General features: G+C 32.7%; 14 protein-coding genes, 3 non-coding genes and 3 pseudogenes across 49 annotated transcripts; 15 read left to right on the plus strand and 5 right to left on the minus strand.

The window, feature by feature from the left end:
• Positions 1–577: 577 nt before the first annotated feature.
• LOC110651235 (60S ribosomal protein L7-2-like) lies at positions 578–2,195 on the minus strand (annotated as a pseudogene).
• A 13,306-nt stretch (positions 2,196–15,501) lies between these two features.
• On the plus strand, positions 15,502–19,719 carry LOC110654642 (F-actin-capping protein subunit alpha). Of its 2 annotated transcripts, XM_021810700.2 has the most exons (10): positions 15,514–15,761; positions 15,856–15,971; positions 16,146–16,235; positions 16,369–16,433; positions 16,920–17,081; positions 17,249–17,327; positions 17,448–17,525; positions 18,155–18,229; positions 18,305–18,340; positions 19,264–19,719. In XM_021810700.2, the coding sequence occupies exons 1-10, from the start codon at positions 15,650–15,652 to the stop codon at positions 19,369–19,371; spliced, it is 921 nt and encodes a 306-aa protein (XP_021666392.1). In that variant the 5' UTR covers positions 15,514–15,649; the 3' UTR covers positions 19,372–19,719. The 2 variants fall into 2 exon arrangements, with proteins under 2 accessions (XP_058002823.1, XP_021666392.1); XM_058146840.1 differs by lacking the exon at positions 18,155–18,229 and having other exon boundaries at positions 15,502–15,761.
• A 560-nt stretch (positions 19,720–20,279) lies between these two features.
• On the minus strand, positions 20,280–20,351 carry TRNAE-UUC (transfer RNA glutamic acid (anticodon UUC)). Its single transcript has one exon. It is a non-coding gene; the product is annotated as a tRNA-Glu (tRNA).
• A 5,669-nt stretch (positions 20,352–26,020) lies between these two features.
• Positions 26,021–36,990, plus strand: LOC110654618 (uncharacterized). 6 transcript variants are annotated; one of them, XM_058146841.1, is made up of 17 exons: positions 26,021–26,235; positions 26,319–26,350; positions 26,988–27,077; positions 30,483–30,522; positions 31,089–32,651; positions 33,110–33,247; positions 33,356–33,437; positions 33,721–33,797; positions 33,893–34,008; positions 34,098–34,215; positions 34,566–34,682; positions 34,790–34,881; positions 35,315–35,381; positions 35,559–35,640; positions 35,729–35,820; positions 36,298–36,441; positions 36,732–36,990. In XM_058146841.1, the coding sequence occupies exons 5-17, from the start codon at positions 32,520–32,522 to the stop codon at positions 36,876–36,878; spliced, it is 1,404 nt and encodes a 467-aa protein (XP_058002824.1). In that variant the 5' UTR covers positions 26,021–26,235; positions 26,319–26,350; positions 26,988–27,077; positions 30,483–30,522; positions 31,089–32,519; the 3' UTR covers positions 36,879–36,990. The 6 variants fall into 6 exon arrangements, with proteins under 6 accessions (XP_058002824.1, XP_058002825.1, XP_058002829.1 ...); XM_058146842.1 differs by lacking the exons at positions 26,021–26,235; positions 26,319–26,350; positions 26,988–27,077 and adding an exon at positions 28,487–29,102 and having other exon boundaries at positions 31,089–31,243; positions 31,643–32,651; XM_058146846.1 differs by lacking the exons at positions 26,021–26,235; positions 26,319–26,350; positions 26,988–27,077; positions 30,483–30,522 and having other exon boundaries at positions 31,089–31,294; positions 31,433–31,514; positions 31,643–32,651.
• LOC131180526 (small nucleolar RNA snoR127) lies at positions 29,668–29,862 on the plus strand. The gene has a single exon (XR_009149293.1). It is a non-coding gene; the product is annotated as a small nucleolar RNA snoR127 (small nucleolar RNA).
• A 15,922-nt stretch (positions 36,991–52,912) lies between the features above and the next one.
• Positions 52,913–57,058, plus strand: LOC110654635 (26S proteasome regulatory subunit 6A homolog A). The gene is made up of 10 exons (XM_058146862.1): positions 52,913–53,243; positions 53,382–53,498; positions 54,317–54,424; positions 54,618–54,809; positions 54,899–55,090; positions 55,420–55,538; positions 55,680–55,767; positions 55,991–56,110; positions 56,205–56,345; positions 56,744–57,058. Exons 1-10 carry the CDS (start codon positions 53,127–53,129, stop codon positions 56,819–56,821), a joined length of 1,272 nt encoding a protein of 423 aa, XP_058002845.1. The 5' UTR covers positions 52,913–53,126; the 3' UTR covers positions 56,822–57,058.
• Positions 57,059–57,884: 826 nt separating this feature from the next.
• On the minus strand, positions 57,885–59,551 carry LOC110654639 (translationally-controlled tumor protein homolog). Of its 3 annotated transcripts, none has more exons than XR_009148812.1 (5): positions 59,425–59,551; positions 58,849–58,922; positions 58,578–58,706; positions 58,250–58,472; positions 57,885–58,165 (listed from the first exon to the last, which is right to left on the minus strand). XR_009148812.1 is itself a non-coding variant. In XM_021810689.2 (5 exons), exons 1-4 carry the CDS (start codon positions 59,450–59,452, stop codon positions 58,359–58,361), a joined length of 345 nt encoding a protein of 114 aa, XP_021666381.2. In that variant the 5' UTR covers positions 59,453–59,550; the 3' UTR covers positions 57,885–58,165; positions 58,315–58,358. The 3 variants fall into 3 exon arrangements, 2 of the variants coding, with proteins under 2 accessions (XP_021666381.2, XP_058002846.1); XM_021810689.2 differs by having other exon boundaries at positions 58,315–58,472; positions 59,425–59,550; XM_058146863.1 differs by having other exon boundaries at positions 57,885–58,472.
• Positions 59,552–59,594: 43 nt separating this feature from the next.
• Positions 59,595–59,666, plus strand: TRNAC-GCA (transfer RNA cysteine (anticodon GCA)). Its single transcript has one exon. It is a non-coding gene; the product is annotated as a tRNA-Cys (tRNA).
• Positions 59,667–60,989: 1,323 nt separating this feature from the next.
• Positions 60,990–62,601, plus strand: LOC110654636 (uncharacterized; annotated as a pseudogene).
• A 2,783-nt stretch (positions 62,602–65,384) lies between these two features.
• Positions 65,385–69,449, minus strand: LOC110654634 (pentatricopeptide repeat-containing protein At3g61360). Of its 21 annotated transcripts, none has more exons than XM_058146858.1 (5): positions 69,188–69,449; positions 68,633–68,861; positions 68,455–68,505; positions 67,381–67,463; positions 65,385–67,097 (listed from the first exon to the last, which is right to left on the minus strand). In XM_058146858.1, the coding sequence occupies exon 5, from the start codon at positions 67,027–67,029 to the stop codon at positions 65,500–65,502; it is 1,530 nt and encodes a 509-aa protein (XP_058002841.1). In that variant the 5' UTR covers positions 67,030–67,097; positions 67,381–67,463; positions 68,455–68,505; positions 68,633–68,861; positions 69,188–69,449; the 3' UTR covers positions 65,385–65,499. The 21 variants fall into 21 exon arrangements, 20 of the variants coding, with proteins under 20 accessions (XP_058002841.1, XP_058002839.1, XP_058002834.1 ...); XM_058146856.1 differs by having other exon boundaries at positions 65,385–67,101; XM_058146851.1 differs by having other exon boundaries at positions 65,385–67,101; positions 67,381–67,506.
• Positions 69,450–77,288: 7,839 nt separating this feature from the next.
• Positions 77,289–79,975, plus strand: LOC110654617 (transposon Ty3-I Gag-Pol polyprotein). The gene is made up of 5 exons (XM_058147663.1): positions 77,289–77,447; positions 77,859–78,175; positions 78,277–78,541; positions 78,624–79,521; positions 79,569–79,975. The coding sequence occupies exons 1-5, from the start codon at positions 77,289–77,291 to the stop codon at positions 79,973–79,975; spliced, it is 2,046 nt and encodes a 681-aa protein (XP_058003646.1).
• An 18-nt stretch (positions 79,976–79,993) lies between these two features.
• Positions 79,994–80,741, plus strand: LOC131180062 (uncharacterized). The gene is made up of 2 exons (XM_058147664.1): positions 79,994–80,248; positions 80,418–80,741. The coding sequence occupies exons 1-2, from the start codon at positions 79,994–79,996 to the stop codon at positions 80,739–80,741; spliced, it is 579 nt and encodes a 192-aa protein (XP_058003647.1).
• A 672-nt stretch (positions 80,742–81,413) lies between these two features.
• Positions 81,414–83,224, minus strand: LOC110662978 (translationally-controlled tumor protein homolog). Its single transcript, XM_021822159.2, has 5 exons — positions 83,061–83,224; positions 82,435–82,508; positions 82,127–82,255; positions 81,878–82,035; positions 81,414–81,733 (listed from the first exon to the last, which is right to left on the minus strand). The coding sequence occupies exons 1-5, from the start codon at positions 83,086–83,088 to the stop codon at positions 81,616–81,618; spliced, it is 507 nt and encodes a 168-aa protein (XP_021677851.2). The 5' UTR covers positions 83,089–83,224; the 3' UTR covers positions 81,414–81,615.
• Positions 83,225–96,909: 13,685 nt separating this feature from the next.
• LOC110654633 (E3 ubiquitin-protein ligase RFI2) lies at positions 96,910–103,081 on the plus strand. The gene is made up of 6 exons (XM_021810673.2): positions 96,910–97,452; positions 98,313–98,482; positions 100,382–100,440; positions 101,644–101,669; positions 101,774–102,164; positions 102,392–103,081. The coding sequence occupies exons 1-6, from the start codon at positions 97,260–97,262 to the stop codon at positions 102,861–102,863; spliced, it is 1,311 nt and encodes a 436-aa protein (XP_021666365.2). The 5' UTR covers positions 96,910–97,259; the 3' UTR covers positions 102,864–103,081.
• A 3,143-nt stretch (positions 103,082–106,224) lies between these two features.
• LOC110654632 (uncharacterized) lies at positions 106,225–109,212 on the plus strand. Its single transcript, XM_021810671.2, has 3 exons — positions 106,225–106,596; positions 106,718–106,808; positions 108,883–109,212. The coding sequence occupies exons 1-3, from the start codon at positions 106,527–106,529 to the stop codon at positions 109,007–109,009; spliced, it is 288 nt and encodes a 95-aa protein (XP_021666363.1). The 5' UTR covers positions 106,225–106,526; the 3' UTR covers positions 109,010–109,212.
• A 6,366-nt stretch (positions 109,213–115,578) lies between these two features.
• Positions 115,579–117,781, plus strand: LOC110654616 (acetylajmalan esterase-like). The gene is made up of 5 exons (XM_021810644.2): positions 115,579–115,941; positions 116,543–116,761; positions 116,864–117,012; positions 117,093–117,366; positions 117,558–117,781. Exons 1-5 carry the CDS (start codon positions 115,668–115,670, stop codon positions 117,779–117,781), a joined length of 1,140 nt encoding a protein of 379 aa, XP_021666336.2. The 5' UTR covers positions 115,579–115,667.
• A 455-nt stretch (positions 117,782–118,236) lies between these two features.
• LOC110654615 (acetylajmalan esterase-like) lies at positions 118,237–119,632 on the plus strand (annotated as a pseudogene).
• Positions 119,633–121,035: 1,403 nt separating this feature from the next.
• LOC110654621 (acetylajmalan esterase-like) lies at positions 121,036–122,911 on the plus strand. Its single transcript, XM_021810649.2, has 5 exons — positions 121,036–121,415; positions 121,523–121,735; positions 121,849–122,000; positions 122,108–122,381; positions 122,597–122,911. The coding sequence occupies exons 1-5, from the start codon at positions 121,154–121,156 to the stop codon at positions 122,812–122,814; spliced, it is 1,119 nt and encodes a 372-aa protein (XP_021666341.2). The 5' UTR covers positions 121,036–121,153; the 3' UTR covers positions 122,815–122,911.
• Positions 122,912–131,749: 8,838 nt separating this feature from the next.
• LOC110654631 (uncharacterized) lies at positions 131,750–133,860 on the plus strand. Of its 4 annotated transcripts, none has more exons than XM_058146868.1 (3): positions 131,750–131,967; positions 133,082–133,219; positions 133,372–133,860. In XM_058146868.1, the coding sequence occupies exon 3, from the start codon at positions 133,387–133,389 to the stop codon at positions 133,732–133,734; it is 348 nt and encodes a 115-aa protein (XP_058002851.1). In that variant the 5' UTR covers positions 131,750–131,967; positions 133,082–133,219; positions 133,372–133,386; the 3' UTR covers positions 133,735–133,860. The 4 variants fall into 4 exon arrangements, with proteins under 4 accessions (XP_058002851.1, XP_058002849.1, XP_058002848.1 ...); XM_058146866.1 differs by having other exon boundaries at positions 133,087–133,219; XM_058146865.1 differs by having other exon boundaries at positions 133,135–133,219.
• Positions 133,861–136,388: 2,528 nt separating this feature from the next.
• Positions 136,389–138,785, plus strand: LOC110654630 (dormancy-associated protein homolog 3). Of its 2 annotated transcripts, none has more exons than XM_021810668.2 (3): positions 136,389–136,590; positions 136,970–137,112; positions 138,381–138,785. In XM_021810668.2, exons 1-3 carry the CDS (start codon positions 136,476–136,478, stop codon positions 138,489–138,491), a joined length of 369 nt encoding a protein of 122 aa, XP_021666360.2. In that variant the 5' UTR covers positions 136,389–136,475; the 3' UTR covers positions 138,492–138,785. The 2 variants fall into 2 exon arrangements, with proteins under 2 accessions (XP_021666360.2, XP_021666359.2); XM_021810667.2 differs by having other exon boundaries at positions 136,392–136,590; positions 136,970–137,128.
• The last annotated feature ends 2,478 nt before the right edge of the window (positions 138,786–141,263 follow it).

Genomic DNA, 141,263 nt, shown 5'->3' on the forward strand with positions numbered 1-141,263 from the left:
TACTAGTCTTGCATCTGGGTATTCTAATGAAAGATGATTAATATTACATTTGGGTTTATTTTTTCTTTCTTCTTAACTTTAATTTTCATTTGCATTTGGGTTTGATTCAAACAAACATAGTTTTGTTTTATGGTTGATTTTAGTTTATGAGATGGAATGAAAGGAGAGAGGGATAAAGAAATTGGGGAGTGATTCATATTGAAATTAAAATACCATAATGAAACAACCTCAAAGTTTTCAGTAATTTATACCAAAAGTGCACAGATAGTGAAAATTTTGAAAATAGGACGCTAACAATCATGCTTCAAGACACTAGTTGTAAAACATTTACATGCAGAATTGCTTTATCAAAACAGCAACCCCAACAACTTTTCCCAGTAACAAAATCCACTGAGGTATAATTTCAAAATCACCTCACGGAAGAAAAAACAAACCAAATGGTGGAGAATCAAAACAGAATGCAAAATATAGCTAATTGAAGAATGGTAAATTACAACTTTATAACTTGAATAACTTGAAACAAGTTAAATAAAATAATGTTTGGATTGGAAAGTTCGCTCAACAATTGTAATGCCTGCAAAACTCCTGAGTAGAGCTTTCTCAAAAACAGAAACCAAAATGACTGAAACAAATATGTAGGATCTAATTCATTCTCCTAATGAGCTCATTGATATAATCTTCACGATTTCCAGCATCACCACCCTCTACATAATGGTTTCTTTTCTTCTTCAAACCTCCAGATGGAGCACTTAGCTTAAATGGCCAGAGAAAATTATTTGCCTCCTTGAAATGAGGTCCCACAGTCATGATCTCATGAATCAAATCTTCCATGCAAATAATTCCATAATTTCCCAAAGCCTACATATACAGAAAGTAATACATTAATAAGAAAGCATGTAGAAAAATAAAAGATGCACATCAACTGATGACTGTCAACCAACCTGTTCAATGATGGAATTATCAGTGAGAGCAATCCTTGCTTGTTCAGCTTTCCATAACCCCTCTTATAGATCAACTCCCGCACGCTTTTGAGATTAGGAAATCTATAAAATAGAACCCAAGTGAGAAAGAATTATTCAGGCTGTGCTGGCATATGCAGAAAACATTCTTCATCAAAGAACTGGTCCTCTTTTGTTAACGATGAGAAGCCTCCAGGAGATTGCAAAATTGATTAAAAATGGAAAAGGACCCATATGATAATTTGTTTCAAAAAAATGATGGATGAATCTCTCTTACCCATATGTTACATATGGCTCAACCCTATGCAGCATGTTCATGGTTGCCTTGTTCGCTTTGAGAAACACACCATTAAAAATCTGTCCGAGAATATTTAACAGTTTGAGATAGAAAAAGATGGAATTAGAATATCAGGCACCCACCTCAGTGGACCTATAATAGGGTAAAAGGCATATTATTTTATTTTATTTCATTGATAATAGCAAAGTCACGGTAAATATTACCTGTCTCAGACGCAGAAGTTGCAAAATTTTTCTTGTCTTTGGATCCATTTCATTGATACTGTAAAGGAAAAATAAGGAATTTTATAGAACACAATCATTTAATAAACAAATATGATCGTGTATGAGCTGAAGATAGAACGATACTCCCATAAACCTGCTTCAAAAGTAAAAACTTTGTGACTAAACTTACCCACGTATGCGAATAATGAATAGTAGCTTGGCCTCTGGTTCAACATAAAATCCTCCTTTCAGTCTGGCCTCTCTTTTCAATCTTATCAACTCTCTTTCCTATAATATATGTAACCAGTGGAAAATAAATCATACATAACACTAACATAAAAAAGAGACGTTTCAATCACAGGACAGTGAACCAGTGACCAGGGAAACTACAGTTACACAGTTTTGTTGCTTACCTGCTCTCTGTATTCTTTGCCATATTGCTCAGCCCTCTTAAAGATTTTCTTTCTATTTTCAGCATTCTTATCCTTCTTTATCTTCAGTTCTTGGTTCTTCAACAAAGCCCATTCCTCACTTCTCTTCCTTTTCTTTAACACAGATTCAGGAATAAAAGCTGCTGCCTTCGTTTCTTCAGCCATTTCTAATCATAAACAAACAAAACAAACCACAGCAGAACTAAAACCAAGAAAAAAATAATCTAGAACTCAACACTTTAAAGACAGCAAGTCTTCCGACAAAAGGAGAGAGAGAGAGAGGCCAGTCAAGTGAATTAATCGTCCCTATAATTTGCCGCCCGCACCACACCACCCCCACACCCTCTCCCGGCCACCCCCGCCGCCCCCCACCCCCACCCCCTCTCCGGCCACCCCGCCGCCCCAACACAAAAAAAAAGAAAGAAGAATAAATGGGCCATTAGTAGGAAAATCCAATTATATAGTGTATCAAAACAACAAATTTCAACCATCAGAATCCAAACCGGACCTTTGACGCTGGAACCACCAACATATGCAAATCTAGAAGAAAATTCAGCATAGAATTGAAGAGAAGAAACTGAAGAAAAGAAAAAGCAGCATCTAAATTTAATTAAATTTATAAATCATTTAAAAAAATTAATTTTTTAATAATAAAAATAATTAATGCTAATTTAGTTAAAATTAACTTCAATTCGATTATTTTATTTATAAATTTATTAACAAATTTTTTATTATTACAAAAGGATGAGAGTTAAAATTATATGACTTAAGTATGATAAATATAAATTATATAATCAAAATAAATTTATTTGAAAATTAAGTTGAAAAACTATTTTATATATATATTTGGTCGATGTGATTTTGAAATCTACCTATGCTTGGTCGATGGATTAAAACTGTACAAGCATGTTACATAAAATTAAATTGAATTTATTTATAAATTCACACCCAATGTGTTTAGTTTGTAAAATAATTTATTAAAATTTATTAGCAAATAAATTCATATAATTGATTAAATTTGATAAGTTTTTATCAAATTATGATAAAATTACAGATAAATGTTAAATTTTTTTTGCACAATACAAAAGATATTTCATTAATTAAAATTAGAGTATAAATCTATATATTTTATATAAATGAAATTAATTATTTATAAAAAAATAATATAAAAAATTTAAAACATTCATTAGTGGTGACAGAGTTTATAGGTTGGCCACAAATGTGAAATTAGGTGGTGGGTTGGGAGGTCAAAAGTTCTTAAAATTAAAATTTTACCCGTATATTTTAATAAGTTTTTCTAAAAAAATTAAGTTCCCCAAAAAATTTAAATTAAAATTTTACCAATAAATTATAATGTATTTTCTTTGAAAAATTATTGTTTGGCCTTTCTGCATTTTTATCTTTATTTTAATCCTTGCACTTTTATGTAAATTTCATTTATATTTTTTTATATTATTTAATTTTGATCACTTAATATTTTTATATTAGTTATACATCGTTATTAAAATTTTATTTAATTTCATTTTAGTATTTATTTTTGCTCCCAAAGATAAACTCCTAATTTTGCTTTTGTTGGTCAATGAACAGAATATGACTCCGTTCTCTTTTTAGAGTTTCATAACCTGCAAATTTAATTCTCTTATTAAATAAGTGATTTGCACCATGTAGAGCATACTTATTTAAAAATTATATTGTTACGACCCAACTTATGGGCCGGAGAGTCACTAGGACCTGAGCCAGTTTAAAGCCATCGAGGCCCGTAGTAAGCCTAACTATTCCTCAACCTAACTCTAAGGCCCATTTGGGCCTAATTTCAAGAATTCAACCGGACAGAGTCCGACCATAAAATAGACCATTCAACGGAGAATTTTGACTCGCTCGACCTATAAACACAATATATAATAAATTGAGGAGCTCAGCTCACCCTCCACATAATCAAAATGTCATAATTCAAATAGTAGTTCAGCTCCCTCATCCAATCCTATCATGCATACTGTTAATAATTTTACAGGTCCAACATAACTTTTATAATACAGGCCGAAAATAAAAATAAGTGCTTCTAATACATGCGGAGTCTTAAATTTAACTCAATTGTATAAAATACATTAAATATTATTAATGGGCTTGCGAAGAATAAGAGCAGGTTAGCCACAACAAATAATCCTCCTGTAGCCTGGAAAAATAGATGAACAGGAGTGAGCGTTCAACTCAGAGAGTAAAATACAAGTTTTAATTATAATCTCTATAACTATCTAAAGCTAATGTACCCTGTGGAGTGAAATACAATATCGTCATAATTTTCATATCATAACATCAAAAAGGTAATTTAGAGCACTCACGCACCCAACACTGTCAAACAATACATATATGGAAGTTGATCCCCTATACAGCCCTCTTAATCCAACCTCTGCTAGCGAGTGTCTCTCAAGCCGGACTTTCACTTAATAAACCAAATGCGGGGTCCCAACGAGTGTCTCTCAAGCCGTGTCTATCCCGAAGGACCGTGTAACACCCCAAAATTTTAATTTTTATGAGCATTTTTGGTATTTTAATTTTATTTAAATTTTAGGAATTTTTTTAAGATTTTTCGGATTTTAAAAATCGGGTTCGATTTTCCGAAAATATAAACTTTGATGAATTTTAAAAATTTATTTAAAGACCACGTGGCAAAACTAAAAATATATTTGGAGTCTACGTATTTTTCTGAGTTTTCTGAAATTTTTTTTGGAATTTTTGGACCTCGTTTTCGGTCCCGAGGCAGAGTAAAAATTCAAAATTTTGTATTTCGAATCGAACCGGCTGAATCGAACCGGACCGAATCGGACCAGTCTTCTTTCCTTTTTTTTCCTCTCGCGCGCGACGTTCCCTCTCCCTTTTCTCTCTCTTTTCTCTATCCTCCCCTCCCCTGCCTCCGGCCAGCCGCCTCCCCTGCGTCCCCACCTCGCCGGCGCCGCCTCCCAGCTGTCCCAGCCGACCAGCCGCCGCCCCAAACGGCCGAAAACACGCGCGAACGCCCCTCCCCTGCGCGCGCGGCGTTTCGGCTTCTCCGGCCAAAATCCGGCCGATCCGGCCACCAATTGGACCGGGTCTTGTATCTAAAATCATCTACTCGGCGAGAGCTTTCCATAAACACCAAGAACGCCGAAATCCATCGAGCAATTTGTCCAATTTTTGCTCGGGAAGTTTTTAGCCCATTTCGATTTTTGGGCTAGATTTCTCGAAAACCGTGAATCCCACGAGAAAACCGAGGCTACCAGCACGCTCCACTCGTCGAGAGCTTCGCAACGACATAAATTTCGAATTTTTCCGACACCGTTTTTCGGTGGGTCCCACGGAACTTCGCAGTGTTTTTTCAAGCATTAAATGAGTTTAGAAAATTCTGAAAAATTTATGTGCTAACCCCCGTGTTATGGGCTTCGTGTAGGTATCCTCAATTCGCGGAAATTCGACGATTGGCCAAGTTCGTGAATTTCCGCATGCAGTTCTGGAAAAGTCTCCGAATTGGACCGAGGTTTTGGCTACCCCCCCATTGTCAGACGTCCCGAGTGCGTCCCCAAAGTCGGAATCGGCAAAGGTAAACCCGAACCTTGCTTTTTCGTAATTTTCTAGTGCTTAAATAGGATTAAAAATCCATAAAATATTCGTGGTAGCTTAGAAAATTACGATTCTTTTTGCAATAGCTTAGTAATATTGCTAAGGACCGCGGGGCAAAGTTTTATAATTTTTAGAGCTTGTTTGGGCAGTTTTTGCAAAAATGATCAATAATAAGGATTAAATTGAAATTTTGCGTATTGTAATGGATGACTGATTTGATGGGCCCAGGAGGGGCTGTGTGATATGATTGAACTGTGGATATATGGATTGTGAATATAGAAGTGTGTTTTGAACCATTTTGCAGGTTGGGTAGGTCCTAGGTATAGGGGAGACTCTGCCGGATTTTCGACACGACTTAGGACGTATTGGTCTTTTTCTTTGTTTGTATTGAGTCAAATTTATTAAATGATTGTAATAAAATTGTCAGGTGAGCCGGGACAGCCTTCTTCCTCCGCCCAGCCGCCTCAGTGACCATCGTCAAGTCTGTGAGTAGAATATTAATTTTAATTGTAATTTCGATATTATTATATGTTCAAGCATGCTCTTGCATCACTTATATGTATATATTTATGTAGTTAAACTCTAGGCATGATTTATGTTGCATTCATAACTGTTGATGTGCCATGGATGTTGTTGTGGTAATTTGGAGCAGTGTGCGTGCGTTGGCGTGCGTGTGATGTGGTGTGGACTATGGATAGGACGGGGTAGTCGCGGCTTGAGTAATTCGCTGGGACCCGATCCTTCGAGGGGTAGTCACGGCTTGAGTAATTCGCTGGGACCCTCGATTTGGTTATTAAGTGGAAGTCCGAGCTGAGTAATTCGCTGGCACCAGGTTGGATTTAAGAGAGCTGTATAGGGGATCAGCTCCCATATGTTATGATTGATACTACAGGGTGTGTGAGTGCTCCAAATTACCTTTTTGATGCTATGATGTGAATTTATTGCTGATGTTGCATTTCATTCCACAGGTTGCATTAGTTTTAGATAGTTATAGAGATTATGGTTAAAATTGATATTTTACTCTCTGAGTCGAACGCTCACTCCTGTTCAATATTTTTTCAGGCTACAGGAGGATTTTATTTTGGTTAACCTGCTTTTCTCCTTCGCAGGTTGTTTATCGATAATTGTGTAATTTTATTTACTCCTAGAATTTCCGCATGTGTTAGAAGTATTTATTTGATTATGGTCTGTAATATTATTATCATGTTGGACCTGTAAACGTATAATGATATGCATGTTTGATGGATTGGATGAGGGAGCTGAGCTCCCATTTATTATTATGTTGATGAGTATGTGGAGGGTGAGCTGAGCTCCCCAATTGACTATATATTGTGTTTACAGGTCGGGTGAGTCGAAAACTCTCCGTTGGTAAGTCCATTTTATGGCCGGACTCTGTCCGTTTGTTTTTTTGAAATTGGGCCCAAATGGGCCTTAGAGTTGGGTAAATGAATAGTTAAGGCTTACTACGGGCCTCGGGGGCTTTAGGCTGGCCCAGGTCCTAGTGCCGGTCCGGCCCATAGGTTGGGTCGTGACAGACCGGGTCCCAGCGAGTGTCTCTCAAACCGTGTCTACCCATCTTGTCCATATCCAATACCATACCACACGCACGTCACGCACACACACTGCTCCAAATTACCACAAACAACATCCATGGCACTTCAATAATTATGAATGCAATATAAAATGTGCTTAGTATTTAACTACATAGATACATATTTATAAGTGATGCACGGGCATGCTTGAACATATAATAATATCGAAATTACAATTAAAATTAATATTTTACTCACAAACTTGAACCGAAATCACTGTGGCAGTTGGGAGGAGGAGGAAGGCTGTCCCAGCTTACCTAACAATTTCATTGCAATTATTTAATATATTTGACTCAATACAAGTTTAGAAAAGGCCAAAGATACCATAAGTTGTACTGAAAATCCAGCAGAGTCTCCTCTATACCTATGACCTACCCAACCTACAAAATGGTTCAAATAACACTTTTAAACTCAATCCATATCTCATTATCATTATATGGCCCCTCCTAGGCCCTCCAAACCAAGCAATAATCACAATATCAGACAACTCAATTATAAGACTTTAAAACTAATATTTTTCAAAAACTATCCAAACTAACTTTAAAAATTCTATAAACTTGCCCCGCGGTCCTTAACAATATTATAAGGCTATTGCAATAGGAATCGTAATTTTCTTATCATTTATGAATATTTTATAAATTTTATTCTAACCCAGTACAAGGCAAATTTTGAGTAATGTAGAGTTCGAGTTTACCTATGCCAAATCTGACAACTGTAACACGTCCAGAACGTCTGAAAATGGTAGGGTAGCATATAATCTTGACCCGATTCTCAAATGATTCCAGCAGCTTATCTACTCGGCCCGAAATTGCAGATCCGGGCGACGATCAACGAAATGAAAGTACATACGCGAAGTCCACAATACAAAGGTTAGAATAAAAAAAAAAAAATATATATATATATATATATATATATATATATATATATATATATATATATATATATAATTATTTGAAAATTAGAGATGTTACATTCTTCCTCCCTTATAGAAAATTCGTCCTCGAATTTTACACAAGGCAGAACAATGACATATAGTTGCATATCAAACTTATGAGTACTTGCTGCGCATATCCCGCTCTAACTTCCAAGTGCATTCCTCCATAGATTAACTCCTTCACAGGACTAACCATAGGGATTTGCCTTGACCAAAGTTGTCTCATCTGATAGTCTACTATGGCTACTAGTTGCTCTTCAAATATCAAATTCTCATTTAGCTCCATTGTGTCTGCTCGCAGCACATGAGAAGGATCAGGAACATACTTTATAAGCATGAAAATGCGGAATACTAGGTGGACATGAAAAAGGTTTGGTGGCAACTCTAACTGATAGGCAATTGCTCCCACTCTGTCCATGATCTTAAAAGGTCCTATATAACGGAGTGCCAATTTGCCTTTTCTTTCCAAATCTCATAACCCTTTTCATAGGAGAAACCTTCAAGAACACGGTCACCTATTACAAATTTTACATCTTTCCGCCTTGGATCTGCATGGATGGTTAAAAATTTGTATGTCTATCTACCCCTGTCGTAGTATGCCAGCTACCATCCTCCTTCTGAGTCTAAACCATCACATCTGACTACTCGTTTACCCCTCTCTTTTTTTGTCATCTCTAGTACTCATTATAACTCCACTACTCTTGACTTGATATCTGATAACTCCCTAACGTGTCTCTTGGTGACTTCAGTCCTCATTCCTTTGTTTCAATAATCTCTGTTTCCTAAAAACATGACTTATGTTTTTTACCCTATAGTATCCTATGAAATGCTTTCTTGTAGCACCTATCATATACATCTCGTTCGAAACCTTTACTTGTCCTATGACCTCAATTGTCCATACCTATAAATCTTCTCACTCTCATGATATTTCAAATTTTCAATCTCTTTTGTGTTATTACTAAGGTCCTTAGACCAGCTCTTGTCCATCTTATGTAACTAGTTATGTAGAGCTCCATCCAAGTGTCAAGCGTACCCTACACCACTTATCAATATTGAAAAGTGAACTGGGTCTCTTCTCTTATAGGACAAATGTATTTGTATTCCCTGACAACCCAGTTAATGCAACTTTATCGTTTCCCACTCTTTCTCTAGAATGGAAATATCTTGACTTCTTCCTAAAGCTTCTTAGTATGTGGCCTACTTTTGACACATTGGCACTCAGATCGAGGGTCTACTACTCCTTTAATCTATCATCTCATAATAACTTGTTTCAAATATCTCTTAGAGTGTTCCTAGTATACCTATTCCTTCTTATCCTCATCATTATAACTAGCTCTACCGAGCTTTCTTCCTGTTCTTTGGATCTTATCCACTTTCTTTTCCTATTTCTGCTATCGTTGATATCTTTTCAACATGCTGTACTTATTCCTTAATCTTAGTCCTATCTCACCCTTACACCTTTTCCTTCAAGGATGTCCATCCCATCATCAACTTTAACTTTCTTTTTTTTTTTCTTAGTCTTATCTTGATTACTAGTTTCATTATTTTGAGAATTCTAACTTTACGATTGACTCCTACCAGCACATTCTACACATTACGTAACACTTGTCATTAACCGTAGAAAATTTTTTTTGTATCCCCTTTCCTAACTTACCTATCAGAATATTATCATTCCCCACCAGCCTTAGTAGGAAATTGCTCATCCTAGATGGATAGGAGCACCAGAAATTATAAGTTCCATCTAAACTAACACGGCTGTGGGAAATATGTGTCATGCCTTAATTCTGAATAAGATACTTCACGTGTTCATTCTCCTTAATATAATCACATATACTGCCCATAGCTTTCCAAACTTCAGCCTCAACTTTTCCCATTAGCAACAATTTCATTCGCTGTAACTCATTAGCAAATAACACTTCCTCCAACTTATAGTTCAAAAGGGTTGTAAGCCCTAGTAACTAGCTTAATTTAACTCATGTCACCTCTCTGATCATTCTTTCATACTTAACATTAGGTACACCATTATCGTCATTTTCGCCTCAAAAGATTGGATATGTACTAATGCCCATCAAATTTTCAATTAATTGGATCACTTTAACACGACCTCTCTTCTTAACATAATCTCCTAGAATCGAAACACGAGCCAATTTGAAAAGAAGGAGAAATGTTCTCCCACCATTTATGGTATACCATTGTTTGATAAATAATATTTAGCTGATACCCCTTAGTCTTCCTTTTTAGTTTCATTATTTCTTTGTAATTATTGTGCGTTATTACAAGATATCAGTTGTATCTACCATTTATTATACTATTGTCCTGCCTGACATATCATCTTAGAATTTACTATTTCCTTTTTACTCTCCATTTATCTTCCATACTTATAATTATTTATACAATGCTCCTTATACTTAGATACATTCTAGAAGATAAAAGCACTCAAAGATTCTTTCAGATCTACTCCAATCTTACCAATAATCACTCCTCTAATCCATGTACTTTTCAATATCTTATAATTATACCTATACCTATCTTGTCCTATTCTGACAGTTATTAGCGTTCTGCTGCATATTATGATACTATTATTTATTTATTTATTATTACTCTTTTTTTTTACATAATTATTCTATCGATCACATTGAAAATATATGTCTAACTCTAATTTTTGACTCTAGGTCTCACCACTCTAAATTTTAATATCAAGCCTCTGTGACATTATCCCTCATTTTGCATATTTATATCCCTTATATTGACTTTTATCCAACTTACTCCTACTGATCTTGCTTCTTTATCTGACAATACAATTCAAGTTACCACAGCACACTCAACAGTTACTACCTACTTTGGTTGCACACCTCACCTAATTTCTATTATACTGTCAACAACTGAAAGGGTTCTTATGTCATTGCCCCGTTATCCTACCTTGGGGGTAGAAAACAGATAAAGTTTAATCCAGATCCTGTAACTCTGAGCTCTAGGCTCAGGCTCCTAACACTACATCAATTATGACCTGTTCTGAGTCCTGTACTTCTGGGTTCCATAACTTAATAATGTTCTTCCTAATGCCATCATTTTCTATGCTCTCTATCCTTTTTTTTTTTGTTTATCTCATTTACCCTTCCTAGAATCACATTCACCTCCTCGGTATTTTGGCTCTATTCTTTCTAATCTTATCCTTATCTATTTTTCCAGTTTATTCTTTAGCCAACTTTTTTTTATCTTACCCAAATCTGAACTTTCACTCTTCCATCCTTTAGCTCTATTTTCTTTTTGAACCTGATTGCCATATTAGAAACTTATACCTTTTCACTATCCCTACCACATCATCTATACCTCAATGTTACTCAGAATTGATCCTCTAACTACCCTAGCTAGACTTCTACTGGCATTCAGGCTATCTCTCCTACTGCATTTGAACCGCACTCCATCTATATATATATATATATATATATATATATATTCTATGATTTATCGATGCTAACTTTTGTCCTTTTTCTTTTACTTTATTTGGAGTATACTTGAGTCTTAAGCATTAAGAAGCTAAGGATAAACTTAGGGAATAGCAGTCATACTTCTCCTGCGTGATCTCTATTCTTACCCTTTTAGACTACATACTACCCCCTACTACCTTAGGGAGGGGATCTGTAGCAACTCTAATTTTTCATATCCATTTAATTAGCTGAAACTTAAAATACTAGGTATCCAAACCCGTCATTCAACTTAAAGGCTTACATACATCTTGATCTTACATCTTATAATTCCTACATGGAACTTGTACCCTCTCCAGAACACCTGAGCTAACAACTCTCTATCTCACGCTACAATCCCATCTGGGACACTACTCCATAAGTCATCATTATCAGTAATAACCTTCGATCCCTTCTGAAAAGATAGGACTATACCCTAACTTACTGTAATAAAGGTACTACATTTACCACCTTGCCAAAACTATGTCAAATTAATGACTCTCTTATCATAGCATAACTCTGTAAATCATCAATTCATAGTTTCGACCTTCCCGAGCTAGTAGGGTTGTACTTCACACCTTGCTAATACACACAAGATATATTATTCTTACTAAGATCTAAGCAAAACATCTGTCGTACTGTAAAAACTATCCAAAATTCCATATCGAAGACCAGATGGTCTCACTTTATAGATGTCATCTTTACTTTGCAACTAATTCGTAACCTCTGGTCTGATGGCAACTCTTAATGTAACTCGAGCTCATACTAGGGTAACCGAGTTACTGACTCTAGTTACCACCCAACTGTGACCTTTCGATATTCTAGCTTTAGATCCCTAACCAGGAGTTCCCAACTCCTCTACAGATATAAAACTCTGTTCTGGCATAATTGTACTAAAACAGAGGCCATCCGCAAACATCCTCATTATAGAGTACCACGGGGATGCACGCAACTCTACACAATAATCTCATGTCGGTACTGTAATCTGCAGCTTACAGAGCAGACATTGAGAACATTGTATAGTTACTACGCTATGTCCTGACAGACTAGGTCTCCTAATCTCTTATCTCTCTTGAATATACTATTATCATAAACTTACTCTGACTGGGTCATCCACTGACGACTGCCAGCAGTGGTATCCTCACCCTTATCTAGTGCAATTATACTATCAAAACTCACATTTATGTACTCGTGCCTAGCACCAGATAGGCACAACACTTAGAGCCATACTGATAGAAATATAGTGTTTCTTGGAGAACGTATTTCCATGGCAGACCTCAACATGTCTGCTAACTCTATTTCACACTTCTATGTACTTCACAAAACTGAGGTGCTAAACTGAAGCACTCTTATATTAACCGAGGAATAACGCAGAATCTAGAAACGAAGAATTATAGAAAAAAGACGAAACAGAATCCTATACTTCACATGTGACAACTCAAGGTGCACACTTTCCCATGAATCTAAAGCCTAAGCTCTGATACCACTTTTGTCACGACCCAACCTATGGGCCAAACCGACACTAGGACCTGAGTAAGCCTAAAGCCCCCGAGGCCCGTAGTAAGCCTAACTATTCATCAATCCAACTCTAAGGCCCATTTGGGTCCAATTTCAATAATTCAACCGGATAGAGTTTAACCATAAAATGGACCATTCAACGGAGATTTTTTGACTCGCTCGACCTGTAAACACAATATATAATAAATTGGGGAGCTCAGCTCACCCTCCACATAATCAAAATGTCATAACTCAAATAGGAGCTCAGCTCCCTCATCCAATCTCATCATACATACAGTTAATAATTTTACAGGTCCAACATAACTTTTATAATATGGGCCAAAATAAAAATAAGTGCTTCTAACACATGCGGAGTCTAAAATTTAACTCAATTGTATAAAATATATTAAATACTATTAATGGACCTGCGAAGAAGAAGAGCAGGTTAGCCACAATAAATAATCCTCCTGTAGCCTAGAAAAATAGATGAATAGGAGTGAGCATTTAACTCAGAAAGTAAAATATCAATTTTAATCATAATTTCTATAACTATCTAAAGCTAATGCACCATGTGGAGTGAAATGCAATATCGTCATAATTTTCATATCATAATAGCAAAAAGGTAATTTGGAGCACTCATACACCCAACACTGTTAAGCAATACATATATGGGAGCTGATCCCCTATACAGCCCTCTTAATCCAACCACTGCCAGCGAGTGTGTCTCAAGTAGGACTTTCACTTAATAAACCAAATGCGGGGTCCCAGCGAGTGTCTCTCAAGCCGTGTCTACCCCGAAGGACCAGATCTCAGCGAATGTCTCTCAAGCCGTGTCTACCCGTCCTGTCTATATCCAATACTATACCACACGCACGCCACGCACACACACTACTACAAATTACAACAAACAATATCCATGACACTTCAACAATTATGAATGCAATATAAAATATGCATAGTATTTAACTACATAGTATTTAACTACATAGATACATATTTATAGGTAATGCATGGGCATGCTTGAACATATAATAATATCGAAATTATAATTAAAATTAATATTTTACTCACAAACTTGAATCGAGGTCACTGCGGCAGTTGGGGGGAGGAGGAAGGCTGTCCTGGCTCACCTGACAATTTTATTATAATTATTTAATATATTTGACTCAATACAAGTTTAGAAAAGACCAAAGATATCCTAAGTTGTGTTGAAAATTCGGCAGAGTCTCCCCTATACCTATGACCTACCCAACCAGCAAAATGGTTCAAATAACACTTCTAAATTCAACCCATATCTCATCATCATTATATGGCCCCTCCTGGGCCCTCTAAACCAAGCAATAATCACAACATTAGACAAGTCAATTATAAAACTTCAAAACTAATATTTTTCAAAAACTATCCAAACTAACTTTAAAAATTTTATAAACCTGCCCCACGGTCCTTAACAATATTATAAGGCTATTGCAATAGGAATCGTAATTTTCTTATCATCCATAAATATTTTATAAATTTTATTCTAACCCAGTACAAGGCAAAAATTGAGTAATGTAGAGTTTGAGTTTACCTATGCCAAATCTGACAACTGGAACGCGTCCAGAACGTCTGAAAACGGTGGAGTAGCCTATAATTTTAACCCGATTCTGAAATGGTTCCAGCAGTTTATCTACTCGGCCCAAAATTACAGATCCGGGCGACGATCGAATTTTCATGAAATTAAAGTACATACACAAAGTCCACAATACTAGGGTTAGAATAAGAAAATATATATAATAATTATTTAAAAATTAGGGATGTTACATATATAATAATTATTTCAAATGAGAAAAATATAACAAAATCATAAAACACAATAAAATCATACATTTAAAATCGATCAATAATGATAAATTTGATTATTTATTTATTTAAAATCTATTAACAATAATAATTTTAATGAAATATGTTTAAAATCCATTTCAAACAAATACAAATTTAAGAATTATTATAAAAAAACACACAAAAAAACTAAAAAAAAAATCATTTAAAAGGAAGGAGTGTTATTATCAATGGTAAAAAATACTTCTCGGTAGTAATAAAAAAGGAAATTAAAGCATGGAAATGGAAAGTGAAGAAGAAAGGACAAATATTAAAAAGAAAGATAAATATTAAATTAATAAAGATCTTTTTTTTTTTTAGCAACTTGACTTCTGTTGGACTACTACTAAAATTTGTTGATGTTGTTAATGAATAATAATAATTAGAATAACAAACTTGATAGTTCATTTGCAACCGAAATGAATTATGTAATCATTGATCCAAATAATTTATTATGTCATGGGGTAATTAAGAAAGGATAACAAGGAAATTAACCTTTTTGAGGATTGCTTTTCCGAAGCGGTGATTCGGGCCATTCGGGCCTTGGCTGAATTCTGCTTTCATCTAATAAAGGCAAACGCAAAAACGCATGACCCTGTGCCGTTCAATGCAAATCCATCACATATGGTTTTACAATTGAACGGTCACGATCATCTAAAGCGACGACCCCACCTATCCAACATATCGATTGGTCTGGCACCCTCCAAATTTCCCTTTGCAGATCACACGCCGCTTCCTATCTCTGTGATTCCTTTCAAATCCGTACCATATAGGATATATAGCTTCCATTTATTCTTCGTTGTCTTGAAGAGAGAGTACAATGGCAGAAGAGGAATATCCTGACGTGGAGCTCAGCGACAAGCAAAAGAAAGAGATCGCTAAATGGTTCCTCCTCAACTCTCCCGCCGGTGAAATCCAATACGTCGCTAAAGGTCTCATTTCAATACGCATAATGTGCTTTCAATTTATGGATCAATTTCTTTTCGGCGGTAAATTTTGTTAAATTTGTGGTGGCGGTTTTTGCAGATTTGAGATCGGTTTTGAATGATGAGAGAATATATAATGAGGCGGCTCAAGAGGCATTCCCTCTCTACAACAAATCTCATATTATTTGCCTCGAATTCCCCGACAGAAGCGGAGATGTAAAGCTGTTTTTTCATGAATTTTTTTGAATTTCTTTGTTCATGAGTTTAATCTGCATTTTTGAATCGTCTGTCATCTGTATTGCAATTATAGATCTATTGTTTTACTTTGATGAGTCTTGATTTTGCAAGTAATATTTCTTGTATTGTTTCTCTTGGAATTGTGTACTGCAGGTGTTGATTACATCTTATAATGAGCTTGATAAGAATGAGTATCTTGATCCTAGAACTGCCCAAGTGGCTACAGTTAACCATGTTAAGCAAGTAAGTTCTGCCGCTTCGAGATTGTCTAGTTAACTATATCTGATTAGATAACTTGTCGGCTAAATAAATGAAGAAATTGTTTTATATGTTTTGTCATCACTCTTTTATATCGTGATGTGCTAAATTGATTCAGGTTTGTACAGAGGTGAGACCTGCAGCTGATGAGGAACTTCCATCGCCTTATATAGAGGACTTTCGGTATGCTTCTTAGTTTCTTGGTGGTTATGATCATGCAGAGGCACAATTATGCATCCTTTTTTGAATTTGAATATCTGTTTGTAGTTTTTTCCTTCTAGTTGTATAGCTATTTGACTTTTAAGTCCGTGAATTGGATTCTAGGCTACTTTTCTATTATTCTCTAACTTTCCTGTTACAAATAGATTAAATGATTGCCGAAAGGATCTTGAGGACTCAATTTTTAAATTTTTCTTGTTTTAGTTTCAATTTAGTCCTGTTTGTGTTTATTTTTACATAAAAACTTGCTGCTTAATTCTTTTATCTCCTTTGCATGTTTCTGGTGATGTGAGTTGGGAATCATATGATTAATTTCTAACTTTTGAGCATATATCTACAAGCTAGAAAATACAGGAGAAGTATGATTAGTTTATGGCGCATAGCAAATTGGTAGCATTTATTTTTTATGCATTAGACAACTTTTGTTATTGATGCAATTTTCTGTGACAGGTGTACTCTAGATGCCGAAATACTAAAATATGTTGGTGAAGCTTATCCAAAGGGAATCTGTTCTGTGTACTGTGTTAACGGAAAAGATGTGGAGGGACCAGGATCTAATTTTGAGCTTGTTGTGGTGATTTCTGCTGTTAAAAATAGCCCAAAGAATTTCTGGTGTGTAGAACTAGTCAAATACTTGGTAGCAACTGCATTTTTTCACTCTATTTGGCTTCATTTCAGTTGGACATTCTTGTTGTACTATTGCATGCTTATTATATGCCTGAAATGTGTAATATTATTCGTGTGCATCTTCTAATAACATTCTATTGCATATTGTACAGCAATGGAAGCTGGCGCTCAGTATGGAACATTGAGTTTAAGGATGATATGCAAATGCTGGCAATAAGAGGCAAGATACAGGTATTCTTTGGTAAACCTTCATCTTCATGAACTCATTTTGACTTCTATGCTCTTTGATTTTGTAATTTTGAATTACCTAGCAGTAAGCTTCATTCCTCCTTCTGTTGCTTTTTCTTTCAGGTTGATGCCCATTATTTTGAAGAAGGAAATGTTCAGTTGGACGCCAAAAATGAATGCAGAGATGAAACAATGTTTCAGGTTGTTGCAATATCTATGAGTTCTTTAGCCTTTTCTACCCCCTTAATAATCATGCTTTCTTTTATATGTTGAAAATGGATTCTGTTTCTTGAAGTGTTATACCTCAAGCCATCATGTTATTAATCACATATTTTGATTTGAAGACATGGGAGGTGTGATACCATGGATATTAATGCATGGTTGTATTTCTTAAGAGTTTTGGAAATGGGGTATCTTAGAGTCGCTGATAATGAAGGTTTATCATATGAGTGACTTGGTGTATCCTGCACTCCAGTATTCTATTGCAAATTTCCTGTTCAGTGCTTGGTTTCAGAAATCTAGCCTTTCAATCTGTCTTTGCATTTAGAAAAGTAGTGTTCTTGATTTGTAATTTTCACACATAGTGGTTTGTATAAATACCAGCAGAATATATTAAACAGCTAACTTATGCTACATTGCTCTTTAGGTTGTACCCGGTCTACACTTCTCTTTGACTTACATCCATAACTTTGTACCAAAGAATTATGTTTTATTTATACCACTATTTTTTTTTAGAGAAAATTTTCAGATTATTGATCTTTGTGGTAAAAAAAAAAAGGTTTAAAAAAATATTTAAAAGTTGGTTGATCTTTTGTTATATTTCTGCTTAGGCCCCAGATGATTGTGCATTGTCCATAACCAACACTATACGCCACCATGAAGCAGAGTACCTAGCATCTCTTGAGGTTATCAATGTGTCTCTTTGTAGAGTTAAATACCTGAATTTTTGGGTTCCTACACTAACATTTATATTTTGACAGGAATCCTACTCGAATCTGCCTGATACCACTTTCAAGGTAAGTTTGATACTTTGATTGGAAGGTAACAACATGAAAATTATTGAACAGATTACCTCATGTTAGTCAAGAATATTTTGGTTGGCTTATTGTGATGCGTCCCACATCGGTTCTGTCAGGGAGGTCTTGAGTGTTATATATATGAGTTTGCAAACCTCCCCTTGTGAGCTAGCTTTTGAGGTGGAATTAGGCAGGTTCATATCGTTAGGCAGGTTCAATGATGTGAACCTACCTAACTCCACCTCAAAAACTAGCTTACAAGGGGAGGTTTGCAAACCCATATATATAACACCAAAGACCTCCCAGCAAAATCAATGTGGGACGCATCATATTGTTTAGTATTGGATTTTTTACCTAAGATTTATTAGTAGTGGAAGGATGATTATATCAAGATTTATTGGTTCCCTTTCACCTCTATAAGCTTTCCTTGAATTCTAGATGCAACAGTTTACAACACTTAGATAACAGAATTTTCAAATGTTTAGAATCAAGGAGAACTTCTTTTTTTACCCTTTGTTTTGCATTTTCTTCCAAAGTATTCCTACATCATCATAATGAATATAATCACTTAAGACCTGTTTGGCATTGGTTTAGGAGCTGTTGTTGAAAAAAATATTTTTTTTAAATATACTAGTTAGAGATTATTTAAAATTAAATTTGATAAGTTTTAGTAATAAAAACATAAAAATAACAAAATAGTTTTTTTCAAACCGTTTTTTTTAATAGCATCTAAAATGAAACTTTTTTATTTTTATATAAAAGCAGTTTTGACTCTCCAAACTCAATGCCAAATAAGTACTTAGTAGGAAGGAAATTTGTAGCAACAGTCACAAGCAATTCCTTGATCTTTGAAGTTTTTATTATTATTATTATTCTCTTTTTTCAATTTCTGTGGAACTTAAAGTGGTCATGGTATGTTGCAGGATTTGCGGAGGAAACTCCCGGTTACTCGCACCTTGTTCCCATGGCATAACACTTTACAATTCAGTCTGACAAGAGATATCCAGAAGGAACTTGGAATTGGAAAATGAGTAATAATGCTATAAGTATACACCTTGTGGCCTTGTAAAATTGCATTAGTGATATCCTGACAAACGAGTACATTTGTTTCTTGAAAAGGAAGTTGGAATTGGAAAGTGAGTAATATCATGTCAAGAGTATGCACTGCAGTGCCTTTAGTCCATTGGTGTCTCGAGTCTACAACTTATTATGAGAGTTCTTTGCTTTCTTTTCCCTTCCCTTGGTTATTGTAATTTTGCCATTGTCTGTGCCAAATTTTCTCTCCCATCAGAGTTCCTCAGTTTTGGTTTGTAGCCCTGTATCATTCATTGGAAGTTATGTATAGCTGTGTTGTCAATGATAATTATCTTTTTCCTGTAGTTTTAAATGGCAAATTCTGCAATGTGATGTCATGCATTATGAAACTGGTAACGAGGATGCAGATACGTTGGCCAAGGCCCTAAGTAGTATGAAATAGGAAGCTGCGCAGCTTTAGGGTTTGAATTCCTCTTTAAATGACGAGGAAGTCGCTTCCATAGTTTTCTAAATGGTGGACTTACGACAGGTTAACTTGAATGAATTTCATCAGTCCTGCACCACGAGACTCATATCACTATATAAATTAATTTTATATAAATTTAAATATAAATATTTAGTTTAAAAGTTATTTATTTTATTTTTATATTATAGTAAAATTATATAAAATGCAACTTTTTTTTTAAGGAAAAAGTATTTGCTATTGTTAACGGCAGCTTGCAAGATGCCACGCGTAGCTCGCGATGATTCTCGTAAAAGTTTATCCCATTTGTTTTTTCTATCGCGTTGCTTTAGAAACGACGACTCGCATGCCTGCTTTGACTTTTGAATCATGTGGTGGGTTTAGTAAGCCCAGAAAGGAGGAGTGCAACAAAGGGGACGCCTAAACAAACTAAAAACAAATTTCCGTTGCCGGGAATCGAACCCGGGTCTCCTGGGTGAAAGCCAGATATCCTAACCGCTGGACGACAACGGAATTCTGTTCTTTAAAGTGCCGTAAAAATCTTATTTTATACACAAAAAAAAAAAGTTTCCTTTTCCCCTAATCCGACGCAAGTCTCCAAGGTCAAAGCCTTCCATCCTAACGGCAGGACGATAACGGAATCTGATTAAACACGCCGTGAAATAATTAATACAAATAATAAAAATTTCCACTAAATTTTAAAAGCTTAAAACATTTTCTGTTGCTAAATTCTATAAACATATCAAACATATAAAAAAAAATATACAAAATATATTCAAAAACTAATCGGAGCATATTTAAGTTTTTTTTAACAGAAATTTAAAGGATGTTAAAAAATAATTTAAAATAATTGCGTTAATTTAAAAAATACATTTAAAATAAAATTTTTTTAAGAGAGCTCAAACACCAATGAACTTTTTTTTTTTTTAAAAAGAAGAGCAATGAATCTAATCTTGTGTACTTGATTATACATTGAGAAAGAGTAATGCTATTTTACACTATAGTAATATGCACACAGGGATAAATTTAAAGGCTCTAGGAGAAATTATTCATGCTGTTGGTATTAAAAATAACAGTTCTGATTTTAAAAACTTTAAACAGCTTAATAATGGTTTCAATCATTTTTTTTTTCTGTAAACAGCAAAGGAATGGACCCATTGATATGCAAGTGGTGCATGATGATGTGGTGGAACTTCTCCTCAAATGAAGTTTGTGTGATATGTGCCTTTAAATGTTAACTTGAAACAAAATTTCAAGATTTGATGTTGGAACAAATTATAATTTGATTTTTTTTTTCAAAGCTTTCAGCTGGTACTGCCTATTAAATAGTCCTCTGATGTTGGAAGCATCCACTTTGAACTTGTATGACAATGAATGCTTTTCATCTCAAAAACACTTAAAAGCCAAAAGGGTATGAATATACAATTACTCCTTAATTTTATTAAAAGAATTTTATGATACTCTAAAATTTTAAAACATTATATTACATACTTGAATCTTTAAAAATGAAATGGGAAAGTACAAGTACTCCTATACTTTTAGGTATTTTCATATGAATTTGATTTCGAATTTTAAAATTATCAAATCGATGTAATCTGAACAGGTATTTATTTAAAGACAATGAATAAGAGACAAGAGTTTCGGTCACGAGCCTTTCATAAAGTAAAACATTATTCTAAAAAAGAGTTAATAGCAAAAGCATCGGATATTTTTCAATGTGTCTTTATTTAAAGTGTCACTGTTTACGTACTGAACAATTGAATATATAATGTTCATCATGTGTAGTGTTTGTACTAGACTAATATGTTGTCAACTTTACTTTTATAAAAGTGATTCCTTTGTGAATTACGTGTGTCATTTGTATCACTGTTTCACCTCTATATAAGGAGATAGTTGGTGATGTTTGAGGTAGAACTCAATAAATTATCAGCTCTTCATATACCATTTTATCTTTCTAAAAGCCTTCTCTTTTCTTGAAAATCCTATTTTATATCATGTTCAGATGATCCTTTACTAAGACATAGGTATACTTTGCACTTGCCTTTTGCGAAAAATCTTGTGCATCAAAATGTATTAAGTTCAAAGATTTATTGTGTTACGATCATCTTAATTTAATTTTAATATCATAATGTAAAAGGGTACCGCCTGATGTCTAATGTTAGCTGTAACACCCCAAATTTTAAATGTATTATTTTGTGAGTAATATTAATATTTTTATTTTATTTAAATTTTAGGAAATTATTTGAAATTTTTTGGATTTTCGAAATCGGGTTTGATTTCTCGAAAATATAAAACTTTGATGATTTTTAAAAATTAATTTAAAGACCACGTGGCAAAACTAAAAATATATTTGGAGTCTACGAATTTTTCTGAGTTTTCTAGAATTTTTTCGGAATTTTTGAAACTCGTTTTCGGTCCTAAGGCAGAGTAAAAATTTAAAATTTTGTATCTTGAATCGAACCAGCCGACTCAAACCGGATCGGATCGGACCGGCCGAATCGGGCGGCCCCTTTTCTTCTTCTTCTCCTCTTCCCGCGCACGTTCTCCTCCTTCTCTCTCTCTCCCGTTTTCTCCCTCCTCTCACCTCCCCTCGCCGGCCCGCCTCCCCCTCTCCCACACCCGAGCTTCATTGCTGCTGAACGCCACAAATGTGTACGGCCGACGCGCGCGCGCGCGCGCGCGCTGGCTTTCTCTGACTCTGATTGATGATCCGCCCCTGGGCTAGCTCTCTCTCTCTCTATCCCATCCGAGAGAGAGCAGAGACAGACAAACAAAAAAAAAATCCATTTAATTTTTTTTTTTTTTATTTTTTTTTTTTTTTTTTTTTTTTTTTTTTTTTTTTTTTTTTTGACCGAATTCTGAAAGATGAAAAAGAGAGTACTAGAAGCTCAGAGACTCAGAGCGAGTATATATAGTTCAAAGAATTTTTTTAAATTTTTTTTTTTTTTTTTTTAGTTTTTTTTTTTTTTTTTTTTTAAATTTTGATTTTTTTAAATTTTTTTTTTTTTTTTTTTTAACTTAACGTGTTGTGGGTGTGTTGTAGGTATCTTCAATTAAATATTCATCTTTCGTAAATTTCTTTCATAAAAATTCGACAACCAATTAAAAAAAAAAAAAAAGATCAAGATTTTTTTTTTTTTTACCATTTTTTTTTGGCCGTCCCACCATCCCTCTCGTTCGTCGGCCGTAATTCGTAGTTCTTTTTTTTTTTTTTTTTTTTTTTTTTTTTTTTAAAAAAATTAAAAAAAAAAAAAAAAAAAATAAAAAAAAAATTGATAATTTTTTTAATTAATAAAATTATATATTAATATTTAAGCAAAAGTTTTTAATTTTTTTTTTTTTTTTTTTTTTTTTTTTATTTTTTTTTTTTTAAAAAAATATCAATTATAAAATTTTTGATTGTTGATTTAATTATTGTGATTGTGATTGAGATGTGTGTGGAGATGTGTGTGATGTGTGATGTGTGATGTGTGTGTATGATTTGTTTTTTAAAGTGTGTTTTTTTTGTTTTTGTTTATGGGTTGGGTAGGGGTAGGTTTTACTTTTGATTTTATTTTTTTTTTTGACTTTTGGTTTTTTTGTTTTGTTTTTGTTGTATTGTATAATTGTAATTAAATTTGTAATATAATTGTAAATGTAATTTCCTCCTTCTTCTTTTCCCCTCCCGTGCCGAGTATTTATATTATTATTAATTATTTTAATAATTTTAATTATTATAATTTTATATATATATATATTATATATATCATGCTATATCATATATCATATATATTATATATATATTATGTTATTTATATATGTTGCATTTGCATTCATGTTGTTTGTGCCATGGTGTTTGTTGTTGTGCGTGTGTGGGTGCGCGTGCGTGGTGTTGTTGTGTGATGTGTGGTTGGTGCGTTGGATGATGATGACATGGATAGACGAGATCTTTTTGGGATGACACGGCAGGGGATGATTGGGACGACACGATTGTTTTTGGGTGATGGAATTTGTTTAATAGTGTGTTCTTCGTTGTGTTTTTTTTAGTTTGTTGGATTTTAGATGAGTTGATATTGGATATTATTATTATATTTTAATTTTGATTTTGCATATTATTGTTGTGATATTTATATATTGATTTTTTATATGATTTTATATTTAATTATTTTTTTTTTATAGTTATATTTATTTTATTTAGTTATATTATTAGTTATATATTAATTATAATATATATATTACTCTCTTATATTTTTCTCTTTTTCAATTTTTTATTTTTTTTTTTTTTTTTTTATTTTTATTTTTTTTATTTTTTTTTTTTTTTATTTATTTTTTTTTTTTTATTTTTATTTATTATTTATAAATTTTTTTTTTTTTTTATTTATTATTATTTATTTATTTATTTATTTTATATATATTTATATATTTTATTATTGTTATATTTTTTTATGCATGTTGATATTTTTTTGAGGATGAGTTAGTATTATATGTTTTGAATGAGTATGATTGTTTTGAGGTTGATTGATTATCATTTGATTATATAATGTGTTCTTGAGTTTGAAACAAAAAATTGAAATTGAAATTTTTTTTTGTTTGATTGAATTTGAATTGAAAATGGATATTGGGGTGGAAATGTTTAATTTATAAGGGGTTTAGTTAGTTAATAGTAGTGGGTGGTAGGCCTTTTAGTTGGAGGGTTGGTCTGTGTGTAAGGTCAATGTATGTGGCCAACATATGGATGTGTAACATATTGTAACATATGAAGAAAATTTATTAAAAAAAAATTAGTCTAATTTAAATTGGATGCGTTAAATTATATTTTTTTAATCAATAAAGCACAATTATTTTAGTTATTCAATTTAATGTATGCATGATTAAAAATTGAGTAAAAAAACTTTGTTGTTGCATTGAAAAAAAAAAAAAAAAAAAAAAATTAGATATTTATTTAAAAAAAAATCAATTTATTGTAAAATCAAAGATATTGGTTTTGTTTTTTTTTTTTTTTTTTTTTTTTTTTTACTTTTACTTTTACTTTTACTTGATTGGTTTGATTAGGGTACATATATTGAACACAACCAAATTTAAGAAAGCCACAAGTAGAGGGATAAGGTTTGAACCCATGTTTATCTAATACTCATATAATTAGGGGTGGTGTGCGTTTTTTTTTTAAACCAAAAAAACGACGACCGAATTTTTATTTCAATCAGTTTTTTAATTTTATTTTATAATTTTTTTTTTTTTTATAATTTTTTTCTTTTTTATCGGTTTTTTTCGGTTTTTTTCAAAAAATAAAAAAAAAAAAAAAATTAAAAATATTTTAAATATAAAAAAAAAAAAAAAAAAAAAAAATCAAAATCAAAAAAAAAAAAAAAAAAAAAAAAAAAAATTTTTTTTTTTTTTTTTTTTTTTTTTTTTTTTTTTTTTTTTTTTTTTTTTTTTATTTTTATATTTAAAAATAAATAAAAAATAAATTTTTTAAAATTTTGAAATTAACCGAACTTATTTTCGATTTTCGATTTTTTTCTTTTTTCAGTTTCTTTTTTTTTTTTTTTTTTTGTTTGTTTTTTTTTTTTTTTTTTTTTTTTTTTTTTTTTGTTTCAAAAAACCCCGACGTTTTCAACACCCCATATAATTAATTGATAATCAACTTTTTTTATATGATTCTCTGAGTACACACACGTATTTATATGTGAAAATAAATAATAATAATAATAATAATATTAATAATTTATTTTATTATTATATTCATAAAAATTATTTTTTAATTAATATTAAATTTTTATTAAACTTGTTCCTTTAATTTTATTTCAAAAAATAAATAAAATTGTGTAGTAATTTTATTTTTTTAATTTCATATAATTTATTCATACATAAATTGAGTAGTTATCATGAAATTGATTATAATGTTTTTAGTCTAATTTTTTTTTGTTTATCATGTAATTTATTTAATATATATATATATATATATATATATATATATATATATATATATATATATATATATATATATATATAACATAATTATTTATAAAGATAATTATGACATTAATAAGAATTTATTTTTTTTAATATTAAGTATTTCATTTAAGAGAAAAATAATATTTTTAATTATAAACAAAATAATTCATAACAAATTCAGATTCTTATCGGATTAAGCGGGTTAGCTGGCTGACCCAGACTTACTCACGCCAAACTCAAACTCATTTTGGGTAAAAAATGGCCGGCTTTACTCCTGTCAATAAATGATTAACCCTAATATTTGATCTTTTTGTTCTGTAGCTTTCATTTTTTCAATGCTTTGTCTAAAATGGATTAGCGACCAACCTTAGTTACAGCTTCATACGTTAGCTATTAGGTTGTGTTGGGTGGAGGTTCGGTTTTCTCCGGGAGATTCGACTGTATTTTCTCAGCATCCAAGCAAGTAGGTAGTTTCACCTAGACTTTTGGTTTTCATTGCTATTATTACTTTCTCATCCTCGAATGAAAGAGATTATTGTTTTACAGGTCATTGATTGGTTTGCTTTTCTAAGAGGATGGTATGCATTTTACTCACTGAGCTCTTTCTACACGTTAGGGTTTTGATTCTTTCTTTTACATGTTGCGTCAGAGCCTTCTTTATTTTAAACTCTGTTTTTTTATTAATTATTTTTATTTTATTTTATATTTTTTTTAACATTTCAGCTTCCTCTTTAGTTGCTAAAGACCGCACAGGGGCATCCCATAGTTAAAAAAAAAAAAAAAACTTTTACTCCTGTTGAGATTATTTTACATCAATTTTCAAACCCAGTTTTATGGATTAGGAAATGCGGAAAATGAAATGTAATTGATCCTAGAAATTGTGAATTCTTAATAACTTGTGGTACTTAAAAACAAAAGAGAACCTATAGTATTCATTGGGTTGTTTTGATATCCAAAAATTTCAAATAATGGAATTTTAAAGTTAAGGCATTGGTTTATTAGCATTTTTTTTTTTTTAATTGCATTAACTTTGGGTTTTCTTTTTGCAAAAGCAAAATAAGTTAGATAACTATAAATTAATCTAATAATTGTTACCAAGGAGCATATAAGTATAGTTTGCTTTCTTTTGCTTTTGTTTTGTGTAAAGCTGGATGGATTTTGATAAGATGCAATGGAACGGTAACTTTGCTTATGAACATTTGTGCTTTTGTGTAGTTGCCGGAACTTAAGAATGGAGAAACTTATAATGGCCATTTGGTGAATCATGATACTTGTATGAACTTTCATCTCAATTGCACCTCTAAGGTAATTTATTTGTTAGTCGATAAATATTATTGGTTTATATTAAAATTGGGCTTAGGCCTGATTTTGGATTGAGGTTAAGAGTTCAAAAAGTTGCTTTTTAAAAAAATATCACTTTTAGATTTAAAAAAAAAATTGTTTTGATTTTTGACATGTTAAATTTAATTTTAAATTAATTTTTAATACCTTCTAATTAATATATTTAAAAAGATTTTTTTTTTAATAGTATTTTTAATAATAATATTAAGTAGATTTAAAGTTGTGATTTATGGTATTTTTAATAATAATATTAAGTAGATTTAAAGTTGTGATTTATGGTCCCATCTCAGAATTAAGGCCATAAGGTGGGAATGTATATAGGAATATGTTGAGATATTGTCTTGATTTATTCCTCTTTTAGCTTCTGTATTTTAGGCCAAATTATATATTATAATCAGCTGTAATTATATAATTAGAATTATTGTCTTCCTAATTTGTATTCCACAAAGGTGTATAAATACATACCAAGCTTGACAGAATGAATTGAGCTTTTCCATTACAATTTCTCTTCTTTATTCACAAATCATCTTCCGTTTTTTCTCATGGTATCAGAGCTAAAAAGGCCTAATTTTTCGGCAGTCCCTAAAAGGAACACGGGGCTGCTCTTTTGCTCATCCTTTTACAGAGGGAGGTGGACAACACCACCAGCCCTAGGAGCTTCCTTAGCCGCTGGCGAGTCAGCCCTCAGAAGGTCGGTGTTGGACTCCTCGTCGTATGTTCCCATGCACCGCCATAGCTTTTCCTGCATTGTTACATGCACCGGCGCGAGTGGTTTTCCGGCAACACTTCTTGCCGAATCAGACGCCGGGCAGCTCGTCTCCCTCCGACGAGTCTCATCAGCCACCAACCCAATCTTGGGCTTCTTCTTTTCTCCTCAACGTACGACAGTAGCCTAGGTCCTGTTCTTCTGTGATTTTCTTCTTTAGGACTTCTATTTTTGGATTGCTACGAGGTTTCTAGATCTTTAAAGTATGACAGAAAAGGGAGACTCTTCAAATTCAGGTGCACTCAAAACAATCTTCTCTACTATTTCAAGCTCTCTAACCATTACTACTGTGAAACTACAAGGTAGTAACAATTACATATCATGGGCTGCCTCAGTAGAATTACGGTTTATGGGTCAGGGCTATGATGATCATTTAGTTAAAATGCTAGTGATATTATGGCTACTGATAGAATAAGCTGCTCTAAAATTGATGCACAATTGTGAAGTCTTCTATGGCATTCTCTTGAACCTAAATTACTTATTTTATTCCAATCATGCAAAACTTGTTGCAAAGTCTGGATCAAAGCCTAGACACTTTACACTAATGATGTTCAATGTATATATAAAGTTGTCTCAGATGTTGTCCACTTACAGCAAAACCAACAAGATATGGCAAATTATGTAGGGCAAGTAGAATCCCTAAAAGATGAGTTCAACTCTCTCATGCCCTCCTCTGATAACATTACAACACAAGAACAACAACAAGACAAATTCTTTATGGTCTTGCCTCTGATTGGACTCCGATATGATTTTGGCTCTGTTAGAGATCAAATCCTAATGAGTTCAGTTATTCCCACTCTGGAAGAAATTTCTGCGCGATTGCTGTGCATCTCTATTAATACAAATGATACTACTGAAACTAAGAATTCAGTGCTAGTCATACAGAATGCAAGTCAGCAGGGACAAGGAGGACAACGAAAAGGAAAGGAAAGAGATTCCAAGCCACGCTATACTTATTGTGATAAAGGAGGTCACACAAGGGGTAATTGCTGGTCATTGTATGATCGACCACCACGCAATAATCAAACTACTAATACTGGGCGACCTATAGTTCATATGACTCAGACTGTTGGAGATGGAATTTTTCTTTTACTTGATGCAAAGGATGACTGTCCAATTCTATTACCTTAACCAGAACAGATTATGATGAGTACCTACAATACCAAGCCACTATTCATATCACCTCTAATCCAGTCTTTCATGAAAGAACCAAATATATAGAGGTAGATTGTCACTTTATTAGGCAGAAGATTGAATTAGGATGCATCACTACTAGTTTTGTTAATTCAAATGATCAGTTGGCAGATATCCTTACTAAGTCTTTTCAAGGTGCTCAAAATTGAATACATTTGCAACAAGCTTGAAGCCTATGACATATATGCTCTAGCTTGAGGGGGAGTGTTGAGATATTGTCTTAATTTATTTCTCTTTTAGCTGCTGTATTTTAGGCTAAATTATAGATTATAATCAGCTGTAATTATGTAATTAGAATTATTGTCTTCCTAATTTGTATTCCACAAAGGTGTATAAATACATACCAAGCTTGACAGAATGAATCAAGCTTCTCCATCACAATTTCTCTTCTTTATTCACAAATCATCTTCTGTTTTTTCTCAGAATATAATTAAGTATCTATGAGTTCCAAATTAGGTAATTTTTGTTTATTTGCATTTGTTATGCAAGGTCGTGATATTACATTTACTGAGACACTTTCTGTTCATGAATAGTTCTTTTGCACATGTTGCATCCTTTTTGAACTTTAATGTTGTTAGTGTCAAAATCTCTTCTCTGGAGTGATGTTACTTAGCCAAATCAGACATAGATGCGCTCCATAAGGCAATATCTTCAAAGCTTGTGTTATTTGTTCTTAAAGAGACATGTTCATATCCTCTTGTGCAACTCAGACCAAGCATTAGACAAGATGCCTTATGTAGAAGTGCATCCTCTGATGATCACTTGGAGATTGGTTGCTGGCTGACCAGAGTTATTATCTTAGAGTTTGTTTACCCTGTATGTATGTACTATGGGACACAATGTTGAATGTTACTTTAAGCTGAAAGACGTGCAAAGCAGTTGCTAAAAAGTGGATGGAGGAGATCGCATTTTTTGTTGTGTACAGAGGATGTGTGTTGTTAATCGCAAATTTTTATCCCTAAGGAGAGCTTGATGAAGGAAAATATCCATAATGGACTCTAGCTTGTTTGGGGCTGAGGTTTGGATGAGTTGAGTACAATGGGACGTGTTGCTTCTATCATTTGCATGTTTGTTGTTTCTGGCTCAAACATCACCTTTGTCCAGCTGTATTCACTTGTACGGCTAATATTTATTCTTCATGCGCTTAGATTAAGAATTGCTACCTATCATTCTATTAGGCCTAATTATCTCAATGGAAAGCAAAATAAATAAATAAATAAATAAAAGGAGCAGGGGAAAAAAAGAAAGGATCTGATCGGGCATTTGCAAGTCCATCTATGTTTTAGTACTCATTGTGTGGGACTTTAATAACATTTCCTCATAATTTAATTGTAGCATAGCTTGTGTTATATGTGTGAGCTACACACAACTCTTGACCATGAGTTTCTAATATAAGCTTTGCAATGCAGGTGATTGATAAAGTTCAGGAGGAGATGCAATGCCGCTCAGGTAGGGTTTCTGATTATATTTGGTTCCTTACAGCTGAGGTGGATGTTTCTTGATAATGCAGTTTAACCATATAGTTGCTTTGAACAAACCCATGCCCCCAGGTGCAGGTTGGGTGTAAAAGGTTTGAGGATGACATCTTTGGACTTTTCACATTCACCCAATTATTGACATTTTCCTGCATGGTGATTTACTGCAGTTTAACAATATATTTGCTTTGAAAAAATCCATACCCCCAAGGGCAGGTCGGGTGGAAACGGTTTGAGAATGACATCTTTAGACTTTTCACATCCACCAAATTATTTACATTTTCCTGCATGGTGGTTTACTTTGGCTGAAAACCCAGAATATTGCTCATATTGTGTCTACTGTCTAGTGCTAGGCCCAAAACTTGAATTTTTGGTTTTGTGGCAAGTAAGAACAAATCAGAGGTTTTAAATGTATTAAAGCTAAAAATGATTAAATAAAAACAAAATTCTATGAGACTAATACATATATGCATATATTCATTGGGCCTAAGTCTTTTGATGACCTTTTTTATAAATCAGTGGATCTTTTTACCTTTTCAGATAGAAAGCCAACTGGGGTGGGCTGTGGAAGGGGAAAGAGTTGGGGAGGAATGCAAGCAATAGGCGTTGGGCATGGTATAGATGATGGAGTTGCCATTGGCTTAGGCAGTGGGTGGGGCAAAGGATGGTCACAGGCAGGACTGGTGCCAACAAAGGTACTCTCTTTGCAGTTATCATCTCTTTTGTGGATGGTAATAAAATAACAGGTACAATAGTCACATTAAATTCCTCGACAAGTGATATATGTCATGACAAATGCCTTGGTTGTCTTGTGAATCTAATAATTAGACATGCCTTGCTGTACATAACCAACGTTGTTTACACCTCATATGTTGACAAAGAAGGCGGTTTCTTACTGGGAGGGTGCTCTCCATATGCATTGCATGCTTTTTTGCTACCCTTGCAGTTTCCTATAAAGCTTCTATTGTAAGAAACTCTTGTCACTTACTAAAAAACTATGCAGTACACATTTACATTTAACAATACAATCCTGGAGGAAGTTTCACATTTTTTGTTTCTATCTGGCTGAACATCAGCTTTTCCCTCTGGAACAGGTGGGGGAAACAGTTGTGGTTAGTCCAAATTTACGGCTCTAGTGGTTGGTTGAGGGGCAGTAAAGTAGTTCTGCTGCAAATTATTCGTTTAACAAATTGAAGATGCATGTCACAAAGCAGAGCTGGAGCCTGGAGGGAATTTCCTGTTCCAGTAGCTGATGAGGATTGTGAAGGAAAAGATTTTGCTCCAGAGGACATTATTAGAATACCCATTGGCTTTAAGTGGTTTCCATGTGTAAAATTTAATCTTTTAAGTTCCATTGAAGTCAAGAGAGTAGTAATATTATGAGATGGTCATTGACCTTCTGATGATTTGAAGAAGGAATGCCTCCATTTCAGAAATTGAAAGAAAAGATTTGATGGAGACTCTGATTTTTAGCCCTCACCATTGGTGTCGAATTCATCCATTATGAACTAATGCCCGTTTCCAGAACATATGAAAGGAACTAGCACCCAAAAAATTTACATACATTTTTCACTGAATGCATGGTTTAACAGAACTGAATTGGAACGCATGCAATTCCGATTGAGCGTTGCAGTTTGAAACCCATTGAAGTTACAGAGGGATCAACAGCAGTGCATCTGAAAATATCTTCAGCTGGACTCTAAAATTGCCTAATTGGCAATGATTATTTAACCATGCGATGTCAAGTGGATTTTTGTCGTTTCCAAGAGAGACTGCAGAATTAAATGACGAATTGTCGACTAAGAAAAAAAAAATCAGTTTTTGACTAAAAAAGATTTTAATTTTCAACTTGTCCAATCTTATCTCACGGACCCATACGCCGTATAAAAGGAAAGCAAAGCATGAGGCAATTTTGAGTGTAAGAGCTTCTTTCTGTGTTTTCCTTGTTCCAATCAGCAACCGTCACTGAAAATGGCTGAAATTAAGGTGGATGCTACTCACGACCACCGTCTGATAGTAGCCGAAGCTAATATTTCTGAGCAAAAGATCCACAAGGCAGGGCGTGTTGCTGCACTTGACATCTTTCGAGGCCTCACAGTGGCGGTATCTCTCTCTTCCTTCCTTCTCTGTAAAAACTCTTAACACTTAGCTGTGTATGGCTTCTGTTCTATATGCTTGAAGTCTTATGAATGTGTTAAGCCATGTCTCTTTCCTGCTCTATCCTTTCTCCTTGTGCCAAATCTTTGAAATTAGACAGAAGTTGTAGCTTCGCTTTCGCTTTTGTAAAATGGTTTGTTTGCTGTTGTACGGGTAAATGTAGTAGTAATTTTCTGTTTGAAGTAGCAAATCGGTCTATAGCTTGGTGGTAGAGCATGTGACTGCAGATCAAGTGGTCACCGGTTGAGCCCTTAATTTTTAAACTTTTTTTTAAAGAAAATATTTATACTGTGCACTTTTTATTTTATGCTACTACTTGTTGAGAAAAATTTTATGATTTTTGTTTCCCTCGTGCAAATATGGATTGTAAATTTTTAATTGCTGATTTGTGTTGTGGATTGCAGTTGATGATTCTGGTTGATGATGCTGGAGGAGAATGGCCAATGATTGGACATGCACCATGGAATGGTTGCAATGTGGCTGATTTTGTTATGCCATTCTTTCTGTTTATAGTTGGGATGGCCATTCCTCTTGCTCTAAAGGTTTCCTTACCCATTTTCTTTTAGTTTTATTTTCATGGGAATAAAATCTAGAGGATTTTTTGCAACTACAAAATTCGTTTTTTCTCATAATTTTCCTTTTCAATGTAGAGAATAATAAGCCGGGGTCAAGCCGTTAAGAAAGTGATTTTCAGAACTCTAAAACTCCTCTTTTGGGGTCTCCTATTACAAGGTTGGTTCTATTCTGCACTTACTCTGCCTAGAATGCATTATTATTATTATTATTATTATTATTATTATTATCATCATCTCAAAATGCCATGAGAAATATGAATTCTTATGCACACTTTTGTTTTCAAAGTGACAAAAATTCTCAAAATGGAGCACCTTCATGTTAGTACACTCTCTGGAAGTAATGAATTATTTAACAAACAAAGAGGGAAATAAATAAAGAAAGAAAACAATGTTTGTTGCCATCTTGCTTTGACTGCAATTGATCTCATTTTGTCATGTAGGAGGTTTTTCTCACGCTCCTGACAAACTGACTTACGGTGTTGACATGAAGTATGTGAGATGGTGTGGCATTCTCCAGGTAATTTTGATTATCATGTTGCTTTTGTGGTCACTTTATTCAATTTGAAGGAAAGTATCTTTGATTTGTTCTGTAATTTTCTTTGTTCTTTCTAGAGAATTGCTTTTGCATACCTAATAATGGCGCTGGTGGAAATCTTTACAAAAGACACAAAACCTAGGGATTTGCAACCTGGCCGGTTCTCTATGTTTAGGTTATATTGTTGGCATTGGTAAGTTTATATTTCCTTATTTAACAAGGGTTTTATCATTATGTATTTGTTCACCAATCTTAACTGGTTTTTCTGTTTAAAATTTGCAGGCTGACAGGAGCATGTATACTTGTTGTTTACTTGTCTGTAATTTATGGGGCATATGTCTCTGATTGGCAGTTTACCATAAATAATAGGGACAGTGCTGATTATGGGAAGGTTTTCAATGTAAGCCCTTGGTTGCCTCAGTCTCATACTGCTGTATTGCTTTCCCGATCAATGATCTGGCCTGCTTTTTAGATGGAATGCAAGGATATTCTGTGTTCACTAATGAATAATATAAGTATTGATTACACATCATTCCATTTTGGGGCTTAAAAAAAGAAGGAAATGTAACTATAATTCTGTTTTATAGTGACATACTTATTTGTGGCATTACAAGAACTGAAATCTTGTCTTACCTATTATCTCTTAGGGATTTTAGATACCTTATGATTGTTAAAGGAGAGTCACATGCTTTATAAGGTTGAAATGTTCAGCTTTCTTTTCAACTTACGGTTAAGCCCTGTTAATTTCAGGTAGTCTGCAATGTTAGAGGAAAACTGGATCCTCCTTGTAATGCAGCTGGGTATGTTGACAGAAAAGTCCTAGGAATAGCTCACATGTATCATCATCCAGCTTGGAGGAGATCCAAGGTGCAGAATATTTTCTCCTCCTGTTATTTATGGTGTATTTAGCTTTGTTATCATTACTTAATAGTCAGCAGCAAAAAAAATTCATAAGTTTCTCCAAAGTGCTGCAGGCCTGCACGGAGAATTCCCCATATGAGGGGCCTTTCCAAAGTGATGCTCCATCATGGTGCCATGCACCTTTTGAACCTGAAGGAATCCTAAGGTAAGATGACCGATATTTCATAGCCTGTAGGTATTTTGATGAAGCAGTATAGCCACATTACGTTGTTTTCTTGGAGCCCTTTTTCTCAAGTTTACATTTTATGGTTATGTGATTGATGATAATAAGATGCAAGAACTAAAGATTTGAGAGTTTGACTGTGAGCTTGAAGCTTCTTGGTAAAGGGTGCCCACATGTAAAGAGATATACAATCTACCTTGAACACATAGGATAGCCATATACTTTTTTTAAAAAATTGTTTTAATTTCCTTTAGTTCCATGAATTGTGACATGGTTTCAGTAAAATGTTTATGGGGAAAGTTCTCATGAATCATGCATCCAAAGATAAAATTTCAGATTGACTGCATTCCAGTTTTTATGTTGTGTAGTTTGAGATAATGTCTTAAATCCATGCGTGGATTCCATCCCATTGCAGCTCAATATCTGCTGTTCTCTCTACTATCATTGGAGTTCATTTTGGACATGTGCTTGTACACTTGAAGGTTAGGTTTATTTATGATTATATATGTGTGTGCGTTTGGCTTCATTTAGATTCAAACTTTTTTTCACTTCTAAAGTCTTCTCTTTGATCCAAAATCACCAAAACATTAAAAAAAAAAAAAATGACTTGCACACACACACATCCTACTTCAGTGCTTTGATGAATTTTTTAACTACAGGCTGATTCCAGTAGGCTAAAGCATTGGATTCTGATGGGAGTTGCTCTTCTCATTATAGGATTTGTTCTTCATTTCACAAATGGTAAGAACTAGAGTGGGAAACACTATTAAGATTGCTGTATTTATCCATTAAATTTTAATAAATTCTGATGTCATATTTTTCTTTGCAGTTGTTCCCTTAAATAAACAGCTCTACACTTTTAGTTATGTTTGTGTAACATCCGGAGCTGCAGCATTGGTGTTTTCAGCTATCTATGTTCTGGTATGCTGCTATTATGATTACTTGATAATTAATGCCCGATAATTTTTCCATAAACAAGTTTTTATGCTCGTTCCTCAAATGACCTACCTTCTACCTCAGTTTTTGACATTTAAGGAGGATTTACGTGTTGCAACCAAAGTAGTTGAACTATAAGGTTAGCATTCTGTAAGGTGAGTGATTCACAAAAGCTTGTGGATGCTAGACCATAGACATAACAGTAGATTTAGCGCATCTGTATTTGAGGAAATGACTAGACTATCCCAAGCGCACTGGTTCAGTGTTCTAATTGTGAAATTGCATATAAGCATCTGTTTCTGTTAACACCCTATGTTTTCCCATCTAACGATGCAGCTTATGGATTTGGTTACCAAGTTTGGGCATGAACACAGATTGGCTGAACCATTGTAGGCTGGGGAACTTTAGTTTTAACTGTTATAAATTGTGATCTGAGCTGAAATTCATTTGCTTCCATTGCAGGTTGATATTTGGGGTTTGCAGTTCATTTTTCTGCCATTTAAATGGATTGGCATGAATGCCATGCTTGTTTATGTAATGGCTGCTGAAGGCGTCTTTGCTGGCTTTATTAATGGCTGGTACTATGATGACCCCCATAACACATTGGTAAGTTTTAATACCTTCATCTTTAGTGTTGTCCTACACTCCTATGGAAATGTCACCTTAGGATAAGAGATGGAAGGGCTCAAAAGAAATTTGCAGTTTCCGCTTTTCGGGGTTCTTTAGCAAAATTCCCCCAAGTTCATACAAGGATCAGTTTTGTTGTTTACAAATGAATGTTGAGGGCATTCATATCCTCCTACATAACAGAAAACGAAAGCATTCTTTTTCGTGTAATTCTTTCATTAAATTTGATATCCACATACTTGTTAGTAATTTCAGTCCATCTGTGGCAGATATATTGGATTAAAAAGCATATATTCATTGGAGTTTGGCATTCTCAAAGAGTAGGCATTCTACTCTATGTCATCTTTGCGGAGATTCTCTTCTGGGGTATCATCGCAGGCATCTTACACGGCCAAGGAATTTATTGGAAGCTTTAGTACTCATGTGATGTATATTTTACACAAGTGGTGTCATATTCTGTGGATTGTGTATGATTAGCATGTACCTTTTTCAGTCGCATTATAGCTTAATGCAGTTGATATTTCTTTCTGTTGGCTTCTACATCCAACACTTCTCCGTGTAAATTGATAAATTTGTTCATAATTGCAAGCAAACTTGCTCAAATCACATTGGTTTGCATATTTAAGGACCTCTTCTAACTCCGCCTAAATAGTTTGCGTTTAGCCGGTTTCAAGCCCGGACAAAGGAAGAGGGTTGAGGGAGGTAACAACCAGCGTAAAAATTTAATCACACCTTATGATATGAATTCAAATTTAAGAATCTCTTCTGCTTTTAATGCCCCTTTGAATGAAATAATTTATATATTGAGAAACGCCAACTCATAATATCTCAAATGTGAATTCTATTGGAATTAAGTTATATATATATAACTGAATTCCAATAGAATTCACATTTGAGATATTATGGTCTTGGAGATAAAGTATCATTAACTTATAACAATTTATATCTATATATATGAGTGGTAAAACTAAAATTCAATTAATAAGAGATGCTCAAATTCTAGACCTTTTGATTGAGGTTTTCTAATATTATGTTAAAATTATTGAATCTAAAAATTTAAACTTAACAAATAAGTATATAAAATAATTTTGATAATTGTAAACAAATTTAAATCTTCGAAATATTAAATTCTAATGTTTTTATTGGTAAATTGTTATTGAAAATTTGCAACTATCTACTATCTTCTTCGTCTATTTTTATTTGTTATATTTAGATTTTGCACGATAATTAAGAAAATATTGAATAATCTTATTTTTATAAAATAATAATTTACTAAATTAACCTTTATCTCACCTATAAAATTATATAAATATTTATTATTATACTAATTTTTATTTTAACGTATGTTGCATATTAATTTACTCATTAAATAAACTCATAACTTAAATTTTTTTATAGAGTTTTCATTTAATTTTTCATGTATGATATAATATTATCATAATTTATTATTCTCAATAGTCAATTAAATTTAATTATTTATTAGTATGACTGTATTTTACTTCTAATTAAAATTAGTTTAAAAGAATTAAAGTTATAAGTAGAATTATTATTAAAATAATATTAAAAATTTAATTTATATTAATTATTGTAATACTAAAATTAAAATTATTAGGCATTTACCGACAAATATTCTGTCGCTAAAAAATATTAGTGACAATATAATATAAAGTAGAAATTTACATTATTAACGATTTAGTGATAAATTTTCATCGCTAAAAATTATTAGCAACAATAATGTATAAAAAGCCTATTGCTAAAATTATTAGAGGCGTATCTTTTTATTACTAATGCTCTGTTTGGGTGGGAGTGAGAGAAGGGTAAATAAGGGTAAAGAATGGTAAGTAATTATTATACCCTTGTTTGGGAAGAGATAAGTTAGTAAAGGATAAGGGTAAGTAAGGGTAAGGCTTGCCCTCCCTTACCCCTCAAATCTCATTTTTTCTTATACCCCAAATTGTAGTGTAAGCAGGGAGAGGTGAGAGCTGAAAATTACTTTATTTTTTATTTTTCTATTGTATCATTAATTTTTTATTAAAAATCCAATTATACCCATTAAAAATAAACCTAGCGTACCACTACAAATAAATGTCTTCTCTCTCAAGTGGACATACATAGTTTCTCTGCTTTCAATCATTTATTTTTAAATAGTTTGCTGTAATTATTATACTTCAATTATCATTTTTTTATTTGTTCTTTCAATAGTTTGCTTCAATTATTATGCTTTAATTATCATTTTTTTTTCTAAATAATCTATTTTTTATTCAATCTTTGTTAGATTTGTGCATTATTGTTTTGATTTATTAATTTTATAATTTATTTATGGTGGACCATTATTATTTGCAAATTTAAGATTTATTATGATGAGTTTACCATTTAATAAATTATCTAATAAAAAATGGTATTTTTGTACTTCTACTAATTATTTATCCTTCTTTCACCTCTTTCCAAATATGAAGAATATACATTACATTTCCTTACATTTTCATTAATTCACCTCTTTCCAAACATGAGATTTTTTTTATTGTAACCCTCTTCACCCTTCCCCTTTCTTACCCTCCCTTATCCTTCCATTAATTACCTTTCCCTCACCCCATCCAAACAGAGTCTAAATGGTATTAGAGTCAAAGTTAGATAGATTAGTGACAAGTTATTGTTACTAATATTCATTATTAGCAATAAATTATTTATCTATTGTTATAAATATGGCTTTTATTTTTGTAAATAATAAAGAGTGTTTGGAAATCCCAATGTTCCCCCTTCATATATGTGAAAGAAAAAATGCACCTTAACAAGACTTAGGGTGCAAGGTTAGCAATTTTAGATTTTATAACCCTATATTTCATGTAACATGTATAAACGCTTTATACTATTGCAAAAACACTTAGTTTTAGTCATAATCAATTGCTAATTAGCCTAATTAGCCATTAGGAAACAAAATCCTCAAAATTCATAAAGTTAGGATTTTAGGAAAAACTCACCCAAATAGGCGCAGAATCAGAATTTCACCTCCAATCTGGGGAGTGAAGCCACCAAGTATTGGCTCTCTAGCTTGTCCACACAAGCCCATTGATCAAAGCTCCTTGATCAAACCAAAAATCCCTCCTTGAATCTCCCTTTGGTTCGGCCAAACTAGGAAGAAAAGAAGAAAAGGAATTTTCTTGGTTTTTTTCTTTGGAAGAGATAAGAAACACTTTCTCTAATATTAATTCAAGTGTATTAATACTTAACACTCTTGAATCAAGCTTGAAAAAAGGAAGAAAAACTTTTTCTATGGTGAATGGGAATAAATATTTACATGATACAATACAATTATATACTCTAGGGCATATTACTAACAATCTTCCAATTGTACTAGAGCCATTCATTACAAAATCTAAGACTCATCTTCTCAAGATGTCGGTCCAACTGGTCTTGTGTCATGGCCTTGGTGAAGGGATTAGCCGGATTATCAACTGATGCTATTTTCTGCATTGCTATATCACATCTCCCAACTATTTCTCTAGTAAAGTGGTAGCGCCTTTCTATGTATTTGAATTTTTAGTGAGACCGGGATTCCTTTGCTTGGATCATAGCACCATTATTATCACAATATAATGGAATTGGTTACACAATTGAAGGAACCACTCCAAGTTCTATTATGAACTTTTTTATCCAAATAACTTTCTTTTTACAGCATATGATACAACAATATACTCGGCCTTTGTAGTGGAGTCAACAGTCATAGTCTACTTGGAACTCTTCTAGCTAATTGCGCTTCCATTACATATGAACACAAAATCAGAGATAGATTTTCTATCATCCACATCTGATTGGAAATCAGAATCTGTAAAACCATCTAGTTGGAGATCACCTTCTTCATATATCAAGAATAAATCTTTAGTTCTTCTCAAGTACTTAAGGATATTCTTGACAACTATCCAGTGTTCCAAACTTCTATTAGATTAAAAACTATTAGTCAAACTAATAACATAAGAGATATATGGCCTTGTACAAACATTGCATACATAAGGCTTCCAATTGCCAAAGCATATGAAATCCTGGCCATTTTCTCTGTTTCCTCAGGTGTCTTAGGAGACATCTCCTTGGAAATGTGGATATCATGCCTTACTGGTAACAATCCCCTCTTGGAATCAAGTATGTTAAACCTCTTTAATACATTTTTCAATTATAGACTTTGGGATAAACCTATCATTTTTTTCGATCTATCTCTATAGATGAGAATACCCAGAATATAGGTTGCTTCTCCTAAGTCTTTCATGGAGAAAGTATTGGACAACCAGAGTTTTACAATAGTAAGCATACCGATATCATTACCTATTAATAAGATATCATCCGCATACAAAATAAGGAAAGTGATTGTACTCCCATTAACCTTCTTGTAAACACATGGCTCATCCTCGTTCTTGATAAAACTAAAAGATTTAATGGCTTAATCAAAATGGATGTTTAAGCTCCTTGAAGCTTTTTTAAGACCATAAATGGATCATTTAAACTTGCATACTTTGGAACGGTCTTAGGATTCAAAACCTCTAGGTTGTTCCATGAATATGTTTTCCTCAATGTATCCATTAAGGAAAGCAGTTTCAACATCAATTTGCCAAATCTCATAGTCATAGTATGCTGCTATTGCTAATAAAATCCTAATGGATTTAAGCACGGTTATAGGCGAGAAGGTTTCTTCATAATTGATCTCCTGTCTTTGGCAAAACCCTTTCACAACTAGTCTTGCTTTATAAGTCTCTACCTTTCCATCGGAATCAATTTTCTTCTTGAAAATCCATTTATTCTCTATTGGTACAATACCTTCTGGTCGCTCAACAAGATCCTAAACTTGGTTCTTATACATGGAATCCATTTCAGATTTCATTGCTTTAATCCATTTTAAAGAGTCTATATCTGATATAGCTTTTTCATAGGTCATAGTATCATCACCATGATCCATTTCCTCATGAACAAGCAATTCTTGTTCATTTTCATGAAGAAATCCATATCTCTCCAGTGGATGAGATATTCCAGTTAATCTTCAAGGTTGTGTTGTGGATATATCATTAATAAGTAGAGGCTGACTGGATGGATTTTTATCCAGTTGTTCAGTTTGTTGGTTAGAATTCTCTAATTTTAGTTATATCTGCCTTCCTTTGTCACCTTCTTGAATAAACTCTTTTTCAAGAAAAATAGCATCTCTACTTATCACAACTCTTTGTGATGAAGGAAGATAGAAATAATATCCAAAACTATCTTTTGGATACCCAACAAACAGTTCCTTCTCTACTTTAGTTTCTAACTTATCAGTCTTCAACTTTTTAATATAAACTGGACAACTCTAAATCTTAACATGTTTAAGACTTGGTTACCTTCCATGCCATATCTCATATGGGGTGGAAGAGACTGATTTGGAAGGGACTCTGTTAAGAATGTATAAAGCTGTCTCTAGTGTAAATCCCCATGAGAAGATTGGTAGGTCAGTGTAGCTTATCATACTACGTACCATATCTAATAGGGTACGGTTTCTTCTTTCAGACACACCATTTAATTGTGACGTTCCTGAAGGAGTTAATTGAGAAACAATGGCTTATTCTTTTAAGAACTCATCAAATTCAGTACTCAAGTATTCTCCTTTTCGATATAATCTAAGAGTTTTAATACTTTTTTCTGTTTGTTTCTCTACTTCAAATTTGAATTCTTTAAACTTTTCAAAGGATTCATGTTTGTATTTTATCAAATACAAAACCCATACCTTGATTTGTCATTGGTAAAGGTAATGAAGTAGTGATAATCGCCTCTTATCATTTCTTTAAATGGACTGCATACATCACTGTATACCAGTTCTAAAACTTCTTCAGCCCTTAACCCTTGTCCAACAAAGGGAGATCTAGTCATTTTGCCTTGAAGACAGGATTCACAAGTTGAAGTAGATTTAGAACCTAATGAGGACAAAATCCTTATTTTCTCTAATTTTATAATCCTATCTTCTGCAATATGACCTAATCTTAAGTGCCACAAATGTTTTGGACTTGATTTGGTTTCAATGATGGCATTAAACTCAATTTGATTGCTTGGAGCTGTTTTGTAATTACTATCCAAATAATAAAGGCCATCATGTAAATTACCCACGCCAATAATTTTATTTCCAAAATAAATATTGTAAACATCATCTATGAATCGAAATTCATATCCATTATTAGTCAAACTAGATACAAAAATGATGTTCTTAAAAGCATTAGGTACATACACAATATGATCCAAATACAAAATATATCCATTTAGATACAAATATTTAGACCCTTTGGCTAAGGCTGCAACTGTTGCTCCATTGCTAAGTTTGAGTCTATTATCCTGTGCAACCAAGTTTTCATGGCTTGCTAGTTCTTGCATATCAAAACATATGTGAGAACTTGCACCAGTATCTAAAACCCAAGCTGTAGATGAACTGTGAGTATTATCTGAATTTAAATAATAAGAAATGAACATACCTTCAGAAGGATTATCCTTCTTGTCTTTTAGAATCGCCAAATACTTAGGGTAAATTTTCTTCCAATGCCCTTCTTTCTAACAATGGAAACACTTTTCCTTGTCTATAACAGCTTCAGATTTCTTCTTGTTGGACTGGTTCTTAGCTATATTGCCATAGTAGCTCAATCCTAGTACAACCATTTACAAATTATTTATATATCATAAAAATTTTCCATTTAGTAAAAACCAAAAACTCAATTTAATACTATCTCTAACAAGATCCATAATACGGCTAACACATGCGGAGTTCTAGATTATAAATTTAGAAAATAATATTACAAATAAATAACTATTAATAAACCTGCGAGGAAGAAAACATGTTACTCTGAAAAAAAATTCCTCCTGTATCCTGGAAAAATAGAGTGAACAGGAGTGAGCGTTCGACTCATAGAGTAAGATATTTATTTTACATATAATTTCTATAATTATCTAGTACTAATGCATCCCTAAGGATGAAATGCAGCATAGATCAACAATTTCAAACAATTTCAAAAATACTCGCACAAAGAATAATTTGGAGTACTCACACACCCGTGTGTCACACTAGTACAAATACAATATGGGAGCTGATACTCTATATAGCTCTCTTAATCCAAGGCCTGCCAGCGAGATCAACTTGAGTTGGACTTTTTCTTACAATTCTAGTACGGGGGTTAGTGAGATCTACTCAAAGCTGTACTCACCCCGACTTATCATAAAAGGACCGGCCCCAAGTGAGATTTGTTAAAGTCGATTTGCCCGTCCTACCCATATCCATTATCAATACACCACAATCTCATCGACAAACGCACACAGCTCCAAATTACCCCAGGCGACACTCACATCAAACCATCAAGTAAAGATGCAACATAAAGCGTGCCTATAGTAGCTAATACATATATCTATAAGTGATGCATAGGCATGCTATGACATATAATAATAATAATAATAATAATAATAATAATAATAATAATAATAATAATAATAATAATAATAATAATAATAATAATAATAATAATAATAATAATAATAATAATAATAAATCAATATCTACTCATAGATTAGTCGACTGGACGGCAGCTAGTCCAGCTAAAAGGAGAAGATGGTATGTAACATCCCGTGCGGAAAGGGAAGGTCTCGGTTGGAGCGGTCCTCTGGGAGGGCAAGGCTCGCTGGTGCCCTTGTCCAAATGGGGGGCAACAATAAATCAAATCATACATTGAAATGGGGGAAACTAATCACTAGAGACACCTTTTGGTGGAAAGGCCTGGAGAGTTAGAAGAACTCTAGGGTTAAGCGTGCTCGCTTGAGAGAAATCCTAGGATGGATAACCTCCTAGGAAGTTCTCCATTCCACCTATGAGACAAAATCGTGAGGCTCAGGATGGGGTGGGCCAAAGCAGACAATTCCTCTAGTGGAGGGAGCAGGGGCATTATAGATGGTATCAGAGCCGGACCCCCTCTAATAGATGTGTGGTTCGAGGATGAACCGGGCGAAAGCTGGTGGGCCTATAACATCCCATGCGGAAAGAGAAAGTCTCGGCTGGAGTGGTCCTCTGGGAGGGCAAGGCTCGTTAGTGCCCTTGTCCAAATGGGGGGCAGGAATGAATCGAATCATACATTGAAATGGGGGAAACTAATCACTAGAGGTGCCTTTTGGTGGAATGGCCTGGAGAGTTGGAAGAACTCTGGGGTTAAGCGTGCTCGCTTGAGAGAAATCCTAGGATGGGTGATCTCCTGGAAAGTTTTCCATTCCACTTATGAGACAAAACTGTGAGGCACAGGATGGAGTGAGCCAAAGCAGATAATTCCTCTAGTGGTTAGAGCAGGGGCATTATAGATGGTATCAGAGCCGGACCCCCTCCAGTAGATGTGTGGTTCGAGGATAAACCAGATGGAAGCTGGTAGGCTTGCAACATCCCGTGCGGAAAGGGAAGGTCTCGGTTGGAGTGGTTCTTTGGGAGGGCAAGGCTCGCTGGTGCCCTTGTCCAAATGGGGGGCAGGAATGAATCGAATCATATATTGAAATGGGGGAAACTAATCACTAGAGGCTCCCTTTGGTGGAATGGCCTAGGGAGTTGAAAGAACTCTAGGGTTAAGCGTTCTCGCTTGAGAAAAATCCTAAGATGGGTGACCTCCTGGGAAGTTCTCCATTCTACCTATGGGACAAAACTGTGAGGCTCAGGATGGGGTAGGCCAAAACAGACAATTCCTCTAATGGTTAGAGCAAGGGCATTACACGGTCAACACTGACCACCTAAACATATACACTGACCTCTATCAAAGACTGACAAAATTAAATAATTGATTTAAACCATAAAATCAAAATAGTTCTTAAGATCTTGTCAAAATTTTTATATAGTTTTCCTTGTATCTAGGACCTATCCAACCCACAAAGTAGTTCAAATCACACTTCTAAAATCACATATCCCATCTCTATATCTCATCAACAACACATGGCCCCTTCTAGGCCCTCCAATCCAAGCAAAATCTCATAAAATCAAACATTATATTTTTGCCCCTAAAACTAATATTATGTAAAAATTACTCAAACGAGCTCTAAAAATTCTAAAACTTTGCCCCGTGGTCCTTAACAATATTATAAGGCTATTGCAAAAAGAATTATAATTTTCTAATAACCCCTAAATATTTTATGAATTTTTATTTAACAATATTATTCAATTCCATAAGTTTCCTACAGCTAACATATTCTTAATTCAACCCAAATCAATATTCACATACTTAGCTCTCCATTCTCAAGCTTCAACCAATCATATAAAATTTAAATACTAAAAATTTATATAATCTTATATGCCCGTACACTAAAAATCCAACTAAAACTCATATATTTTTCAAAAATATTCCATAATCACTCAAAAATTCAACAAGCACTATATAATATCTCTAAATCATTTTACTTTCATCATATATTTTTCTTAGAAATTTTCTCTAATTTTTTCTGTCTAAGAAACACTGCATTTAAGTACCACAGACTGAGAAATAAGAAAAATAATCTTACCCAAAGCTTATCTGTATCTCAAAAATTTTAAAAATTTATTAAAAAGTCTTTGAAAGTTGAATCATTACCAAAGCTCACTGGAGCCATCGCCGGAACTACTGCGCACGGTGACCGGCCGCCAGTCGCCGATGACATCTGCTGGAATTGGTCACACCGGAATGTTCCTTTGCTTCTCTTGATTCCATAAGTGGTATCGGATCACCGATCCAACGGTCGGATCGTCGGAAATCTCGCTGGAAAATAAAAAAAAAGTTGATATTCTCTCTCCTCGCTGGCACCAAAAACGGCTACCAAATTCGGCGAGACTAGTCTCATCTGAAAGAGCTCTCTACCAGGAGTCCATAGCCACTGGAATCACTCCGGTTGGACGTTGAGATCGTCGGATATGAGCATTCAAAATTTAAGACTCATTTTTCTCTCTCCTCTCTTTGTGTCGCCAGAAACCACCACATACCACCATTTTTGGGTTCTTGGAGGTCGTTGGAGTCTTGTCGGGTTGCTGGTGGTGTCGCTAGCAGTGAGTGGTGCTTCGCCAGAGAGAAAGAAGGAAAGAAAAGGAGAGGGAGATTGAGGATGGCGGTAGGGGGGGGGGGTGCTGTTTCATGTTTTCTATTTCTTTCTTCTTCTTTTTTTTTTTTTTAAATGTTGGCTGTTGACAGGAATGAGCATACTACAACGAAAGTTGCAATAGTCCCATCACCTTATATATATATATATATATATATATATATTTATTTATTTATTTATTTATATTTAACATTTAAATACATAAAATTTATTAAAATGCCTTTATCAAATCTCTAATCAATCTAATATTAAAATATTATCAATATTTATAATAACCTCTTCTCCATAAATTAACTAAACATAATAATATTAGTAATAATAATAAGAATAATTACATTAAATTTAAAAATATCAAAGCATAAAATTATAATAAAAATTCAATATTTCTAAAGATTAAATCCAAGACTTCAAAATAATTTTATAAAATGTATTAAAATGACTAAAATTTTTTTTAAGCAATTAAATGCATAAATCATTTATTCCTTAGCTAATAATAAGATCAAGCACCACTTAATTAATATTTAAAATCAACAAAATAATATTAAAATTGTATATATATATATATATAAAATTCATGTTGTTACAATACTGCAGAAAATAACAGGATTCCAATTAGCATATTGTATCAAGTATGTTTACCAAAATGATTATGGTCTTTTAATTAAATTGGTCCTTTCACTAATTCGATGAATCCTATACTTTCAAAGTAAGAAATGAAAATCCCAGTTGGGGTGGATTTCTAGTGGATGATTGAATTCTTATGAACTGTTAATCATCCGTAAGTACATCTATTATTGAAATCATAATAATTTATAAGTGAGTAACTTTTTACTCATTACATCTCATATGAGGTTTAATAAATTTATTTGACTCCTAATGCTCAAAACCTCACGTACATCTATCATTGGTTTATCTTACATTAGTTAAGTTGAGCCCACAAAGTCAGCAAGCATACAAATTTAAACCTTAATGACCTCAGGTACATTCATTCTTGGCCACCAAAGTATTTATATACTCACAACATCTCTTGCTTAACAATTATTTCAAGAAGATCTCTTAAACTAAATATATTATTTTTATGTAACCATAGCTAACAATGTAAGTGTTTAAAATTTCTCAAATAATTGCCTTAGTGTAGGGCTATGATACAATTTCTAAAATTACACAATTACTAACTTAATTATTTTGTTAGAAGATTTCCTTGGTCGATCCAATTACTATTTGGTCTCACTTTGCACATTAACCATTTTCATGCATATCTCATTACATCATGAATATGCATATCATATACATGCATTCATTAATGTTAATGTAAAAGACATGATCATGGACTATTCTATAGGAATTCAATCCTAGCCACAAGAATTGAAATCAAAGGGTATCCTAAGTTAACATTCATCTATTTGCAGCTTGCTTTAACAATCTTTAACTCTTGAAGCTTGTACTCCCACTGATCTCTATCAATGATTGAGGCTTCATTTCTTCTTGTAAAATCCATCAAGCCAATTACATCACATATCTTTGGCATAGCAAGGTGAAAATTACAATAGAATTGAGCATGCAAGCTCAAATAAATAAATTATAACCTAAGACTATCATAATAACTTTATGATACAACCCTTGTAAAAATTAAAATAATTATTACAATCCCATAGAAATTAATAAGAAATCAATCACATTAGTCTCCTAAAGTCCATGATCATCCTTCATGCCAATATCAACACGTTCAACACTTGAACATGCTATTTAATTCTAAATATCTCATATTCAAAATTAAACTAACTATGAATCACATTCACTGTGACACCCCTTACCCATCTACAGTGTAGCCGAGCAAGATATGCCACACAGTATACCGGAACACCATATTTTATTTCAATCGTTTTTATTCTTCCGTAATTTATTTCTTCATGGATATGAAGTGCAATTTGTGAAATCTAACTCATTTAATTCATTTATTGAAATTATAAATTCATTTGGGGTTTCGAAAATTTTATAGAAAATCCGACGGAGTACCGGCTAAAAATGGATAAAACAATTCTTTGGAACCTGTGAAAAATACTTCCAATAATTTCCAATCATTCTCAAACTCCATTTGTGAAAAAGACTTCCAATAATTTCCAATCATTCTCAAACTCCATTTGTATCACATCAATTTACAATAATTTCTTAACAATTCCTCCATTTGTCATTCATTCATTTCACATCATCATCAGGCTCAAATCATAAATAAATTCTCATATGTTATTTATAAACACAAAGTTACAAATACTTACATTAATACAAAATTATATTACATAGGTTTCAAATATACATGATAAAATAAGAGTTTAATTACAAAACTTACAAAAATCACAAAATACAAAATGGGACCTAGTGTCCTACCAATGCACTGTAGTCTGTGAGGCGACACGGACACTATGCAGAACTGCGAATGGCCTTACTCAGTCTGTGATCTACTGGGCTCTCTGTCCAAATCTTCAGTACCTACGCGTTGCAAAAGCGACGCGCTAAGCATAAAGTTTAGTGGTGCCAATAATATAAGAAAATATAATATGCAAATAAAAAATAATAATTTCCTAATTATTATGTTCATAAAAAAAAAAGAATAATTACTAACTTATTGTTTAGTCGAGGGCTAATTACATTTTATGATATTAACTCCTTCTAGCATTTTGTTAATCGTTTTCTTGATGATTTTGAGCTTGTTTATTTTATTGTAATCATTCTTGATCTTTATCTTAATATTTACTTTTCGTATTTTCTTTAATAATCAGTTTAATTACAATTATACTTTTTCATGCCCAAGTAACCTATACAAATTGACCGAACTGGATAAAAGGGTAAACTAGCATTGGGTATCAGGTACTTCGGGCCGTCACACCATCGGTCACAATGTGTCTCCCGGTGTGCAAACAGAATGGCTAATAAGCCATAAAAGCAATAAGGCATAAAGCCAAGTAAAATATCATAATCAGTATAGCCATAGGCTATCACATCACAAAATGGCAATGAAGCCATACATCATACGTAATACTGCTATCAGAACCCTATCGGCATGCCAACCTATCCAAACCAATCACATTAGGCCTACTAGGGCATATTACAAAGTCATTTCTTGAATATTTGTACTTTACATGTAAGGTTACTATTCATTTCATTAGTTAACTAAAATGTTGACTTTTTTATAGACAATAGGTATATTGGTTCTAATATCCCCAACATACCACATTTTGCATTCTAAAGTTGTTGGTACTGGTTTATGACCAAATGAAATTTCAGGTCAATTAGACCTTTCTACGCTGAGTTATGACCAAATGAATAAACACTGTTCATTTGGTCATTTTGCCCAGGTAGAATGCAAGTCACTCGGATTAGGGCAATTTTTAGGTCAACTTGGTTTGATTTTCTGGGCAGGGTTTCTTCACCAGAGTTGTGCCATTATGTATCTAGTTTCATTTCCAATTAGCCTTGCACCAATTGAATCTATATAACTCCATTTATAGCTACCCAAACCTGCTGGACTCACAACCAGTCCTGCAGGTCACCAAGGGCAGCATGCCTAAGTTCAACTCCAACATCCTTACTTCAATTCCTCCTCACACACATTCAAATGGTCACTAATTGACCATTACAATGTTAACATATCATTACATGAGCAAACCCTAATGTTGTTCAAGTGTCCACATTTTCAAGGTTCATTCATGCATTACACTTGCATTTCACTTACTCTTACATGTGCAATCACTTATCTCATGCCAAGGGCAGCTCATAACCACTTTGTTTCAAGTAATTTCATCAAACCCTAACCACCCCTAAGCTGCCAAAATTATAGGGATGGACACACATAAGTTTTATTTTGTTTTTCTTATATTTTCTACTTATTTCATGCCAATAAACATAAATTAAGTAAAAAGAGTAGAAGATTGGACACAAACCTTGTTGGAGCTATTCTCAAGTTTGCAAAACTTCTTTTTTTCCTTCTTCAAATTACTGTCCAATGCTTGCTCTAGTGGTAGGGACAATTTTTCATGAAGAGAAGTTAGGGTTTGGAGGTGATTTGGTGGGTGGTTTCAAGCTTGCCTTAAGCTTTTATGGAGGTTGGGTTGGGGAAATGGGTTACGGCTGGAATGTTGAGGAAGAAAGGAGCAGATTGCTTTTCTAATTTTTGGTCTCATTTATCCTCTTTTATTAGTTAATTAAGTGGTTATCTAATAGGGATTGGTGGGTAAGTGTTTAATGACATAATATGATGTCATAATTAGCATTTTCTTTCATTTTCTTTTCTTTTCTTCTCTACTCATTTTCAATTTAATTTTTAGCAATATTTATTTATATTTTATGTCATAATAATTATTTACTTAACTGGACAAGTCAGCCAAAAATCACCTCTGAAGACGAAATGACCAAAATGCCCTCCGTTTGGCTTAACAAACTAAAATTGTCTATACTGATTGAAAAATTTTTCTAAGCATTTTCTTGGCATTCTAATGCCATAGAAACCTCAATGACTCTTCTCTGAAGTCCCAAAAATTATTTTATGAATTTTTTCTCGGGTCTAGGGCTCCTAGTTGCGAGAACCGCAACTTCCCACTAGGTTACTCATCGCTAGGGCACCGGCTCATTTAACTTGGTTGTATTTTATGTCTAAAATTTTTCTTAAATTTTTCTTATTAATATTTGAATTAATTATGGTTCCTCACTTTAGTTTAAATATTTTTCCAGACGTTCTCGCTGTCCGAACTGACACCGGTCATCAAAACAGTAGAATGTACGAAATGAATACAGTGAGGGTGTTACATGCACAATCATGTTATACTTATATTTGGGACTTAGATTAAATATTTTAATTACCAAGAAAAGTCATATAACCTGATCAAGCACAATGATCACATTATTGGCCAAATGGTCACACCAACCTGGCCATTAAGTGCTTTAACCAAAATTTTATGATTTTTCTTGGATTTCCATAGTTCCAAATTCTATCTCATACATGTTTACCATCAACAAAAAAAAAAGAAATGCACAAAAGCAAATTGTTTGGACATAATCATAATTATGGTGGAATGGATCTCCCAAGGTCACTAACATGGGCCAAACCAAATTTCAACATTTTGCTTTTGATTTTTCCTTATTTTCAATTGCATCTATGCAACTTATAGTAATCCCACACATCATACAACATGATTAAATGTTCCTAATGGCAAATTAGGATGACTCTGATACCAATTGAAAGAAAAATATATCTTAACAAGACTTAGGGTGCAAGGTTAGCAATTTTAAATTTTATAACTCTAAGTTTTATGCAACATGCATAAACACTTTATACTATTGCACAAATATTTAGTTTTAGTCATAATCAATTGCTAACTAGCCTAATTATCCATTAGAAAATAAAATCCCCAAAATTCATAAAGTTAGGGTTTTAGGAAAAACTCACACAAATAAGCACAGAATCAAAATTCCACCTCTAATCTGGGGAGTGAAGCCACCAAGTGTTGGCTCGCTAGCTTGTCCACACAAGCCCCTTGATCAAACCAAAAATCCCTCCTTGAATCTCCCTTTGGTTCGGCCAAACTAGGAAGAAAAGAATAGAAGGAATTTTCTTTGTTTCTTTCTTTGGAAGTGATGAGAAACACTTTATCTAAGATTAATTCAAGTGTATTAACACTTAACACTCTTAAATCAAGTTTGAAAGAAGGAAGAAAAACTTTTGCTATGGTGAATGGGAATAAATGTTTACATGATATAATACAATGATATATTATAGAGCATACTACTGATAATATTTACATATATTAATTGTATTTTTTATTTTTTACTTTTAATTTTTTAATTAATTACTTTTTATAAAATTTTATATTTAATTGAAGTTATAATACAAGTACAATCAATGTTATAATACAAGTACAATCAATAATTTTAAATTTATATGAGCTTTAAAATGAAGAATTTTAAATTTATACAAATATTAAAATTAATTTAAATAATAAAAATATAATTATAATTAATTTAAAAAATAAAGAGTATATTGACAAATTCAATGCTCCTTTTTTTTTTCACATTTATACATAGTATAGATTTGATAAAAATAAAAGGTAAAATTAAAAAAAAAAAGTTAATACTCTTTGATTTTTAAATATGATAGATAACTTAAAAAAAATATGTAATAAATAAAAATGTACAAAAACAATATTATCCATATGATTAGAAATTTATAATAATTTATTTACTTATTTTTAAAAAGTACAGCCAAATTTCATTATGAAAATTCAAATGAAGATAAAATTCCGATAGGAAAGAAAAAATTCTTAAAGAGTGGCCCATGAAGGCCTATAAACACCCATTATGAAACCAAATGAAGGCCCATAATCGAGACACCGTCTACGGCTGCAACTAGAGTTGAAGATACCCTCTTATAAAAAAAAAATGTTGATGCGGATACCATTTCCGCTAATGAAACGAAGATAAAAAACGATTTCATCAAGCTCTCCATTTCAATTTTCTTTTTCTCCAATTGATTCTCTCTTTTAGCTTTCTAAGCTCCTTTACTTCGGTGGTGGTTTAGCGTAATCGATAAATCCCCGATGGCGACGGCAATGGTGGAGGATACGAGCCTCGAAGACGACCAACTTGCGTCTATGACTACCGAGGACATCCTTAGAGCCTCTCGTCTTCTCGATAACGAGATTCGTATCCTCAAGGTCCGATCTCTAGCCGTATGTTTGTTATGTATGTGTATTTGTGCATATGTTTTTTGTATGTGGCTCAGGTTGGGGGTTAGGGTTTTTTCTTAAAAAACATTTCTCGGTTTTGACCTGTGTTTGTTTTTGGGAATTCAGGAAGAGTTGCAGAGAACGAATTTAGAGCTGGATTCATATAAGGAGAAGATAAAAGAGAATCAGGAGAAGATTAAGCTCAACAAGCAGTTGCCTTACCTGGTTGGCAACATTGTTGAGGTAAATTTAGTAATTTATTGATACTCTCTTTGATGTTAATGATAAAAATAAATATACAAGTATATAAATAAAACTCTAAATCTGATAGTGGCTTTAATTTGTTCTGAATGTTCGGTTTTGTTTTGTTGTGTTTAAAAACATTAAGCTAAGTTGAATTGCATTGCTAATGGTCCAAAAGGAATGATTTGAGCAGTTCGTTTCTGAACTCTGTAGGTTGCTTTACCTAATTATAAAATTTTAAAGAGAGGGAGAGACCCTTTGTTGTCATGTGACATGAACAAACGTGTATAAGAATAGCATGTACCCTTCTGGAAGTAATTAAGTGCAAAATGTAGTATACCACTGAATGCTGACAATAATCCAATAATTTTGGAACCTATTTCTGCTAAACTTCTGGCTTTAAGAGCTTAAAGTCCATATATTAGAAAATAATTGGGCAGAGTATCAATAAATTTTTTTGTTTTGAATCGAAAGAATTTGTGTGCTTAATCTCTTTTTAAGTTTATTAAAGTGTGTAGAGGAGAATAGTTTATGTCTCCCAAGAGAGTTCGAAGTATTGTTTAACTGAATGCCATGTTTGAAACAAAATGTCTCTCTGCAATAGCCTTTTTCTCTGCTACTTAACTAGTCATATACATGAATCAAACTAGAGATAATGTAAGGATGTGTGCCTTATTCTTCTGTTTACAACTCCTGAAAATGAATAGTGGGCAAGCTCCTAACTTATGAGGGTTTAAGGTAGGCCATGAAATTGTTTGTTTTGAGTTGAAGTTCTAGTGCTTTAGGCTTTAACTCCATATGTTGTGGTCTGTGTGTAGATTTTGGAAATGAACCCTGAAGATGAAGCTGAGGAAGATGGTGCAAACATTGACCTTGACTCTCAAAGGAAGGGTAAATGTGTTGTGCTGAAAACATCTACCCGCCAGGTAAGCCATCTTGGATGATTAATGGTTGATTGAATTTGGTCTTCTATTTCTGTTGTAAGTGATTGAGCTCATAGCTCCACAGAAAAGACTCTAATTATGGGGAAGGGGGTGGTGATGCTGGTTGATGTGTTGGGGCAGAGTGGGCATTTTAAATTCTTGAAGTTTTGAAATTTATATGCTACCTTGATTGCAGACTATTTTTCTTCCCGTTGTTGGTCTTGTTGACCCAGACAAGTTGAAACCTGGTGATTTGGTTGGAGTCAACAAAGATAGCTATCTGATCTTAGATACTCTTCCATCAGAGTATGACTCAAGAGTGAAGGCCATGGAGGTTGATGAGAAACCAACAGAGGACTACAATGACATTGGGGGCTTGGAGAAACAGGTAAACTTCGACTTTTGAGGATACTATGGGTAGTGGTTAATTTTTAATCATTGTTGTGTGTAAATCTGTATTTCTTATTTCTGCAACAGATCCAGGAGCTGGTTGAGGCAATTGTATTGCCCATGACTCACAAGGAGAGGTTTCAGAAGTTAGGTATTCGTCCTCCCAAAGGTGTCCTCTTGTATGGACCTCCTGGGACAGGGAAGACGTTGATGGCCCGAGCTTGTGCTGCACAAACAAATGCTACTTTTCTAAAATTGGCTGGCCCACAACTTGTTCAGGTACCACATTTTTTTTAATATATTTTTGTTTAATTTGTTCAACTTTTGAAAGAACCACTGAGATTTAGCACTTCTAAGTGACTATCTTAAGGATTCAAGGGATCTTACATCATCTATTCCAATTCTTTTCTTGTAATCTTTGCATGTATCTATGGATATTTGAATTTTTTAAAACTGACATAAGGATACATGATTGGTGATTGAGATAACCGTCTGCTTCTTTGGAATGCGTATTCTTAAATTTCTTATGACATGAAGCAATTATTTTGTGCTGTTATTCTAGTTGTCTGTCCCCCATATTAAGGTAACTAAACTTGCATTGTGTGCAGATGTTCATTGGTGATGGTGCCAAACTTGTTCGTGATGCCTTTCAGCTTGCAAAAGAGAAATCTCCCTGCATCATATTTATAGATGAAATTGATGCAATTGGCACTAAGCGGTTTGACAGGTATGGCACATCTTTACTTTGTATAATTAGATATAGATTTGCTCGGCCAAGTTGGATCAATGTTTTCTTGGTTTTTTGATATTATTGACTAATAATTTGAAATGTCCTAATTGATTATGAAATATTTGTCATTGGTTGCAGTGAAGTAAGTGGAGATAGGGAAGTGCAGAGGACCATGTTAGAATTGCTTAATCAGCTTGATGGCTTTAGTAGTGATGAGAGGATTAAGGTTGGTTGATGATTGTATTACATTTGCCGCTTATATAATAAAGATCAGAGGGGTCAAACGTTCAATTTATGCATTGGATTTCATTTTATTTGGGATCAATGTGCCGTGTGGTAGAAATTTTGCCTGGTTGTTGTTGGACTTAGAGATGGCTACTGCATTATGGCACTCAAACTTGTTGTTCTTTGGTTATTAGAATGATTAAAACTTCTTATAATAATTTTAGGTGATAGCTGCAACAAATCGTGCTGATATCTTGGATCCTGCCCTCATGCGATCTGGCAGATTGGATCGCAAAATTGAGTTTCCGCACCCAACTGAAGAAGCAAGAGCTCGCATTTTGCAGGTTTGCCAAACTAAAATTGCTTTCTTTTCTGGTTTTATTCATTTTTATCATTGTGCCAAATGATAATTCTTTGTGACGCATGTGAATGCTGTAGATCCACTCAAGGAAGATGAATGTTCATCCTGATGTCAATTTTGAAGAATTGGCTCGGTCCACAGATGATTTCAATGGGGCTCAGCTAAAAGCAGTTTGTGTAGAGGCTGGAATGTTAGCGCTTCGACGGGATGCAACTGAGGTTCTCTCTCTCTCTCTCTCTCTCACGCCCACACCCACCCACCTATGCAAGCATCTATACATTCATTCATTTGATTCTCTAACTTGATTGAGGGAAAACTACTTATGCTTACTTTCTTGGGGCGAATTAGATGTTTGTAAATCACGAAGTAAATGCCACATATAAATGCTTATTGATGGTCCTTCCCTTAGAAGCTCCTTCATCAATTCCATCACCTTTAGAAGCAGTGTTGCTGCCATTACCCATTTGGACTGGCCATGGGACTTGGATTCTTTTGAATTTTTTTTTTTCCTCTCTTTGTTTTGTTATAATAATTTATGCAGCATTTGTTATGGAAGTTCTATTGATCGAGCTGATTATAGAAAGCAAAGACTTAATGTATGCGTTGATTGGATCAGGTGAACCATGAGGACTTTAATGAAGGTATAATCCAGGTCCAAGCGAAGAAGAAAGCAAGCTTGAACTACTATGCATAATTTCAAAAGATGATTCTATCCAAGGATAAGGCAAGCTTAAGCTCATAATTTTTTCACGCCAGGAATAGACATATTAGTCCTCTTGTTATGATTTCTGTGCATCTTTTTAGAACCTTGTTGTAAAAGTTGAAGATTTAAGTTGTACTTTGCTTTTCTTACTGTTGGAGTTTTATTCAACATGTCCAATGAATGGTATCCAATAGAAAAAGAAAGAAAGTAATTAGTTGTGTTTTGAAACATTCGTCTTTCAACACTTATATTTCATTGATGGTAGTAGTAAGTTGGGAACTAATTACTAACAGCTCAAGAGATTCAATTTTCTTATAAGTTGGCAAATCGGGAGAATTTAGGCTGAAGGATTCTTTAGGTCACACGTGACCCGGTTCGAATTGTAATGAGCTACTTGGGTTCTCTTTCTTCCCTTCCTTAGCGTCAGGTGGATATAGAGACCAACAAGGCACTTCTAAAGAACACTAATGGCAAAACGTTCTTCAAAGAAAACTGTTAAGCTTTCGTTTTCAGCTGTATTGGTTTATTAGGTCTATTGTCTGGAATGGGCATCCGCATTGCACTCTTGATGTTTGAATACAGGCTTTATTTGACAGAAATGCCAATCCCGAGGCAGATATCTATTTTCGAGTGCTTATGGGTCATGAGGAGACTACCACCACCACCTCGAGTATGAGACTCCTTCAATAACATGGAAGCCGCGGAGTAATCATGCATTTGTTCAACGGAGACTGCTTCAACAGGCACGCTAAATAGCTCTGGCCTCCAAGGGCATAGACTATGATTGCGACAACGACCTTCAACAATTAACATAGACTATGGTTGCAACAACGACCTTCAACAATTTATCAAAATATAGACACGGAAGAATCCACCCTCTAAACCCATAATACAACACTCCTTGGAAAATACTTATTTTAGCCTATTCCGAAATTGTACGACACGTGCAGCATATCCTTGCAGAGTTGGAAAATACTTATTTTAGCCTATTCCGAAATTGTACGATACGTGCAGCATATCCTTGCAGAGTTGCAGTGACCCTTGAGAACCAAAATTTTCCGAAGCAAAGAATAAGGACTTTATTTCTAAGCTTAGCCAAAGCATATTGAGCTCATTACTCTAAAATCCCAAAACATACTACAAGCTATTACCGCTGAAGGCATTATAAAATCTAAATAACATATGCTAAATCTTCTCATAGTACAAATAGCACATCCACTTCAAGCCAGCTACAGTGTGAGATTCCTTTCTTAACACTTGACTTCTTTGAGCCCATTTGCACTTCCTTGTAGTATGCAAATACCAGGTTGCCATCATCATGCATGCTTTCTCCCACTAAGTAACAATACAAGCTCAACATAGTCAGAATAGGTGTCAACTTGGAAATTGAATGTTAAATCATGAGAATTTTCAAAAAACCTCCAGTTAGACTTCGCTTTTCTTTTCTTATTTAGTTATTTTGAGAAGCATAAAGATGAACATACAATCGGAGGTCACTAAGCTTTGAAAGCAGGAACTTGGTAGCTCCTTAAATATGCTTGTTGAACAACTCTTGCTTCTCTGGCTCCAATTTGGGTGTCAGCAATTTGATGTACCTCTTCATGTAGGTAACAAACTGCTTTTTGTCAAAAGCAGGATGCTCCTGTGAATAACATGGAACAGCAATTTTAACAACCACGCAAAGGAATTATCTTCGTAAAAAAAAAAAAAAAAAAAAAAGAAGAAGAAAGCTAACACAATCACTAACCTGAAGCCTAAATGTGTCAACAATATCGATAACCCTGACAGCTTGGTCATCAACACCTTCATCTTCTTCTCCACCTTCTACAGAAGGGTTCGCACCAATGTCTACATCAATTGCTCCCTGAACAACCCACTGAAAAAGCCAAACCACTTAAAAATGTTAGTTTGTTTCAACAAATTAAATTACTAGGCATCAATGTACCCAAAAGATCTCATTTAGGGAAGGATTAAGCAAGGAAAATAGTATCATAGTGAAATAGTAAGTGCTTGCCAACCTTTCCCTCAACTTCCCACAACATCCCTTTCTCGATTTCCTTGTATGGGAATGAGTCGGAGAGAAGCTTATCACCTGAAATTCAACAACCAAATTGAGCTTCCAATCACAAATATAACAAAACTCACATCTACTGTTGTACATAACTCCCTTCCAATCAGTAAATTTCTCATCTCCATTGACAATATGCCATCACTTATTTAAAACAACCTCAAGTTCAAAGAAATTGTAACCATCTCCTAAACTAATTGCTCATAAAATTTAACAATTATATCAAATCAACCCTTTCTCAAAAACAAAATAACCCCAATAATCCATACATCAAACTTTTAATTTATATGGAAACAGAGTACATGAGTGATCAAATATCGGTAGTGTGCGCAAATCCTCTTATAGAGGTCGCAGATTTAAAGCTTATATAAGTGGGGAAAAGGATTCTGGCTACAAGAAACTACTGCTCCAAAACCAAGCATAATCTGAATTAAAGACCTCAACCATCCAGCAAAACACCAAAAAAAAAAGACTTAAAACCAAAATCAAACACCAGAAACGAAAAGAAAATAGAGAAGTTCTTTGCCTGTGAGAAGATCCTGATAAACGAGCATTGATCTAAAATTTATATTAAATATTATGCTGAAGATGTAGCATCGTTTTTGCTTACGTAAAAGGATTGAGCTTTGGCTTGTTTGGTGGATAAATGAGGTTTGTAACTTATCAAAATGGTTATTTCTGTTGAATGCAGCAAATGGGTCCATAGCTCAGTGGTAGAGCATTTGACTGCAGATCAAGAGGTCACCGGTTCGAACCCGGTTGGGCCCTCAATTTTTACTTCTCTTTTTTTTAAATTACATATACAGTGTGCCTTTTATTTTGTGTTGCATACTACTAGTTGAGAAAAAGCTTATTATTTTTTCCCCTTGTGCAAATGTGTATTGTAAATTTGTAATCGATGATTTATGTGTTGTGGGTTGCCGTTGATGATTCTGGAGGAGAATGTCCAGTGATTGGACATGCACCACGGAATGGTTGTAATCTGGCTGATTTTGTTATGCCATTCTCTCTGTTTAATGTTGGGATGGCACTTTTTCTTTTAGTTTTATTTTCATGGGAATAACATCTAGAGGATTTTTGGCAACCACAAAATTCGTTTTTTCTCATAATTTTTCTCTTCATTCTATGTCGAGAATAATAAGATGGGGTCAAGCTAAATGATAGAGTCAGAATTTTAATTTAGGGATCTAATTAAAATATATAATTTATTAATAATTTATTTATATAAGTATTGATTGAAGAGATTGATTAACGAACGATGATAACTGTTTTATAATTATAAAATAAAAATATTTAATAAATATAATAATAAAAATAAAAGCTGTAATTTTTTTTAAAAAAAAGTTTATTTTCTAAAAATTAAATGGAATTGCTATTAGTTTAAAAATATAATGAATGATTAATATCGTGAATTGTTAAAGTCAAAATATATTGATTGCCTAATATTAAAAAATTTATCCAATTTATCTTAAATCTATTTTTTTTTAATTATAAAAAGTAAATTCAGTTAAAATTATGAATTAAATAAAATAAAATAATTGTGAAAAATAAATTCAGTTAGAAATTATAGATTAAATAAAATAAATAACACGGTTTAACTTCTGATATTATGAAAAAAAAAATTCTAACTTGAATATGAAGACATTTTAATAAAAAAAATCTAAAATAATAATGAGATTACAAGAAGAAAGCTACTAATATTTTAAATTGATGAGAAAATATGTGAGAATTATGTTAAACTTTTCTTTAATAATATTATCCAATAATTTAAATTTTAGATGATAGGAATAAGTTATTGTAGATTTATTAGATAAGAAAATAATAAAATAAAATTGATGAAGAATACGGGTCAATAAATGATTTAGATTTTTTTTTCGAAAATTTATATTTCATTGTATCATTCTTTTGATAAAGAATTTAAAGGTTCTTTTAAATTATTATTAAACTCACTTAAAACTTTTAAAACCCTCAAATTCCCATATTAATTAAAATTTCATATAAAAATTTAAAAAAAAATTAAAAAATTACCATTAAATCCTTAAAAATTTTCAAAATTTTAGGGGCCTAATACCCCTTGAACCCCACATGGCTCCGTCTATGGGTCAAGCCGTCAAGAAAGTGATTTTCAGAACTCTAAAACTCATCTTTTGGAGTCTCCTATTGCAAGGTTGGTTCTATTCTGCATTTTCTCTGCCTATTATAACAAATGGGTTCTGTAGAACGCATCATTCTTTTTTTAGTCTCAAAATGCCACAAAAATATGAATTCTTTATGCACATTGTTGTTTTCAACATGATAAAAATTCTCAGAAGGAGCACCTTCATGTTAGTGCACTCTTTGGGAGTAATGGATTATTTAAAAATCAAAGAAGGAAATAAATAAAGAAAGAAAACAATGTATGCTCTCTTGCTTTGACGGCAATTTGATTTCTTTGTGTTATGTAGGAGGTTTTTCTCATGCTCCTGACAAACTGACTTATGGTGTTGATGTGAAGGAAGTAAGATGTTGTGGCATTCTCCAGGTAATGTTGACTTTGATGTTGCTTATGTAGTCATTTTATTCAGTTTGTAGGAAAAAAATTTTTTGATTTGTGCAGTAATTTTCTTTGTTCTTTCTAGAGAATTGCTTTTGCTTACCTAATAATGGTGCTGGTGAAAATCTTGACAAAAGACACAAAACCTAGGGATTTGCTATCTGGCCGCTTCTCTGTGTTCATGTCAATTGTTGGCATTGGTAAGTTTATATTTCCTTATTTAACAAGGATTTTATCAGTATATATTAGTTCACCAATCTTAAATGGTTGTTCTGTTCAAAATTTGCAGGCTGGCAGGAGCATGTGTGCTTGCTATTTACCTGTCTGTCATTTATGGAACACATGACCATGATTGGCAGTTTACCGTAAATAATAGAGACGGTGCTGATGATGGGAAGGTTTACAACATAAGCCCCTGGTTGCCTAAGTCTCATATTTTTGTGTTACTTTCCCAGTCAATGATACTGGCCTGCTTTTTACATGGATTGCAAGGATATTCTATGCTTTCTACATGGATTTCAAGAATATTCTATGTTCACTGATGAATAATGCAATTATTGATTTCACATTGGGGCTTACAGAAAGAAGGGAATGTAACTGTAATTATGATATTTGTGGCATTACATGAACTGAATCGTTGCCTTACCTATTATCTCCAAGGGATTTTACATACATTATGGCTGTTTAAGGAAAGTCACATGCTTTTATAAGGTTGAAATGTTCAGCTTTCTTAAGCCCTGTTAATTTCAGGTAGCCTGCAATGTTAGAGGAAAACTGGATCCTCCTCGTAATGCAGCTGTGTATGTTGATAGAAAAGTCCTAGGAATCTCTCACATGTATCATCGTCCAGCTTGGAGGAGATTTAAGGTGCATAACATTTTTTCCTCCTATTGTTTATGATGTATTTAGCTTTGTTAACAGCCAAAAAAAAGGGAAAATTCGAAACTCTCTCCAAAGTGCTGCAGGCCTGCACAGAGAATTCCCCATACGTCGGGCCTTTGCAAGTGATGCTCCATCATGGTGCCATGCACCTTTTGAACCTGAAGGAATCCTAAGGTAACATGACCGATATTTCATAGTTTGTAGGTATTTTGATGAAGCAGTATGTCCACATTATCTTGATTTCTTGGAGCCCTTTTTTCCTAGTTCACTTTACATCGTATGGTTATGAGATTGATGATAATAAGATGCAAGAACTAAAGATTTGAGAATTTGCCTGTGAGCTGCTTGATAAAGGGTTCCCGCATGCCATGCACTCTTTTTTGAAGCCATAGGATTTCCATATACTTTTTAAAAAATATATATATATATATATATATATATATATATATATATATATTAAATTTCCTTATAGTTCCATGAATTGTGACTGACATGGTTTCATTGAAATAATTACGAGGAAAGTTCACATGAATCATGCATCCAAAATAAAATTTCAGATCCACTGCATTCTAGATAATGTCCATGTGTGGATTCCATCCCATTGCAGCTCAATATCTGCTGTTCTGTCTACTATCATTGGAGTTCATTTTGGACATGTTCTCGTACACTTGAAGGTTAGGTTTGTGATGATATATATGTGTGTGTGTGGCTTCTTTTATTCAAACTTTTTTTTCACTCTAAATTCTTTACTTTCAACCAAAGTCACCAAAACGATAAAAGAAAATGACTTGCACATAGGATGGGAAAAACACTCATCACAGGGAATTATGGAAAAGCATTTGGTGTCTCAAGGTGGATATCGATGATAAATTTCTTTGGTGGCAGTGGTGAATTCGGGGGCAGAGAAGAGGCAGCCGCTCCCCATTAAAAGAATTTTTTAATGAATATCAGAGTTTCTGATTTGCTTAGCTAAGCTCAATTTCAAGAACTTTTTGAGTTGTGACTGGTTTTTTGATCTGTCAGATGCCCTTCTTGCAGTTTGTCCTTCTTTTGCCCAAGTGGCCTTGTAATGCTTTTTAAGCACTTTAAAAAAAATGTGTTATTTACCTTTTTATATTTATTTTTAATTTTTTTATATTACCTATTTAAAATAAAATACAAATTTTTAACTTAGTTTGATTTGATAATAAAAACATATCGTTCATATGATAATCTTCACTCCCTAATATTTTGACTGAAAAAAAAAATCTTTTAGTTGAGAATTAAAATTTTAATTAAATTAATTAAAAGTTTACATAAAAATTTAGGTTATATATCAACAATTGAGTTAGAGAAGTTCAACTACTTTCCATGGGGGTTGCTAAAATAAAATTGGGTAGCTCATTCTTCTGCAAAAACTCATCTGATGTGCTTACTCTTACAGGATTTGAACCAAAGATAACATATGGTAGTGTTATCTGAGAGGGAAGGGCTTGCCATACTCCAAGCTATTAGAATTGCCACTTTTAGGACACTCCCATGTGTTCTTTGAGTCAAAATCTGAGGGACTGGTTGATTCCATCTCCAGTCCTTGAGCAAAATTGTTTTGCATCTTGTGCAAATATGTAAATAGAAAAAAAATAAAGAAAATACATAAAATATCAATATTTATGTATTTTACCCCCTCAACATAAAACTATGTCCATGATATGTCATCTTCCATTGTTAATAAAATAATTATTAATTATAAATTTAAAACTTCCTATCTTAAACTCAATTACATCCTAAAGAATCTTTACTATAAAGTGATCATAGTAAATATATTGTTAGTTTCTTTGAATCTTAACTAGACATAATATTTATTACTTTAACTACATTGTACACTACAAAGTGTGTCTTCAATTACAATGAATAATAGTCATTTTATCTTGAACTATACCTTTCTGCACCTCAGAAGTGGCAATTCGGGTTGATGAGTCATGTTCGTGTTGTGTCAATACGCGACACAAATATGATTAAGGTCAACACGAATACGATACGATTAACAAATCGTGTCAAAAATTTAAACACGAACACGACCCTTTTATTAGACGGGTTACACGACACAACAAGATAAATATTAAATTATATTAGGTGTATTCAATACGGCACGACCTATTTAACACGAAATAACCCATTTAAAATGGTTTGACACGACTTAACCTATTTAACACGCTATATAAGTGAGTTCATGGGTCATAGCGGATCAAATGGGTTTGTGGGTCACGGGTCAATATGTGACACAAATATTAAATCGTGTCATAAACATGTCAAGTCGAGTTAGCGGATTAACCCGTAACACAACACAATTATAACCGTGTTATAAATAGGTCGACACGAATTCGATACGAACACGAATAAACTAACCTAAACCCTATAATTTCATGTCGTGTTCGTATCGTGTTCGCAAGTCGTATCTAAAATTGTCACTCCTACTCCAACTTAGGTTGAAGTAGAGTTCAAAGTTTGGAGTTTTAGGGATTTGAGGTTTGGGTAAGTCTTAATTATAACAAATTATTTATATGAAGTAAAAAGTTAAATTAAAAACTTTAAATAAAAAATAAATTAAAATTAAAAAAGAAAAGAAAGCCCGATGTGGTAGAAATGATGGAGGGGGAGCTGTGGAAGCTACCCTCCTTAAATATAACTGCTCGGTTGTCTTTTAATGGCCAGCGTGTGAGCCTAAAAGGGCCCTTTAGTGTTTTTTTTTTTTTTAAATTCTAATTATATTTAAAATCTTTAATTTAATTTAAATTATTTTTAAATTAAATTAAATTAAATTTAATTTAATACAATAATTAATGCGGTGATAATTCATATAAAATATTAATAATCTATTACAATTATTTTGTTGACTTTGCGTATGTTTTTGTTAATTTATTAATGTTTTTGTGTTGATTTATTGTGTTTATTAAAGTTAATTTTAATTTATTTAGATTTTATTCGGTTAGAAAAATTAATTTTGGAGATTTAATTATGTGGCTGTAATTTTGGTGAACATTGAACCTTTCTGTGGACATTCATTTACGTTTGCGTAGAATTTTCTTACAACATGAACTAACCAAAGCTCTCCAATTTCTGTCCAGTAAAGAAGTGAAGAAAAACAAACTCAAAAATGCCTGATGCAGTTCAGATAAAGTTATAAAGAACATTTAAAAACAGAAAATGCTACGCTATAGCAATGGAGGAAGAATAAGCAAAAGCATGTCCCTTTGATGGGGGCAAAACAGATTGTAATTTCTTTATCATTTCATTGATCTCCCTCAGCTTGTCTGTGTTATCAGATTGCTGTAAAAATCTCTCCAACATCCGATATACAACTTCACTCAAACGCATTCCTCTCTCCAAAAATTGTTTCGAGCACTCAAATGCTTCTTGCAACCTCCCCCGCGAGCACAATGCTGTAACTAACAGATCCAATGCATGACCATGGGGACAATATCCCTTCTCCAACAAGTATTGCCAAAAATCCAATCCCAAATCAACCTGGCCATTTACACAAAAGAATTTCATCAACATGACCATAGTCTGAGTTTTCGGAACAAATTTCCTGCCGATCATCTTGTGGTAAAGCTCATAAACGCCCTCAGTGTCATTCTGTTTCAGCAATCCCAAGAAAATTGTATGATAGGTCACACCATCATGACCAATATGCTTCTCTTCCATCTCATCCATCAAACTCATGGCAGACTTCAATTCTCTACATTTAATGAGTGAGCTGATCAAAGCATTATAAGCCCCAGTATCAGGCTGCAAGTTTCTCCTGCAAATTTCATCAAATAATTGCCTGGCCTTGATTGCATTTCGAGCAACCCCAGCTCCATGAATCAAAGTAGTGATCGCTTCCAATGTAGGCAGGCAATTAATCCGTTCCATTTCTTCAAAGATTCTTAAACCATCACCAAAATAACCTTTCTTACAGTAAGCATCAATCCGAATATTATAAGTTAGAGTGGTTGGCTTAAAGCCTCTTCGAAGAATCTCATGGTAAAAAAGCTCCATTGCAGTAACATCTCCTGATTCCTTAAATCCCAAAAGCAAGATATTCATGGTCTTGGCATTTGGATTAAATCGATCATGCATCTTTTGAAACACTGAACGTGCCTCTTTCACCTCCCTTTGAGTGCAAAATGCTCGAAGGAGAACATTGAACTCTTCAGTGCCAAAAGTCTTCCCGACAAAAACCTCTTTCTCCATCCTATCAAATGCTTCAAGAGTGTCTTCATAGGATTGAAACTTGGCAATTTTTGATAGCATGATGCTCATTGACTTAAGGGTAAGCAAGGAAGGGTGTGTTTTTCCAATTTCCACCATAAACTCCCAAGCTTTCTCAAAATACCGCATCCGTGTAAGGATGTGGAGAGTCACTTCAAAGGCAAATGAACTCGGAATAAAATGGGAATGATGTAGGGAAAACCTGAAGAACTCCAAGGCTTTGAGGCCATTGGAATGAGCTGCAAAAAGGCGGCCAAGAACATTCTCAACAAAGACCGTAGAGAGAGACCCCGGAGAGAGATGCTTCAAGAGGGTGGGGTGTAACGGTTCATCAGGAAAGCAATTATCGTTGATGATTTTGGTAATTCTTTCAACTTCAGTCAAGCTGGATAATTTACAAGCAATAAGGAAAAGAAAATGAGGTCGCCTGCGAGTGATTTGAAAGAGTTGATTACATCTGCTCAATGTTAACAAAGAAAGCATTATCCTTATTCCCTTGTGAAATTTAGATTGCAACTAGTCTTCCATTTCAGGCCACAATACGTCAGCACCTATCTGATTACCCAAAGCAATTTCAAGTTAATTCTCCACTAGTTTGAGCGAAGAATTAAATTAATAATGAGAAAAAAGGAGCTAATTGAAAAACAGCCTTTGAAAAAAATTCAGATTTTAAACTAAATGCATTCTTCAGTGTCATTTTTCTATAAAGAAATTCAAACAAAAGATTGAAATCTTAGTGTTCTATTCATTGATCACTACAACATATTTACACATTATTCTAAATTCCGCTAGAAATCACAACTGTATTAAGCCATAAAGCAGCAATTTAATTACCTTTGATGCTGCAATAAATTACTGACAGAGGAAATATTGGTGCAGAAGTGATCATTCACTGCTTCTACCTCAGCTTCAAAGATCTTACACAGGAAAAATCAGGGAAAAGACCAATTAACCACATTTCTGCATTTATTCCAAAATTGAAGTATTAACGCCTATGTTGCTAAGATATAGAATGCAGTCAACAATAAACCAGAAAAGAGCAAAGATCAAAGGTCAAAAGTTCAACTAAAGTAGATCATTACCAAAACTAAAAAAAAAAAAGAAAAAAAATTACCATTAATAAATTAAGCATTTTTCTTTGTTTAAATTGGTCTCGCCATCATTAATAAATGTTAATTCAAGTCTACAAATGTTCCCATAAGTTAGCAATCTCTTACAATCTCATTCTAGAATTCGTCTAATTATTTAAATTAACATATATATATATAGTTTAAATTTTTTATTGCAAATATGCAACTGGGCATTAGCTAATAGAACACAAATTTGACAATGAAGCATAATCACATGCAATGTCACATACCAGCATGTATATCACTGGATTAACAGTGAGGCATTAAATTCTGGAACACACAAATAGAACGCAAATTTGACAATGATGCATAATCACATGAAATGTCACATACCAGCATGTATATCACTGCATTAACAGTGAGACATTAAATTCTGGAACACACACACTCCGGCCTGACAAATAATACCACACACACACAAACTCCGGCCTAACAAATAAATGGTATTACTTAGTTACATTTCCATTGCCATGTACCTAAATTTGACTTCATTATTGACCTTTAGCATTGGAATTATATATAACCAAGTTTTCTCCTAGTCTGGCAGCAAGTAATCTGAAAATTAATCATATAATAAACAAAATTGATATAATCAAGAGATGGCAGCCATAGAATTCTTATAGAGCCTTAATGTTGCCATTAGAAATTATATTGCACTCAAGCCACACTAGAGCAAGCAATTAAAAAGAAAATTGGACTCGAATCTGAAAATAATGCTAAACTTGATGTTAAAAGATATGAGATTCTTCAATAGAGTTTGTAATTTCGTATGACTTACATAGAATGTTGGGATGGCAGCGATGACAAGGCTTGTAAAAGCTATAGAATTCTGCATGCATTCAAATTTACTAATATTTATAAGCAATGAGCCAAGTTAATAAATCTCACTGTCAACAAATTCAATTCCATACAACATGGTTGCAAAGGAGGTTGGAAATGGAGAGACAGTAGAAGACCAAATCCAAATACTATTGTTGGAGCCATGGTTGGCGGCCCTGACCAGCATGATAGTTTCCAAGATATCCGTTCCAACTACAATTACACTAAGCCAACGATTGTAGGAAATGCTGGTCTTGTTGCTGCGCTTGTGGCTTTGTCCAGTGGAAGGACTTCAAAAATTGACAAGAATACAATATTTAATGCAATTCCTCCATTGTACACACTTGAACCACCATACAAAGAACTCTGAAATAAGCAGCCAAAAATAAAAGCCCAGAAAAGAAAACAGAGAATTATCTAATTGCAAAGCATTCTGCATGCCCAAAAATAAAATTTATCCTTGCATTTTAAACCAAATAATTAACTTATTACACTAAAAATTAGCTGAATTACCTTAGGAACAGTGAAGCAGCTACTCAAGTATACTCAAATATTGAAACAAATAAGCAAGAACAGAAACTTTAAAATGTAAAAAGTAGAAACCGTTTAAGAAAACTGAAAAAATGCATTCACTATTCAACAAATAACACATATTTCAATAACTAAGATACTCAAATAGGGAAGGAGCTTACATTTCGAAGGTCTTCGATGGAGGAAGAGAGACTGCAGTAACCAGAGAGCACGATACGGCACACAATACACACAACCCACCGCACAAGGAGAGGAGGGAGCTTACACAACAGTCAGTCATGATACACGCACACCGCACACAAGCAAGAAGAGAGACAGCGGCAGCAGCAAGCTGAGAGAATGTATTTAGCTTTAGGGATTTGGGGAGAGATTTTAGTTTGGGGGGAGAAAGAGAGTTGAGAGAGGCAGAAAGCAAAGGGTCGGAAAAAGAGAGAGTGAAATAAATATAAATATTATTAAAATATCTTTTATTATTATTTTAAATAATAATAATTAAATATGTATTTTATATTTGTTGATTGATTACTAAATATATCTTATAAATATATAATATTATAATTATATAATTAATATTTTATATATTACACAAGAATAAAATAAAAAAAATAAAAATTTTAAACTACATTAAGTTACTAAATTTATAGTTTGAAAAGTTATGGTAAAATAATCGTTAAGAAATCATTGTTTTAGAATTTCAAACCAATTTTTTAAGGATTGCCAAACACACATAACAATTATATTATGCAATATGAAATCATAGAATAATTATACTATGCAATATGAAACCATCCAAACGATCATGCAAACATAGTGTTAGGGTTCCTTTTTTTTAATCAGGGCCGGGTGAAAACTTTGGGCTCAAGGACTATCAACATAAAACTAATGGTTTTTTCAAATTAATAAGTTATAACCGAAAATCGAATCAAATAGAAAATTAAAATTTCTTAAGATGATTAATTGAATCACACCGATAAAATCAGAAAATTATATTGAACTATTTATTTTAATTCAATTCAATTTGATTTATCCATATAAATCGAAAACTGCCCTCCCTACACACATAGGTCCTACTTTAGTGCTTTGATGAATTTTTCAAGTACAGGCTGATTCCAGTAGGCTAAAGCATTGGACTCTGATGGGATTTGCTCTTTTCATTGTAGGTTTTGTTCTTCATTTCAGAAATGGTAAGAACTGGAGTGGGAAACACAATCAAGTTTTGCTGCATTTAGCTATATTATGATGTGATCTTTTCCTTTGCAGTGGTTCCTTTAAATAAACAATTGTCCACTTCTAGCTCCGTTTGTGAAACATCTGGAGCTGCAGCATTGGTGTTTTCAGCTATTTATGTTCTGGTATGCTGCTGTTATGAAACAACAATGGCTAGCATATATTACCTGATAATAATTTCTCCATAAACAATTTTTTTACTGGTTCCTCAAATGACCTACTTTCTACCCCAGTTTTTGACATTTAAGGAGGATTCATGCAGCAACCAAAGTAGTTGAACCAGAAGGTTAGTGTTGTATAAGGGGAGTGATTCACAAATGCTTGATGAAATGACTGGACTATCCAAGCCCGCTGGTTCAGTGTTCCAGTTGTAAAATTGCATATGAGCATCTGCGTCCGCAAACCCCCTATGTTGGCCCATCTAATGATGCAGTTTATGAATTTGTTTATCAAGTTTGGGCATGAACACAGATTGACTGAACCATTTTTCTTGTACTAAGTTTGGGAACTTAACTGTTATAAGTTATAATCTGAGTTGAAATTATTTGCAGGTGTTGAAATTATTTGCAGTTTGATATTTGGGGTTTGAAGTTCATATTTCTGCCATTTGAATGAATTTGCATGAATGCCATGCTTGTTTATGTTATGGCTAGTGAATGCATCTTTGCTGGCTTTATTAATGGCTTGTCATGACCCAACCTATGGGTCGGACCGGCAATAGGACCTGGGTCGGCATAAAGTCCTAGAGGCCCGTAGTAAGCCTTACTGTTCTCAAACCCATGACCAGGCCCACAATTTGAGCCCAATATGCATATAAAATAATTTAAATTAAATTGTTATAATTTTATTTCGGGCCAACTTAACTCAGTAATTATCAGAAACTAAAATTAGGGGAGCCCAGCTCAACCCTGTTACACCATTTACAAACTATTTAAAACTCATAAAAAAATTTTATTTGTTAATACAAAAACTTAAATTCATGCAATCCCTGACAGTATTAATGCAACTACTAGTACATGCGGAGTTCTAAATTACAAATTTAAATAATAATAATAATACAGTTAAGTAATTTTTATTTTCATAACCTGCGAGGAAAGAAACAGGTTATTCTGAAAAAGATCTTCTCCTGTAGGCCTGAAAAAATTAGGTGAACAGGAATGAGCGTTCGACTCAGAGAGTAAAATATCAATTTTAACCATAATCTCTATAGCTATCTAAAACTAATGCACCATGTAGAGTGAAATACAATATCGTTAATATTTTTACATCATAACAGCAAAAAGATAATTTGGAGCACTCACACACCCGGTAATGTCAAACCATAAATATATGGGAGTTGATCCCCTATAAAGCTCTCTTAATCCAACCTCTGCCAGCTAAAAACTCAAGCCGGACTTTCACTTAATAAACCAATACGGGGTTCTAGCGAAAGAACTCAAGCCGTGTCTACCCCGAAGGACCGGGTCCCAGCGCAGATCTCAAGTCGTGTCTACCCGTCCTGTCCATATCCAACACTATACCACACGCATGCCAACACACACACACTGCTCCAAATCACCACAAACAATATCCATGACACTTCAACATTTACAAATGCAATGTAAAACGTGCATAGTGTTTAACTACATAGATACATACATATAAGTGATGCATGAACATGCTTGAACATATAATAATATCGAAATTATAATTAAAATTAATATTTTACTCACAGTACATCGATGACTATTGTGGCTGCTGGATGTAGGAAAATAGCTGATCTCGATCACCTAATAATTATATTATAAATTTATTAATACTAACTCAACATAAAACTCTAAAGAGACAATAGACAACCTAATTTATGCCGAAAATCCGACAGAGTTTCCCCTATACCTAGAACTCACCCAATCTTTACAAAGATTCAAATAACACTTCTAAATTCTCAATTTCCACAATCACATCTCATCAACATCACATGGTCCCTCCTGGGCCCTCTAAATCAAACAATAGTCATAAACTTGAAAAATTATGTTTTAATCCCTATAAATACCCCTTTTGCAAAACTATCCAAACGAGCTCTAAAAATTCTAAAATTTTGCTCCGCGGTCCTTAATAATATTAAAAGGCTATTTCAAAAGGAATTATAATTTTCTAATAATCCATGAATATTTTATGAATTTTATTCTAAAGCGGTATTAGCCGAAAATGAGCAACTTGGAGTTCGGGTTTACCTATGCCAATTCTGACACCTAGGATCCGTCCAGAACACTTGAAAATACTAGGATTGACTATAATATTGATCACGTTCTAAGACGGACCGTCGGGCAGCCGGATCTGGCTGAAAATGCGGTTCTGACACCAGTGAGCTATCATCGATCCGATTGTACCTAAATTAAGTCCAAATTGTGTTAATAATTATTAGAAAATTATTTTTAAAATTTGAAAATCGAAAAAGTTCAAAAATCTCACCAAACGATCTGGACCGTCCGATTATCGCCTTTTTCAAACAGTGTCCGATCGGAGCGGGACCAGTCCTATCTCAAAGATCTCGTCGTCCTGAGTCCATCGGTGGCCTCGAATTTTCGATCCAACAGTCGGATCACCAGAAAAGTGACCGGAAACCAAGAAACCCATATGATTTTCTTCCAATTTTCCATTGCCGGTTCTCTTTCCTCCGGCCACCAAACGAGGTGCCACTGGTCTCATCTAAAAGTTCATCATCTTGGGAGTCCGTGGCACTTGAAATCACCTGGAATGGCCACTGGAGTCGGCCGGGGCGACGCTGCAAAGTCGGGCCCCTGTCGCGCGCGCTCTCCCTCTCTCCTCTCTTTCCTCTCTCCTTCTCTCTCTTTTATCTTGCCTCCGCTTTGCTGCTATCCGTGGTTGTTCAGACGGTACGTCGCAGACCGATCTTTGGCCGGCCGGATGGAAATGGGGGAGAGTAGAGTTGGGGAGAGAGAGTGTGTGGAGGGGGAGGGGGAGGGGTTGCTGCTGCGTTTTAAATTTCTGGGTTTTTGTTTGTTAATTTCTAATTACACTATTAGTCCCCTAATTTTTTAGGGATTTACAATTAGATCCAAAATTATTTTATTATATTAAAATTTAATAAAATTTTAGTAATGATAAAAATAAATATAGTATAGGAAAATTTAATTATTTTATTCTCATTTACTAAATTAACTTTAATTAATTTATTTATTATTACTTTATTTATTATTATTATCTTCCTTTATTTTAAAATCAGTTCAAATAAATCCTATGATATTAATAATATAATATTTTCTTTTTATTTTATTTATAATTTAAAAATTTTTTGGGTTGTTACATGGCTGGTACACATCGGTAAGTTTTTACACCTCCCTCTTTACTGTTATCCGATGGAGATGTCACCTTAGGATAAGAGATGGAAGGGCTCAAAAGAAATTTGCAGTTTCCACACTTTGGGATTCTTTAGCAAAATTCCTCCAAGTTCATACAAGGATCTGTATTGTTGGTTACAAAATGAACGTTGGGGGCATTCATGTGCTCCTACATCACGAAACACAAAAGCAACCTTCTCATTTTCTTCATGTTATTCTTTTTCTACATTAGATATCCATATACTTGTTAGTAATTTCAGTCTATCTATGGCAGATATACTGGGTTAAAAAACACATATCCATTGGAGTTTGGCATTCTCAAAGAATAGGCATTCTACTTTATGTCATCTTTGCGGAGATTCTCTTCTGGGGTATCATCGCAGGCATCTTACACAGCCAAGGAATTTACTGGAAGCTTTAAGTACTCATCTGATGCATATTTTGATAAAGTGGCGTCAAGTTCTATGGATTGTATAATGATTGCCTGCTTTGTATCTTATGTACATTTTTCAATGGCATTATAGCTTAGTGCATTTGATAGTTCATTCTGTTGGCTTCTACCTCTAACACTTTTCTGTATAAACTGATACATTCGTTCATAGTTGCAATACCACTGAACTTGCTCGAATCACATTTGTTCGCATATTTAAGAACGTCTTCTATTTCTGTTGTCCTCATTGAATGAAATAATTTATATATTGAGAAGGACCAAATCATAATAACTTTAATAATACAAGTGGTAAAACTGAGATTTAATTAATATGAGGTGCTCAAATTTTTTATCGAGGTTTTCTGATATTATGCTAGAATTATTTAATCTAAAAATTTAAACTTACAAATAAGTTTTCAAAATAGTTTTGATACTTCTAAAGAAATTTAAATCTTCGAAATATTAAATTCAAATATTTTTAAAATAGAAGCAATAAAAGGGTTCATCTAAAGTTCCATACCCACTACCTAAAAATGACAATTCTCTGGTAAATTGTTATTGGAAATTTGTAACCATTTATTTTTCTATGTTATTGGAAATTTATAACAATTTATTTATTTATTCTCGGAGAAGTACAGATAAATTTCAATATCAAAATTCAAATTCTTCTTATGATAAAACTCCAATGGCAAACAAATCTCAAAGAGTGGCCCATGAAGGCCTATTATGATAGAAAATGAAAGCCCATAATTGAGACCTGTGAATGCAAACAGGATCAGAAGATAGAGGTGGTAATTTATATTGTATCATATCTAGACGGATCCTGTCTCATTCTGACATGACACGATTATACAAAATCTGAACATTGTGTCTATTGAGCGAGCTTGTTATAGAAAGCAAAGACTTAATGTATGCATTGAATTGGATTAGGTGAACCATGAGGACTTTAATGGAGGTATAATCCATGTCCAAGCGAAGATGAAAGCAAGCTTGAACTATTATGCATAATTTCAGAAGATGATTCTATCCAAGGATAAAGCAAGCTTAAGCTCATAATTTTTTCACGCCTCTTTCTATGCATCTTTTTAGAACCTCGTTGTAAAAGTTGAAGATTAAGAAGTTATACTTTGATTTTCTTACAGTTGGGAGTTTTATTCAACTTGTCAAATGAATGGTAGTATCCAAAAGAAAAAGAAAAGTAATTATTAAACCTGTCTCTCAACACTTATATTTCACTGCTGGTGGTAAGTTAGGAACTAATTACTAACAGCTCGAGAGACGATTCTGTTTTCTTGTAAGTTGAGTGTTGGAAGGAAATCAGGAGAATTTAGGCTTAAGTATTCTTTTAGGTCGCATGGACCCGATTCGAATTGTAATAGGCTACTTGGATGATTGGACTCACTCTCTTCCCTTCCTTTGCATCATGTGGATATAAAGACCAAAAGGCACTTCTAAAGAACACTAATAGCAAAACATTCTTCTAAGAAAACTGTTAAACTCTCTCTTTCGGCTGTCTTGGTTTATTAGATGCACTCTTGATGTTTGGCTACAGGATCTATTTGACAGAAATGCCACTCCCGAGACAATATCTATTTTCGGGTGCTTATGGGTTATGAGAAGACAACTGTTACATATTATAGGAAGAGGAAGAAGAATAGTAATAAGTAGTGAGAGTTGGGTGGCTGAGATTTTTGGAGGGAAAAGATACTTTAGTAATTAACTTTTCTGTTGTTTGTTAGAGGCAGTTACTCTACTTTGTTATACAAGCAGTTACACTTCTCTTGTATAAAAGGGAAGTCTTTTCTTGTATTCATTCATTCAAGAATCAATAATAGAAATATTTTCTCTCTTTTTCAATATTTTTCTATTCTCTTCTCATCCAATCTCTATTCTCTTCTCACCCAATCTTCTATAATTCTGCTTTAATCTTTATTTCTAAGATTAATTCAGATCTGATCTTTAACAATTTGGTATCAGAGCCTGGTAGCGTGAGGGAACCAGCCAATTTCAGATCTGGAGTGTCGCAAGATGACTAAATCTGGAACAGTTACTCAAGAATCTAGGGTTTCAGAGTTGGAGGAACAAGTTAGGGTTTTACAGGAGGATTTTAAGAAGAATAAGGAGGAATTGCGTGGGGAAATCAAGTAATCTGCAATAGAATTGAGGGAGGAAATCAAGCAATCTGCAATTGATACCAGGAAAATTATTCTGGAGGAGTTTCGATCCTTATTTGGTGCAAATTTGGCTGAGAAGGCCAAAGGAAACCAGCATGGAGGCAATGAGGAGGCTGGTACTTCTATGGCTACTCTTGGAGAAAGGGGAATTCTTCCTGTGCCAAGGGAGAACATTACTACAGGTCAGAGAGGGGCTAATAGTGCTGGATCTACAACTGAAGATGAAGGTATGTCTAGATTTTTGCCCAAAGTTAAGTTGATTACTTTTGATGGTAAAGAACCTAGGGTTTGGCTTAGGAAATGTATTAAATACTTTGAAGTGTATGATATTCCTAAGGATCAAAAGGTGGGAATAGCAAGTTTATTTTTGGTAGATAGGGCTGATTCGTGGTACCATAACTGGATTAAGGGGGATGGAGGACATTCTTAGGAAGATTTTGAAAAGGAGTTGTGTGGTAGATTTGGAGATGAAGGATTGGGGGATATAATTGAAGAATTTGTGAGAATGAGACAAGAAGGTACTCTTGAAGAGTATCAGGACAAATTTGAAGACATTAGAATTAGATTGGAAAGGAAAATGCCTCATTTAGGAGAAACTTATTTTCTGTCCAGCTTTGTAAGTGGATTGAGGGATGATATTCGACCTATGGTCAAAATGTTCAAACCAACAACTCTTTCGCAAGCTATTGAAACTGCAAGATTGCAAGAGCAGCTTTTGAATAATACCAGAAAACCTAATGCCTATTACAGACCTTACCAAAGCAATTATAGACCTAATAACTCTCTATCTTCATTACCTACTACCCACAGAACTGTTTAAAATTCTCAACAATATCCTTATGCCCCTAAACCACCTAATGCAGACCAAAATTTCCATTTGAAACAGCCTAATTTCACCAATCAAAATCAGTCTGCACAAAAAACTTTGCCTACCACTAGTCAATCTTCTATCAACCAACCAGCTATTAAACCCAATTTTACCAGCTTCAATGCTTCTAACTACATCAGACAGCCCAAACCTTGCTTTAAATGTGGAGAAAAATATTTCCCTGGCCATCAATGCAAGCAAAAAACATTAATGTCCTTACAAATGTCTGAAAAAGAAAGAGAAGTTTTTCAATTGCAAGGACTAGAGGAAGGAGAGGAGGAATGGCATGATGTAATGGAAGGGGATATACCTGATAGTGCAGAGGCAGTAACTCTGTCAATCCATGCTATTGAGAGAATTCAAGGAGCTGAAACTATAAGGGTCATTGGAAGGCATCAAAATAGGAGCTATCGATTACAGTAAAGTGGTAGTACTCACGCTTTTTGGATGCCAAAGTAGCAAGTGAATTGAAGATCCCATTGGTGAAAGCCCTGCAATATCTATTCTGATGAGCGGATGGCGTAAAAATTGCAAGCAATAGTGTGTGCCTGCATTTAGTGGAAGATTCAGCAATACTCTTTCAATTTTGACTTGAGGTTGTTGGAAATGGGAAGTTTTGATATGATTTTGGGAGTTAATCGATGAAAACATCTAATCCCATTCTGCTTGATTTCGTAATTCAAAAATCGGTTTAAGAAGGATGGGAAGTTAGTAACTGCAGGAATTGGTGATTTGGGTTCTCGCTCTAAGCTCTTGAATTGTATGAGTTGTCAATGACTTTTACACAAGCAGGGGAAGGATTTTCAAACTCCCTTGTTTTGCATACAAGTTTCTGAGTCACATCCTTCAGTAATTCCAAATACTGCAGCATTCTCAAGTAATTCTATTACATTTCAAGGTACTGCAGCACCCTCAAGTCCTTATTCAGTTGAATTGCAGTCATTCTTGGATGAGTATCATGGGATTTTTGAGGATCCAAAAGGCCTGCCACCTTTCAAAAGTCACAACCATTCAATTCCCTTGGTACCTTCAGCATTACCTGTCAATATCAGGCCTTATAGGTACCCACATTTTCAGAAGACAGAAATAGAGAAACTTGTGGATGAAATGTTACAAAATGAGGTCATTCAACCTAACACCAGTCCATATTCTTCTCCATACTACTTGTCAAGAAGAAAGATGGCTCTTGGAGATTTTGCATTGACTACAGGAAGTTGAATGATCTTACTATCAAAGACAAGTTCCCAATTCCTATTATAGATGATCTTCTAGATGAGCTTCATGGTGCTTCAATTTTTTCTAAGATTGATTTAAAAGCTGAATACCATCAGATTAGGATGAATCCTTCTGATATTCACAAAACATCTTTTAGAACACATCATGGGCATTATGAATTTACTGTCATGCCCTTTGGGCTAACAAATGTCCCTGCAACATTTCAAGCACTCATGAACCACATCTTCCAGTATATTAGTGTTTTTTGATGATATTTTGATCTATAGCTCATCTTGGGAACAACATTTACACCATTTGAAATTAGTCTTTCACGTTTTGCAGCAGCAACAATTATTTGCAAAACTAAGTAAATGTTCATTTGGTAAGGCTGAAATTGATTATTTAGGCCATATTATATCAAGGGAAGGGGTAGCAACAGACCCTACTAAGATTAAAGCTGTTTTGTCTTGGCCAATACCAACTTCAGTCAAAGAGTTGAGGAGTTTTTTGGGATTAACTGGGTATTACAGAAAATTTGTTCAACACTATGGTATTATCAGTAAACCACTCACTGACATGCTTAAGAAAGATGCTTTTCAGTGGGGTGAGACAGCTCAAAGAGCATTTGATCATCTTAGAATAGCCATATCTCAAGCTCCAGTTCTAGCACTTTCAGATTTCAATAAACCTTTCATTGTTGAAACTGATGCTAGTGGGACAAGTATGGGGGCAGTTTTACAGCAAAATGGACATCCTATAGCCTTTATCTCTAAGGCTTTTGGCCCAAGAACTAAAGCACTGTCAGTCTATGAGAGAGAGCTGCTAGCCATTACCTTTGCTGTCTCTAAATGGAGACATTACCTAGAGCAAGAGCCATTCTTTATTAAGATTGACCATGAGAGTATCAAACATTTATTGGAGCAAAAGTTGCACACTAATTTGCAATTGAAGGGTGTTTCAAAATTATTGGGGCTGCAATATAAAATTATATATAGAAAGGGGGTTGAAAACAAAGTTGTTGATGCCTTATCAAGGAAAATTGCTGTGGATGGTCAACTTTATGCTTTACACTCTTCATTGCAGCCTACTTGGATGGCACAATTGATTCATAGCTATGAAGGGGATGTCAAAGCTGCTGAATTCATCTCTCATTTGTCAATAAATGAGCAAGGCCACCCTCTTTATTCCTATAAAAATAGATTTTTATTCCATAAGGATAGGTTGTATGTGGGCAGCAATGGTAATTTGAGAGAGCATTTGTTAGTTCTTTACCATAATTTCATCTAGGAGGTCATTATGGAATTAATGCTACTTTTGTGAGGTTGAGCAGACATTTTTACTGGCCTGGTATGTTGAAATCAGTGGTGGACTGGATTAAAAGCTGTGATACTTGTGCTAGGTGTAAAACAGAAACATGTGCCTCTCCAGGGCTTTTAGAACCTTTACCTATTCTAACTCAGGCATGGCAACATATTACAATGGATTTTGTGGAGCAACTACCAAAATCTCAAGGCAATGATACTATTCTTGTGGTGATTTGCAGATTTACAAAGTATGGGCACTTCATTCCGTTACAACATCCTTTCACAGCCTCAACTGTTGCTAAATTGTTTTTAGATACTATTTTTAAGCTCCATGGCCTTCCTGTTTCTATTATCACTGATAGAGATAAGATTTTTACAAGTTTATTCTAGAAAGATTTGTTTAAAATGATGGGGACTAAGCTTGCTTATAGTACAGCCTATCACCCTCAGTCAGATGGCCAATCTGAGAGATTAAATCAGAGTATGGAAGGATATTTGAGGTGTCTTTGTTATCAAGCCCCTCATTCATGGGTTAAATGGCTTTCTTTAGCTGAATGGTGGTATAACACTAGCTATCATAGTGCCTTGAAGCTGTCTCCATTTGAAGCTTTATATGGTTACAAGCCAGCTCCATTGACTTTTCTGCCTCTTGAGAATGCTTCAGTAGGTGCAAGATCGATTTTGTGCAAGATAGACAGCATATGTCTCAGCTTATTAGAGATAACTTGCTAGCAGCGCAGAATAGAATGAAGCAATATGCTAATAAAAAGAGGTCTGAAAGAATTTTTGAAGTGGGGATTGGGTGTATCTTAAATTACAACCCTACAAGCAGAGTTCTATAGCCTTAAGAAAAAACTTCAAGTTGGTAGCAAGGTCTTATGGGCCTTTTCAACTGGAAGCTAAAGTTGGTACTGTGGCTTACAAACTGAAACTACCCCCTAATTCCACTGTACATCCTGTGTTCCATGTTTCGTTATTAAAGAAAAAGGTTGGAGACAATACTGTGATCGTTCAGGATCTACCTCTTTTTCAGGATGATACAGTGATAGTGGCTCCAGAAAAAGTTTTGCAGATTAGAATAATTACCAGGCATGATCAGCAAGTTCTTCAAGGACTTATCAAGTGGATGAATTTACCTGAAGAGGAAGCTACCTAGGAGGATCAAACCTTTATTCTTTCTCAATTTCCTGAGTTTCAATCTTATTGGGGACAAGAAGATACTATTTGGTGGGAGGGGGATTGTTACATATTATAGGAAGAGGAAGAAAAATAGTAATAAGTAGTGAGAGTTGGGTAGCTGAGATTTTTGGAGGGAAAAGATACTTTAGTAATTGACTTTTCTGTTGTTTGTTAGAGGCAGTTACACTACTCTGTTATACAAACAGTTACACTTCTCTTGTATAAAAGGCAAGTCTTTTCCTGTATTCATTCATTCAAGAATCAATAACAGAAATATTTTCTCTCTTCTTCAATATTTTTCTATTCTCTTCTCATCCAATCTCTATTCTCTTCTCACCCAATCTTCAATAATTCTACTTTAATCTCTATTTCTAAGATTAATTCAGATCTGATCTTTAACAACGACCAGATCATCTATTTCGCTTCCGAAGCTGCTCTTCCTTTGAGAAAAATGCAACCAATATCTCTGGTCTCCCAGGGCATAGACTTTGGTTGCATGAACGACTTCAACAATTAATCAAAATATCAACACAGAAAATACACCCGCTAAACCAATGATACAACACTCCTAGGAAAATTATTTTTTTAGCCTATTCCCAAATTATACGATATGTGCAGCATATCCTTGCAGTGATCCTTAAGAAACAAATTTTTCCAGAGCAAAGCATAATAATGACTTTATTTCTCAGCTTAGTCAAAGCATATAGGGCTCATTACTCTAAAAACCCAAAACACACTACAAACTATTACCCCTGAAGGCATTATAAAATCTGAACAGAATATGCTAAATCTCTCTCATAGTACCAGATAGCACATCCAATTCAAGGCAGCTACAATGTGACACTCCCTTCTCAACACTTGAATTCTTTGAGCCCATATGAAAGGTACAGAAAGGTTGGATCAGTAGCTCCTTCCTTGTAGTATGCAAATACAAGGCTGCCATCATCATGCATGCTCTCGCCCACAAAGCTGCAATACAAGCTCAACATAATCAGAAAAGCTGTTAACTTGGAAATTGAATGTTAAATCACAAGAACTCTCAACAGAAGCTCCAATTAAACTTCATTTTCCTTTCTTATTTAATTATTTTGAGAAGCATAAAGATGAACATACAATTGGAGGTCAATGAGCTTTGAAAGCAGGAACTTGGTAGCTCCTTCAATGTGCTTCTTGAACAACTCTTGCTTCTCTGGCTCCAATTTGGGTGTCAGCAATTTGATGTACCTCTTCATGTAGGTAACAAACTGCTTCTTGTCAAAACCAGGTTGCTCCTGTGAATAACATGGAACAGCAATTTCAGCCACCACGCAAAGGAATTAATTATCTTAGTAAAGACGTCAAAGGGCTAACACAATCACTAACCTGAAGCCTGAATGTGTCAACAATATCGACAACCTTGACAGCTTGGTCATCAACACCTTCATCTTCTTCTCCACCTTCTGCAGAAGGGTTCGCACCAATGTCTACATCAATTGCTCCCTGAACAACCCACTAAAAAAGCCAAACCATTTAAAAATGTTATTTTGTTTCAACAAATTGAATTACTGGGCATCAATATACCCAAAAGAACTATCTCCTTTTTGAAAACTTCTTTTCAGGGAGGGGTGTGTTTTGGGGATGGATTAAGCAAGAAAAATAGTATCATCCTGAAATAATAAGAGCTTGCTAACCTTTCCCTCAACTTCCCATAACATCCCGTTCTCGATTTCCTTATATGGGAATGAGTCCGAGAGAAGCTCATCGCCTGAAATTCAACAACCAAATTGAGCTTCCAATCACAACATAACAAAACCCACATATATTATACTGTTGTACATGAAAACTCCCTTCCAATCAGTAAATATCTCATGTCCATTGACCAAATGCCATCACTTATTTAAAATAAACCTCAAGTTCAAAGAAATTGTAACCATCTCCTCTATCAATTGCTAATAAAATTTAACAATTACATCAAATCAACTCTTTCTCAAAAACAAAATAACCCCGATAATCGACACATCAAAATTTTAATTTATATGGAAACAGAGTACATGGGTGATTAAATATCAGTAGTGTGCACAAATCCTCTTATACAGGTAGCAGATTTAAAGCTTATATAAGTGGGGAAAAGGATTTATCTGGCTAGAAGAAACTACTTCTCCAAAATCAAGCATAATCTCAATTAGATACCTCCAATCCACTACATAACTTCATACTAAAACAATCAACCATCCAGCTAAAACACCAGATAAAAAAAAAAGGACTTGAAACCAAAATCAAACACCAGAAACGAAAAGAAAACAAGGAAGTTCTTTACCTGTGAGAAGATCCTGATAAACGAGCATTATTACAAATTTTACACTTGCTCTGTAAAATAACTTAATTGGCTAATTAACAAAAAAGAAACGCAATTAATCGAGAAAAAGAGGGGGAAAAAAAGAGAGCGCGAGAGGTGAGTTTGCGAATGGAGGCGATTAATATTTTATAGTGGAAAAAAGTTAAATGTAAGAAAGGCGGCGACATGAGAATGTAACTCCGAAATTACCAAATTAGCCATGGCTTTTCCTTGAAATCCCCACCAAGGATTCACGGTGTCAAAGAGATTTGACGTCGGTGGGAAATCTTACCCAACCATTGTTTGTTTTATGTCCGTATAAAATTACAAATTAATTATAAAAAAAATTAAATATTAAAAAAAAATAATTAAAATTTTATTTTTAATACTAAAATAAAACTGAATTTTGATTGTATTTTTCTAGTTAGTTCGTCATTTCTTGTTTATCAATTTATATTATAATTTTTTGAAAATTACTGTAGCTTGAGAATTTTAATTGGGACGCATGCTGAGACAAAATCAAACCGCTTTGCTGATTCATATTTGGCTTCGATAGGTACGATTTTTCAGAATCAGAGCTGCCCAATTATTGACTTTCTCAGATTGAACTGTTTAATTGAAAATTGGAATCAATTAAAATTAAATTGTCTAAAATTGGCTTTAATGAAAAAAAAAATTAAATTGGAATTTGATCATTTCCACTGTCAATCAGAATTAATTTTTCAAAATAAAAAATTTAAATTTAATTAAATCAAAATTAATTTTGATTTTCTATTAGGGGCTATGAAATGAAATTATGAAACTTTGCTTTGGCTAAGAAAAGAGACAGAAGGGTTTGAGTGGGGCATCAAAGCTCCATGTTGATGATAAAGATGAATTGGGGGAGAGAATATCCATTGAATTCAGACGTACTCTTCTGCTGCAACTGCAAGTGCAACTATAATAAATTCCTATCAGCCTTTAAAAATATATATAAAATAAAACATTCCCACCACTGCTTTTACCAACATCCCTATTTTTGACCAAAAAAATCTTTATTTTTCTAATTAAAAAAGAAAAAAAAAAGGCTTATTTGCTATTTTGATCTGTTCACAGCAGATTTTAAGTAGTGTTTAGTATATTTTCATTATTTATGTTGTTTAGTGATATAAATAATTATATTAATATTTATATATTTAGATAATAAATTATAAAATATTATTTTTTTAATTAAGATAATATTTAATATTTTAATTAATTATTTTATAAATAAAATTAATTAACTATTAATTATTGATGCAGAAAAAATAAGGAAAATGAATAGATTTAACTAGCTCAATGTGTTTTATGCATCATAATTTTTTAATTTTTTTAAAAAAATAATAAAATTGTAACACCCCTGATTTTTTTATATATTATTATTGGGCTTCGTGTAGGTATCCTCAATTCGCGGAAATTCGACAGTTGTCCGGATCTGTGAATTTCCTACGAACAGACCGACTAGGAAAAGTCTCCGAATTGGATCTAGGTTTTGGCTACCCCACCATTGTCAGGCATCCCGAGCGCGTTCCCGAAGTCGGAATCGGCAAAGGTAAACCCGAACCTTGCTTTTTCGTAATTTTCTAGTGCTTGAATAGGATTAAAAATCCATAAAATATTCGTGGTAGCTTAGAAAATTACGATTCTTTTTGCAATAGCTTAGTAATATTGCTAAGGACCGCGGGGCAAAGTTTTATAATTTTTAGAGTTTGTTTTTGCAGTTTGTGCTAAAATGAACAATAATAAGCACAAAATTGAAAGATTGAGTATTATGATCGAAGATTGATTTGATGGGCCTGGAGAGGGCTGTGATATGATTGAACCTGTTGATATATGGATTGTGAATATAGAAGTGCGTTTTTAGCCCTTTTGCGGGTTGGGTAGGTCCTAGGTATAGGGAGATTCTGCGGATTTTCTACGACTTAGGACGTGCTTGATCTTTTTCTTTGTTTGTATTGAGTCAAATTTATTAAATAGATGTAATGTAATTGTCGGTGAGCTGAATGACCTTCTTCCTCCGCCCACGGTAATTTGTCGTCAAGTTTGTGAGTAAAATATTAATTTTAATTGTAATTTCGATATTATTATATGTTCAGCATGCCCATACATCACTTATATGCATATATTTATGTAGTTAAACTCTAGGCACGATTTATGTTGCATTCATAACTGTTAATGTGCCATGAGTGTTGTTGTGGTAATTTGGAGCAGTGTGCGTGCGTTGGCGTGCGTGTGATGTGGTGTGGACTATGGATAGGACGGGGTAGTCACGACTTGAGTTCTTCGGGACCCGTTCTTCGAGGGTAGTCACGCTTGAGTTCTTCGCTGGGACTCTCGATTTGGTTTATTAAGCGAAAGTCCGCTTGAGTTCTTCGCTGGCACCAGGTTGGATTTAAGAGAGCTGTATAGGGGATCAGCTCCCAATATATTATGATTGATGCTACAGGGTGCGTGAGTGCTCCAAATTACCTTTTTGATGCTATGATGTGAATATGATGTTGATGTTGCATTTCACTCTACAGGGTGCATTAGTTACAGATAGTTATAGAGATTATGGTTAAAATTGATATTTTACTCTCTGAGTCGAACGCTCACTCCTGTTCAAAAATTTTTACAGGCCGCAGGAGGATATTTTATTCTGGGTTAACCTGCTTTTATACTTCGCAGGTTGTTTATCGATATTTGTGTAATTTTATGTACTCCTAGAATTTCCGCATGTGTTAGCAGTAATTATTTGAATTTGGTCTGTAATATTATTATCATGTTGGACCTGTAAACTTAATATTCTATGTCTGTTTGATGGATTGGATGAGGGAGCTGAGCTCCCATTTATTATTATGTTGATGAGTATGTGGAGGGTGAGCTGAGCTCCCCAATTGACTATATATTGTGTTTACAGGTCGGGTGAGTCGAAAACTCCCCGTTGGTAAGTCCATTTTATGGCCGGACTCTGTCCGTTTGTTTTCTTGATATTGGGCCCAAATGGGTCTTAGAGTTGGGTTAATGAGCAGTTAGGCTTACGGGCCTCGGGGCTTTAAGTCGCCTGTGTCCTAGTGCGGTCCTACCATAGGTTGGGTCGTGACAAATGTGGTATCGAGCTTAGGCTCCATTCTTAGGGAAAAGTTGTCTAAGTGTTGGGAAGAGTCTACTAGGAGTCACATGCGGAGTATAGGATTACATTTCGTCTTTCCTGTAATACTTTGTTTCTTGATTCTACGTTAGACTTCTTTAAATTTAAGTTTACCTCAGTTAGTGTGTTGATTTTCGTTGTTTACACAGAAATGTGAAATAGAGTTAGTAGACATGTGAGATCTATCATGAGGATACGTACTTCAAGAAATGTTATATTTTTGTCAGTATGGGTTTAAATGGTGTGCCCATTTCCTGTAAGACACGAGTACATAAAAGTGAGTCTTAAAAGTACAATTGTTCTAGATAAGGATGAGGATACCACTCTGGCAACATCGGTAGATGACCCAGTCAGAATAAGTTTGTGATAATAGAAGATTCAGGAAAGATAAGAAATTAGGAGACCTAGTCTGTCAGGACGTATCGTAGTAACTATACAATGTTCTCGATGTCTGCTCTGTAAGTCGCAGACACTGATCGACATGAGATTATTGTGTAGAGTCGTGCATCCCCGTGGTGCTCCATAATGAGGGTGTTTGAGATGGCTTCGCTTTGGTACAGTTATGCCGTAACAAAGTTCTATATTTGCAGAGGAGTTGGGAACTCTGCTAAGAGTCTAGAGTTAGAATATTGAAAGGTCACGGTTGGGTGATAACTAGAGTCGGTGACTCGATTACTGACATGAGCTAGAGTTACATCAAGAGTTGCCATCGGACTGCAGGTTTCTGGACTAGTTGCAAAGTAAAGGTGACACTTATAGAGTGAGAATAGTATACCTTGTGTGTATCAGTATGGAATAAAGTACAACTCTACTACCTAGAGAAGGTCGAAACTATGAATTGATGATTTATAGAGCTATGATATGATAAAAGAGTCATTAACTTGACATGGTTCTGGCAAGGTGGTAGATGTAGTACCTTTGTTGCAGCAAGTTAGGATATAGTCCTATCTTTCGTAATGGATCAAGGTTATTACCGATAATGATGACTTATGGAATAGTGTCCCGGATGGACCGTAGAGTGTGGTAGAGAGTAGTTGGCTCGGGTATCCTGGAGAGGATACAAGTTCCATTATAGGAATCATATATAATCAGATCACGATGGATGTAAATCCTTTGAATTGGATGACGGGTTTGGGTGCCCGGAATCTTAAGTTTTGGCTAATTGAATAAATATAGAAAATAATAATAATAATAATGATAATGATAACAACAAATAAATAAAATTACTGCAGAATCAGTTCTCGAGGTAGTAAGGATATTATGTAAGCTAAAGGATAAGAATAGAGATCATACGATAAAGGTATGATTGTCATTTCCTGAGTTCTTTTGTAACTTCATATTGTTCAAAACAATAGTATAATCTAATTATAATAGTGTTAAGAGTAATAAATTAGCGAAGATAAATCACATAAGTACAATGAATAGAGAAAGTGAAGAAAGAAAGTTTGGACAATTGATTGGATGCAATATAATTTAAATGCCATTGGATGTTCTAGCTAGAGTGGTCAAATGACCAAATCTGAGTTGCACAGACATATGATATCGCGAGAGAGACTCTGAAAGATATAGTCAGCAAGTACAGCTGTCATGTTAGGAAGAAGAATGGAACCAGGGATAGAATAGTTAAGTTCTATTTTGGATAAGAAAAAGGAAATAAATGAAAGGACAACCTAAAGGCGCGTAACAAAAGGATCAAAGTGAAGATATATGGTAGGCTAAGTGGTATTCTTGGCAAGGAGAATGACAAGGATGGAAAACCCAAAATGGGACCACATTAGTAAGAACGATGATGGAGGTATGGAATACAATAATAATGAGTAAAAGCTAGAAGGTGTGCGATGATATTGTGGACTATCTAATTAGCAGAGAAGAAGAAGTTAGTAAGTAGTAAGTTTAATAAAAGTTAATCTAAGGGATCAAAAGGTATGATGAGAGGAAAAGAATGATAGATAATGACAGAGGCTTTAAGTTAGACTTTTGAGATAGTGACAAGGTAGTTAGAGGTTCATTATGAATGTCAGCAAACATTTTTAGTGTGATCAACAGAATCACTTTGTAGTAAAGCAATAACGACATGACAACAGTAGGGGTAGAACGAGAAGTGACAAGTCTGGGTGGTTATAAATCACTAGAAAGTTCAAGGATCAAACTAATGACCATAGATAAGATTAGAATTAGTGTTGGAAGAATTTATTAGTGAGAGAAATCTTTCAGGAATCAACAAAAGTTAAGAGCACAATATAAACGATGATAGATATGAATCATTGGTCGAGTATAAGTAAAGTTAATAAATTATAAAATATTATGTCAGGAAGGACAATGGTTCAGAAAGAGTTCATGCAGATGACATCTTATAGGTAGAGCACAATTGTGCTAGGAGATGATGAAATTTGAAGAGAAAGACCAAGAAACATAGGTTAAACATTATTATATGGACAATCGAGCGTAGTTGAGTATAAGAGTATTTTTCTTTCTTTTCAAGTTTAGCTCGTGTTTTTGATTCTAGAGCATTATATAAGGAACAGACTGAGTCAAGGAGACCTAGTTAATTGAGAGTTTGGTAGGCACCAATTCATACATAATTTCCTGATATGAGAATGACAGTAAGTGCATACCTAGTATTAAGTATGAAAGGACGAACAGAGTAATGACAGGAGTTAAATTGAGTTAGCTATACTAAGGCTTGCAACTGTTTTAAACTATGAGTTGGAGGAAGTACTATTTATGGTTGAGATTCAATAGATGAAATTGTTCTGATGGGTAATTTGAGGTTGAAGTTTAGAAAGCTATGGGCGTATATATGATTATATTAAGGAGAATGAACACGTGAAGTATCTTGTTTGGAATTAAGGCATGACACATATTTCCTACAGTCGTGTTAGTTCAGATGGAACTTATAGTTTATGGGGCTCATATTCATCCAGGATAAGCAATTTCCTACTAAGGGTGATAGGGAATGAGAATGTTCGATAGTTAAGTTGGAAAAAAGGGATACAAGAAAAAAAATTTTTTTCTATGGGTAATTATAAGTGTTACATAAGGTGAAGAATGTCTTTGGTAGGAGTAAATCATAGGGTTAGAATTCTCAAAGTAATGAAACTAGTAATCAAGATAAGACTAAGAAATAAAAAGAAAGTTAAAGTTGATGATGGGATAGACATCTTTGAAGGAAAAGGTGTAAGGATGAGATAGGACTAAAATTAAGGAATAAGTACAGCAGGTTGAAAAGATACCAACAATACCAAAAATAGGAAAAGGGAAGTGGATAAGATGCAAAGGACAGGAAGAGAGCTCGATAGAGTCAGTTATAATGATGAGGATAAGGAGTGTCTAACCACTGCCCCGGTGTTAACACTACCTATGAGCGATGAAGGATACACCGTGTACTGTGACGCCTCCAGAGTTGGCCTAGGGTGTGTTTTGATGCGGATGGAAAAGTAGTGGCTTATGCTTTAAGGTAGCTGAAGAGGTATGAGCAGAATTATCCCACCCATGATTTGGAAATGGCGGCTGTAGTCTTTGCACTAAAAATCTGGAGACACTACCTGTATGGTGAAGTGTGAGAGATATACACCGACCATAAGAGTTTGAAGTACATCTTCCAACAGAGGGATTTAAACTTGAGACAGAGGAGATGGATGGAGCTTCTGGAAGACTATGATTGCACCATCCAGTACCACCCTGGGAAGGCCAATGTAGTAGCAGATGCTTTAAGTAGAAAATCTTCTGGCAGTTTGGCGCACATTTCAGCAGAGAAGAGACCGTTGATTCAGGAAGTACATGAGTTGATGGATCAAGGTTTAATCCTAGATCTTTCAGATGAGGAGGTCTTGTTGGCTCATTTTTCAGTGAGGCCAGACTTGCGAGATAGAGTTAGAGTTTCCCAATACAGAGACCAACAATTAATGAAGATCATAGAAAGAGTACAGCAAGGTGAAGGTGCTGAGTTTGGATTTGCCAATGATGGTGCCCTAGTGCAAGGTTCTAGGATATGTGTGCCCGATGTGGACAATCTCAGAGATGAAATCATGCGAGAGGCACACTATACACTGTACAATGTCCACCCAGGTTCCACCAAAATGTACCATGATGTGAAAGATAGCTACTGGTGGAATGGCATGAAGAGACATAGCAGACTTTGTGTCCAAGTGCTTGACTTGTCAGAAGGTGAAGTTTCAACATCAGAGACCGTCAGGGAAGTTGCAAGAGCTCCCTATCCCAGAATGGAAGTGGGAAATGATCACTATGGATTTTGTGGATCAAGGTTGCCTCGCATCACGCGAGGATATGATTCGATATGGGTGATTGTAGACCGCTTAACCAAATCACCACTTCTTGCCTGTAAAGACTACATACTCAGGGCACAAGACGGATCTACATTCGAGAAATAGTCGATTGCATGGAGTTTGGCTTCCATAATATCCGATGAGGGCCCCAGCTCACTTCTCGGTTTTGGAGAAAATTACAGAGGCACTTGGCACACAGCTGAACTTCAAGACGGCTTTCCACCCTCGCATGCAGACGGACAATTGAAAGGACAATCCAAACATCGAAGACATGCTTCGCATGAGTGTTTTGGATTTTGGAGGTCGATGGGATGATCAACTAGCTTTGGTGGAGTTTGCCTACAACAACCGTTATCACTCCACCATAGCGATGCCACCCTATGAGTCACTATATTGAAGAAAGTGTAGGTCTCCTCTGTGTTGGACTAAAATGGGGTAAGCGAAGGTGCATGATGTAGACCTAGTGCAGTACACTTCAGAGATAGTTCCTTTAATCGTGAACGATTGAAAACAATTTTCAAGAGTGTAAGAGTTATGCGGACCCTGCACGAGGGATGTGGAGTTTGCAAGGCGACTATGTATTCTGAAGGTTTCTCCAATGAAGGGAGTCGTGATATTTGGAAAGAAGGGCAAGTTTGCACCTCGGTATATTGGACCTTTGAGGTTACCGATAGAGTTGGAGCAGCTTGTCTACCGGTTGGAACTACCACCCAACCTTTCTCACGTTCATCCCGTATTTCACATCTCCATGCTCAGGAAGTACATCCCAGATCCTCCCCATATACTACGGCAGGATGTAATAGAGCTAAAAGAGAACTTGACCTTTGAGGAGCAACTTTGTAGCCATAGTGGACTACCAAGTGAGACAACTAAGATCAAAACAGATCCCTATGGTTAAGGTTTTGTGGAGGAGTCGATCTGGAAGAGTGCACTTGGGAGTTAGAACGGACATGCGTAGCAAGTACCCTTATCTGTTCAATGTATAATCATGTGCTTTATTCTGCCTGGTGTAAAATTCGAGGACGAATTTTCTGTAAGGGGGGAAGAATGTAACACCCCTGATTTTTTTATATATTATTATTGGGCTTCGTAGGTATCCTCAATTCGCGGAAATTCGGCGGTTGTCCTGATTCAAATTTCGCCGACATGCACTCACGGAAAAGTCTCCGAATTGGATCTAGGTTTTGGCTACCCCACCATTGTCGGGCATCCCGAGCGTTCTCAAGTCGGAATCGGCAAAGGTAAACCCGAACCTTGCTTTTTCGTAATTTTCTAGTGCTTGAATAGGATTAAAAATCCATAAAATATTCGTGGTAGCTTAGAAAATTACGATTCTTTTGCAATAGCTTAGTAATATTGCTAAGGACATGGGCAAAGTTTTATAATTTTTAGAGTTTGTTTGGGCGCTTTGCAAAAATGAACAATAATAAGGACTAAATTGAAAGTTTGCGTATTGTGATGGATGATTGATTTGATGGGCCCGGGAGGGCTGTGAGATATGATTGAACTATTGATATATGGATTGTGAATATAGAAGTGTTTTTAGCCCTTTGCAGTTGGGTAGGTCCTAGGTATAGGGAGATTCACGGATTTTCTACGCGACTTAGGACGTACTTGATCTTTTTCTTTGTTTGTATTGAGTCAAATTTATTAAATAGATGTAATGTAATTATCAGGTGAGCCGGGACAGCCTTCTTCCTCCGCCCAGCCGCCACAGTGATTGTCGTAAAGTTTGTGAGTAAAATATTAATTTTAAATTTAATTTCTATATTATAATAAGATCAGCATTCCAAAGCATCACTAATATGCATATATTAATGTAGTTAAACTCAAGGCACTATTTATGTTGCATTCATAAATGTTAATTTTCCATGAGTGTTGTTGTGTTAATTTGTAGCAGTGTGAGTGAGTTGTCGTGAGTGTGATGTGGTGTGGACTCTGGATAGGGCCAGGTAGTCACGCTTGAGTTCTTCATTGGGACGTTCCTTCGAGGGGTAGTCACGGCTTGAGTTCTTCACCGACCCTCGATTTGGTTTATTAAGCGAAAGTCCGCTTGAGTTCTTCAGGCACCGTGTTGGATTTAAGAGAGTCAGATAGGGATCAGCTCCCAATATATTATGATTGATGCTACAGGTGCGTGAGTGCTCCAAATTACTTTTTGATGCTATGATGTGAATATGATGTTGATGTTGCATTTCACTCTACAGTGCATTAGTTCTGAGATAGTTATAGAGATTATGGTTAAAATTGATATTTTACTCTGAGTCGAACGCCACTCTGTTCAAAAATTTTTACAGCCGCAGGAGGATATTTTATTCTAGGTTAACTCGCTTTTATACTTCGCAGTTGTTTATCGATATTTGTGTAATTTTATGTACTCCTAGAATTTCCGCATGTGTTAGCAATAATTATTTGATTTGGGTCGTAATATTATTATCATGTTGGACCAGAAACTTAATATTCTATGTCTGTTTGATGGATTGGATGAGGGAGCTGAGCTCCCATTTATTATTATGTTGATGAGTATGTGGAGGGTGAGCTGAGCTCCCCAATTGACTATATATTGTGTTTACAGGTCGGGTGAGTCGAAAACTCCCCGTTGGTAAGTCCATTTTATGGCCGGACTCTGTCCGTTTGTATTCTTGATATTGGGCCCAAATGGGTCTTAGAGTTGGGATAATGAGCAGAACGCTTACTACGGGCCTCGGGGCTTTAAGGCGCCTGTGTCCTAGTCTTGGTCAGGCCCCATAGGTTGGGTCGTGACAAAAATAAGATAATTTTATTTATATAATAATTGATAGATTAGCATGTTTAACAAGTTAACATGAAAACTTTTAATTTGTAGTTGTAGTGATTTTTATTAAATCAAATTAAAATTTAATTATTTTTATAAAAATATTTAAAAAATTAAGTAATTATATGTGATATTTATCCAAAAATAAAATAAAATTGAATTACAAGCTAACGATGACCTTTTTTATTGTTTTATTATTTTTGATCATAGGATTCTATTTATTATTTTTTAAATTTAAATTTTCATTATCGTAAAAATAATTTTAATATCATTAAATTAAAACTTTAGCTTTTTTAGCTAATCTCTAGTCATACCATTATCACTTCACCTCTGCAAAATATTTCACGTTGCACTTATTTAGACATTTGTGGATTACCATGTTAGCATAGTTAATTTAATGTAATGTGTAGAAAGGATTTATACGGTTTTTGAGTTTCGAACTGAACTAAAAGCTATATCAAATTGATTAGAATCGTACTAAATTAAAATTATTTTATTATTTTAATTTAATTTTAAATATTTACTGTAAATCGAATTGAAATTATATCGAAGTTATATCATATTGAAATTAAACAAAAAATCAATTATATATATATATATATCATAATATTATTTTTCATTTATCTATGTGTTTTTAATAAATTTAATTATAAATACATAAATCACCCTATAAAATAATGTATATTATATAATATATGTAATTTTTAATTATATATGTACATTAAAGTTAATATTATATAATTAAAAAATATATATTATATGATATAACATGTATTAACAAATAATTTTAAATTTAAGTGGTGAATTAAGTATGACTTTTCATAAAAAAAATAATTGTGTCAAATTACATTAAAAATAAAAATTCAAATTGAAATTATATGAAACGGAACAATCAAAACCAAGCATTAAAAAATCAAATTAAAATCATATCAAAATTTCAATTCAATTTAAATTCCTAAACAAGCCTTAAACCAGAATCAAACGGCACACCCTAATGACTACCATAGCAATTCTAACAAGTTAACTTATTTTTTATTATGAAATAATTGGGCAAGAAGGATTTTTTTATTATTAAAAAAATTATTTGATTTTGCTCCCTTCTCTTTTAATTATGGATCTTAGTTGGAATGCTATAACTAGTATAAAAGGAAGGAAGCAATAATAGCAAATAGGCAAAAGAATGAAATTGATGAATAATTAATGCATGAAACTTAAAAATGGATAGCTTCAATATAGGCGGCCAACTCATGCTTTTGGTGGGGTTAAAGGCAGATTATACAAATCTTAAAAACTCAAATTTAATTATAATCTTGCTTTACTTTTTCCAATCTGTATTTGTTTCCAATCTTAATCATAAGAGAGTTCAGTTTACCAAAGTGCTTACTCCAAATTCCAAAACAAAATCACATGGTTCTTTTGTTCTTCTCCTCATTTTCTGTTAACTATATATATTTTTTTAAATTATACTATTATTATTTTAAGCATATTTAGTTAAATTTATAAGCCAGTTAAATTTATTTATAAATATAATAATATTTGATTTTATTTGTAAATTAAAAAAGATACTTAAAATAGATGATAAACGCTTTGGCTTATAAACTGATTTGACTAGCTTATAAACTTTAAAAATAAGTTGAAAGATTTTTCGGTTTATAAGTTGAGATTAAAAGTTAAGAAAATCGCTCGATTTTTTATTTTAATACTTATAAGTTAGTTTAAAAAAATATTTTACTATATTATTCTCATTTAATTTTTAAAATTTCATCATAAAATTTCTTTTAATATTATTTTTAGTCATTTTGATAATAAGAGTGCTTATAACTATTTTTTTACTAAATACATCAACTATTTATCAATTACTTATAAGTATTTTAACTAAAATTGACAATTTGTGTTCGCGGGTCATAAACTCGTTGTGTCAATTTAGACGTATCACATGAAAATGGCTAATCCAAATATGACCCGTTTAACTAATCGCATCAAAATACTTAACCCTAATACGAATACATTTATGACACACGTTATACGACATGACTTATGTAATCTGTTTAAATAAATGAGTTATTTGCGTATTATATAACGCGACACGATACGTTTAACATATTTCAATAAATCGGTAATTATAAATATCACATAACACAACAAGTTTAATCTATTAGACACATTAATTTGTTTAATATGCTAAGACACATTAAAAAAATCATCAACAAAAACATCACCTAAATATACAAATCATTCAAATATTCAAACATCAACTAAACATTCATACATTATTCGAATGACAAAGTTAATTAAAATTACATAATTACAATACATTTTTTAGGTTTAGCTTTAGTGCTTTAGTGTTTTACCGTATAAAATGACGTAGTTTAATTATAAAAATAAAATAGGTAATTATAGATTTAAAATGGATTAAATTAATACAGATTAATTTGTTAATCTAATTAAATAAACTAGTCATTATTTGTTTAATCAAGTTAGATGGATCAACCCAATTAAACTTGAAATTTTGACTTGTCATAAATAGTTTAATCTATTTATAGCCTGATCTCATTTATACCAAACTTATACATGTATAATCACATATCGTGTTATATCGTGTAAAAAGGTCATGTCAAAAATTGCTAGCCTCACTTTAACCAAACATATAATTACTTAATTTTAAATATTTATAAGCTCAAATTAGATTATAAATTGATTTTCATAGTTTACACTAAACACTCTCTAAAGTTAAAAGTTATAAACATGATATGCATACTTATAACTTATTTATTTATTTTAAAATTACTCTTTAAATAATTAAAAGACTATATTATCTTAATAATTTTTTAAAATATCACTACTATTCTCAAAACAATCACAATATTCAATTTTATATCATTTTAGTCATTTTAATAAATTAAATTACTTTTAATCACCTTTTAATAAAATATTTAAATTACTTAAAAATTAATTTTAAACAATTTTATTAAACTATTTACACTTATTTTTAAATTAATTTATAAATTAAAAATTATACTAATCAAATTAAATATCTTTTTATTTATAAAAAGAGAAAATATATCTGTAAAATTGAACTTTATTTATTAAGTAAATGATATATTTTCAATCATGGGATTAAATTAGTTAAGCTATTTTCTTTTATTTTTATTTAAATAAAATGAAAATTTTAAAAAATACAATCCATTTTTTAGGATTTTTTGGAGAGTAATTTTATGGATTATTTATATTTAAAACATCCAATAAAAAAAAATCTCAAGAAAAGAAGAACACTATACTTGCATATTTTTTAATCCATTGCAACCCAAATCCTGACATCGTTTTTCTTTTGACAAAACCATCCATTTGAAACAACCCAAGAAAGGGTTAAAAAAATAATAATAATAATAATAATAACTTCAGAGGCAAGTTAAAAATGAGTGAGAACAATTAAGACTGGGTTGAGTTGAGCAACAACGAATGTCAAATCCACGCTCCACAAAGATGAATCGCATCCGTCCATTACACACGGGTAGATTAATATCAACCGTCCATCACACGCTCGTTTAGACAGCGGTTATTGCGACCTCTAACAGCACTCAACCCCAAATCTAACGGCACGAAACAATCTAACACAAAAAGCAGATAGGGAGAGAAGACAAAAACAAGAACAGGAGGAGAAGAAGAAGAAGAAGAAGAAGAAGAAGAAGCGAAACAAAGATCAAATTTTTTATCAAAAAATTTGATTCATCACCATAACCAATCACCACATCTATCTCTCTATCATATCGCTGATTAAATTAGCTAAAAATTTCGCTAATTTATACATTTTTTAAGCCAAATTATTGAAGTGGTTGTACTGATTTGCAGAGAGGCAAAGGTGGGAGGGTGGGAATTTGACGGTGCTGTTTTAAGGAATTAGGGGTTTTTATCTATTTAGTTATTTATTTATTTATTTTTGTTGCGGTGGTGTGATGGGGTTGGGAAATAGTGAAAATGATGTGGTTGTTGATGATGGGGATGGTGGAGATGGAGGCGGTGGCGGTGGTGTAGGAGGACGCGGGAAGTCGTTTGGGTCGGTTTCGTGTTCGATTTGCCTCGAGGTAGTCACCGAAAACGGGGATCGATCGTGGGCCAAGCTCCAATGCGGACATCAATTCCATTTGGGTAAGGCAGGATTGGCATTCAATTTTGATTATCATGTTTTATTCTGGCTCAACTTTTGAACCTTTTGTTTTGGATTGGTAATATCGGGATCTGGGTATAATATTGTGGCTATTGTTCAATTGTCTTCTTTTTGGTTTGATGATAAAAATCAGGTGGGTGTGATTTCGTTTTTGAATTATTAGTTGCAATTTGACAAGTTTCATTCAATAAGATAACTGATTTTATTTTTCTAAGTTGAATGGAGACAAATGTTGTTAATTCAACAATTTATTAAAACCAAACAGGTAAGAGCTGTGAATGATTTTTCATTGATGATGGATTGTTGAGACATTCCAGTTAGATCTTTCTTTGAAACCACGGGGCTAATCTTTTTGATTTATCTAGTCTTCTGCCCGGTGGCTGATTTTACATTCAGAGTCAAATTTGCATTTCTGTTGGATTTTAGATGTTGCCATTTGGATTTATAGATTTTGACAAGTAAGCCATGAGTTGTATGGTAGGAGTTGGGTGGAGGGGTAAGAATTAGGAATACAGATGCTGAAAAGCATGCATAACTGAACAGCATCAAAAAATACAATTCTTTTTTTATCTATTCAGCAGTATTTTTTAACACTCCCTTCTGGAGTAAACAATATTTATTTTTTTTACAAATATTTTTAAAAAGAAAATTAGTAGCTCAAACTCATGTTCTCATTGTGTTTGCTCTCTTTTTTTGAAAGATATTGGTTTGGTTAGGCTGTCATTGCTTGTTAGAACTTATGCTTTCACTTGGGCTTATATATCATTGATTTTTTACTTAATAAATAATGTTTTGTTTGCCTATCATTGACTAAATTTTATTTGGTCATGATTATTTTCAGATTGCATTGGTTCAGCATTTAATATAAAGGGCGCTATGCAATGCCCTAATTGTCGGAAAATTGAGAAAGGCCAGTGGCTTTATGCAAATGGTTGCCGTTCACTGCCAGAATTCAGCATGGATGACTGGGTCCATGATGAAGACCTTTATGATTTAAGCTACTCCGAAATGGTAAATGGTTGCAAGGGGCAAAAAATTACGTTAATAATTCACTTCTATGCAGTTCAAATAAATAGTGCATTGCTGCTTTGTTTCTATTTGCTTTAAATTTTATTTGATTATGTATTTATTTTTTGTTAAAAGAAAAAAGTATGTAGTTTATATGGATCTTTCAATTTTCTACTATATGTTGCCACGTGTTATGTCTTATTTGTTGTGTTCTTTTAGTTAAGATTTATAGTTAGGGATTGCAACATTCCCTTTTTTTTTTTAATTGTTCTGGTTTATAGGATTCTTATGTTATTGCTTAATTTCATGCATTAGTCATTTGACTCTTCATATTGAGGATGGGAATGACAAAAGTACATATGATTCTTTGTTGTCCATAATAGTCAAAAGTTCTCTTTAAATAGCTTCCTTCATTGAAAATGGGTAGAAAGCCAAAACTAAGTTGGAAAGAGAGAATACAAAAGAAGCAAAACAACAAAGGCCAGCTCTTCTTAATTAGGTCTTAGAAAGTTGTATTTTCTCCAAGCTGAAGGATTATGAAAATCCAATCATTTAAAGTACTTCAAAGTACCATTCCTCTTCTAATGAATAAGCAATATTTCAATGTTTGAGCTTATGGTTAGTATGGCAATATATCAACTTGTGCAACTTTTGTTTGCAATCCCCTTGTTATCATGCTATGGAAATCCAAACCACTCGAGGTTTAATTTTACATGTGTTACCAATGCAAAACAACTGGGTTCTACGAACCATTTTACATGGAGGTCAAGCATGAATAGACTATTTCTTCAAGTAGAGTCAATGTAGGACAGGCCTTAAATTTGGCAATTAGGTTCGCTCTAACTTACCTGTATTCAGAAATTGAGATTTGATTTGGAGTCATATTGAAGTTAAAGGGATTGATTTGAGGCTGAAAACAGCACTACCTGAGGAATGGTAACAGTACTGTTAATAATATCTGTGTATTAATTTATGGCTGTGCATTTGGTTAACCAAATCGAAATTTCTGCTTACCGAGTTTTATCGAATTCTTTTAAATACCACCCAAAATGAAGTGAATAAGTTAGAACACCGAGCCTGACTGAGCTGACATATTGAAGAAACTAGTTCTCCATTAATGGTAAACCATGAAGATCCTCTGATTATTTTTAATGGAAGGTTTAACGGCGTCCTTATCTCAAATATACCAATGGGATTGGGCTGTGGCTTGCATGCATTTTTTTTCTTCTAAAGGTTACATTAATATTCAAAGCTGTAATCACAAATTGATCTTTCTAGAAACCAGCAAAATAGTACTGAATCTATTTATGACTTAATGTAGAGATACCTACCCTTAGATGCAATGGATATTGTATTCCCCTTTTTGGTCCTCGTTGTAATCTTAAAGTGGGGTAGACTATGGGGTTGTCGATGATATCTGAGAGAATTGGGGTTTAATGTTAATGCTTTGATTTATGTTGACTTAGCGTTATATTATTGTTCATAGGTTTTTTCCCCATGCTACAAGTACTGAATTATTTTCACTAATTCCATGGCTTTGTACTTGCCTAAATTTGTGAATATATCTTTTTAAACTGGTGGTTTGTGAATTGTTTATGCTGTTTCTATGTGCATGTGCTGATGGGGCATTATTATAAGATTTTAGATTATTATTATTATTATTATTATTATTATTATTATTATTATTATTATTATTATTATTATTTCTAAAGCTCTCTCTAAATTGCATTCTGTTCTTACATCAAGCAGCACAAATAAGTGGCCATGTTGATGGCTTCTTGTTAATAATAGTTTATGTGTTATCAATGTGTATGTGTGCATGCACTTGTGCCTACAAGAATGCAGATCAATTGTGCTTAACATGCCACTTCATATTTATTTTGGTTTTAAATGGTTTTGCAGTCCTTTGGAGTTCATTGGTGTCCATTTGGTAGTTTAGCACGACTTCCATTGTCCTTTGAGTAAGCTTCATCTGTTACTTGCAGCTTACAGTTGTTCATGTTTCAATTGATGTACTGTGATTGTTCATTTGTCTTTTCTGTAACGTTTAAGTTTTTTCACTCATACATGTGCCTACTCACCTGATATAATCTTCAATGAGAAAATCAAATGCTCTTCTCATGAAAGAGAAGGGAAGGGATTAGTTAACTAGGAAACCTAAAGTTACAACAATGAAAATGTGATTACTAAAGAAATTTGAGGCTTGGAAAAATATGCATCAGCCATCCCTCTTATAATGTACTCTACTTTAGATTTTCTGTTCTATCATCTATGCCGTTCTGAGAGCTGCAATAAGCAACTAAAATGAGATATACATATCTCTCCAGGTTCTTGATATGGGATATTGATTTACAACTGCACTTCTAATGCTTCCTTTTTCTTTTTTTTTAATCCATGATTGAATATGCATTCAATTTCTCTTGCACACAACTGGATAAGTGTCCTCACAATGGGCTGGACTATAAGTCTTGTGTGATAGATCTGTCACACAAACAATCAATTTTAAGATACTGGATCTTCAATAAAGTATCTACAACTTGTTATTTTCTCCCTAGCAAGATCTGAATTTGGAAACTTCTGGAATTTTTTGTTTATTGCTCTTCCACAAGCTATAACTCATCTTTTCACCCCAATTTTTCTGGCTAAATGGCACCGGAACCGACTAATGGATTTCAGGTTCTTTGCAATTTGGAAGCCAGATTGTATTTATACTGTTCCACTTTGGGTTTGAACTGATGAAGATTGATTAAAGTGTGAAGGAACATGGTAAATATGACATTGTCATCTCCTTGTAAAGGGATAGGAGGACTACCAATTCTCATTGCTTGTAATTGCTTTTACATTTAATGAAGTAGTTATACTTTCTGGTACTGTGCTGTTACTGGAGATGAGAGGTCAATAGTGGGAATTGGCCTTTTACTCATGGTCCTTTAGTTTTGGTAACATAAAGTGAAGGGAAGAAAATGGGAAATTAGACATACCTGATTTTTACATGTGCAGGTAATAGAAATCAGAAATGGAAATGAATGATCATTCTCATTTGTGTTTCTCTTATTCCTGGAAAATGAACAAGACATTTGTATTTATTTAAATATGCTTAGTTTTGCGTCTGTTTTCAAGTATGACATTTGGTTTTTGACGGTTATATATTATCTTTGTGGCAGGGAAGGAGAATTTTCATCAAATGCGTGTAAGAGATCCCTCTATTTGGCTTAACTAGTGATTTCTTTTTCACCTTATATTAAGGAAAGAATAATGGCTAACTATGTTGATAGTGCTGATATTGTGATGCAGACCATGATCTACTAGGACAACATGCTATCTTTGCAGAACACACAGCAGCTGTATCTTCAGCTACTCATCCATGTCCATATATTGCTTATTTTGGACCAATTCATCCATCAACTTCCAACTCCAGTGGAAGTGTTTCAGATGGTTCGAATTTTAATAATCACTGGAATGGTCCATCAGTGCCTAGTGAGATTCCTAGTTCCTATGCTTTCCCTGCCATGGATCTCCATTATCATGGTTGGGAGCACCATGCCCCTCCCTTCTCTACGACCAGCAGTCGCATTGGAAATCCTGATCAGCCTTCAATTCCACCAGTTGCCCAAAGGCCAGCTAGAACCAGTTCCGATCTTCCAAGATCAGGATCATTTATGCATCCTTTCCTTGTTGGCCACAGGTACTCATTGTATTCTCTTCTCCTCTCTTGGGTAATGGATTCTGTCTTTCCAGTGAAAAAAATGCAGTTAAGGATATTCTTTGTTACTTTGGTTTTACATGGGACTGCATTTTGGTTGAAGACAAAGCATATGATCATTTATTTAGGTGATCACTGATAGACATTTGTTTTCTTAGTCATTTTGGTCAAGTTGTAGCATTAACTTCATAAGCACTTCATTTCCTCAGTTCTAGTGCTAGAGCTGGAAGCTCCATTGCTTCCTCAATGATTCCACCTTACCAAGGCAGTAATGCCCGGGCTCGTGATAGAGTTCAAGCTCTTCAGGCTTACTATCAACAACAACCTGGAAATTCTACAGCAATTCGTGCACCCATTATTTCTGGAACCCAAAGATCCAACAGTCACAGAGGTTTGTCTCAAGTAGGACCAATGGCCTCTTCATCAGATCAGACTGGGTTCTATTTCATCCCACCAAGTACATCAGGTCGAAACTACCAAGAAGCAGAAAATCCTCCACCGTCTCGATTTCGGGTATGGGGAAGAGATCTCTCGACTTCATACTCAGTAAGTCAGGTTGACAGAGAATCAAATTGGGGTGCATTTCATCAGGCTACGGGCGGATCAGATGCTAGCATCAGATCAAGCAACTTTCGCCAAAGGCATGGATCTGAGAGAATGTCTTCTCAAAATCAGTCATAGCTATCCTTTTGGGTGAAGCAAACTATCAGTACTGAAGTTATGTATGCTTGAAAAACGATATATAATGCTTGGAGTCTGTCACATCATGACGGACTCGAAATACTGTGGAGTGGCCCTGAAAACGATCTTTATGGCAGCCACTTGGCTGTGTGATGAACTTTGGCATCCTCTAGTTTCTTTGCCTTTGAGGATATAAAAATAACACATGTTGGATAGAATTAGATTGCACATATATTTCGCTGCCTTGAATCCAACAGTTTACAAGAGGAAATATCACAACTGGATAAGACAATTTTAATTTTGTGACAATAGCTGGTGTCCAATTACGATTGCTACGCTTAATTTTTAGTTCCGCACGGCTATCCATCACCTGAATTACGAACGAGTTGGTCCTGTGGATTCAGTTGTCGACATTGAACAGTACTTGATGCTTGGCGTATCCGGCACGGATGCTGCCGCTGCTTCCTCTAGTGGCTTGTTCCCTGGCCAAAATAATTCTGGTTAACAATTTTCTGAAGGACCAGAATGACCAAACTCTATCTGTACCGACCAAGATTTTGGAATGATTAAGGGAATGATACAAACCCCCTAAAATTCTGAATTGACTCTAATTTGGGATTTCTCAAAATTAAACACCAAGCGAAAGCATAAATGTTTTTTATTTATTTTTTTATTTTATAATCTGTAAATTGGACAAATTTTTAAAATATTAAATCCTGAAGTTTGAACCAATTTAAAACGCTAAGGACTTGAGTGAAGATTGATTAGCTTATGGAAATCATGTTTTCAGAATCCGTCATATGATATTCTTAGGCTTTGTATATAAATCTAGAGGGTACTTTGCTTTGCTCATAATGTTTATAAACTGATTTGAACTTATTAGTATTTAAAATTTTAAATCGTTACATGATTGATTAAAGTATTTATAAATAACTAATAAATAGTTATTGTTCATGTATTTAATAAAAAATAATTTATAAGTACATTTATTATTAAAATGACTAAAATGACATTAAATAAGATTGATGATGAAATTTTAAAAATCAAATGAGAATAATATTGTGAAATACTTAATCAAATTAACTTATAAGCATAAGAAAGAAAGCTTAGACCTTCAATTTATTTTTTTTAGCTTATCCATATTCTATATCAATGTATGAAGGAGGGGCGCTGACATTAGCTTTGTTTAAATAACCATTCATTTTTGAAATGAATTTTAAAATTTATATAAATTTAAACTTTTTAATTTTAGAGTTCATATAAATTTAAAATTCTTAATCCTACTTATATTCAACTTTAATTAAATATAAAATTTTATAATAAGTAATTAATTAAAATAGGAAATTAATAAAAAATAAATTTATCTATCTATTATTTTAAAAAATATAAAAAAACTTATTTATAGCGGTAAATAAATAATTTGTCGTCGATAATGTATATTAAAGTTAATCTATATAAATTCGTCGCTAATACTATTATCAACAAAAATATGCATTGCTAATAATTTTAACAATTAGTACCTTTCAAATAGTATCGTTGCTAATCTTTTAGCAATAAAAAATTCAATGCTAAATCCTTTAAAATGTAATTTTATAATATTACATATTATATAATAACTTTCATGGATAAAATATTTATCACTAAATAGCTAATAATTTCATTTTTTTAATATTATAATAATTAATATAAATTAAAATTTTAACATTATTTTAATAATAATCTACTTTATATTAAAAAATATATTATAATTCGTAATATAATAAATCTATAATTATAATCTTATAAATATTGTTAATTCATTGAAAATCAATTAATTTATTTTAATAATATTAATAAGTAAATATAAGTGTATATTTAATTAAATAAAAATTTAGCATTAACTACATATTAAAATAAAAAATTTAAATTTTTTATCAAATTCAAGTAGATGAACCACGTTATTGGTTACAATTTTATAATCTTTTTTAATTATTTATATTAATAAAAATATAACTTTCATCAGACTTAAAATTTGTTTTTATATATATACAAATTTTATTAATTTCATTTTCAATAAAAATAAAATAAATAATTTATATTATCAAATTATTGTTTAATATAATAAATTAAAAAATAATTTATATTGAAAATTTTAATAAAATTATTATAATTGTATTTCAATTTTGTCTAATATAGGTAAATAGAATAAAACTAAACTAATTTAAATGAATAGAATGAAACTAACACTAAGTTTATAATTTTAATGAAATCAACTAAAATTTAAATAAAATTAAGAAAGTGTTTAGAATTTTTTTAATTAATTAGTCATATTTTGATTGTTGATTTCTCTATCAGTTATAATTTTAACAATCAATTTATTTTAATTTTCATTTTTCACTAAAAATAACTAAAATCCGAAACTAATTATAAAAGTAAAAAGACATCATAATTGTTATTAAAATGTTATTATTATTCTAATATTTTTATTTTTAATATTTAAATTTAATTATTATTTATTTATATTTTATTTATTTGATTTTATTAGCATTTTTATTAAAGTAATCATCTTGGATCTTAAATTATATATGAAAAATTAACAAAAAATTATATAAAAATAAATTAAATCACAAATAATGGATATAAATAATGTACATATCATGTTTAAAAAATTTAGTAAGTTTAAAAATTATTATAAATAAATAAATCAATTTATTTTTATAATTTATAAATTAATTTTATCATCTTATAAATTAAGACAAACACTCGCTTAATTTAATACATATTAGCATAATTTAATATTAAGGGTATATTTTTTATATAGAAAAAAAAATCAATCTCATACATAAAGAATTAAAATCCAGAGTTGATACTCGTTAATGTATATATATTTTTTTCAATTTTTTTAGAAAAATTTAGTGATTTACGCCGATAACAAAGTCAAATGAAAAATATAGAAAAAAAATATATAAAATAAATCTAAACTACACATGAACAAGTTTATTTTTTATTTTTTTTTAACAAGCTGTGTTGATGAAATAATGAAAATAAATAAGGCGTTCTACCAAAAATAGAATTATAACCTCAAACTTTTCTCAAGCATTAGGCCAAATTTCTAACCTAACAATTTCTATGAATCGTAAAATAACGTTTATTTATTATTACTTAATTTATAATATTTAGATTTTTTCTATAATAAAAATAATATCTAAAATAATATAAATATTAAATTAATTTAATTAAAATTATTAAAAATTAAACTCGCAATATAATTTCTCGTTACATTGACATTGATCATTGGTCGGGTTGATTGCTAAAACGATTCTCTCTTTACCACGCAAAACTGCCATCTCCTAGCGCCCACAGGAATCCTGCTCTGTGCCATACCGCTTTGGCGCTTTTAGTGGGATCGCATTCACGTTTCCATGTGTCAGTTCTTTGAACGAAGGCATCTTGACAGGTTTATAAGCTTGCAATGGACACGGCTTAGCTTTTCTTACCCCTAGTCGGCAATTTTGCCTTCGCTTTCTCGTTTACTCTATTTTTTTTTTCCTCAACAAAAGGCGCAGGCAGTCAGTTCTGTTTAACACGCCGTTATCAGCCTATAAATAGCCTTCTCTGCCTCTTTCATACGTAGTTCTCTTTTCCGTTCAACAAGGGAAAAAAAAAAAAAATTCTCTCGCGAAGATGGCTGAAGCTAAGAGCAAATTCGAATCTGTTAGGGAATGGGTCGCTGAGCACAAGCTTAGAACTGTTGGTAGTTTTTTGTCCTTTATTTTTTTTCTTCTTGTTCGAATCAGATGTTATGCTTTTTTTTTTTTTTTGGATCTGGGTTTTTGATTTGGATCTTGGATTGATCTCTCTCTTCTCTGGAAAAGGGTGTCTGTGGCTTAGCGGTATTGCGGGTTCAATCGCTTACAATTGGTCTCAACCCAACATGAAAACAAGCGTCAGGATTATTCACGCTAGGTAATCCTTCGTTATTTTTATGATCTTTCCTTATCTTACCCGATGTTAATTTCTGATTACCAATATCGTCGCTGTATATTGTGAAACGATAAGAAATTTCAAATTGATGGTGAACTAATCTAAGCATTGACACAGTGAATAAGGATTTTTATTTCCAAGCGAAATTGGTATTTCTGCGATAATGAGAAACAATTCAGCTTAGGTTTTAGGAGCTTGGCAATTGTATATGGGTTTCGTAGGATCTCTGTATTTCTATGATGCTGTGATTTGATTGTGCCCGGCATGCTTGGGCTATTCCATGTATTTCCTTGGAGTCATTGGCTTCAAATGCCGATGGGTTTTTAATGAGTCCTATCTAGTGCCATTTTTTGCTGAGAAAGAAGGAAACTTGTATGCCAAATGGGGTTTTCCTAATAGAGTGCCCTTAAGAAATAGTTATTAAAACATTTATTTTCATTAATCATGATAACATCTTACATGGTGAGTAAAATTGTATAATAATGGGAGCAGTTAAAATTGTTTAACCGCACTTCCAATGCCTTGAGGAATTTCTTGGGCAAAAATGAGTTTATTGATTGCAAAAGGAGAAGGCAATTGCTTTATTCCATAGCCACACCACAAGGAAGGAAATATGGGACAATGCCGCACTAATATCCTAAAAATTGTTTTTAATCAAGTGGATAGCATTTCCAAGGTCTCAAATGGGCGGCATCTTGGTTGTGAAAGCCCAAGACCTGCCATTGCACCAGGAAATGGCTCAAAGTTTTGTAACATTAGGCCATCGCAGTCAAGTGATGGAAGGGATTGAAAACCATGTTGTTAGCCTAGAATTTGGTAATTTGGGGAGGACAAAGATTTTGGCCTTTCTTAAGTTATTTTCTTAAAATGACTTGATATATGATAAAGTGATAGCTCTATAAATGTGGGATACATACAGTCAAAAGTAGAAGTCTATCCCATTGTATCATATTTTCAGGGTATTCTTATCATCTCCAAGTTTGACCTGTGCCCATGGTTCTAGCCCTCTTGATAAGATAAAAGGCTATTAGTACCTTAGGAAGTATGTTTCATTCTTGCCATATGTAAGTTTCAAAACCCTAAAATCAAGTCTCCAAGGATCTTAGCCTCTGTATGTTACTATAGATAATGATTTCTTTCAAAGTCGATCAACTTTCTTGGAATGGTCACTGAAACTTATGATGTTTTTGCTTTTAGACTATGTTTGGTTTGGAGGATGGATAGGAAGGAAAGAATGGAATGAAAGTATTGAGAGGAAACCTTTATTTTCATTGTTTGGTTGGAGAGAAAGGTTGGGAAGGAAGGACAACTCTCCTTTCATTCCTCCATGGGGCAGGCGAAAAAACAAAACTTCCAAATTGGAAAGATTGTAGAGGAGAAGCTACTAAATAGTTTACGTTTTTATCCCTGTGATTTATGAATCTAATTTTTTTTTAATGGTTAATTAGAGATTCCATCCTTTGCTTTCCTTGTTATCAAACAACACAAAGGAAATACTATCATCCTTCCTTCCTTACTCCCTACTCTTTATTATTTCCCTTCCTCTTTAATTGCTTTCTTTCTAACCAAACATAGTGCAAGTAGTGATGAGATTGGGAGTCAGATGAAGGGATTCGATAGAATGTGACTGGGTGGTTTGATGTGATGAGCTTTGCTAATGATCCCCTCTCTCTGCAACCACCAAAAAGGTGGTAATCTAGGAGACTTGTTGAATTGTTTTCTTGTTATTTTTTGATTTTGATGCTGTCATTGTTATATTTTTTATGTTCACCCAGAGTGCATGTGACGAGCATTTCTGTTTTACTTCAAGTCGAAGTCATCCTTCATACCTTGCATCTTCCCGTTTGCCTTGTCATATATTCATATTGATGTTGTCATTGTTATAGTTTATTTTTTGATGTACACCCGGACTGTATATGACAAGCATTTCTGTTTTAGCCTAAGTCATCCTTCATACCTGACATCCTCCTGATTGCCTTGTCATCTGCTTTCTTCTGCATCATTACCATACATAACTTGTGCTTTGTTGCTGACCGCTTTGGTGTTCTAAATCTAGGTTGCACGCTCAGGCTCTTACGCTGGCTGCATTAGCTGGTGCAGCTGTGGTTGAGTACTATGATCACAAAACTGGAACCAAGGCTGAAAGATATGCTGCGTACATCCCACACAAGGACGCTGAATGAATCCAGAATAAAGGATATGCATTTAATGAGACCTTCTAGGTCCGTAATGATTCAGTGGATTGACATGAATAACAATTTATGTAAGGGGTCATATAAGTTGGTATTGTTTGACCAGTTCTGGTTTGTATTGTTTTATTTGGTACTAGCGTTGTAATACACTTGATGACAAGGAAATGAAATTAAGAAAGACAATTTATTATTAAGTTGTAAGTTTTGATAAGTATCTGAGATTAAATTGTGAATTTTGATAAATCATAAAGATTAACCTGTAATTTACCGTAGTGTTTTTTTTGCCCCCTAAGTTGTGAAGCCGCTAGTAAAGTTTCCACTGTTTGATGCTTCAGTGCTATGCTATCAGCTTTAATTTTTGTGCTTTTTTGGACACAGCAAGCTTTCTTTCTCTCCCTGTAATGCATATGCTCTTCTATTTTCCCTAGAATATGGATTTTTGAGTATTTTATGGACTGGAGATGTTTACCATTATGAGTTTTTGTGATTTAGCTGCAGACCTGCAAATTTTTCTATCTTGGCCTTGTATGCTCACACGGCCTACTGTCTGGTTGTTTGGTACAGGCATCTCATGAATTGAGATGCTTCAAAATTGCTGAGAATGAGATGTAACAGGAAGATTGAATATTCGGATCATATGGCTATTTTTAACTTCTCCTTGTTTATCGTTTAGCTGAATGATTCTACATTTCTTATTGACAGAGTCTCTGTTCCCTTATTATTTTCTTTATTAAATTGATGATTTAGATATCTCGCTATTTCTGAATTTGAGAATTTAAACTTTGCCATATAGAAATTCTAGGAATTGGGTATTATTTCACTGTGTATGTGGCTGCTTTTTTGTGTGTTATTATCTTTAAAGTACTCCCCTAGTCTCCGTGAACTGAATGCAAGGCTAGTTATAAGCCTGATAGGCTTTTTTTTTTTCCAAAAATAGATATTCCATTAATTAAAAAGGGGAGCCAGTACAACCATGGGCCTGCAGAAAACATAGAAAGATATCCATGTCTGGAAACAAGCAAAGCCTAACCCAAACATCAAAACAAAACAAAACTCCCATACAGATCAATAGGCCAAACCCATACAAACAAAGCCCTAGTACTTAGATGGTTTGACCCGTAGACCCAACCTCACGCACAAAGCCAGCTACCACAGCTCTACATCGCGCGTTCATTGCCTCTAGAAGCTCATACGGAACTCTCGATAAAAGAAAGCTCAAGTAGGTCACTCCATTAGACACACAGAAATGAAGATAAACCCAAGCGAACTAGAATGGTCCACTACAAAAAAAATCTCTGCCCAAAGGTCTCTATTTAGCAGAAGCAAAAGATAGTCTTAGAGGCTTTACGGGGTAGGGCGAGGCAGAGCTCTTAGAAGCTTCACGGCCATGGAGGGACTTGGCGCTACAGTGCCGCTGATAATGTCCCCTGAGGTACCAGAACTCGAGAACCCAGTAGAGTTGAGACCTGCTTCACGAAAAACAGCAGACAGCGAAAGAGTCACAACGCTCAACTAACCAACAAACAGAGCAAGTCATCCAACCCAAAACCCTCTCAGTTACCTGAACAACCTGCATGCATCACCAACAAAAGGAAACAAAAACTATATACACCTCAATCGACGGTGGGGACGATAAAACTCATGGTCGGCTAGGGAAGGGATTCCCCTTGGCCATCGCCCGGAAGAGGAAGGGGAGAGCCACAAAGGGCTAGAGAGAGAGCTCCTTCGAACAGGAAGACAAGAACCAAAAATGAGAGGATTCCCTCTCTCTAAAAACTTGGAAAGCAATCAAGTTAGGTTGAAAACAAATATAAACTAGCAAACTCTGTGTTTTATCGTTATTATTAATGTTTTATTTTATATTTAATTTCTTAATTATAATATTATATTTTTAATATTTATATTTAAATTATCAATTAAATAACTTTATATTGAGTGATAACAACGATAATTAAATGACACTTATAAATTATAAATTTAATATCTAAGAATTATATTGTCTCAATTGTATTTATTATATTATAGATTTAAATTTTTACACTTTGACTATTAATTAGTAATTTATTTTATATATTTAATTTTAATTATTCTATTATTTAAATATATATAAAAACATACTTAAAAATATTTTTTTTTATATATTATTGTTTTAACTTAAATGGTATCTTATTTTTATGACTAAAACTAATATTAACGCTTATTGTTTTAATTTGATTTTGTAATAAAAATATAATATCCCTAATTTTTAAATAATATATATATATATATATTTTTTATTCTAACCCCGGTATTGTGGACTTCGCGTATGTACTTTCATTTCGTGGAAATTCGATTGTAGTTCGGATCTGCAATTTCGGGCAGAGCAGATAAGCTGCTGGAACCATTTTAGAACCGGGTCAAGATTATAGGCTAACTCACCGTTTTCAGACATTCTGGACGCATTCCGGTTGTCATATTTAGTATAGGTAAACTTGAACTCTACATTACTTAATTTTTGCCTTGTAATGGGTTAGAATAAAATTTATAAAATATTGGTGGATGATAAGAAAATTACGATTCCTATTGCAATAGCCTTATAATATTGTTAAGGACCGCGGTGAAGGTTTATAGAATTTTTAAAGTTAGTTTGGATAGTTTTTGAAAAATATTAGTTTTGAAGTCTTATAATTGAGTTGTCTGATGTTATGATTATTGCTTGGTTTGGAGGGCCTAGGAGGGGCCATATAATGATGATGAGATATGGGTTGAGTTTAGAAGTGTTATTTGAACCATTTTGCAGGTTGGGTAGTTCATAGGTATAGGGGAGACTCTCTCGAATTTTCAGCACAACTTAGGATATCTTTGGTCTTTTCTAAACTTATATTGAGTTAAATATATTAAATAATTGCAATGAAATTGTCAGGTGAGCCGGGATAGCCTTCCTCCTCTGTCCAGCCGCTGCAGTGACTTCGGTTCAAGTTTGTGAGTAAAATATTAATTTTAATTGTAATTTCGATATTATTATATATTCAAACACGCCCATGCATCACTTATAAATATATATCTATGTAGTTAAACACTAGGCACATTTTATATTGCATTCATAATTGTTGAAGTGCCATGGATATTGTTTTGTGGTAATTTAGAACAGTGTGTGTGCGTGGCGTACGTGTGGTATGGTATTGGATATGGACAGGACGGGTAGACACGGCTTGAGAGACACTCGTTGGGACTCGGTCCTTCGGGACAGGCATAGCTTGAGAGACACTCGCTGGGACCTCGCATTTGGTTTATTAAGCGAAAGTCCGGCTTGATAGACACTCGCCGGCAAAGGTTGGATTAAGAGGGCTTTATAGGGGATCAGCTCCTATATATGTATTGCTTGACAGTGTTGGGTGTGTGAGTACTCCAAATTGCCTTTTTGCTGTTATGATATGAAAATTATGACGATGTTGCATTTCACTCCACATGGTGCATTAGTTTTAGATAGTTATAAAGATTATGATTAAAATTAGTATTTTACTCTATGAGTTGAACGCTCACTCCTATTCATCTATTTTTTCAGGCTACAGGAGGATTATTTGTTGTAGCTAACCTGCTCATTCTTCTTCGCAGGTCTATTAATAGCATTTAATATATTTTGTACAATTGAGTTAAATTTTAGACTCCGCATGTGTTAGAAGCACTTATTTTTATTTTGGGCCTTTATTATAAAAGTTATGTTGGACCTGTAAAATTATTAACTGTATGCATAATGGGATTGGATGAGGGAGCTCAGCTCCTATTTGAGTTATGACATTTTGATTATATGGATGATGAGTTAAGCTCCCCAATTTATTATATATTGTGTTTACAGGTCGGGCGAGTACTCCCCGTTGAATGATCCATTTTATGGTCGGACTCTGTCCAGTTGAATTCTTGAAATTGGGCCTAAATGGGCCTTAGAGTTGGGTTAAGGAATAGTTAGGCTTACTACGGGCCTCGAGGGTTTTAGGCTGACCCAGGTCCTAGTACCGGTCCGGCTCATAGGTTGGGTGGTGACAAAAAAATTATTTTTATTTCTCCTCGTAGCATGTCCTAGGCAATATCAAAAAAACAATTTATCTGCTTTATTTTATATATATATATATATATATAGAGAGAGAGAGAGAGAGAGAGAGAGAGAGAGAGAGAGATATTAGTTCCTGTCTATTCTAGACATTTTAATTGCTAAACTTTCTAATTTGTTCGGCATAGGCCTTGTCTAGCTTTGTTAAATACTTGAATTATATTACTCATTTGGTAGACATAGATTTAAGTTCCACTCTCTCACTCTTCCTACTCAGAGAAAAAAAAAAAAAAACATAGAAATTGCATAATAGTAGTCACATAAAAGTAAGAACATTATTAAAAGTACGAGCGACTACGGTTTAAAAATTGTCAGTTATAATTCTTAAACTGCTAGTTCATATTCAATGAAATTATAAACTTACACCAAATTGCTATGGGACAGATCGAGAGATGATTCTTGAATAACCGGTTTCGATTCAAGTTCTAGTTTAAAACAGTTCAAAGGGCGATTCAAGATGGCTTAGATAAAAATTAGAGGAAAAATTTATTGATTTAGAATCAAGTTATATTTATAAAAATATTTTAATTTTTTTAAATTCTTTTAATTAAAATAAAATAAAATAAATTAATTTATCTTTAAGAAAAATTAACCAGAAAATGTTTAAATTTAATTAAAAAATTAGAGAAATAAAAAGAGATAAAATTAATTTTTCCTTAAGAAATTTTTTTTAAAAAGTGTATGTAAGTATCTTTTAGGATTTAGAGGAATTAAAGTTTCTAGTTCTACTGTTGTACTTTTGCTAAAAATCGTATGATAAAATTTGATAATTAAAAAAATTGTAAAGAGAAAAAAAAATAGATGGTATAGGAAATTTTACTAGTGATAAAAAAAAATTAACTAGTAACTGAGAAAATATTGTAAATTTTAGTGATTGTATAAAAATATAAGATAATAAAAGTAGGGTTGTGTTTGGATTCATGGATTTGAAGCTATAAATTCGAATTCAAATATAATATAGGAAAATTGAAAAAATATTAGAAATTAAAAAGAGTGTAGAGAATTTGTGATTTACGTAAAAGAACTATAGTTGGATGGAGTATTTATAGAGTTTTTGTTTTTAATTTTAAATCATTGGTTTGATTCGATTCGAAACCATCAGTTTATGATTCCTCAAAATTATAAATCTGAACCAAACTGCAGGAAAATGTTTTAATCCGATTCAAAACTAATTCTTATTTTATTGATTTTGGTCCGATTTCGACTGGACCAATTTGGATTTAATGGCCACCCCTAATGGGAAGTAAATACTCTTCCAATGTTGCTCAATGTTTGGAGGGCAATTTGAACAAAAATTTTCTGTTTTACTAAATACTAGCTAAATGCTTATACTATATATAAATTTGATATAAATTATTTTTTTATATCTAATTTAAATTTTGATATTTCGCATTTTATCAAAATCATTTCTAATTTTTTTTATATAATTTCATTATTAAAATTTACATCATGTAACTATAATATTTTTATTTTAATACTTTATTTTTAATATTTATATATACAATTCAAATTTTCAATAAAATTGCCTTTTCATTATTTTTTAATTTATTTTCTGTGAAAAAATAAAATAGTTAATACATAAAATTAAAGTATATCATTACTCGTAAAAATACACAAACGAGAAAGATTAAAAATATAAAAATGTCATCATGATAATTAGTACATAAATAATAAAGATAAATAAAAAAATAAAGATAAAAAAAAATGTATGCAAAACTAATTAACAGTGAAAATATATTTACAAATAGTTATATCTACCTTTCTGTTATTCTTTTTTTTAATTAGTATCACTTAATCATTTAGTTTTAAATTAAACGGTCTCTTTCTAATATTATAAAAAATTAGAAATTAGAAAAAAAATGCAAATAAATTTTAAAAATTGAAATCAAGAAAAATTGAATAGAAACAATAAAAAATAAAGCAAATCAAATAACAATTTGAAAGTATTGAATAATAGAAGAAATTTTGGTAATATTAAATAATACAAAATCCTTACTATTTATGGATAAAATGATAAAGAAAAATTCAAAATAAATTTAATTTACTCATTAAACAATTTTAATTAAGAAAACTAAGTATAGAGTGCTTCCTTATATACAAATTTCATTTTTTTCATATTAATGAAGTGTGAGACTCATAATTTTATATAAAGAGAATATATGCCACAGAGCATACAATAATCCATCAAAAGTTACCATTTTAACTAACCCTTTTACTCTTCAGCGTTTGAAACAGACGTGATTAGAGTACATAATTTTGAAACATACGTGATTAAAGTGTAATTAATGAATAATTAGAGCAAAAAATGCAAAATAATTAAATTAAATAATAATGGCTTGTTGAATTTATATCTCTTTTCCTACCACATTACCTTAAAAAGTAACGGAATAGTTAGCTTGCCATCGAACTTTAAGTTGACAATGGAATATATCTAAACTTGAGCACAGCAGGGGTTGAACTTGGGTAAAGCTATATATAAAGCACATGCATGATTTCACTGCTAGCTTTAGCTTTTCCTTTTTATAAGTCTCGCTAAGGAAAGTTGCATTATTGTCTTGAGCTATGGCTTCTGCCAAAGTTATTTTCACTTTCTTTCTCGTCTTTGCCTTCAATCTTCTAGTTCTTCCTCGTGCATGCGATGCATTCCTTCTAAAGAGACATCGATATGGATGTGGGTTTGATGCAATTTATCAACTAGGGGATTCCACATCAGACACTGGCAATTTGATCCAAGAGGATCCTGCATCTCTATTTGCTCGACGTCCTTATGGTGAAACCTTTTTCAAGAAGCCAACAGGTAGATGCTCAAATGGGTTGTTGATGATTGACTATATAGGTCAGTACAGAGTAATATTTCTTTCTTTTTTTTCTTGTTTGTTTCCTTAAGCACAATGTCAAAAAGAGATCAGTGGATAATTCTAACCTATAGCCTGTCGATTGAGATTGCCTTCTTTCTTTTCTTAACTCTTGCACCATAATAGTTCCGAGAGGGGAAGAACATCAATCTCCATATGTATAAAATATAAACATTTATCTGTTTACTTTTTTTATTCTTTGCTCTTTCTGTTAATATTGATATTCATAATATTGTTATTTAATTATTTTTCTTTTAAAGTAATGATGATGGTGGTGGTGGTGATAATCAACTCAGCAACTTTGTGATTCCTTTCGATCGTTAAGAATTATGATTAATTTGACAATGGCGCCCAATCACATTAGGCCATGAGAATCAAAAGGGCAAAAGATTAATCATGGTGATGATCAACTTGACCCTACTTGCTGCTGTTGCTTGATTTGTATTGCAAACAGAAGTAGTTGCGATACTTGTTTTTAAGAATATTGAATATTATCAAGCTCTTTTTTTATTGAAATTTTATTTTTTTTCCAAACCAATTTAGCATAAGCTGTTAACTCTGCTCTACATTGAATTCTCACAGCAATTTCAGCTGGCATTCCCTTTCTTGATGCCTATCTGAATCCAAATGCTAAATTTGGTCGTGGCCGGGGAGTGAATTTTGCTGTTGCTGGTTCTACTGCTTTGCCTGCACATGTCCTAGCAGAGAAGGGAATTTTATCTGCAGTCACTAACAGTTCTCTGAGCACACAACTTGATTGGATGTTCACCTATTTTAATGGAATATGTTATGATGAAAAAGGTCATTATACAAGTGCCTCAACCACTTTAATTATGTGGTCTTTAATCGAATATTGTATCATTAAGTCCCAACCTTCATCTAATTCATTGCTAATGCTTACAGATTGTGTTGAGAAACTTAAATCATCTCTTTTCATGGTTGGAGAGATTGGAAGCAATGATTATAGCTATGCATTATCTCAAGGCAAAACCATGGAGGAAGTAAAGACAATGGTACCTGATGTTGTTGGAGCCATAAAGGAAGCTATTAAGGTGCATTATTGTTTAACAAAACAACGCTTTACACATATAAATTTTGTCTGTTTTGAGTTCAAATATTGTATGTTTTGTAGAGTGTAATAGGTTATGGCGCGAGACGAGTGGTTGTTCCAGGAAATTGTCCGATTGGATGTCTGCCAATTTATCTTACCGGATTCCAAACCAATGATACTACTGCGTATGATGACTTTTACTGCCTAAAGGAATTAAACAATCTTTCAATCTATCACAATCAGCATCTCCAACAAACCATTGAAGATTTGAGGAAAGAAAATCCCAACGTGACTATAGGATATGGTGACTATTACAATGCATACCTTTGGATTTTGACTCATGCCCTATCACTTGGTAAGTATAAAGTGTATATATTGTATGAAACATATAAAATAAAATTTTTTTTTCTAAATTTGATCTATCTAAGACTTAATACAGAATATATATGATAAGACTTGCATATCTGTATTTTAAATCTATGATAAATCAAGTTTCAGCATGTTTTTCTCATATCGTATGTGTTTCTAATGATACTTTATAAACAGGTTTTGATGCAAAATCTTTACAAAAAACTTGTTGCGGTATCGGAGGTGATTACAATTTTAGTCCCTTGAAAATGTGTGGAGCTACTGGTGTACCTGTTTGTCCTGAACCAAATAGACTTATCAGCTGGGATGGTGTTCATTTAACACAAGCAACATATCAGCACATAGCAAGTTGGCTTATCCATGATATGTACAAAAACCATCAGTGTAGTTTCTATTACTGATTTTTAATTTTATTAAGTTTTCTTTTTGGATTAGCAGTAAGTTTTCGTGAGTGAAACAAAAAGAAATTATGAAATGAGAAGATATTTTAAAATAGTATATATTTTTATATATTAATTATGTGATAAAATTAGATAATATTTAAAATATACATGATTTTTTAAAGCTATAATAGGAAAACTTATAACAAATGAAGGCAAAAATGATGGAGAAAATCAACTAAATTTACATTTTAATGGTAAAAATTTATAAGCCATCTCAGTGGTTTCATGTGATGATTTGATCTTAACAAAGCACAGATGTTTATGCCCTAATTTAGCAAATATATTGGTTATTTGGTAAATGGATTTACTTATTTTGCGCGTGCATAATACTGTTGAAATCAACATTTAAAGCTTCAAGGAGGAAAACAAATTAAGGAGGAAGTGCAGACTGAAAGTAGTTCCTCCTCAGCCCCATGAGTAGAAAAGTGATTTTCTTTTATGCTCTAATAATTGGCTCCATATTGTTTGCACTTCCCTATTCATGTGTTGCAGAAGACCTTTAAGTTTTGTAGTTTTGATGCGATTTATCAACTGGGTGATTTAATATCAGATACAGGCAATTCTATTGTAGAAATCCCTTAAGCTTTTCATGGTCGATTACCTTATAGCGAAACAATACAGAAGCCAACTTGTAGACAGTTCAAATGGGTTATTAATGATTGATTATGTAGGTGAGGATATATAAATACATACAGCAACTTCTTTCTTCCCAAATGGATACAATTTACATATACCCTCTTTCTTCCCAACTGTAACTTTTTGCAGCACAATCAGCTGGTCTTCCATTACTGGAACCTTATGAAAATCCAAATTCAACATTCAAATATGGGGGCAGTTGCTGGTGCAACAGCCTGACCTCCAAAGACTCTAGAAAAATGGCATATCTCACCTGGATATACTAACAGTTCTCTTAATGTACAACTTGAATGGCTGAGTAAATATTTGGGAACTATCTGCAATAATACAATAGGTTACAGTGTGCCTTCTCCTCTTTTCTTTACTTTTAATGCATAATTAACATTTTCTTGATTAGCTATATATAACGATTCATCATTTTGATCATTATGTCTAATAGAAAGCCAAGAGAAACTCAAATCATCCCTCTTCATGGTTGGGCTCATTGGACCAAATGATTACGATTTTGCATTTTTTTTCAAAATAAAAGCATTGAGGAAATGAAGAATACTATGGTACCTGAAGTTGTGCAAGCCATTAAAAATGCCACCCAAGTAATTGATCAAGTTTTTATTAATTAATTCTGATCGATTACAGAAAGTCATTAGTTATGATGCTGTTCGAGTGGTTGTTCCTGGATCCTTCCTATTGAGTTGTACACCAAGCCTTCTTACAATTTTCTCCTCAAATAACAAACTGCAACCCTTGATTCACTTGGTTGTTTGAAGGATTATAATGATTCTTTTATATATCATTATAGTCGTCTCCAAATAGCTCTTGAAGAATTGAGAAAAGAAAACCCTAATGTTCATATCGTATATGGAGATATATAACGCTCTAAAATGGATTTTAGAAGATATTTCAAGCCTTGGTGAGTAGCTTTAAGCTTGATAAATCTTAAGTAGTTAATTATTTTAACAATCTTGTTGTGGAACCGGTGGTAAATGTAATTTTGATTCTGCATTCATCAAATCATGTGAAAATCCTGGAGTACCTGTTTGTCCAAATCCTCAAGAACATGTCTTCTAAGATGGAGGACATTTTACAGACCAAGCAAACAAGCTTTTAGCTGAGTGGCTCGTAAAGGACTTGTTACCTAAACTTCAATGTGCAACTATATCAAAAGATTTATAAATTTTAGATATTATATAAATTTAGTGTCTACTAAAACTAAATAGCAAAAAAGAATTCATATAATCGATCTAAACTAGTTTAAGGTTAAAACTTTCTTCCATTCATTGATAGCAATTCTATTGTTAATAAGGATATCAAAATTTACGTGTCCTTTAAGTTTAAATATACCATAGTAGAATTCTGAATTCGATGTTTTCATTGTTACTAAAGTAAAATTCTTCATTATTCATTTTTTTTTCTTTGTTCTCTTATAGTCCAGCTGCCAAAAAAACCCAGAAAGCTAATTAATTAGGCCTATAATCTCAAATCCTCGCAAGTTGGTATTGATATCCATTCTGTTTGCATTAATAATTTATGGTAAGAATCCCACTTTTGACCTAATATATATATATATATAGTTAGTTAGTTAGTTAGTTAGTTAGTTTGATAATTTATCTAATAAATTATCACTCTAAATTCGTTATATTTTCCTATTGATAAGACAATAATGTTAAAAAGAACTTTCTTTCTCAACGAATGAGAGGGTGTATTCCATAAGCTCAGTGCTGGACTCTCACATGTAAGTTGGCGCAGGTGGAGGTGAGGTCCATCTACAAGTGCGAGCTGGCGTAGTCTTAAAAGCTCGGTTTCACTCCTATATTATTTATTATTTTTAATTTTTTTTAAATTAATTTAAAGTTTTCAATTTAATCTTAATTTAATTAAAAAATTGAAAAAAAAATTAAACTTTTAAATTTTAAATAAAAAATCAAGAAATTTATCCAAAAATTAAGAAATTAAACTTATAAACTTTTTAATTTAAATTGCAAAATTAAAAAATTTAGTCTATAATTTTAATTTTGAAGTTAAATTGAGTTTAAATTGAATTTTTATATTAATTTAATCAAAAAATTGAAAATAAAATAAATTAAACCTTTTGATATTTCTTTTAACAGCGATTCAATGGATGAAGTAAAAATATAAAATGACCTCCTTGAGAGGGAGAGGGATGTTAATAATAATAATAAAATACATAAATTAAATAATAATTACCCTTAAGTAAACTCATACTGATATTTTTAGTAGGATTTGAACTGAAACATGGATTTTCCATTGAAGTGAGATAAAATTACCATGCCTACTATATTTTTCAGGGGCTATAAGTGTATCTAGATATCTGTAATTAGCAAATTTATACAGCAAATCTGGAGAAGGGGGAAAAAGAAGGGACATGGAATGTCAACCATGTTTATTTTGGAGATAGAAAAATTAAGAAGCCAAATGTATAGTTCCACTTCCACACACTTTTGCTAAAATAGAACACTAAATATAGATATATTTGTCCAAATTTAGCAATTTATTGGTTTAAATATGAGACTCATATCCTTGTTTTAATCACTTCTTCAAAATTTCAGGTTGTAGTATGATAACTTTGATAATTTTGATGAAATGAAATCATCTCCCTCAATTCTGCAGAAAAGATAAGAGAAAAATTAACAAAATTGAAACAAGCAGCACCAATTATTTCTATTTGGGGTCATAATGAGTGCTGCAAGGACAGTTCATTCTCTTCTCTTAGTGATCAATTTTGTTTTTCTCTTTTCTTTTTCGCATTCATGCGAGGCACAATGTCTTGAGGCTTGTGGGTTTAATGCAATATATCAATTTGGAGATTCAATGTCTGACACTGGCAATTCTATCATAGAGTTTCCTCAAGCTTATCATTCTCGATTACCTTATGGCAAAACAATAGGAAAAGCAACTGGTAGATCTTCTGATGGATTGCTTATAATTGATTACATTGGTGAGTAAATTAATAACTTAACCTTATCATCACAACTTCTTCTCTATTAAGGAAATTCGTGAATTCAAGAATAATGTATATAATGGGATTCACATGAATTTTTACAGCACAATCAGCTGGCCTTTCATGGCTTGAACCGTACGAAAATCCAAATTCCACATTCAAAAGTGGAGTTGAATTTGGGTTTGCCGGAGCCGCTGCCTTGCCGGTTCAAACTCTATTAAAATGGAATATCCCACCCAGAATCACTAATAATTCTCTCGATATACAGCTTCAATGGTTTGACAAACACTTGCATACCACTTGCAATGTCACTCAAGGTTAGCACAAGCTTGCCTTTTTTAAATGGAATCCAATTAGGCTTTTACTTTGACCATATTCTTGAAATCTTGATCTTATCAGTGTTTAATTATTTATTATATCTGTCAAACAGATTGCCAAGAAAAATTAAAATCATCTCTCTTTATGGTGGGGGAAATTGGTGCTAATGATTATGATGCTGCCTTCATTCAAGGCAAAACAATTGAGGAGGTGAAGACAGTCATGGTACCAGCAGTTTTGCAAGCAATTAAGGATGCTGTCACAGTAAGTAAATTATAATTATCTTTCATTAACGCAAAATTAATTAAAATGATATTTCAATTATCAATTTTTTTTAAAAAAAAAAGTTCTCTTCTTTGAATTGCTAACAGAAAGTAATTAGTTATGGAGCTACTCGAGTGGTTGTTCCTGGAATCTTCAAAGTGGGTTGTGCACCAGCTTTGCTAACATTGCTTGCATCAAACACATCAACTGCCTACGATACATTTGGTTGCTTAAAAAATTATAATGATTTTTTTGCATATCATAATGATCATCTTCAATTAGCACTTGAAGAATTGAGAAAGGAACATCCTACCGTGCATATTGTATATGCTGATCTTTACAACGCACACCAATGGATCTTGGATAATCATGTAAAACTTGGTGAGTGGTCTTTATTTTACAACCTTTTAATCTCACAAAATATGAAAAAAAGAAAGAAAAATTCTTACCGAGATTCAGTTTATCGGAAACTCAAGATATAAATATGATGAATTCCATCGATCTTGTGTTTTGAGTTTATGATAGATCGGTAAGAAAAATTAAATTAATTATAGACATTAAACTAATAAATTAATTTTTTTTAAAAATCCATGTAGGATTTACGTCAATAGTAGAAACTTGCTGCGGAAAAGGAGGCAAATATAATTTTGCTATGGGAATGACGAATATGTGTGGAGCAGCAGGCATACCTGTTTGTTCAAATTCGAAGGGACATGTTTTCTGGGATGAATGGCATTTTTCACACGAAGCTAATAAATATTTATCAGAATGGATTATTAATGATATGTTACCAAAACTTCAGTGCAGCATGTAATTTCAAGTTTATAATTTTGTGACTAAACTGACATTATTTTATTATAATTCCATCTCTTTTATATCTTTAGCTTTTGTTTGGGATTGTGATTGGAATGTCAAAAAATATATATATATATCATTAAAAAAATTAATTTAAAAAAAATTGTTTATAAAATCCATCTCATTGTTACTGTTGATATATTCTTAGTTATGAGATTTACAAATTAAAAATATGCCGTTGAACATATCATGCAATGAAGAAATAGTTATTCGCTAGGAGATCACAATAGGTGACGAAATTTTTAATTTGTCTTCTAAAATAATAAGATAGTGTTTGATATAAATAAATTTCATAAAATTTTATGAAATTTATTTGTAAGTATAAAATGTTAATGTTTAGTTTAAATAAAAATTCATTTGAAATTCTTAATAATCAATTACATGAAATTTATTATAACTAAACTAAATTTCATCAAAATTTATAGGATTTACAAATAAATTTTAAATTTAAAATTTATTTCTAAAACTTCAAATTATATATATATCAAATGATAAAATTATCTTCTTATTATATATTATTTCAAATACAAAATTCATTTCATTTCAAATGAATTACATATTTAATATAAAATATACCAAATAAAAAAATTTATTTATAAATGAATTTTATCATGAAATTTCATTATAATTGAAATAAATTTTACTATAAAATTAAACCATACAAGGACTAAGTGTGACAAAAAGATACATCCTAAAATACTAAAATTAATAAATCTAAATGGCTTTTTTGCACAAATTTGAAAATTGGAGACATTATTATAAGTTATGGAAAACGAGTTTATATCTATAGTGCAACAAATGGGGACAAATTTTGAATGTCAAAGATGTTTAGTTGTGGAAAATTAGGTAATATTTTTAAAAAATTAAGGAAAATTAGAAAAATATACTTTTGTGCTTAAATATGTTATTTCTCTAAGTGAAGAATTAAAAAATTAATTTTTCAGTTTTGTAAAATTTAATTAAGAGTCTGTTTAAGAAAAGTATTTTAAAAAAAGTATGAATATTAAAAAATAAAAAAATTTACATGTTTTTATTATAATAATTTTAAAATAATAAAATAATTTTTTTAAATTATTTTTTCAACAACATTTAAAATTATATATTTTTTAAAATATTTTCAGTTAAGAACTTTGATATTAAATAAGACCTAAAATTTAAAAATATATATTTTTAAATCCATCTCAAATTCAATTACTATTATTTAAATATTATCTGAATTTATTTAGTTTTAAATTATACTTTTATTAATAATTTATATTTTAAAAATTAATAATCTAGTAAAAATTTTAAAATTTTATACATTTAAAATAAAATATTAAAAAATTATAAATTTTTTTATAAATATATATTTTATATTTAATTAAAATAAATTATATGCATAAATTTAGATAATAAATATTTGATATGTAAACTCAAACCCAGGTTGAATATTATTTTTTAAATTCAAACTAATTACAAACGATTATATTTCTTATACTTATTTTAATATACGACGCCCTAAATGCCATGTGTGGAGTTCCAGGCCTGGCATTTGTCCAAACTTCAAATCTAAATTAAAGGCTACATATTCTTGGATTATGGCTGAGCAGTTTTCGGTGTAAACTGAAAAATCAAATCGAACAGCTCCATTTTGATTTAATTTTTTAGTTTTATCTGTTTGGTTCGGTTTGAAATTTAAACATATTCAGTTTTCGGTTCGATTCGATTTTTTATCGGTTAAAACCGATTAAACTAAATAGTAAAATGACCCAAATAATTTTTCAGCCTAAAATGCATAAGTCTCAAGGTCCAAGATGCATAACCCGATCCAAGATGCATAACTCAATCGAAAAAAAATAAAAATTCTAATATTTTTGGTTTAATGCAACGGAATCGAACTGATATTTTTTTGTTTGATTCTGTTCGATTTTTCTTAAGTGATCGGTTCGGTTTGGTTTATATTTTTAAGCGATTCGATTTTTAGATTTTTGGTATTCAGTTCGATTCGATTCGATTCGAAACCGAACTGACCGAATGCTCTCCCCTATCTATGATGAATGCATTTTTTACATTTAAGTATTATATGATATTAATAAATGAGTGTTAAAACAAAATATTTTAATTCAATTTATTTATATTAAATCTGTATCCATCCATCAGAGAAATGCCATTTTTTGTTTTGTTTTAAACATATATAGAGATTAAAATAATTAATTATAATTCCATAGAGCTAGTCCAATTGATAAAGATAAAAGCCTCTTTTCTTATTAATCATGATTTGATTTCATTTAAAAGAGTGTGCCATTAAATTGTTTAAAGAAAAAAAAAATTCTCTCTCTCATTTGGAGAGAGGACCATTTATGTCAGTTTCATCTACGTTTAGCTTTCTTTGAAACAACTAAAATTAGGTCTCAGGTAGGTTTCCCTGCCTTTTGGGCAAAGAGAACCTTTATTCGATTGGAGAGTGGGCTTGTCTCCCTCCTCACTATTTAGTTGAGTGTAGGCATGTTTAAAATATTGGGCTTAATGGGAGGAATTTTCTTTATATTATATGTGTGGCTTTGGTTTACTGGGTTGCAAAATGCAGGTTTTTCATTTTTGAGATAGAATCAAGGAAGACGACTTGAAAATTAAGAGCCAGTATTTTTAAAGTGTGTTTGCTGGTACTCCATGGTTTTGAAGACGACAACTTCTGTTTTGCTCTCCTCAAAGTCAATAGCATAAGAAGGCTAAAGGTTCCCTCTAGAGATGATTTTTTCTTATTACCCATGTTTAGGTTTCAAGCCTTGCATGGGTAGGGAAGTAGCTCCTTCTTCTCTAATCTCCTTCGGGTTGCTCTTATTCAGTAGGTTTTGATGAGGCGATGCTGAGAATTCTGTAGTCAAATTAAGGAATGGCTAGGGTTAAAGTGAAGAAAAGACATTGACTTATTTTTACTGGACTTGCATTTGAGTTTGGATTTTTATGTAAATGAAGCCTATGACCTTAATTTTTGTAACATGTCTGGTAGATTTTGTACAATATTAATTGCAATTAAAAAAAATTTAATTTTAATGTGTAAAAATTAATTTGCGAATATTTTATAAATAAAAGAAATTAATTAAAAATGGTTAATGAGTGAGGGTGAGGTGAAATGCTACTAATACTAAAGAAAGGGAATCATATCAACCTAGGGGCTCTCTCCTTTCTCTCCCAAAGCAGCAAAACTTATTACAAGAATTCCAATCTCCCCAGGCACTCTCTCTCTCTCTCTCTCTCTCTCTCTCTCTCTCAGTTTAATAGAAAACTTGCGTCCAACACGCAACCCTGACGTGCAATTTCTTTACTTTAGCTGTCCCCACCTCTCTCATCCAATCTTTCTTTCCCATGCCATAAAAATCCCCTTTTTTTACCATTCAATCTTCCTCCTGTCGTCATTTCTTGGTCAAAATGCCATCACTTCTCTTCTACCCCAATAAAATTTTCTTTATTATCTCCTCTGACACTTCCAATTTCAGGATATCTTCTCTGTTTTATTAATTAAATCTCACCACCCACATTCTGCAAATGTGTAAAATTTCTTTAAATACATTAATGGGATGAGTCCTGGGAAATTTTGGATATTATATTATAAAAAAATTATCAAATGGGTATAAAAAACTCACCTTTCTCGTAATGGCAGCAGGAAAACAGAGATTTTTCAATAGATTTTGGGGCAATAATGATTCTGCTGAAGCTGTAATTTAGAACAAAAAATTGGGTTTTGCTCTATTTGGCGGCAGAAAGTGCTTCCCTGCAGTCGCAGTGTGATCCCATCTAACAAAATATATAAAAATTAATATTGCAACAAATCAAACAGTTGATCAAACCGGTAAGAATAAGATTCACTGGCCCCTCTCTCTGTCAATTTGAAGGTCAAATCTCACTTTCTTTAAAATTCCATCCCCACCTTCCTCTTCTCACTTGCTTTAATTTACCCGCCAAGTGTAGAACCTGCTTGCTTGTCCAATTTTCATTGGTTGGTGTTGTTCACCTTCTTCGAGAAAGAGTGGTAGGACACACCACTTGTTTAAATTTTTTTCACTTTTTTTTATTTTTGTCACTTGATGATGCATTAACAACGGGCATGGCTTTTTCTACAGAACAATGCTTGAAATGCATTGATAGATTGCTTTCTCTCGTATGGGTCTCTTTAAAGAATGGCCACTCAAAGACTCAATCTCTCTCTCTCTCTCTCTCTCTCTCTCTCTCTCTCTCAAGAAGTTGTATAAAAATGCATGAGCAAGTCAGCTTCTTTGCTCCTTTGAATTAGAGATATCAGATATGGGGAAGAAGAGCATGCATGCATGACTATAATGGGCGAGTAGCTCTTGCTGGAGAAGCAGGGCACGTGCAATCTTTCTAGAAATTGCACGTGCTCCCCTTCTCCAACATGGGTTTCTCACCCTTCGTTGATCTCCTTCTCTTTGTAGCACACAGCTCTGTAATTTACTATGCAATGCACAAGGTAGGTTTAGTTTTTCACTATTTATGTCCTCTGCTTTGGCCATGTAAATCGGTCTCTTGTTTTTGAACTAATCATCAATTAATGTGAAAATGTCAATGTTAGAATATAGTAGTAATATATAGCAAGTTACTGTCGTTTTTGTGTTTCCCTTTTAAAGGGAACCTTTGATAGCATACGCATGGGCTATTTAGTAGAAGGTAGGGGAGCTAGTGCAGCTCTTTTTAAAAGTTACTGGACCTGAGGACTACAACTCTTTACCTCTCTGTATGGCTGAAGGCCTAAACACTGCAATTGATATCATGTCAAAATTTTTTTTATACAAGTGAAAGAAACATAGAACCTTTTTCTTGTTTCTTGACGTGGAATTGTGGAAAGAATAATCCCAGCAACCAGTTAAAAAAAAATAAAGTAAACAGTTTTCTGTTTCACTTATTGCTTTCTTCTTCTTTCATCAATTCTTTCTTCTCTTTTTTTTTTTTCATTTCTTTTTGCCTGTAAAGGAAATATGTCATTACTCTCATTCAGGCCCCAAATTAGTAATGTTTCTCTCTCTGTCTCTCTCCCTCTCTTTTCATGTAGATGAATTACAATTTTGCAATGTCTACTAATACATTTATTATTACGCATAAAGCGTTCCAGTTTGTCGAGCTATGTAGGCAAGAGTTGCGAGTTATTCATTATTTAGTATCCAAGCATGTGGGAATTTACATGATAACATTTTTGATAAATATGATGCAAACAAATTGTACTTGTATGGCATTGCTGTGGCCTATGCACACAAAGCAAAGGCATGCACGTTGAGCTTTGAACCTGTCCCAAGTGGCAGGAGCAAAGGAGAAAAAATAGATGATGGCGTAAGTGTTGACGAAGGTGTAGATTTGGCAGTCAAAAAATAAGGGCAAGTGGTAGTCCTTTTTATTTTCTCCCCTGGTTTGCCTTAGAAAGTGGGGGTTTTGTTTCTTTTCTGCAAAGCAAAACCAAAGAAGATTTTCCAAGTTTACTAATAGGTGTTGGAAATTGAAACGGGGATATAGCTAGATAAGGGAGGGGACTGGGGAGGGGAAGGAGGAGACAAGGACACTGTCTGAATTGAAGATCCTTAAAATGCAAGCAATGGTTAAGCAAACAACAACATGACAGTGTCTGAGAGATGGAAAGGAATATACATATCTGTGGGAGAGAGAGTGAGAGTCAGAGTGAGAGTGAGACTTTCACTATGGACACGCAATGCACGAATCTCTATACTCGAAAAAACTTGCCCTCTCAACCATTGGCAGATTATATATAACTCATGTCGTGTTGGGTACACGTAGCCGCTTGCCAGATTGAGATTCCAATCAGAAAGGAACAACAACCTTGCTCTTATTCTCCTTCACCTGAGTCGTAATCCTTTCTCCAAATATTTGGTAGTGATGAAACTATCATTGTCTTTTCAGAAGAACAAGTTATGAATAATTGAGCCTACATTAAGGGCACTGGCCCTGCTATTGACACAGCCTAATAAAATATATAATTTTATTTGAATAAAATTGCTCTTACTTATTTCACCATGCAAAACTAGAATTAAAACTTCCTTTCTTAGCTCTGATTTTTTTTCCTCCTTGCAAAGTTGGCTTGAATTCACGAATTTGAAACCCTATCTTTGTAGGTGAAAATTTTATCTGATTCATCATAATTTCAAAATAAATTTCATCTATTTTTATATATAAATTCTATTATATTCGTGTTCTGTTTTGAATCTACACTACACAGGGTATAAGAAGTTTTCATAATTTTATATATTTTATTAGGTTGTGACAAAAGTCAAAATGATTATCATAATAGTTGCAGTCATTATCTAATTTTAAGAAGAGAGAAGGCTCCTTATAATTAATGAAATAAATATAATTTCATACAAATATAAAATAATATGAATTTTATTTGAAGAATCATAACAATTGGCTATTAAGATAAAAGAATTTATATAAACTTCTCATTGAAATTTTACATTCAAGTCTCTACGCCATTGAGTATGATTAGTTAATTATAATTAGTTAATTATAATTAGTTAATTATATGAAATTTTAGTATATATAAAATGATATGAATTTTTTTAGTATTCAATTGGGTATAATTTAATTAGTTAATTGATTTCTTCATAAAAAAAAGTGAAAAATAATATAAAAAATTAAATAAACTCTTATACTTTCAATTCAGAGTTAAATAAACTCAAAATTAAGTTTTAGACTAAATAAATCTATATACTTTATAATTAAAGTCAAATAAGTATTTACTTAATAAAATATTATTTTTCATTATTTTAAATATTAAAAATTATTTATTATTTTTAATTAAAATAAAATTAAAAAAATTAAATAACATGAACAAAAATTATTTAATATTAAATTTATTATTTTAAAAATTTTATTATTAGAAAAGTGAAAATAATATTTTAATTTTTTATTAAAAAAATATTTACTCTTAATTGAAAATTTCTATGCTTATTTAACATAAGATTTAATTTTTAATTTAATTAAAAGTATGAGAAAAAAAATTTTTTTTTTCTAAAACTGGCTTAAATTCAATCCTTTCACAAATCACAATGCCCTTGTGATGTTGCCAATATCGTATGTAACTTTGAGCAATTGGGTCCGCCCAATTGACGCTTGGTTTTTTTTGTCCCGAGCCCATTCCTTGGGCACCATTTTTTATGTGAAATTGAAAAGATGAGTTCTATTTCCAGCCAATCTTACATTATGTTTGGATAAAGGAAATAAAATAATATGAGAGAAATAAAAAAATAATAAAATATATCTTCCCCAATAAAAAGAGAAAAATATTGAAAATAAATTATTTTATGAATAATAAAATTATAATTTTATCTCTAAATTAAGAAATTAAGCATAATTATTGTCATAATTATTTTTATGAAAAGCCGTAACTTAATTATATTTAAATTTTAAAATTAATTACTAATACACAATATATATCACATATTATATTTTTAACTATTTTTAAATTATATAATTTTTAATTATCAAATGTAAATATTCTTAAGAATTAAATGTATTATATAATATATTAATACACTTATAATTAGCAATTATAAGAAAATTAAATACATTTAAAACAAAAATTATTAACAATTTATAAAGGAGTGAAATACAATATTTGGTTTTATACTATTATAAATATATAATATGTCTAAAAAGTTATAGAAAAATATTTGTATGTAATCAATTCTTCAATTTAATATGGGTTTGGTAAGGTTTCAATTTAGCCTTAGTAAAGACTAAAAACTAAAACTAAATTAAAAAATATAATAAATTTAGTTTAATATAGTTCTTTGGTTCGATTTAAAACCTTAAAAATTATGCATTCCTTATCATAAGTAATATAAACTCAATAGCTATATTCCAACTAATAACCCATGAAATCCTTTGTTTAGGGATGACAAAAGTTTTCGAATCTGATTCAACCCTCCTTAAACTTTATCAATTTTTTTCGATTCAAAATTGTGTAGAGTGGAGATGGGAAGAACTTCTCCCCGCTTTAAATCTACATAATATGCACTGTACGGTAACATATAATTATTTTTTATTAAAAATAATTTATTTATATATATTTATATATTTAAATATTCTAATTTTAATAAAAATATAAATATATTATTAAAATTATATTTAAAATTTATATTTTTAATTATATTTTATTATTTAAATAAGTAAATTTATATTATATACTAATAAATTAAAATAAAAAGTTAAAAAGAAAACTCCTTGCTGAAAACTTGCCCTATTCCATTCCACTTCGATCCTCAACTCTTATGGGATAAGGACAGGGGAGCGATCCCCATCTCCAATCCATCTCATCGCCATTCCTGCTCTTAAATATAAGGCTAATTAAACATAAAAAAATAAATATAAGGCCAATTAGAGATAAAAAAAATAAATATTTATAATAATTTGCTATTATAATAGAAATGTTTTAATTTTGAATTATAAATTTCAACCTTTGTGATGTATATAATTATATTCAAAACCTAAAATTAATTTATAAAAATTTAGATTTTATGTACTAAACTTATAATTATAGTAACTAAATACTTTAACTTATAAATTTTATTATATGAATCCATATAAATCCATCTATATAAGAATCTTACACAATCATGCATGAATTTTATTTTTTTAAGTTAAAAAAAGATTAAATTATTTTATTTTAGCCATGAGAATTAAAAAAAATTAATTAAATTGAATCATTACAAAATTTTACATTTTAAATAAAGGGTATATATTTTGAATAAGTTAATTTTATTTTCAATGAGCTTAGTCATCAAAATATAAAATATTTTTAGGATATTTAATTATTATAATTATAAATTAAATAAATAAAGATAATAAAAAATAAAATATCAAAACCTTTTAAATTCATTAATTTTTAATAAATAGAAAAATTAGAAGTTTTGAAAACCTCCCTAAAATAGACATTACTCTCAAATATGAGAACCTGTTACTGTAAAAGCTGATTCCTTATTTCCAAACGCCCCCCTCTAAATCGCAATGACCAGTTAGAAGCGGTGCAGCCACGCCTGCTCGTCGTTTCTTCTCCGGCCTTCCTGTCAAAGAAAAGCTGACCCCGGAACTAATAAAAGTTAAAGCTCTTGAGGTCAGCCACTTTTTTTTTTTTTTAAATGAAATAAAATAATAATTATATATTAGATAGAATAAGCATGGCGGCACGCCACTTGTTCGATGATATGTTTGTTAGAGAAAGCACCACCGGGTTTGTATTAAAACAAAGGATGTTATTGACTTTTGTTTCTGAGAAATTGTATAATGTGAAAAAAAAAATATTTAGTTTTTCTTTGAGGTTTCACTGAGCTTCTTATTAATTTGTGAACTAAACTTGATATTGTTAATTGATTCTGGGTTATGATCAATTTCATAATGGTATTTTCTTTAGTGTAATTGGTCTGGTGTATATGCTATATAATGGAGATCTTTGCTAATACCGTTCTACCCTTCTCTGTCATTTAGATAAAATCTTTGCTACTTAAAAATTAAGTCTTTAGTGTGTATTTTCACCCTTACGTTGAGTGGTCTGTTGTGACCTGATCACAACAAAACGGTGAAGGAGATTAACAAACGAAGAAGAAGAAGAAGAAGATCACAACAAACGGAGGAAAAGGGGAGAAGGAGAACAGCAAACAAAGAAGAAGAAGCAGGGCTTTTCTAAGGATCAAATAACCAATACATTCATATTTCTATTGAGATCTCTTATTCTTTAAGAAGAAGCAGTGGAGGAGGAGGGATTTCAACAGAAATAAGTTGGTATTTGCCATTTGATGCTTAGAAAAGCCTTGCCGTGCTGAAGAGTTTATCTTATTGTTCAATTTATGTGACTCTTTGTGTAGCAAGTGTGTTTAGAGTGTAAGAAGCTGGATCTATCCCATAAATGGGGTAGCTGAATCCATACCCAAATAGCCTATTTATATGGTAATTGAGATACAATTGGTTTTGCCACCTTAATCACAGAGTTGCAACTTCTAAAAAGTTGCTTAGCGTCCTAAAATGACACTATTTTACCCATTCCAGCATTTTTCTCATTTTTCCTCTTCCAAAATTTTAGTTCCCCTCAATCCTGCAATTTTATTTTGAATTGCTTTGTGTATTGACGGCTGGATGCACCCAAAGACTAACTCAGACTTGTACTATGTTTGCTTAATATAAAGGAATAGTAGAAGCTATTTATTATCTTGTTAATGTTTAACTCATGCAAGGGCAGTTGAAGTGCTATACCAATAGGGAACTGAAGTGTTGCATCTGCACGTAGGAGACAAGAAAAAGCTTGGCATGATTTTGCACATTTTTAGATCCTATTAAGCAGTTGATTTTTCTATCCACGCTAGTTGGGTAAGGTATGTGTATGGCTAAGATCTTTCGTTGCTATTTGATTCATCATGTTCTCCATTTTAACCATTAACATATCATATTAGTCCATAATTTTTTTTTAAATCATTGAATTATTCATGAATTTCACTTCTGTACTTGTTATTCTATTGATTATTAGCTTGCAGACAGATAGATGGTTATTCCACCACCAGTTAAGTGGCCACCAAGAGTTACAAAGTTTCTGAAACCGTACATCCTCAAGATGCACCTAACAAACAAGTATGTGAGTGCCCAAGTTATCCACTCACCAACTGCCACAATAGCATGTTCAGCAAGCTCTCAAGAGAAGGCCTTGAGGTCAAGCATGGAGAATACTCGAGATGTAGCAGCTGCTGCCAAAATTGGGAAAATACTAGGGGAGCGCCTGCTGCTCAAGAACATCCCTGCCGTCTCTGTTTTCCTGAAAAGAGAACAGAAGTATCATGGAAAGGTGAAAGCTGTGATGGATTCTGTGAAAGGAGCTGGTGTCAAACTCCTATAAACTGTGGTTCCAAGAAATTCTACTGTGTCCTGAAGGGATTACTTCGAGAGAGGATTTTTTTTTTTTCATTGAACTTGTTAATGACAAGAAAAAGGATTGTATTTTAATGAATATTTAATTTGTTTATGATTTGGTTAGGTAAGTAATTAGGTAATCTTACAATAAACAAATAAGCAAGCTTGACCTTGTGCGTACTTGACGCGGACAAGGAAAGACTAATTTTTCCAAATTAATGTGAAGATCACTTCTGTGGATGATTGGCGATGCTTGCGGTGGCATCGTTTCTTCCCCATCATATTTGCTTCCTTGAATTATTGGAAACAGGCCTATGTTGGAATAGGTCAACTAACGTGAGATTTGGAAAATATAAATGCTTTGTCAAAAAATATTTTTTAAATAGTCGACGTAATCTTGGGCATTATAAAACATCAATTAGTCAATTTGCGAAGGTCATTTATTATTTTCTCCTATCAATAAAATTTATATTCATTTTGCCATATTTTATATTTTTAAGATTATACTATAAAATTTTGTTAATTATTAAATTTTTTATCAATTATAATGTTAATATAAGGATTAATATATAAATTTTTAATAGTAATTGACATAATTTTATATTTTGATTTTTAAATTCTGAAATATATATTTAAAAATTTATATATATAAATAAAAAGAAAAACAACGTAAAAATGCATATTATAGTATCATTTGAAATTTAAAAAATATTTTAAAAAATGAATGTTTAAATTTTATAAATAGTTTTTAAAAATGAATATTGTATCATATTTTTCTTATTTAAATTTGATTTATTATGTATTCAATATATAAAATATATAATAAAATATACTTGAGTCTCTTACATTTATATTTTAAATTCATAATAAATCGAATTTAAACAATAATTTTTTCAATTGATATGAATATATATGAACAGATAGACATATTCAGAAATTAAGATTTGCAAGTAGGGAGGGAGAGGAAAGCCACTATTCAGGATTTGAAGAGAAAGGATCATTAATTTTATGTATAAAGGTACTGGTGATTTTGTAATGAAGGAAGACACAGAAAAAATATCCTGATTTTTGTGAGTCGTAAGTTCATATTTGCGATGGAAATATTTTGAATTGGATTAAACTTTCTTTTTAAAATAAAAATTGGATTAAACTTATTCAATTCAAAAGGTACATGTTTGTGTGAAGGGATTAATCTTTTGTATGTAAAATGGGAATAGAAGAATACCAAAATGAATGCACTTAAAAAAATTGAGAGATATTTGACTCCAGTTAATTATTAAATATATCGAGAGCACTAAAAAATAATAATATTTTTTTTCTCATAAAAAAGTAAATTTTTTTTAAAATAAATTTTATATAATTATAAAAAATAATATATATATATATATACAATGAATATACTTAATAATTTTTCATTTATCTTTAAATTATTTTTAGAATAGGGTTAATTTATCTTAAAGTTAAAATTGAGAGTTTGAAAACAAAATGATGTTGATAAAGAGATAAGTCATTAATTGTATAACTTTTTTAATGATTACAGTTTTTTCTTTTTAAACTCAATGATTTGTATAGTTAAATAAATATTATCTTAAATAATGTAAATATGATTTAAATAAATATTATCTTAAAACTTGTTAAATATTTTATAGGATATAATAAAAATTTATAATTACTGATAAATATAAAATATTCAATTTTAAAAGAATAAATTGAAGACCTAAAAGAAAACCAACATGAGAAGAAAAAATATAAATTGCAAATTAGGAAATTATTGTGACTTTTAATTTTATTATTATTATTATTTCTTAAATATTAAAATAATATTTAAAATTTTTTATTTAAACATACTTATTATTATATTTGATATCATGAATTATATTGTAAAATTATTATATTATTACATTATTATCAATGAATTTTTATAAAAAATAATTAATAATAATTTAAGAAATAAAATTTTAATTTAATTTGATAAACGTATAATTATTTAATAATTTAATACAAATTTAAATTTTATATAATATAATTAACTAAAATTTTTAATAGTAACAAATTTTCCTAAAGTTCCCAACATGATTTGGAAATATAAAATATAAAAATAAATATTAAATTATAATCTTAAAATAAAAAATCATTGCGCGGACTAAATCAGTAGTTTAGAAATTAATTTAAGCTTTATTGCCAAAATAGTAATATTTCCTTAAAAAGAATTGCATAATGCCCCATGACGTGACATGCTCTCTCTCACCTCCACTTTCAGTCTTTTCTATTGAATGCATATAGTGAAATTAGGTTAATAATTATTAAATTAAATATTTATATTTAAATATATATATATATTAAATATAGTATTTATTTTATATTTAAACATATTTCATTTAAAAATAGGTAATAATAAATTGTAAAAAAAAATAAAATTTAAAATAAATATATATTAAATTTATATATAATTAATTAAATTTTTATTTTAAATATATGAAATGTATTTATCATAATTACATTGAACTTTCGCAACCTACGTGCTTCTCGATCCACTTGCCACGTCGCTCCAACAACACCAGATCTCGATCGACGGATCAGATACGCATTCAAACAAGAGACTTGTTCGGAGTTTAACGCGTCAGTCTTCGTTAAATATCTGCACGTCTCCGTACTTACTCTCATGCTCAGTAGTGAGGGTGTCCGCTGGTTTTCTGCTTAAGTAGTCGCAGATTTCTAACGTGTGCCATGGGCCTTCTTGACCAGCTGTGGGACGACACCGTGGCGGGGCCTAGACCGGAGAACGGCCTTGGCAAGCTGCGGAAGCATTCCACCTTCAATTTCCGGTCAACCTCCAGCAAGGGTATGCAAGCATTTTTGCTAATTTAGGCCCATGGCGTATGAGACATGGAGCGTTAAATTTGCTAAACAAAAGTGTGTAGAACTGTTTATTAGAATCGCAGAACTTGAATTCACCTTAATCGGAGAGCTCAGCGTCCTAGCACTTCATATTTTCATTTGAGGAGTTCACTTCCCATAACAGTAATTGCAATTATCCAGTGTTTATCAAATCTTAATTCTCCAATTTTTTATCCTTGATGTTAACGCTTTAGCCAAGATCATATGCAGAAGTACGCTTAATTTTGAGAATTATCAAATGGATCCTCTAGATTAAACGGCGTGAGATTTGTTTCTGTATGTCGTCGGTCTAGATTCTAACATGTCCTTTCGTTGTGGATCAGAATCCGACAGTCGCAACGCGAGATCGTATGCTGACGATGGATCCGAGGAGGTGACTAGAGTTACACGCAGTATCATGATAGTAAAACCGCCTGGATACCAGAACGGTTCTCCACCGGTTTCACCCGCTGGCTCTACTCCTCCGGTATCTCCCTTCTCTGGTATGGTTTGCCCTTGATCTCCTCGGATGACAATCAAGTCCCTAGTCTTTTTACCAAATGTCTAAAATGACCTCTCCTAGGAAACTGGGGCTAGGCCTCATCTAGAAAGGTCCAATCCTAGAGTAAGCAAGTCAGTGACTTAGGGTGAGGTTAATTTTGTCATTTAGGGGTGTTGGTCCGCTATTGGATAATGATAATTTATTTTTTTTAGGTGAATTATTGCTTTCGCCGCTACGGAATTTGGATAGTGACATTTTAGGTCGTTGTCGACGTGCATTTGTCATTTATGCATGGGTGTTACCCAGCTCAGGATAACCATACGTAACCCAAGTATGGTTACTTGAGTTGTTAATTAACCCAAGTATGCATCTCATTATTGTTATTACTATTATTAATTTTTTTAAAAGAGGGATAACCTGTTGAGCCTATATCACAATGGAAAATCATAAGATGCTCCAATGTCTGCTCACAAGTTTTCAATTATCTCTTATCTCTCATATTGGGATGTGAGTTACATCATATGGGGATGTGAGTTACATCTTATTGTGTGAGATATGGAGCATGTCCTCCATAGCACCTAATAAAAGTAAGTCTGTCTTACACTCTACACTCAGTATATACATCCAATAAATTTATATATGTGTCATGTTTTATAAAATCATGGTAGACTCTACTTAAAAATATAGTTTATTAATTTATTAAGTATTGATTGGGTGTACATACACCCAGCTGCTTACAAGAATTTTCCCCTGATAAAACCTCCATCATAATATAAAATTTGCTTGATCAAATTACTTTGGAGAGTCAATTAGTTTACCCATTTGTTTATCCCTATCTGCTGTTGTTTGATACAAATCTAACTGTTCTATAGATGAGATGGCAATTGATGATGCTATTTTGCTTTTTTAGGGTACAATAATCTCGACTTCATGAAACTTCTAATTTGCTTTTTGTTTGCCTATTGCGTCACAAATTTGTTGCATTTATACTTACCTTGTTTCAGTTGCTTTACTCCTGTTATCGTATGATTAAAAGGAAAGATGAGGTCAATAGATAATAGACAAGGAAGCTGTGTTGGCACAAGTAGTTGTTTCTTTTATATTTGTCTTTATTGTATTCGTTTACGTTTTGATAATCTGCTGTGTAATGGTAAATCCATTCATGGCGTCATGTTTTTGTGTTCACTATAGTTGATTTGCTTGAGGCTATCTATCATATGTGCTGATGAGCTACTTTTTGGTTTAAAACACAGGAGGCAGAGAGTCCTTTCGGTTTCGAAGAAGATCGACATCGGATGCGTACGAGAAGGCAAGCGAGGTTAGACCCAGGAGTCCTCCTCCTCCTTACGACGTGTGAAATATGAGACTCTTGGATCCTTATCTGGCTTATGTACGTAATGTTGTCAGTGTGGCTACGCCTGTTAATTTGGATTCGTAATGAAGTATATGTACACACAAGCGTACGTTATGCTTGTTATGCTCTTTTGTTAGTTGTGTCGACTTTCTGCCGGTTTTCGGATCTTTAGCTTTAGGGGTCATTATCTGTGAGTAGGGTTGTAACTTGTGAGCACCGATCATGTGATGATGTGGTAATGTAGTTTTTCCTATGTCTATTTAGTTTTGCTTCAGTATTAATTTTCTGTTGAAGATTTGCCTGATTTTCACATTTTAATTTGTTTGGGAAAGGGGAGAGGTTTTATTTTATTATGGGAAAAATTTTTTATTTAGATTCAATTTATAAAATTTAAGATATATATAATTTAAAATATAAATATATAAAATTTAAGAAAATTTTATTGAGCTGCATGACTTAAAATTTAAGTGGATTTTGTTATATATATATATAGTGCCATAGGTCGGGTCCATGATTCCAGAGGCGGGATGGGTGCTGTCTGCTAAAGGCAAAACAACATAGATCTAATTAAAGGATATGGATGGGTTTGGTATGATAGATCTTTCAGTATATGTTGGGCTGTCAATTATGCGATGAAATCATGCGGGCGAAGTTGGACACATGCCAGCTGGGATGAGATTTCCCACATTTGTGTTAAATTAATTACTATCATCACTTTTGGAGCTTAGTTATTGAAAATTGGTATTTTTTTTTTTATAAACAAAAATATTTTATCGAATTGGAAGAGTATAGCATATTGCGTCACCCACATCCATCCGTACTTATTATGATGGGCATATTTTAAAATTCGAGCTTACACAGAAAAGTTTGGAATATGTGCTAGATATCATGCAAAAACTTTAATAGCAATATAAATTTATTTATAGAAAATTCAAAAACTATAAAAATATAAATAATGTAAATAATTAGTAATATTTAAAAGCACTCATTAAAAAATATATATATATATATTTATTTATTTATTTATTATTTAAGCAATTATACTTTTAAAAAAGAAATTGTTTATGTGGAAATGGAAGATCATTATCTATATTTAATTTAAGTAATATAAAAATTTTCATATTCAATGATATGACATTTATCAGATAAAATTAATTAAAAAAATATTTTACAATTAATTTCTTTCATATTCTCATTTTTTCATAATCCCAACAATTTAAATTGTACGATCAACACTATAGTTACCCTAAATTTGTTTAATAAAAAAATATCAGTCTACAAAAATATAATTTCTTAAATTTGATATATAAAAATATCAAATCAACATAAGTAACATAAAAAATAGCTATTGAATATTATAAGAGAGTTTAATATTACTATTATTAAAAATTAAGAGATTTTGTGTTAAAAATTAAAATTTAGGTATCTTATTATTATACATTAATTTACTCACTATCTTTTAACTTTAATTTTTTATTTTTTATTTTTTTTAGAGTGAAAACATTAATAATAAACTAATTATTATATACACGTGGTGCATTTTCTTACAGAAAAATATACTCTTCTATAATAGTGAGAATAAATTTTATATAATTATAAAAAATATTACATATACACAAATTACACCTAATAATTTCTCCAAATAATGTTGTTACAGGATGCAACCTTAGATTAATGAATTAAAACCTAAACGCCACCGTTAAGACAACCAGCCCAGGCGGTCCAACGCCTGTCTAGCTGAAAGCCAATTCAGGTTGTAACGCATTTTCTTTGCGTTCTCCTGATTCAGCTTCATTGCCCGAGTCAAATCCTCGATTACTGAGTAAACTCACTCGCGTTTGTTCATCCCCTTCACAAACTCCATTCTCTTAAATAGAGTACACCCTTTTTCTTTTTCGCTCAGTGACTTCACAGCCAACAGAGACACAGCCACATCCAGGGATTCTAGAGCGGAGGGCTTGAATCCTTGAAGATCGAGAGCTAAGGCTTTGAGAATGTGAGTCGCTACGTCAGTGGGATCGAGTGAGAAGGCTTTGATATGGCTTCCTTTTCAGCTTTTTTAGCCAAGATGATGGTATAAAGCAAGAATTGGAAGGGGATTGTCATTATATTATTCAAATTATTATAGATACTAAATAATTAAATTTGAAAAAAAAAAATCTTGTTTAAAAATAATAAAAAAATTAAATAATTCATTAAATAAAAAAATAAATAATATACATTTAAAAATAAAATTAATATAAAAATTATATAATTAATTTCATTAAAATTTATGTGCTAAATCATTGTTTTGTCATAAACTTATAATACTGCATATGCAGTTTTGAATTTCTTTTTATTTTCTTTTTTTATTCTTATCTTTTACGTAAGCAATTATTTTGAAATTTTTTAATAAGTAATTTTTTTTTTAAATTTATCAGCTCTAATTAACACATCAGCATGATTGCAAGTTTTTTTTTTTTAATTCAGAATTAGTTTTTTTTTTTATTGTTAAAAGAAAAGGATAAATTATTACTTAATTTTTATATTTTAAAAAAATTAATTATTTAATTTCTATATTTTTAAAAAATATATTATTTAACCTATATATTTTACTTTTATTAAATTATTTAATCCTCCAATCAATTTTTTTATTAGTTAATATTGATCAATTTATTATTTAATGTCTCTATTTCAGTGAAACTAATTAATTAGTCTTTATATTTTAGAAAAATACATTAATTAATTCTTATAATTTGACTCTATTAACTATTTAGTTTTATAATTATTTTTTATATCTAAA

This window comes from Hevea brasiliensis, chromosome 5 (assembly GCF_030052815.1).
Source record: "Hevea brasiliensis isolate MT/VB/25A 57/8 chromosome 5, ASM3005281v1, whole genome shotgun sequence".
Lineage (NCBI taxonomy): Eukaryota > Viridiplantae > Streptophyta > Magnoliopsida > Malpighiales > Euphorbiaceae > Hevea > Hevea brasiliensis.

Coding starts and splice junctions, on each gene's coding strand:
- LOC110654639 (XM_058146863.1), bottom strand. CDS start 59,452: ATGCTCGTTTATCAGGATCTTCTCACAG. Junction 58,923..59,424: donor TTATCAGGATCTTCTCACAG/GCAAAGAACTTC, acceptor GTTGAATTTCAG/GTGATAAGCTTCTCTCCGAC. Junction 58,473..58,577: donor TTGACACATTTAGGCTTCAG/GTTAGTGATTGT, acceptor TGTTATTCACAG/GAGCATCCTGCTTTTGACAA.
- LOC110654635 (XM_058146862.1), top strand. CDS start 53,127: ATGGCGACGGCAATGGTGGAGGATACGAGCCTCGAAGACGACCAACTT. Junction 53,244..53,381: donor ACGAGATTCGTATCCTCAAG/GTCCGATCTCTA, acceptor TTGGGAATTCAG/GAAGAGTTGCAGAGAACGAA. Junction 55,091..55,419: donor CTGGCCCACAACTTGTTCAG/GTACCACATTTT, acceptor CATTGTGTGCAG/ATGTTCATTGGTGATGGTGC.
- LOC110654616 (XM_021810644.2), top strand. CDS start 115,668: ATGGCTTCTGCCAAAGTTATTTTCACTTTCTTTCTCGTCTTTGCCTTC. Junction 115,942..116,542: donor GTTGATGATTGACTATATAG/GTCAGTACAGAG, acceptor GAATTCTCACAG/CAATTTCAGCTGGCATTCCC. Junction 117,013..117,092: donor CCATAAAGGAAGCTATTAAG/GTGCATTATTGT, acceptor TATGTTTTGTAG/AGTGTAATAGGTTATGGCGC.
- LOC110654617 (XM_058147663.1), top strand. CDS start 77,289: ATGTCTGAAAAAGAAAGAGAAGTTTTTCAATTGCAAGGACTAGAGGAA. Junction 77,448..77,858: donor AAGGAGCTGAAACTATAAGG/GTCATTGGAAGG, acceptor TTACACAAGCAG/GGGAAGGATTTTCAAACTCC. Junction 78,542..78,623: donor ACATCTTCCAGTATATTAGT/GTTTTTTGATGA, acceptor CACGTTTTGCAG/CAGCAACAATTATTTGCAAA.
- LOC110654633 (XM_021810673.2), top strand. CDS start 97,260: ATGGGGTTGGGAAATAGTGAAAATGATGTGGTTGTTGATGATGGGGAT. Junction 97,453..98,312: donor CGGACATCAATTCCATTTGG/GTAAGGCAGGAT, acceptor GATTATTTTCAG/ATTGCATTGGTTCAGCATTT. Junction 98,483..100,381: donor ATTTAAGCTACTCCGAAATG/GTAAATGGTTGC, acceptor ATGGTTTTGCAG/TCCTTTGGAGTTCATTGGTG.
- LOC110654634 (XM_021810674.2), bottom strand. CDS start 68,660: ATGGCTCCAACAATAGTATTTGGATTTGGTCTTCTACTGTCTCTCCAT. Junction 67,464..68,564: donor TGGAATTGAATTTGTTGACA/GTGAGATTTATT, acceptor TTCCTGTGTAAG/ATCTTTGAAGCTGAGGTAGA. Junction 66,932..67,380: donor AATTTATTGCAGCATCAAAG/GTAATTAAATTG, acceptor TAAATTATCCAG/CTTGACTGAAGTTGAAAGAA.
- LOC110654621 (XM_021810649.2), top strand. CDS start 121,154: ATGAGTGCTGCAAGGACAGTTCATTCTCTTCTCTTAGTGATCAATTTT. Junction 121,416..121,522: donor GCTTATAATTGATTACATTG/GTGAGTAAATTA, acceptor GAATTTTTACAG/CACAATCAGCTGGCCTTTCA. Junction 122,001..122,107: donor CAATTAAGGATGCTGTCACA/GTAAGTAAATTA, acceptor AATTGCTAACAG/AAAGTAATTAGTTATGGAGC.
- LOC110662978 (XM_021822159.2), bottom strand. CDS start 83,088: ATGCTCGTTTATCAGGATCTTCTCACAG. Junction 82,036..82,126: donor TTGACACATTCAGGCTTCAG/GTTAGTGATTGT, acceptor TGTTATTCACAG/GAGCAACCTGGTTTTGACAA. Junction 81,734..81,877: donor AAGCTCATTGACCTCCAATT/GTATGTTCATCT, acceptor CTTGTATTGCAG/CTTTGTGGGCGAGAGCATGC.
- LOC110654632 (XM_021810671.2), top strand. CDS start 106,527: ATGGCTGAAGCTAAGAGCAAATTCGAATCTGTTAGGGAATGGGTCGCT. Junction 106,597..106,717: donor GCACAAGCTTAGAACTGTTG/GTAGTTTTTTGT, acceptor TCTCTGGAAAAG/GGTGTCTGTGGCTTAGCGGT. Junction 106,809..108,882: donor GTCAGGATTATTCACGCTAG/GTAATCCTTCGT, acceptor TTCTAAATCTAG/GTTGCACGCTCAGGCTCTTA.
- LOC110654642 (XM_021810700.2), top strand. CDS start 15,650: ATGGCAGAAGAGGAATATCCTGACGTGGAGCTCAGCGACAAGCAAAAG. Junction 16,236..16,368: donor CAGTTAACCATGTTAAGCAA/GTAAGTTCTGCC, acceptor AAATTGATTCAG/GTTTGTACAGAGGTGAGACC. Junction 18,230..18,304: donor AGTACCTAGCATCTCTTGAG/GTTATCAATGTG, acceptor ATATTTTGACAG/GAATCCTACTCGAATCTGCC.
- LOC131180062 (XM_058147664.1), top strand. CDS start 79,994: ATGGGGACTAAGCTTGCTTATAGTACAGCCTATCACCCTCAGTCAGAT. Junction 80,249..80,417: donor TGCCTCTTGAGAATGCTTCA/GTAGGTGCAAGA, acceptor CCCTACAAGCAG/AGTTCTATAGCCTTAAGAAA.
- LOC110654618 (XM_058146841.1), top strand. CDS start 32,520: ATGGCTGAAATTAAGGTGGATGCTACTCACGACCACCGTCTGATAGTA. Junction 34,216..34,565: donor ATTATGGGAAGGTTTTCAAT/GTAAGCCCTTGG, acceptor TGTTAATTTCAG/GTAGTCTGCAATGTTAGAGG. Junction 35,382..35,558: donor ATGTGCTTGTACACTTGAAG/GTTAGGTTTATT, acceptor TTTTAACTACAG/GCTGATTCCAGTAGGCTAAA.
- LOC110654630 (XM_021810667.2), top strand. CDS start 136,476: ATGGGCCTTCTTGACCAGCTGTGGGACGACACCGTGGCGGGGCCTAGA. Junction 136,591..136,969: donor CCGGTCAACCTCCAGCAAGG/GTATGCAAGCAT, acceptor GTTGTGGATCAG/AATCCGACAGTCGCAACGCG. Junction 137,129..138,380: donor TCCGGTATCTCCCTTCTCTG/GTATGGTTTGCC, acceptor TTTAAAACACAG/GAGGCAGAGAGTCCTTTCGG.
- LOC110654631 (XM_058146868.1), top strand. CDS start 133,387: ATGGTTATTCCACCACCAGTTAAGTGGCCACCAAGAGTTACAAAGTTT.